At 31.9% G+C, this 125,781-nt stretch overlaps 3 protein-coding genes across 8 annotated transcripts; 1 reads left to right on the plus strand and 2 right to left on the minus strand.

Moving 5' to 3' along the window:
* The first annotated feature begins 3,276 nt into the window (after nucleotides 1–3,276).
* On the plus strand, nucleotides 3,277–34,193 carry LOC130896277 (chaoptin). Of its 5 annotated transcripts, none has more exons than XR_009059552.1 (17): nucleotides 3,306–3,465; nucleotides 5,839–6,130; nucleotides 7,838–8,008; nucleotides 10,066–10,547; nucleotides 10,621–10,931; nucleotides 11,908–12,127; nucleotides 12,852–13,076; nucleotides 13,532–13,919; nucleotides 14,542–14,807; nucleotides 18,225–18,509; nucleotides 18,587–18,781; nucleotides 20,388–20,672; nucleotides 23,806–23,931; nucleotides 24,022–24,141; nucleotides 26,271–26,509; nucleotides 31,321–32,379; nucleotides 32,467–34,193. XR_009059552.1 is itself a non-coding variant. In XM_057804263.1 (16 exons), exons 1-16 carry the CDS (start codon nucleotides 3,463–3,465, stop codon nucleotides 31,589–31,591), a joined length of 3,879 nt encoding a protein of 1,292 aa, XP_057660246.1. In that variant the 5' UTR covers nucleotides 3,306–3,462; the 3' UTR covers nucleotides 31,592–34,193. The 5 variants fall into 5 exon arrangements, 3 of the variants coding, with proteins under 3 accessions (XP_057660248.1, XP_057660246.1, XP_057660247.1); XR_009059553.1 differs by having other exon boundaries at nucleotides 14,560–14,807; XM_057804263.1 differs by having other exon boundaries at nucleotides 31,321–34,193.
* Nucleotides 34,194–36,668: 2,475 nt separating this feature from the next.
* LOC130896436 (homeobox protein Hox-A1) lies at nucleotides 36,669–98,845 on the minus strand. Of its 2 annotated transcripts, XR_009059569.1 has the most exons (3): nucleotides 98,059–98,839; nucleotides 40,689–41,200; nucleotides 36,669–38,976 (listed from the first exon to the last, which is right to left on the minus strand). XR_009059569.1 is itself a non-coding variant. In XM_057804566.1 (2 exons), the coding sequence occupies exons 1-2, from the start codon at nucleotides 98,729–98,731 to the stop codon at nucleotides 40,755–40,757; spliced, it is 1,119 nt and encodes a 372-aa protein (XP_057660549.1). In that variant the 5' UTR covers nucleotides 98,732–98,845; the 3' UTR covers nucleotides 36,669–40,754. The 2 variants fall into 2 exon arrangements, 1 of the variants encoding a protein (XP_057660549.1); XM_057804566.1 differs by having other exon boundaries at nucleotides 36,669–41,200; nucleotides 98,059–98,845.
* On the minus strand, nucleotides 72,851–73,661 carry LOC130896437 (sperm flagellar protein 1-like). The gene has a single exon (XM_057804567.1). The coding sequence runs from the start codon at nucleotides 73,588–73,590 to the stop codon at nucleotides 72,913–72,915; it is 678 nt and encodes a 225-aa protein (XP_057660550.1). The 5' UTR covers nucleotides 73,591–73,661; the 3' UTR covers nucleotides 72,851–72,912.
* Nucleotides 98,846–125,781: the final 26,936 nt, after the last annotated feature.

Here is a 125,781-nt window from a genome sequence, read left to right on the forward strand (position 1 = left end):
AAATAGTCGAAGGATATAAAAGGTCGTGAATGAAGATGTACTTATATGTATAAGTGCGTCGGTCGGAGAGTGCACACGGTGAATTTTTAGAATTAGTGTCATTCATAACACGGACCTACTCGGCAAACCAGCTTCTATATCTAAGCTGATAATGGCAAAATAAAAAATTATATGCCTTTAAATTGGGAAAAAGATGTGTTGAGAATGGCCCGTTTGATCATACATTCAACTTTTCCATTGGGAAAAAATAATTATTGTCCAATGAATAATGAAGATGAAGAAACTAAAAAACATGCTGTATTAGCAATCTGAACTGAAAACAAAAAAAATTTTTTTCTCAAAATTTCAAATTAAGGTATGGTGATTAATAATTTCAATGTAGAAAAACTTGATTTATGGTTATTGATGTAAATATTTTATGTTAATAGACACCGATAAAGTCATTACAAAAATTATCTTAGAAAACAAGCAACGACTTTCTATATTAGAATGATAACTTTTATCAATCACTAAAACCTTATTTCAAGTGTTGAAAAAATTATTTGCAACTTTTTAATTAAATTTTGTTAAAGTTATAATCTATATGGGATTATTATTCAGTCGGTAATTTCTCCAACAAGTGGGTAAATTGCGCTCCTGCTGGTTTTCTTTGATAAGATAAATAATCTCAAGCTCCTTTTTTGACAATATAACGTTAATCTTCGATTATGATATTAAATAATGCTGATTGGCATGAAGCATTACCAGAAATTGAATATAAAGAAGTCGCTTATCCGCTAAACATGATCATGGTACGAATTTATGAAATTATTATATTGCTATCGGTTTTTAACGGTGATCATAAATAGACTTCAATGATTCCGTTTCTTACATTTAAACATACCAAGTTGATATAAGCGTATTAAAAATGTATATTTCTCTCACGTTTGGTAGCGAGTGGTAATTTTTTCACATGTTTCAGCTTGTGAAATCGTAACGGTAGCGAATTATCATCCTCACCTAATAAGCCCATACACAGAAAAGTAGCTTTGAACAATTTTGCAATATTTTGCATATAATATAAAAGGTCATTTCTTGTTCTTTTAATTGTAGAGTGAGTTCATTTGCATTTTAGAATCCTGAAATAAATATTTGCGAGGTTATGTAAGCCAATTTTTTGTTTCTTGCATTTAAATCATGATTTCGACAAATAGTTTGCCCAAATTAAAAATAATCATACTACATCTAAAACTAAACGGTTTTTTAGCCTCTCACTTATATTTGCTTTCCAATTAGGGTTGTTCTTTTCTTATCTCTTATGTCCCTTATTTGGTTTATCCACTTTTTATTCTATTGTTCTATATTCTCACTATTTACTTTTTCTTCACTGTTTGTAATATTTTCTTTTTCTGAGTTATCTAATGGCTCATCACCATTAGTTAGATTGAATTTTAATGAAACGAAATAACAGAGACCCGATGTTTTTTCAAAAACTTCTTGTATGATGGAACTAAGCGTTCATGTTAGTCGGCAAACTTATCGGTACTGGACTACGGAAAATTCACACTGGATGCAAGAGTACCATAATCAATACCCAGAAAAATTTAATAATTGGGCAGGAATAATAGATAATAGGATTATTGGAACATACTTTTCCGAAAGAACCTTCACGGGTCCTCGATATTTAGAATTTCTTCAAAACTTCTCGTTACCGATGTGAACCGATTGTTTCCAAACAGAAATGATTTATGGATGCAACAAGATGATACGCCTCCACACTATGCTGTAGACTCCTCTTGATTTGTTTTCATGAGGATACTTGAGAACTGAAGCGTACCAAAATATCATTGAACTGCAAGAAAGGATACGTATTGAAGTTGCACAAATAAATCTGGAAGTTATAGAGAAGGTTCAAGAAGAGTTCGCGGCACGTCTTTTTCATTGTATTTTAACTGACGGTAAACAATTTAATCACTTTTTTTTTTGTTGTATTTAAGGAATAATAAAATTTATCGTGATAATAAAAAAATATTAATTTTTGAAACATCTACTAACATCAATTACTCAGACATATGTGTGTGTGTGTGTGTTTGTGAAAAAAAGTGGCTTGGAAACAAGCTCATCAGCAACAGAATTTTTCAATGATTCTACCTAAATATTAATTTTAATTTAATATCCTTGAAAAAATTTATTTTTATATCTAAAATTCAACCGTTATATTTGCTAAAAAGATGTTTTGTTCAAGGTAGGGAGTAGTTTCGTTCAACAAGTGACTGTAACAAATTGTTTTTTTCATGAATGTGATGCTACATCCGAAGATGTAAATTGAGATCAGCATGAAAATTACCATCGAAGGTACAGGCTGATTATTGTATAATACTGACCAATTTTGATTCTACTCTACATGCACACAGATATATTGATATAGTTGGATAGGTATTTGAAAGTCCTTCCAATTAATGTATTAAAAAACCCACAGTCTCGTTTAAAAATTTTAGCGATGACGTCATGTTTAAAAATTAAAATCAAAGAGTACCAATATTTTTTTCTGACAGTCCCCAGTTTACAAAATAACGAGTTTATACCTTTCATTTGCATCATACTGTATATTAATTATTCTATGTTGTTTCCAGTATAACTATATCCACGATTTCTGGTATACCTACATCTAGTAGTATTATTATCTACTTATTTTATTCCAATTTATGTCGGCCTCATCTACCATTGTGAATTTTACCTTTTCTTGCCTTTATAAGAACTGAATTATCTATGTACCATTCCAGGAGCACTTCATCTATCTTTATACTACTATGTTTGTTAAGTTTTTCGCTCATTTTTTCCAATATGATTTAATTTATTCTTATCTTCGACATAATTCATCTCCACCAGATTGAGATTTTGATTGCTTCTTAATAATTTGTTCGTCATTTGTGTCCAAATCTATGCCGTGGCTTTTTTATTCATACTTTTTAATTTATTCATATATGGAAAATTAAATATTAAATAGCCAATTATTGCCCCGTATTATATTTTCTTGTACTTATAGTTTATAAATTGAAAGCGGAAACTACGACCAACTAACATTTTATCATTCCTAATTAACATTATGCCAACGATGTTGATCTGAGACTAAAATTAGTCATTTATTACGTGGATTCATAGACGAGCCAATATATTTAGGTCATAAGTAAATGATGTTAATTACCTAGTTTCGTAAAAAACAATCCAATACTGATAATATTTTCTTTGGAGCTTAGTCGAATCTGGTTAAATAAAAAAATGTATCATGTACTTATTGTTACCGACAAAATAGAAAAGTAATTTAATCCTATTAAATGAAACCTAAGGCTTATAAGGTCTAGTACGGATTCATCGTAGTGGCTTTGTGTCAGTTCTAAAACTTATGTTTGAGTTGGTTGCTGATTATCTACGTTAATATAGTGGAAAGGTGTATTTCTCGTGTATGGATTTCATGTGAAAATTATGGTAAGTTACAACAATTTGTGATGAGTCTTAAAACTACTATTGACATTATAAACAGAGGATCGCACCTATTTAGAGGTTTGCCACTTTCTCTAAGTCAAAAATTATTTTGTTCAGAGAGAATTTGGAAATGGATGAAAGAAATCTTCCGGTAAGCGCATAAATCTATGATGCGAAATAATTCGCACGGGTCTGTGAAGCTTTTCGAAACAATTTCTAATAAAAAGTGTTTGGTTAAAATTTCATATATTTTCGGCATAATCCTATTTTATTTTACTTAATTTAATAAGATGATTACAATATTGTAGCCAGCCATTTCTCTACAAAATTCTTGCCTTCGTACGTCTTGAACACAAAATTGGCTATCTATAAATCTATAGCCATTGCCTAAATGCATAAACAGTTGTCTATCGTAATATTTCGGACCGAACTATTCGATGGTTAATATAATTTACCAATAGTTGCATTTGGGTAATTACAATAATCGAATGATTTATATGGCTGTTGCCCTACATACACTTCCAGATTGTAAAATATACACGCATCAGCTAAAGCAAATATTTTACTTCCATACTTGCTGGGCTTGGATTGAATGTATTACTTGAATGATACACATTCTGAAACGCTATAACTAAAAATATATCAAAATATTCTCTGATAAGTGCAAGTTTATTCCTTTTCTTACCAAACCTCAGTGCCCAAAGTGAAAATAAAAACCTTATTTACAAATAATAATATCATGAACCCAATAGTGCTTGAATTTAAGTTTTATTTGTCGGCCGAAGAAAACAATTATATACAAATCGGTAGTCAAAACAATTAAATCTAGCCTTCCCCTATATATAAATAATATACATATTTTAAATGGCTCCTTAAAGACACGTCTGGACATTGGTTAGATGAAGAAATTTATTTTGGGTTCTAGTTTTTAAATTTTTTCCCTTGTACGTTTTCTCCATTGACTTCATTTTACATTTTTCTATGAAGTACGCGTCACCGATCTCAGTTATATTCTGTTGGGTTTCTTCATTATCTGAAATATTTTGCCTCAGTTCTGAATCTTTTTCTCTCATTTCTAGATGATCTTTTTGAACATTTTCAGATACGTCATCAAACTCCGCTTCGCTTCGTATTCTATTATTTACTGCATGAGCTTCTCGAGAACCATATCCATATTCAAAGTCACGTCTAGACGAAGAAATTTGTTTTCGATGCTAGTTCCTAGGTTTCGTTTCCCTGTATATTTTCTCCATTTGATGTATATTTTTATGAATCTTATTCATATCTTGTTGGGTTTCTTTTTGCTGTGGTTTCTAGACCATCATCTTGATTATTTTAAGATACGTCATCAAAATTTGCTTCTTCTTAATATTCATTATCATCTAATGCTTGCTGTTTAAGTTCTCAAGATGTTCAGAGTTTACCATCTTATGTATGTAATGTTTAAAAAAATGAAATACCTTACTTAAAGATTGATAAGTTGAGCTTATTCAAACTAGAGTTTTTAACATTGATAACTGTAGTTGTTTACTTTTTAATAAGCAAATTCAAAACAAATAGCTTTGTTTTCAAACTTTAATATCGTCTTCCATATTTGATATGCGACTTTCAGACTCTTCGGTTTTTTGTTCAATCTGAATCACAGACTCGTTTAAATTGTTCAATCTGGAACCTTATTTTGACTGTACCAATAGATTCATATCTCTGAAGGATGATTGCTAAAACGATATTTCGACCGTAAACTATTTATTTTAATAAATAAGTCGTGGGGATTTTCATTATAATCAGTTGGTGCTTGAAGAGAATATAGGATATCAAAAGAATAATGTAGTAGATTTCATAATAAATTTTATATAAAAAATAGACTATTGTGAAATCATTTATTGTTAAACCTTTGCTTTTTTATGCACCTTTTCGTTAATTATTGATTTGAGTTTGTTTTTTATTTGCTGCATTAAAATCGGAATGTTATTTTGGACCAGAATAAAATTATTGGATTTGTTTTTCTTTAATTTTTAGAAATGAGAGAATATCTTACTTTGGAGAGTGGATATGAGTATCAACTGGATACACGTATCACTTCTCTTATCTTTGTTGTTTCTGAAAAAGTATCTTTGGGTAGGAAATATCATTTTTTAAACCTTGAATATTTTATCTGAATAGAAACCATGACATTTTTAAAGAACTATTGTATTCGGAAAGAAGGTGTCTTGAAGGGGTTGGACGTGATTTGGGGATATTCAAAATGAATTAAGATATTCTTCAAATGAAAACTATTTGTGATCACTGTGATGAACTGTTTATAAGCTGGTTATACTTTGCTTGAAAATTGAATGATAACAAAAATATTGAATTAGGAAACGTTAATATTTCTAGAACTTGCTGCACATTATGAAAATCGGATATGCTATCTTAATAGTGAGTATATTGATTATGATATGGATTTCGATGGTAGAATCAAAAGAGATAGAATCGGCCCATGATTCTCCATGTTTTTTCAACCCACTGTGTACTTGCTCAAAATCAGTACCAGATTTAGGAATTGTGAGGTGTGAAGATGTTCATTTACCAAGTATACCAGAAACTGTCAATATTTCTAAGGTTTTCATGTTACATTTAGAAAATAATCAAATGAGAACTATAGAACCATATTTTCTCCAAAGTACAGGTAAGTAAAACAACGATTTACCTGTATTATTCAATCGATTTGTACAATTCAAATGTTATTATTTCTTAATTATATTTATATGTAACCATAGTATAATGTTACTTTTAAATAAATAAAACAAACTCAGTGACATAGAAACTTAAACACCAAGTGAATATTATGTTATTTTACAATTATACTACGAATATGTTTAACATGGTAGTTGAACATTCTTGTTTTCTATGAATTTGTTTTGTTGTTAACTACAAATCGAACTAACTCATTTCGATATCAAAATGCAAAATCATTCAAAATTTAAATATTGACGCATCGAAAGAGTTTTAGGGGAATCTAATAGTTTGTTCGGAAAGTTATGGTTTTGGACTATGATGATATATAAGACGAACTTGAAAAGCCAGAAGCACAGAAGCAGTAAGCAAGATAACAGAGGACCAGATTGTCGTTTAAGGATATAAGCTTATTGATAAGAGATATAACAACTTATAAAATCATGGAGAAGGTTTGGACATCTGCTGGTGTTTATCTTTGATACATCGACGAAATCGAGTTGAATGGTGCAAAGAACGACTAGGATGAGATCAGGAATGGATGAGGGAATGTGAGAAAAAAAGGTGACTAACGCCGTAACTCTTAATTTTTTGAAGAATGTACATGGCTCTATTGGATTGGATGTCATTGTCTATTGCTTACAATTACCTTAATATTTTATAAAGGTCCATATGAATACACATCGATACTGTTGAAAGTTGCAAGTGCGATTGAGGTATCTTATTATATCAAACTATTCAATAACAATTATTGAACATATAGAATTTATTATATAACTATAGCCTAAATCTCGATCTGGGTTGAACTCAGCAAGAAGAGTAAGCGCCGCTCCGGCGGTGCCAAATTTAGCTGGTTTGCTTCCATTCATGCAAGAATAGGTGGAAAAACAAAAAGAGCAGTTGTAGTACAAAAGTCGTAGAGCAAGAAAACCAGCTGGAACCGAACATAAATGATATGGTACTGGTGACTGTTCTTTAAGAACAGAGCCATAGAAAAGAAGTACCTTGATTAAAAATTATTTCGACGTGTTCATTAAGTGTGGCAAAGATAACGGGCCTACAAATTTGGTAAGACAAGAAATTGACATTGAAAACTGCAGTCCGGTCGAGCAGTGATCTCGAAGAGTGTCTTTAGCTAACGATAATGAGGTCAAGTGACCAAGAAAGAGAGTAACCCTGTGTTCAGAATCGATTATACTTTGTACGCATTGAGTAACAAGAAATGGTTACTGACAGGTGGAAATAAATCCCGCGTCTTGATACGTCAAGGATTGTGGAATTTCCACGTGCTTCCCTATAATGCCCCAGTCATGTACTAAAGGCTCAATATACCTTGACGACATAATCATAATGGATAAAGATTCTGTCGAAAATCTCGATCGACTTGAGGCAGTATTGAGCTCTAAGAAGTGTGCAGTGTTTCGGAAGAAAGCCAATTACTTGGGACATATCATATCGCGAGATGGAGTGGAAACTGACCCAGAGAACCTGAAGATTGTGCTGACAAACCTAATGGAAGTTTGAGCTTTTCTCATAGCCAGACCAACTTTCCACTAGGCTCAAAGTTTCTCTTCTAATTTGATCTAATGCCTAATACTATTTATATGGTGTTTGGGTTTCTATACTTCTGATTCTATATAAATTCCTGCGTTATGTCTAGGACTTTATCAAATAATCATCAGCAAAAATCCACTATCCATGGTATCGGATGAAGCTTTTATTGGTTTGGAGAGATCTTTATGGGAGCTGGAAATAAGTCATTGCGACTTAACAGTAGTCCCTAATAGAGCTATCAGATATTTAAGAAAATTGAGGCGTCTAGATCTAACAGGTATGTGACGTAATAAAAGTTGCCTTAACAAATAACAGAAGAACAGTAGTGTGAAAATAATATAAAACTAATCAAGTGTGAGTTCAAAAATGGAAGCTAAAGCTCTATTTAAATGTTCATTTATTGCGATTGCTTTCTTCTTAAAAAATATGGAGTAGCTCTTGAGAAGTTCTATCAGCCATTATACTACTATTGACTCTTCTTTGATAAAAGTGTTTAGTAGAGTTTTTCAGAGACTTGCCTAAATATAAATTTATTTCCTGTTCAATGCTTATTATCATCAGAAAGATAATGAGGTATAAACCTACTATTCAGATATTTGATAACCTCAGTCTTATAATTTGTGAATTTTCCAATCATTTCACTTAATAGATCGTTTTTTGGAAAACCATTTACCATACATTTGAATATACTCGGAAATAGCTTTCATAATTTTTATAAATTGTGGGGACTAGAGGTTTTGTAATACGGTCTATTTCAACATAGAAAGAAATTATTGCAAACAAGCGTTCATCAAATTATCTGATCGCTAAGCAGTCAGTAGAGCTTTAAGCTCCAATATCACAATATTCAAACTGGTTTGGGAATGTTTATAAAAGTTAAATAAACTAGACAAAAAGAACACAGTTACCCCAAAATCAAATCATTACTGGAGTGGAGGGAAAGGAAAAATCGAACAGAGAAAACACTATGAAAGAAGGTAGATCAATAAGAAATCAATGATTGAAAAAATCTACACATCTATGTATTAATCTAGGTAAGAACAGTTAACAAATATCAAGCAACGGAGCGTTACCGCATCAATGGGGATATCTAAAGGTTTAGAAGAAGGTGTAACGTTCACATTCTGCTATGTAGAGGAAGAAACCTCTATCCACATTCACTCTACACTGCAGAGCTCTAGAGCATTATACCTGGGAGCGTATGATGAAGATATTTGGTATCTAGAGTCATCCCACATCCTGAATTCTAAGATTAGAGGGATTAATATATTATCTGTGAACACTGACTATCCCCAGTACAGTACCACAGTAAGAGAAGGGGACACAATGGATTCCTTGGGCCGCAATTTATATGACATATGGAAATAGAATGCATTTGTGCTAAAATCAAGAGTTACTTAATTTGAGTGCTAGTGCTAGTGCTAGTGAATATAAGATTTTCAAGTAATTTTTTTATACCAATTTGGACTTAGTTTTACCAGATACCAGATTTAACGAATATAAATGGAGTGCTCAAGCTGATTGTGATTACTCACATTTTGTCCCTGTTATTGGTAAACGACAAAAATTTCCAATTCATAGAATAGGCAGTCTGAAATTTTCTCTGTCAAGACTGAAAAATTGTATATCCACAAGATATGACAACGATGAAAAGGTTATATTGAGCTTTGTTTATTCCAAATGGATGCATTTTTAGCTTTTTTTTTTCTGTTATTAAGTTTCGGCAGGTTTCGTTTTATAAATAAATCCACAGGAAATATTCTGATGAATTCATGTCAGGTGACTGCAGGGGCCATTTGATACAACCTAACTTTAGGTATTGCTTCACTTCCGGCACTTATTCAGCATATGGCAGCCGATTATTGTTGTTTGGGATATAGTTATTGTCTGAAAGTTTATAATAATTGAAGGTCTGAATTGGAAATTAATTGAAAATAATAATTAGTATCTAGAAACACTCGACTCTATTCAAGTATAATATTAGTCATTATTAATCTTAAGTAGGCAAGACCATTTAAGTTTCACAATTTACATTAGTACAAAAACTGCAATTATTTAAAACATAAACTTAATATATTCTCTCATCATTACGGCACTAGTTTGGTTACCAACTTACTCAGAGGAGATCATTTAGTATTTGGGTAAGTATATCAAGTAATTCCTGGTTCCTTAGTGCGCACATAACAATATCCTAATATCATTAAAACTGCAATTTATTCATTCTATAGATTTGACAACAACGTCACCATTATATTGGCCATACAAAACTTATAAAAATCGTGCATACTGTTTCTCAGAGCACAGCGTATATTCCATCATTTCTTAATCTTTCAGGTAACGATATCAACAAAATATCACCAGAAAACTGGAGAGGAATCGAGCACTCACTGGAAGTTCTCATATTAGCTGAGAACTTCATAAGTCACCTACCTATAGATGCCTTTTCGGGTCTCCCCAATTTAGAGACAATAGATTTACGTGGCAATAACTTGAGAGAAATCGAACCATCTGTTTTTAGAGATGGTATGGGTAAACTGGCTCACCTTATTTTGGCTGACAATCAATTAGGTTCTATACCATACCAAGCCTTACAACCTATGAGATTTTTGAAAACACTAGACTTAAGTTATAATAGAATTAATAAAATGGAACCATCAACAGATCCTGGAGTTAATATAAATCTAAACTATCAATTGAATTTGGATCTATTTAAGCTAGATTACAATCAAATAAATATCCTAAAGCCCATGTCATTTCAATATTTCAATGTTGTAAATAAAACTTATTTGGATGGAAACCCTATAATTTCATTAGAGGTGATTATCCACAAAGAATGTATATTTTTATGAATAATGAAGAGTCTGTCGTTAATCATTGTACAAATTTTAGGAGAATTCATTCAGACAAGCCAAAATTCGAGAATTATATTTGAGAAGTTGCGGCCTCACCACAGTTAATCCAATGGCATTTTCCGGCTTGGAGAATTCTCTTGAAATATTGGATCTTACTGGAAATAATATTTCTCTACTTCCCGAAACTGTATTTCATTTACTCCAACTACTAAGGACCTTATCTCTAAGAGATAATGATATTCAGAAACTAAATCCTATAGAAACATTTAATGGTTTTCAGTTTACTTTGTATAATTTAGATCTAAGCGGTACCGAAAACGCAGTAGTGTCTCTTCAAGATTTAAGAAGGTATGCTCATTCAAGATATTCAAATCATCAGAACAGTTTTGCAAGCAATTTGAAAAATTTATACTGTATAATGTTAATTGCTTTTGAAAATTGGCATTGTTCCTCTATGTCCAATACACATGAAGCAACTGAAAAGAAACTAAACTCCAAAGTGACTTAAGTCACCAACTGGTTCCCAACTGAGTAGTGACATGTCTAACAGACTCAATTGTGACCGAAACCTTAATTAATCAAGAGTGAACAATAGTTCATATTTATAATCAAAAGACGCGTTAGGAGAACTCCATCTCTACGATCTTTCGCTAGCACTGACATGGCTTCCCGAAATCTTTGTAACTACTCTCCTCCCTCGTTTTCAGTTTCAGCTCATCTTGTTCACTATATTTACCATTCTTAATTTAATTTTGATTATCATTCGGTTCCTATTTCATTGAATTAAGCAACGTATTGGTTCAGTAGGTACTTTGGGGCTTTTTCAAAGTTCTCAAAAGTTTTTTCGACACTTATAATCTACAATTAAGGCATCATAACTAGATCATTACAAATTCATAATGTTTTTTTTTCTCGCTTCTCTCTAATCACTTGACATCATCTCTTCCTTTAATTTGTTTATTTCAATACATTTTTTATAAACTTCAACTTATATCATTACATTCAAAAATTAGTTTTTTACGTTTACACAAAGACTTTAGGTAGTACTTTAGTGGTAGAAATTATTGTGTGTTTTCTATAAGAAGTCCACGAGTATCGTCGCGAAAAGGTGAAAGATGTTTATTGGAGCTCTAGATGTCCTACATGAGAGTTACGAAAAATATTTTGATTATGCTACACGTGAAATAACAAAAAATAGTGCCTAAATCAAAATCAGTGAATGATGTGGTACTAGTTATTGAGTGCAATTATTAGGTATATGGCCAGGATATTGCAAATAAAAAGTAGAGAATATCTAATATAATTGGTGGAAATATATTTTCAGATTGAGGAGTTTAAGAACTCTTTCTCTATCAAAACTCAAACACACAACGTTGTTTGCAGACAATTTTATAGAATATGGAATTGATTTAGAGGAACTAGAGATAAATTTTGCAAATCTACAAACTATTAAAAACAACGCATTCCAACATGTCCATGGTTTGAAATTTTTAGACCTATCTGAAAATTCAATAAATACTATTGAAACTAATGCATTCATAGACGTAAGTAAATATTTCATAATTTGTTTTATTCATATTTATCTAATATTTAAAGTTTTCTTTGTCGCCTTGTTGCCTATTTAAAAATTATATTTTCTGAACCCTATAACCAGCCAATGTTTCTACTTCTGTCCCAATTCCCGATGTTCCAAATATCTCTTATATATTTGAAAGTTAGACATACAATGGATTCTGTTTGTACTGATTCCAGTTTGGTCTTGGAAAATCCTCAAAACACTGTGTAGTGGGATTTTTATATTTAACTCAGAGCTTATTAATTAACATCAGTGGGTCAGAACTGCCGCAATATAGAGATATATAACTTATCTTACTAATAAGGGTAATATAATCCACTCTGAATTAATTCACATTTATCGTAAGAGCCGGTGTTGTTTGCTCACAAGGAAGAGCTCCGTCAACCTTGGTTAACAATCTGCTCACTGAATAACCCTCTGCAGATTCTTACTTTCTATAGTAAGGCCCACAAATACAGTAACAATAATTTTATATCCTCCCTTAGCTGGTTTCACATATTCAACTATTCTTTTTTTCCAATTTGAATATTCATACACTATTAAGACAGCTTATTTCTACTAACATACAGAGCAAATAAATGTGGATAATATGAACACAAGTTTCGACGTCATAAATTGTTCCTCAGTACACAACTCTTCTTTTCATTTGACAGTTTTTTCGTACTTTATCACCTTGTTTCAATATGTTGTAGATAGCTCATTCATTGAAACATCTGAAATTATCTCATGGCCTTTCGTCGTCATTAACAGTAATACCAGTAGATTCAATAAAAGTTTTATCAAACTTGAAAGAACTTGACCTAAGTAATAACAAACTCAAGACGATGCCAGAGACATCATTTCATTTTCTTAAGCAGCTGGAAAAACTAGAACTTCAAGACAACAATATAGAAATAATACATAAAGGAACTTTTCAAGTAAGTATAGATTTCATAATTGTTTTTTATTTTGTGATAATTGTTTAGCTTTTCACTATCTTTCAGATTCCAAAAAAAATTTTGTTAATCAGTTTTCATTTTTGACACACTGTTCAGATAAAAGGTAACGAACGTGTGGGAGGTTAGTTGCTTGGATAAGGAATGGATGTATTTTTTGTTCCTAATAATTTGTTATCATTAAAAATCTTACTTTAGCCACAATAAATGAAAGGGTTTATAATATTTCATAATTTCAGTTTGAAGCGAAATTAATTTATTACATCTACAGACGTATTGGAAGACAAGAAAGTTTGAAAATTCTTCATATTTTATTTCATTGTTGAATAGTCACTATAGATGACTGTCTCCATTGCAGTAGATATTTAAAAAAGAAAAGAATGTTTAGAATAATAAAACTGAAATAGAATAGAGCGACATTTTGTTTTCACTTTTAGGGTGACATTCATGAGGATTTAGAAGAAATTTATTTATCGTTCAATTCAATCAAATTAATTGGACAGCACACATTCGTTCACTTAGCTAATCTAAGACAACTTCATTTAGATGACAACAGAATTGAATCGCTGGATAGAAGAGCTTTCATGAATTTGAAACACATACAAAGACTGAATTTGAAAGGAAATAAAATAGCGTCCATATCTTTCGAAGCTTTCCAAAACTTACCAGAACTAGAGGATTTGGATATGTCTTATAACAAGATAGACTCGTTTGATTTTACAATATTTGATCAAGTGGGAACTCTGTCTATTTTTAGTGTTAATATCAGTCATAATAATTTGAGAAATTTGGTTGTAAATATACCGAGTAGTTTTGAAGGTGCAGGTGAGAAAAATATCATATTTTATTATTGAGTATTTATTTTGAGATGTTTGAAAATAACTACTAATAATATTTTGACTAGTTTCTATATTTTAGATATTGAAATAAATTCCAATCTGTCTACCATCTAGCCTCTAAATTTTATTCATCTTTCTTTTAGTATATGATCCCTCTGTCGGCTGGAAAGGAGTTTGTTCGTAGTAATTACAGGGCTTAATTTGTTACTCCCAATAACACTTTTTATAAAAATAACTTCTCTTGTCGTTCTCCATCAACTAGTTTGTTGAGGGTGGATAATTAAGATCAATTTGTAAATTTGTATGAATCCTTGTGTGGAGGTTAAGTCTGCTCAAACGCACAAAATTTTAGGATACCTTGAACAATTTATAATACTGACTAAATTGGATTCTTTGAGTGTATTGGAGTCTACGTATATTTTTGTAAATTCTATTGGAAATATTTTCAAATTAAGTGGTGCTATGGAGTCTAGGAGAAACAAAATTTCAGTCCATCTATGTTCCCGTTATTAAACCGTTCCCTTTATTAATTAATAAATATTGTTCAAGATATCCTGTTTCATTAATAATAATAATTTGATAATATCATGCTTAAACATCTGAAATAGTATGTTCTTTTTGTCAAGGTATTGGAAGTGTGCATTCTAACATCAAAATATTAGATTTATCCCACAACAATATCTCTTCGATTTCAAAACAATTCTTTAGACCCGTTGAACTATCATTGACGCATCTTTATCTATCACACAATAATATGTTAAATGCAAGTCGAGACGTTTTTGGTAGCTTGAGACATTTACAGTGGTTGGATATTTCTCACAATGGAATGTACGAAATGGACTTCGACATGTTTAGAAACACGAAAAAGTTACAGGTAAGAAGTCATCATCACAGTCTAAGATGAGGTATGAGTTAAATATGCCCTAATCTATTAATTATTGACGAGTAAGTACATACGAAATTTGTCTTAAAAGTATCGATCCTACGCTTGTACCCCTGTATTGAGTCATTCTCAATCATCTGGTGAATGACATGCTCCAAACTAGTCCTTATTTGACTTAATACAAAGTTCCCAGCGGTAATCCTACTTCATTAAACAATCATATAAGTCAGTTTCCGAAATTTCTTCCAGTGAATTAGTTTCTCTTCGTCAATGATGAATGATTTTCAATCTGGAAAAACGACAACTCTTTGTCTGGACTGTTCTATTTAATAACAAGCAATAATAGTTGTATAGTTAAGCTTCGTACTAAAACGAACGAAGTAAAAAAGTTTTGTAAACAAAATCAAGATCTGGAGCAATTATTTATCGTTAATCACTTTGTAAGAATGGGAATAGCCAGACAAACAATTTACGATATCTGTCGGCTTGTTAAGACGAGTATTTTCATTGAAAGAAACTCAGAATTGGGCAAAAAAGCAAAAAAAAAATACCAAAAAAAAGAAAGAACCTTTGGTAAAAGTGGTTCACGAAAAACGGAGTCAGTTTGTGAAAATTGGTAAAAAACTTCAAAATCAAAAAGTGACGAGTTTTCGCACGGGGAAAGGTTTGGAAATTATTATCAACGACGAGTCATATTTTATTTTTAAAGTGAGTGAAACGGCGTTTAATAAGACTTATTATGGTCAGAAAGGCAAGGAAGTAAATTTAGAAACGCATTTCAAAAGACACAAAAAGATGGTATAGTTGGCGATATCTTCTTGTGGTCGCTAATCAACATACATTTGTCCTTATGGAAATTCTGTAAACGCACAAAATATATTAAAAAGAGTTGGTTAAACCTAGATTAATGCAGTTCACAAAGAAATAGCATACTGGAAAAAATTTTGTGCTTTGACTTGACATGAAAATTGCTCATCACGCAAAGGACGTTTTGGGAGCTTTCACAACGTTGAATATTCTGTTCATTGAAGAGTCTAGGATTATTCCTAATATAACTCAAACTAAACATGAAGAATTAAAAAAGAGATTTGGAGCAAACTCTTACAAAAGCCAGATTCACTTTTTGATAATTTAATGCAAAATTTGAGAACAAAAATTAGGAAAGCGAGTCGATTGGATGCTGACTCAGTTATAAAAAATGTGTGTAATCGTAGTCTGGTAAATATTTTTTCGAAGTGTAAAGTGCGAAGAATTGAATTAAAACATTATATTTGGATTTTTTGTCCCCACACCCTTAGTTTAGTTACAATGTGTCCAAAGATACCTACTTTGTAAAAGTTTATTTCTCCTTGTCAAATTTCACTTGATTTCATCGGCTTCTGTGCTAAAATGAGAAATTGTTGCTTTGCATGAAAAATATGTACAACAATTTGTAGACAACTTGAACAGATTTAACACTTACAGTAACCTAACAATGTTTACTAAACTATGTTTAGTAAACAGACTCAGGACATAATTATCGCCGTTTCTTATGAGGGTTCACCCATACTTCAGGCTGAGGTCGAAAAAATTCCAGAAAACCCTTGTATGAATTAAGTCATTACCAAGTTTTTTTTGGTTCTAAAATTTTGTAATCACACATAAAATGATTCTATGTATTTCTCAGTAAACAATTCTCCATAACAAGAAAAGTAATACCTAACACATTTGAGAATTTCCGAATATTTATCTGAATAATTGATTATTTTTATCTAAATATTTATGGTAGGTTATTACCATGAGGGATAAAGTTATATCTAAATTGAAATGCTGCGTTATGCAAATTTTCGTCAGCCTTATTAGTATGCAAGTCTTGACGGGACTCGTTAACACATTTTACAATGATTCCGTGTGTATCACAAATAACAAATAGCTCGAAATAAATAGTGATTTATCGACAGTTACTTGTCTTTCTATTTTGTTAGAATGGAAGTCACCGCTTGTCTAAAGCTGAGACCGTTTTCTCCTATTTCACCCAATATTGAATGTAGTATTCTCTAGTGGCAGTGTAACCTCTCGAACCAAGTTTATAATAAGCAACATGTAATTTAATGTAAATCTGTTGCTGTTATTTTGTCAATTTTTAAAATAACGAAATGCGACGAACTAAAAAAGGTACAATATACAATACGCACGTTCGTGAAGAATTAACACCTCCAGCCGGAAATTTTACGCACCCACAATTTCTAAAAACATACTAGAGATACTCATAACACACAGAGAGGTATAGTTCTTCCAATATCAATTGCAGAAGACAGTTATGCGAGGAACAATCAATATTTTATAAATACGCACGGCACTCATACCAAATTAAGAAATGAAAAATAATGTTTGGTAATCATCTTACAAACCGTCAGTCCACGTGGACCATGGGCCATGTTCTATAGGGAAATGTAGTACACGCTGGAACAAAGACAGTTTCGTGCCTAATGCTTTATTAATATCTGCTAAAAAAATTAAAAACTGTGATTATCATGAAGATATAACAGAAGAATTATTTGAAAAGTGGTTGAATGAACAGCTTTTACCCAACATTCTACCACAGTCAGTAATCGTTATGAACAACGCATCCTACTACTCGCGGCAACTCCTTAAGATACCAAATAGTAGTTGTAACAAGGCTCAAAGCATTTATGTCTGAGAAAAATAGTCCCATTCCCGTCAGCTATCTTAAAAAATGCAAGAAACAAACAAACAAAGAATTCTTACTGTTATTGAAGGTCTAAAGAAGGAGAAAATTTATTATATTGACCAGCTATGCGAAGAACGTGGTCATACTCTTCTCAGACTAACTCCCTACTATACATATTTAATCCTATAGAGTTAATATGGGTGAACGAAAAATCATAATAACGAAAGTTCTAGCAGCAAACCGCCAAGAGCTTTAGAAAAACTGTCAACATCAAAGAAGATAAATAAGTGGTATCACCAACCCTTCGCAAAGAATTTATTTGTCTTCAAGGTTCTTTTCGTTTTGAAGAAAAACGAATTGGGTACAAAAAAGGGTCAGTTCACGTCTGGTACCCCGTTTAAACCAAACGCCCTTACAGGTGGGTACATTTTACTCGTCTATTTACGGTTTATAATTTAATATTCAGTTGTTGCAACGTAACGAGGTATAATAATGATTTTTTTCTAAACTCCAAGTAGGACTAGAATTAAGTGCATCTGTCTCTACAACAAGTAAGTTATATCAATTCATTTTTGCACTTAATTTTTAAGGTGTAACGAAGCTTCAAATATAGCATAAATCCTCCTATAGTCTTTATCTCTCAATCACTTGCACTTCTGTTTAGGAAGTAATATTTTCATTTATATGATTTTTTTCGAGCTCAATACCAAAACGAACATTTTTATCTTATGTTTTAGGTTCTTATAGCTTCGCACAATAAAATAGCAGATGTGGCCAATGACTTATTCAGGTTTTTAAATAATTTGAGAATAGTTGACCTATCACATAACAGATTAAGGGCTCTTCCTGACAACTTATTTAGGGAGGAAGGTTTGGAACGACTAGATCTATCGCATAATATGATAGGTAAGCTACCGCTTACCAGTATGTCGGTTGCCACTGCTATGACAGTACGTGAATTGGATCTGTCTTGGAACAGTATATCTTCTTTATCTCATGGTGGGATACTGAATAGATTCAAGGTGAGGTACAACACAATTGAGGTGGATAATAAACTTGATTTTGAGGCTTCGATAACATTTATATGTTTCATTTTTAGAAGCTGAGTTTTTTAGATTTATCATATAACAGATTAGCACAAATTGATGCAGGAACATTCAAAGGTCTTTCTCGGCTATCATATATCGATTTAAGTCACAATACTCAACTTGCACTTGAACCAAATGGTCTAAGCTTTCAAGGATTGGAATATACTTTACTCCATCTGAGATTGGATAATGTTTCACTCTCATCGGTTTGTAGATACACATTTAACTCATTTTATAATTATTTATCTTTGATAATTGGGATCTGTGTATATTTTCCGTTCATTAGTATTTGTTTTAAAACTTATCACCTAGCTGATAATAAAAACTACCTTTTTTCTGAAACTTAAAGAATTCTTTAAATCCGTTTAATGTTAAGGTTAGGATTCAAATATTCCGGAAGGTTGTGAGAAAAGGTCACAAATTAATGATTATTCTTTATAAAATTAATGACTATAATATATTATTTTGAATCTACAAATATTCTTGTGACAAAGTTTATTACACGAATGTACTAATGGCTTTGGAAATCATCACCACTCAATCAAAGCTCATTCTTTAATGCTACGAGTCACTCAATAAGCTGACTGGTGGAAGGGCGGCAGAGCTACTCTAGATTTTTGGACATAGGTAATGCAAAAGCAGTCTAATTGACGACAAACTGGTCAAGCATTGAGCCACTCAATCGCCAACAAGGTCCAAACATTCAATGGCAGATTGGTGAAAACTTGGGAAGAAAAAAAGCAAAAAGCACTCTAAATAAAACAAAAACTGTATAGGTAAGGCAAAATCCAAAGATTTGGAGGCAAATACTGCAGCTAAGTAGACGGGAGGTAAGGACCTAATCGCAGGGCCCGTTAAGAGAAGAGAAAACTACGGTACATATCCTCTGCAATTGTCAAGCTTTTATGAACATCAATATTATCAAACAGCCATTTGAAGCCAGTTATTTTCACTACCACATCCGTTAAACCGGAATACTGACCGCGCGATTCGTTTACATTTTGTATTGAAAAGTTGTACCATTTTTAGAAAAATTAGTCTCTTGCCTATGTTAACTTTTTTCCACTGTGTTGTTTATGGTGAAATGAGATAAGGGGGTAGAGAAATAGAACGATAAAAGGAGTACTATACAAGGAATTGAAGAGAGCATTTGATAGAAATAACTATATTGTAACTTTTTTTGTATCTCTTTCTAATATTGGTACATGAATTTCATCAAATGGTCAGTCTAGTATTACTATGTCTATAGCACTAAAAGTGCTTAGTACTTTGAATAATGTATTTAGGAAGAGATGGGCTTAGATAAACATTCAAACAATGGAATGTTTTGTACAGAATATTAATTAAATCTTTCATTATTTGGCTTCTATATTGTCAACTTTGGGAAAAAAATCGGACAGATTAAGCTCAGAAGATTTCAGTTGATTCGTACATGAAATATTTAGAATGGAAAAATTTAGAAGTACGCCAATACGGGCTACTGGTACTCAAATATTCACAAAACAACGCATTCATCCACTGGAAGCCGCGTCTTATTGAGCACAATTTTATCCCTATAGAAGTATTGAACTGGAATTTCTGGAACTGTTAGTGATATTCTTACTGAACACACAGTTTACATTACCACTACACCAACAATCGCAGTTACACTGACTGACGCGCGTTTCGATAACCAAATTATTGTCTTCAGAGAATGAAGGTGTACCTCAGTGTAATTGAATGGTATAGTGCTTTTGTAAACAGTTTGTACGGTACCTATATAAGTATTCTATATAAATTCAATTAGTATAATCATTGATTTAAAATATTTAGGTACCAAATTTACCAACACCAAATCTCATCTCTTTAACACTATCTTCAAATTCGTTACCGAACGTGCCACCTGAAATGACAACGAACTTAACAAAATTGCAACGATTGTATCTAGACGACAATGACCTTACCGCCATACCAATAGTAACGCATCAACTTGTTGAACTAAGATATTTTTCTATAGCTGGAAATCCTATAACGTTTTTGAGTAATACAAGTTTACTCGGAGTTGCTGAACATCTAGTAGAACTTGATATACAAAACTTTGATTTGAATACTATAGAGGTTAGTATGATTCCCCGTTCTACTATCCAACATTTGGATTCAGTGAATATTAGTCTAAATATAATATGCAGGAATAAGTATTGATATGATTATTATACTTATACGAAAACTTTCAATTATCAGTAGATCGAGCTTACTTATAATAATATGAGTTTTAAAACATAAAAAAATTAAACTGAAAATAATGTCATTGTTCATCTCAAACCCGTTCGATTAAATTTTTGGGTTTTATAGAAACTTTGATAGAAGTATAAAACGAAGTGTTATCAAAAATATGGTTGGTCACTTTATTAAAAGCAAAGAGAGAAAATAAAATAAAATTTGAATTATTATCTTTTGCTTTTGGCCAGCAACTTTTCCTTATTATTCAATCCATGCAGTTAGTATTTTCTATATATCTTGGTTGGCCCTTTCAATTGAGCCTTTGACGAGGCTTTTCATGAACCATCTTATCTAAATTTTCTACCATTATCTGATTGTAATATTGTTGAAGCACCAAATGTTAAAAATATTGGAAGAACGTGATACTTCTTCCGCCTTGTTAGTTTTCAAAATCTGTAGCTGGACAAACTTAGTTAAATGATGTTCCCATACAATTGTGAACTAATATTCGCCATCTCTGTTTAACTGCACATCTATAAGATAAATTGACATCTTGAGTTTAACCCAGAACTGATCATTACTGAACATAACAACTTCATATATTTTTGTATTTACTTTGTAACTTTTTAAATATACGTGCTCTTCCTTGGTAACATAATACTGTACATTCTTTTCTACTGGTTTTAATAATTCTTAATTTGTAAAACGTTAAAATCTATTAATCATCTGTAATCCACAGGTGCAATGTAGTTAGTTTAAGTAGAATCACTTCAAAGAGTACTTTAGAGAGTGTTCTCCTTTACTCGCAATTGATTCAAGAAAAAGATCATGATTCACTGCATTTTCCATTCTGTATAAATTAAGGTGTCGGAATAAAATAGGAAAACGTTGATCTCACAATGAAACCTTGCATAAGACTGACAAAGTTGACTGGAAAACAAAGGATTGGGCAGGAATCTGCCAGTCGCCTCATTGTCGACTCCTTTCATTTCGACCACTACCAGAGCATATCTGTGATTGTTATCATACACAGGTGAGGGTCCGAATGTACAAGAATGTAAAGAAATATTCGATCTTCCCCAGAGGTATTTGGTGTTTGTTGACATTTACCGGTGAAAGTCGGCATTCAACAATTATGGTCTTTCACGGTAACATATATTCTAACACTAAATAAACTAGTCTCTACTCGCTAAACTATACACTGCGACTAATCACCAAACACTTATTTATTCAAATTCCTTTTTTGGTTCACTTTGTACTATTCCGATTTGTTCACTATGATAACCATTTATTTACTGATTAGTACAGCTCTTAGAGACTTTTCCGAAATTGACTGTATGAAACCGTGTCAAACCATTCTGCAAACAGATTATAAAAATAAAACAAGGAAATTGCGGCCGTATGCTTAAAAAAACATAATGTGAATGGTTCTTTCAGAAATTCTGGCCGGCGGATCCACCAAACTATAAATTCTGTTCATATACTCGAACAGGACCTGCTTTACGGTCATCAGTGAACAAGTTCGTAACATTGCAAATCGGACATACGTATTTTCACTACCATACATATTGAAATTATAAATTGTTGTGTTTCAAATCAAATATCATCAACTGAGATGTAACAAATGGTATTACGTTTTGAAACACAATGAAGATGAACATATTGCGTTTACTGAGAACGAAAGCTTATCCAAACAATGATATAATTAGTTGAGAATTTACTCAAACTAGGAAATTCCCGAAAATATTTGAGCAATAAGCTTGCTCCAAATTAAAATAGTCTTAAACGGTATCTTAAGCAATAGATTTTTAAGTAGTTCGTTTCTGAAGAGCTAAAAAAGCAAAGCGATAAAATAATACATAAGTATAATACAATAAATATATTGTGAACGGCAGTTTCTACCCTCCGCAACATTGCTTATAACTAACAATAATAAAATAATAATAATAAGGTACACACAGTACTCATGATATATTTTGATAGATCAAAATAAAGATAAAAAAATTATCATATTAAAATTAAGTATTCAAAAACATGAATTAAGAAGATAAATCACGGAATTTATCGTTATCTGTATTTGATCTGATTCGCGAAATATAATGATCAGATAAATCTGTTTGAAGAGACTGTTATCACTAAAAATATTTATTTATAGTTTTATTTAGCGGTACTAATTGCTTCTGTTACTAACTGTTTTATTCATTATGATATGAAGTTTAATCAATTTAACACATTGGTGCTGTAAACACTCTTATTAGCTCTTTCTGTATAATTTTCTTGAAAATGGAGCTTATAAGAAAATTTTTATAGTTTATACATAAAATTTTTGAATCGAAATTAGCACTTCTGCCAAAAATTTGTGTGTGGTTTTGGTCATAACAAAATCCATCCTGAATTTGACTTTATATAAGTCTGACTCAAGCTATTTGGATATACAAAACAAAGATTGATCAACAAAACAGACAAAATATAGACTAAAACATAACAAACTGATCAGAATATTACAAACATTGATATTCTAATTTGATTGGCAGGACTTTTTAGAGCGAGATAAGTCGTGGTTTTCCAATACTACCAGCAATTATCTCTAATAACAATCAATACACGCATATTGACCTACGATTTTTTTCTTCTACAATTGAAAGTCTCGAAACACCATACGTGGATCCATACGAGATACTAAATATATTGATAATTTGAACCAGCACGTTTTTCCAGTTCTTGTTCATTTGTATCCGTTTTTTAGGTAGAAATTACTTGCTCCTCTTCCAAATAATTTATAATATCACCATTTTATCACTAGAAACAAAAATGAATGTTGATGTACACTTCAAAATGCGATAAAAGCAGATTGATAAGGGAGACATGTTCAAATGTTTCATTGCAGGTGTCAACAAATGAGAAATTGAGACATTAATCGTATTATTTGATTACACCTCGTATATACTTAATAAAAGATCCTATCGTGACTTCAATCTATAGTATCTTCTTATTGGACAAATGTTATTTCAAAACATCATGTTTGTTTTAGACCGGAGTGTTTTGTAAAATGTATTCCCTTCAAACATTGAAAATGGATAACTTACCAAATGTTAAAAATTTGAACATTCCAACTTTATTACAATACAACACTGGTTTAAGGAATCTAGAAATACACGTAAGAATTCCGTAATATTGCAACATAACTTTGATGACCTGAATTTTTCAGTAATAAGCTTGTAGTAGTTCTAAAATCTGAATCCTACAGGTTGATTCTCCCACAGATGACAATTTAGAGAAACAAATGTCCGGTGACTGGCCTTTGAAACTAAAAAATATCACTTTTACTGGCAAAGGGCTCAAGAAATTAGGATTAAACGTCTTGAACGTAAGTGAATATCGATCAACTATTATTTAGTTGTAAATTGTTGAGAGTTGAATTAAGATCGCGACATTACCCACGCGTTTTGGATTGCAGCAGTACTAGAAAGAAGTAACGGATGAATTTGATATTATGCACAATTATTTATAAGCGATGACAATACAATTGTCTTAGAAACTCGTATCGTATTTTTGTCAGTTTATCTAAGGAACCTACATGAATAAAAACTGTTACTGTCCCAAAAGCGTTAGATGAATTATATGACATTTTTAATGCCTGCATTTTAGGATAAAACTAGGAAAAAATTATAACGATTGAGCAGCCCAAGCGACAAACATAGTTCAATGGACCTCCTTTTTAACATGTCTTTCGAGGTCTACCGGTATACTAATATCGTTTCTTTATATGGAGAATTTGGAAATGGAAACGCTAACAATGATAAAGAGCAAAGAAACCGAGAAAAATGCGTTCGCTATTGTGAAGTTAGACTAGAAGAACTATATTGTGAAGGCCATGATTTGACATCGCTAACACTTACTAACATTTATTTATCTATTGTGTACCAGCAGTCAGGTACGAGCGACTTTATGTGTGGGAACTACGCGGCTTACATCTTCAGACTTTCAGAAAGAAGAATCTAAGTATAGTATCCTTTGTCGAGGGTCAGCCTCGCTCTTCGGATCCTTGCAGAAACAACACGAGCTGTTGGTACTTTCTTCGAGGTGCTTTTCAGATTTTTTTTCACCGAACAATAGCTTGTAAGGATACCAGAAACTCTCCTCAACTTCTATTTGCTTAATGAAAGGACTTTTTGGGTCTTGTTAGTAGAATGAGAGAGAAAACTTTTTGATTTTTCCAGACCTGGGGTCTTACTCCTTGTTTCTTTGTTCTTGTTGCTCTATAAAAGTAATTGTTTCGCCTTTCTTCGCCAGGTTATTATCTTGTGCATTGTCATTCACTACGCGTGGTGTGAGAGCCACAGTTTAGAAACTGAGTGCTTTCCTACAATGGATTTTACTCAATGTTATAAGAATCAAGGTCTTCAGACATTGGGATCGCTAGGGTTATTTCACCAATGTTGTTTTTTATTTTGTAGTGAGAAACTTTCTAGAGGATCACTCTTTCAACTGATGTTAACTACATTTATATATTTGTAGTAGTTTTTGAAATATTCCATAGGGAACAAGTCAGATTTTTCTAAATTCCCCCAAATGGTTTAGTTTTGGATATAATCAACTTTCCCCACAATATGTTTGATAGTTTCACACTATATTTACTCGAGTTTTGTTTTTACTATTTTTACTATATAGTCTCTGTGATACTATATCTTCAAAATGTGTCATTTTCAGAAATGTAGACAAAAAAAAGCTGTATGAACACCACCTCAAATAATTTAAATCGCGTGCTATTAATAAAATTCAAATTTGCCAGTATTTTATCAACGACGTCATATTAGTAGTTCAAGTTCAGACCCCCAGTGGAAGTCAATTTGGCTAGAACAAATAACATTGTCATGATCCATCTAAATATCTATGTCTAGAATGACTCTTCCACATGTACTTATTCTTCTTAGTATTTTTTTATGCATAGTTCATTGATTTTGATCTACTTTAAAATATTTTTAAGAAACAACTATTTTTCATCATTGATCGCATCCGAGATTTTAATTTGTTGGTTTTTATATGAAAACTCATCCTTTATATCTTTTGAAATTCATTCTATATCATATGGAGGACAGTTCCTTTGACATTACACTAGTCTTATCGCTTGACACTATTTAAACCTACTTAAACACGTCGTTTACCGTATATAAAATCAGTTTCCATTAAACTTTTCAGAAAATTTTAACAATATAATCGAAAAAGTGCTTGAAAAATTGACTCTTCAATGTATCTTCAATAAAATCAAAGATAGAACACCAATTAATGAATTGCCTAACACAATTTATGAAACTCCTTGTTTAAATTGTATCAAAGAGTACATTGGTCAATCTAAAAGGTCATTCACCTGGCGGTGATTTAATACAAATAATTTTTGTTGGTCATGAAGAAACATTGAAGTCACTTTTCGATTTCTCTACAATTAAGGACAAAAGTACTTCATGTTGCTTACTGAGTAATTTTACTGATTTCTAGGGTGTAAGAAGCCCTGTGTTACATTTTGGCGTTCACAACACCAGTATAAAAAATTTGCCGTCCACTATGTTTGATAATATTAAAAGAGTGACAAATTTAACAATTGATGTTAGTAATAATCAAGACCTTCAACATTTACTGAATCCTTCAAAAGGTAATATACCTAATTTATATCAAAAACCCTTCTTGACGGATTTGGACATTACTGGTAATAAATGGACGTGTGATTGCGATTTAGGGTAAGTTCTTAAGACATATTCATACTAGAATACAATCGATTAAATTATTCCGCCTCGAGTATGTCGAAGCTTTGAAATATTTCATTATAGTACTCTTGATAACTTTTTCAAATAACTGTTTTCAATAGGTTTGTTACCCAATTTTACCTATTACTGATAAGGCTTTGGAAAAATTGGGATTCTGATTCTTATGTTTAAAATGTTTGCCTTCCTTTTCTTCGCTAATAGATTATGCATCAATAATTTATGTTTCAAAACTCGATTTCAATTAATAGACTCTGTGATGCTGTATCAAGGAAATTCCGTATATATGTACTGCGTATAATGAAGTTAAGGCCATGAAGATTGATTTATAAACTACCGTCCGCCGTCGGGATTACCAACCGTTGCTCACTGTCTACTATCTGTCCATTCCATATTCAAGAGAGTATTTGAATGCTGATTGTTTTCAACTTTTTCTAAACTGAACCCACTCTTTTATTAATGACAGATGATAAAACTCTTAACTTCATATATCCAACAAGACATTCCAGAAATTCCTCTTACTGAAAATCTTTAGTTCGTCGTAAGTAAATAACTCGATGTTAAAATAATTGTATTCTTGATGTCGTTCCATCCATCTAGCTGTTTGACCCTCGCAATTCTTTAGCTGCATCAACCATCTGAGTGCTGCATAATCAGTTCGCATCAAAAACGTTCTTCCATAGAGACACTGGTAAAAGTGTTCCCTGGACTTCACTACCGGCAAACTTTCTCTTCTCATTCTAGTTTCGAAAGTACTTCACTGAAGTATCCCCCTCTTTCTTGTCTTACGTGGATCTGTGACAGCAGTCTTTCAATACGTACTTTAGTCGCCTCAGTGTCCAAAATACAGTCCCCTTCTGGTAATGGTTATCTTAATATCGGCACCGTGATTAAAGGTCCCTTCAAGGTTAGGAACTCCTTTTGACAGTATTCATACCAATCGAAAGCTCTTGTCCAGTAAGTGGCTTGTCAATATTTCCAAATTTCCCTATAATTTTTTGAGAGTATTTGTGAAGTGCAAGGAAACTTCTAACTTGATGTTTGTCAGTTAATTGTAACTCATCGCTGAATGTTCACTCTATATGACTTGGATAGTTGACTTGGTTATGGGATAGCAAATACTTTTTCGAGTTAAATAGGAGCTGGGCAGCTTGGAGTCGTTTGAGTACCTCTTCTAAATTCTTTTCCAATACTACAATGTCGTCCAAATAGACCAGGCATGTTGTCTAAGACAACCTTCTCAAATCTTTCAAATATTGCGGGCGCATTACAGAGCCCAAATGGTATGACGTTGAAGGCCATCTCTGCTTACCAGTATCCACGTCCAAGGTGGAAAACAGCTAGTAGCTGCAAGCTAAAGTATCCATCATTTCGAGATATACCACAGCCCTCTTTCTTTATAACTAACGATAAACCTCACAGAATCTCGTATTCCTTTCCCTTGACGTGCTCTACTGAAGACATGGACCAATAAAAGTTTCTTCCTTCGGTTCTTAAGCTGAGGTTGGTATAAGTCTTTATATGTCTAACTTCTTCTTATTCAGCTGTTAGAAGTAATCAGTTTCTCGCTTTTCCTCGCAGTGCGATAGTTAAGTTTAATGCTTTTTCTTTATCCGACCAGTTATTCAGCTAACAGCTACCTCAAACTGTTTAACGTAATTGATCCAAAACATTTTACCATAAAACGTTGGGGCAATACTGTCAATGTCTTCTGTTTTGTTTTGGGTTTTATATGTTCGATCCTCTTTTCTCCTGTTCTCAAATTTGTCATTTTCTTCTGTACTCTCTCAATTTCCTTGGCCACCAGTGTCATTTTATTATCGATAATAGATTAGTAGAAATCGTCAATATTGAGGTGAAAGCCTCGTATATGAAACGTTTCGAATTGGGCATTTTCCAGTGACACTTTGGTCCTTCTCCAATTCACTTCTCTTAGTTCGATCACTTTCAAGTCACTTGGACTCTTAGCTATTTTTACGTAACTATTTATTCATATCACCTCTCACCTGACACTAATGTAATATTGTGGATATTACGTTAAGCCAATGATCACATTAAAAAGAAAAGGATCATTCCTGAACTGGGTATGGTTGATTGGTAGGAGGTAGGAGTTTTCGTATACTGGGTATATTATCTGCTTTGAATAACGTTAAGCTGACATTCAACGATAAAGTGGGGATAGCTCTAGAGAGCCATACGAGTCAATTCAAAAGCCTGAAATTCTTACAGTTAGCTAAAAATGAGGAGTGTTTATACTACATGGTCCTGAGCATACTACTTGCGTCCCCTTGACGTCAACTGAAGCGATATTATAATTAAGGTGTCAAAAATCGAATGAAATTCTGCGGGCTAGTTGTTACCAAATTTCAAATAAAGCAAATTCTTAAGTAAAGTCAATGACAATTCGAGATTCACACAATGAATTTAGAAAATGCTATTGAGAGAAATGTTTTTTCAGATCTAGATTTTGCATAATCGTCAGTATTATAAACCATTACAAGTTCAAATGAGAAATATAGCACCAATGCAGATTTCTGAAATATCCGACTGTGTTGGCATGAAGCTTGCAAGAAAATGCAATTGCCTCATTTGAGTACTTATGTACTTATGTACTTGAGTACTATCGCAAAAGATGTTAAGAAGAAATAAAACAGTAAAGGAGCTCAAAAGCTCACAAGAAGTCCGAAAATCTGTCTTAAATCAATCTAAACTATTATTAGTAAAGAGGAGCCCTCATGTATACCAAACAGAAAACAATCATCGTTCATTGATGACACCAACCTTACCATTGGAATACACAATTTTATACAAGAATATACATTCTATTGGGAATTGTAGAGAATTGAGCTCTTTTCACCCTATATTTTTGTAGGTGGACATTTTACCAAATTTAATTAAAGTTTATCACATATTTTTGCAGCTTCGACTATTGTTCTCCATTTTTCTCTGTCCTGAATCTGTTTGTTCAAGTCAGGTACTCCCAGATTTTCCATATCTTGCACAATTTGATATTCCCATATATTTTTTGGTCTACCAGGTAGTTTTTTCTCGCTCGGTCTCCATTCTGTGATTCTCCTTGTATCCTGCCGTTTTTCCATTCTTTTAATGTGCCCGTACCGTTGTATTATTTTTGCCATAATTGTATTAACTATATTCTCATTTTCTAATATATTATTAATTTCATAGTTTATTAATCTTCTATAGTAATTATTTTTTACTTTACTACTATTATTCTCCTCTCATATATCCTTAGTAGTTTTTTGTCTTCATTTGTTAGCCTCATTGTTTCAGCGGCGTATGTAACCACTGGTCTTATCGCATCTTGTAGACTCTCAATTTAGTTCCTAAGTACTTAAAGGTGTCGACTACTTCAAGATTAGGTCATTTATGTTCACTGTTTCCTGTCTGCGAATTTCCTTCATTCTTTCAATTTCCATATATTTTGTCTTTTTCTGATTTATTTTCAATTCTCTTTTCCCTGCCTCTCTTACAATTTTGTCTAATGTGTTCTCTAGATACTTTCGGTCTCTTGCTATTAGTGTCAAATAATCAGCATATGCTATTACTTGTATTACATTACATTCTCTTATTATGTCTACACCTGCAATGTTAAACAATACCGCTGAGAGTCCGTCACCCTGTCGGAATTTAGCATAGTCATTATCACCAATCGTATCAACTTTTGGGGTACTTGTAGTCTTTCCATGTACTTTATAATCGTCCTCCTTTTCAGACTAACGAATGCTTGTTTAAAGTCGATGAATAGCATTTGCATATTAATGTTGTGCTCATAGCTTTTTTCGACCATTTACTTTATAGTATGTATGGCATCTACTGTAGATTTTCCTTGCCTAAAACATTTTTGATATTCCCCTATTTCTGGTTCCACTACTTTTTCCAATCCACTCTCTTGGCATTGCTTCTGTTTCCCATACTCTTCCTATGATCTTGAATATCTTCCGTCGGCTTTTCTTCATTCTGTAATATGGTACCATTGTCACTTATATCATCTTCTTCGTATTCACTGTCTTCTTCCGTTAATAATTCTTTGAAATACTGATTCCATTCTCTTTCATGAATATTTGTTGTTTTTCGTTTCCCATTTTGTTTCTTTATGCGTTGATAAAATTTTACATTATTTTTATTGTTATATTTTATATTTTCTAAGTTTTCCATTCCATAATTTAGCCATTCTATTCTCCTTGTCTCTATTAACTTGGTACTCTGTTTTATTATATTTCTATATATATATATATATTATGATCCTCTTGTTTCGTGGTTCTTAGCTATTTCAGCCTAGCTTCTTTTTTCTCTTTAATTTTTATTGTACATTCCGTGTCAAACCAATCGTTATTTTTTCTAATATCTTTTGTACCAATGACTTGCATTTATAACACTTTTCTTAATCTCTTCCCATTATTCATCAATAGTATCTTTTTCTTTACACTTTTGTATTTGCTTTTCTATTTACACACGATATGAGAACTGAATTGAAGGAACCATTTTACGTTCTTGTTTTTAACAAAGTATTTTACTGGATGCTAATTATCTTATTGGGCGCTTATGAAACCAGGTGGTCCAATTTAGGAAAGTCATTGTCTAATTAGTATCATTGGCAAATATTCTAAACAATTGCGATATTAGAAGTCTTAATTTCAACAGTTTAATTTTTAAAAGGAATATATTGAAAAATTATACAAAATAGACGACTTTAAGTTCATCTGCAATGTTGCATACTCTTGTTGCCTTCGTCCATTCTAATAATTAATATTTTTTTAATCTTTCAGATGGGTCGAGGTTTGGTTGAGGAAGCGTCGACAGTACTTATGCGGAGATAGTCCGTCTCTTACTTCGTCTTTCAGTGATCCAAAATATACTTGTAGACACGCCGACGATGATCTCCGCACAGCTCTTTGTAATAACAAAAATAACCAATCCGTTATCGATGTTTTAAAGACAGAGATTGAGTGTGGTTGGAGCGATGCAACACATTTAAGCGGTGTTTCAGTTTTCGGATATACCCTTCTCATAATTATTTCAATGTTCAATTTCTTCTAAAATTGTTCTCCGATTATTAATTCGTACTTACTATCATAAAAATTTCCTGAATTGGAAGACATTAGCTCTATTTCATTGATTGGTAACTGTGAGAAAGCGTATTAATGGTAAAGTTATAATTAAATATATGAAATGCAAAAATACGGAGCTTTAATTGTTTCAGTGGATTTGAACGAGTCAAATGAATATTTCTAACATCTCTTTGTTGTTTTCTATAAAGCAATTTGCACCAATATTATAGGTTTAGATCATTCATTTCTCTCTTGAATGTCATTTAGTATTGTTGATATTTGAAATATATTGCAGCCCTAGAAACAATTTTTGTTGTATTTTTGCCCCTGAAGATGTTAGTTACAAATTCAAAAGTTATTGTATAAATTGATTCATTTGGTAACTGGTCCTTTTTGTTCTCAATTTCTGAAAGAGAAATATAAGACAAATCAAATTTGGATAGCTGCGATTATTCAGCTTTTGTAGGTAAATTTAAAGATGTAGATATCAAAATAACCCTAGATTTCGTCTATCAATATTACATTTGAAACTTATATATATTCACCATGTATATATTCACGATATTACTATCACTAGTCAGATAGGAAACACATGATTTAAGAATTTATTCACATAAATGGATATTCTATTTGCATTATGTCTATTAGTTTCAATGTAAACCTCTACTTTATTATCCCCAAGAAAACTGTACTGCTACTATGGTGTCGTATATAGTGGAACTTTGACAACTTCTCCTGTTGGTGCACTATCAAATACATCTGGCAATTCCTTTTACTGTGCAAATCCAAGCAAATTCATTCATTTCGACTTTAAACTCTCACAACTTGCTTCTTCATTCCCAACTTAATATATACATGAAAAAGTGATATTTTTTCCTTTCGTTACAAAAACTTCGTTGATTACATTTTGTTTTCTCTTGAGCCAGTTTGCCATTTTAATTAAATCAATGCAAATACATTTTTGTTCTTCATAATTGATTTTTTTCAAAACTGGTGCAAATTTTTCCCATTCCTTTTTCATTTTATTGAAAAAATCAATAGAATTTGAACCATATACATTTTGGACTTCCAATAAACAGACTCGACGGGAGTGTATTTTGTCAAAATCCATTTTTGCTATGACTCGTTTTATATAATTAGGGAATACTATATATATCAACAGACATCTTTGAGATATTTTTCGAACCCTTTTTAAGACCAAAGAGTTATTCACCCCACAACAGTTTCTAATTCTCTACAAGGCCCGGATACGTCCATCTTTGGAGTGTTACTCGCACATTTGGAGTTCTCAATCATACTCTGAGAATCTCGAGTTGACCAGAAACCTGGAGAGCTTAAAGCATGAGAGAAAGGTCGACTCTATTTTACCGATACTACCATGACAGATGTTATTTCGAGTTGTCCACCACCATAATCCAGTATTTACAAGACTTACTCGACAGGCAAACGTGACTCCGGGTTCGCCTGCAGACGCCTATAACGTCAATTTACCGAGACTCTTTTCTTTGAAGGAGTACAAGCCTGTGGATTCAGCTATCAAGGCACGTCTTTCCCGAACACTACAGCCTACAGAAGTTTAAGATCAATATCCACAGGCATCTCCACGCGGTAGGCACTACTCGAAGTACTCTAGTGTAAAATAGGGTCTACTTTGTTAAGCTTGCTTTTTACATAAAAAACAGGTATTTTTGTGTTTACTTATCCTATTCAAAGCTTTGATATTAGAAATACTAAAATAGATAACATGAGGATGGTTTTGAAGCTGTTTTTCAAATCCTCTTTCGAATTTGTGAACTGTCAACAAAGTTTAACGCACGTTTTACATATGGAAGATTTGGACACTTTATTCTTTTAGAAGATTGATGACAAGAGTCAGTATGATAATATGGAGTACAATTTCAAACTTTGCAAACATAGGTTAGGGGTGGATGGTAGGAAGCTCTAAGATTAAAATAAATTATTTTGTAGCATACATCTGAGGATTGTTTAACTTATTTAATTAGTTATTATTTTTGATATGTATTTTGCTAATGAGCTTTTTATATTTAGTTCAAAACTAGAGCTGGAATTTAGTAGACTTTTTTTAATAAGCACGTTAGTAATATTTAGAATCAGCGGTAGAAGCATCAATTCGTTGACACACATATTTGACTCATATTTATTTCTATCTCACCTGTAAAAATTATAGTCACACATTAACTTTATATATTACATATGAAATCCCATCGTAATTATTGAATGTCCAATTTATATGTTAAAGAAACTTCGTTGACTTTTGAATTACTAGGGGCGAATATATCTTTGGTTTTTTTGGAAATTGGAAAAGCTGGTTTGTCATTTTATCATTCGAAATAAACTCTCGAAAGCTCATGTTTATTTCGAATTGAGAAGTTCTTGGCTTTGTCATTTAATTCAAATTTTTCTTTTAAAATGAGTTGAAATAAAATATTTAGGATTAAGGTAGAAGTTTTTTAAATATACGAACGTACGAATTTTATCATTTTTTAAGGCATTTCACTATTAATCAATTACATAATGTATTCACAATAACTGATAAATATTTTTGGATTAAAGAAAATAATTCACAAAAAGATTTGTATCATTCTCCCAACCCTCTTAACATTGATTCATATATTCTCAGTAAATCTCAATGCAACCACTTACTCTCTTTCAATTCACTTCACAATTTTCTGAATATAGAAAGCGGAAATGAGCTACAATATATATTGATCAGAATTGAGATTTTCAGATTCGTAAAGAAAATTTAAATACATTTTCATAACAACATATTCTTGAAAAAATAATTGAACTCATATGTTACTTCTGGTCAATGAAGAACGGAGCTGAATTCTCTTCAACTCGTGTGAGTTTTCTTCTCAGAAGAGTGTTTCATAGCCATTCGAAGGGAAAAAATGGCCGGCAGCATGGAAATGAGTCCGTATCGTCGTAGATGAAATATGGTTTTATAGAACATCATTTCTATACTTTCTTTCCGCAATAAAAACGACAAAGTTGTTATCAAGAAGAGCTATCTATTAACGTTCCATTTACTTGCGGTGTTGGGTGATTCCCTAGTTTTCGTAACATTTATAAAATCCAGTTTGTCCTTTACATTCATTCCTTGTACGATGAATGGGTTCTGGTTCTCACCGTTATCTTTAAATTTCACCCAATCGTTGCTTATAAAAACTGAGTAGGATATGATTAGGTTTTGTTTTTGGAATTCAATTATATTCATATTTTGGTTTTGGCCACTGCAGTACTGAATGTACATGCCCCATCAGGGGAGAAAGATAATGAAGTAAAAAATGAACTTCACGAAGATATACAATTAATTCACATTAAAATATGACGTTAAATTAGTATTAAGAGACTTCAATGCCAAAATTGGGAATGAGGACACATACAGAAAAACGACAATTGTGAAAACTAAACATAGTGATAGTAATAAAAATAGGAAGATGGCGATAGGATTTGCAGCTTGTTACAATATGAGGATAATGAGTCTCCAGATGGCCGCACAAGGAACCAAAATGTATTACTGGAAAGAAAGCACGCAAGATCAATGTCAGAAGTTACAGAGGGGCAGATGCTAACTCCGATCATATATTGATGATGACAAGACTAAAGAAAAAAACCCCCAAAAAACGAACAAAGGATACAAGATCTCAGAAGCCATGAGCTCGTAGTCGAACAATTTCAAAATGTTATGATCACAACTTTAGAGAATAAGCAAACGTGGGAAGAGGTCGAAATGGAATGGGGAGAAATAGAAGAAGCAATGGAAGAAGTGGCTCAAAAACAGTTAAGAGAGGATAAAGAGACAACAAAAGATGAATTATTTGGTGAAGATTACAGACAAGCATTGAGGAAAAGAAACAGGGCAAGAGAATTCATGTTAGATAATCCGACTGATGGAAGAAAAAAGGAGTATACAGATCAAAGGAAAATGGCATCTGCAGATGACGTAGTGCTCATAACTAGAATACAACAGGAACTAAAAAAAAAGGTTGTTACTATTCGAAAAGACAGCAAAAGAAATAGCCTACGCCAACGATTTTAGAATCAAGTATATGAAATTACTTTGGTTTTAATGATATCATTGATGGCCTTTTTTATCATGTCTTTTTCATAAATTAGGAACTAGCACTTTTATTTGGTGAGGATAACTAGAATATGGTTGATTTGAAATATAAGTTTGGTAAATAAACTTCTGGACAAAATTAACGCACCATTCTAATTAATCTAGATATTTACAATATAGAATAAAACTAAGTTACATTGAAATAATAATAAACACCGACAACCGATATGACATTATGTAAGTAGCCAATAACCTGTCTACTCAGTTGGAATGAGCCATATCATGCATGAATAGAAAATTAGGATCCAAAATTAGGGTCCTATTCTGATGTAGTCTTGCAAAATTTAATCTCTGAATTTTGGGTTCTCTGGTATGTAAGGTTTTGTAAACGTCCTCTTACCATTCGAGACGATATTTGATAATTCATTTTCTAGCAGAATGCTGCTGGTCATTCTCCTGTTTCTGGTAGCGCGTTGACCCAAAAAACCATGATAAAACCATGATCAATTTGATTAGTGCAACGTTTTCGCCCTTGTCCTGGTCTTCGATGGTACTAACCCGGTTCGTTATGTTGCTTCACTATGCGACTGATGCTGGAAAGATGTCTTCTTAATTAACCTTCATGATGCATTCAGGACAGTCAATGCTCACACTAGCTCCTCCATTAACACATTTCTTCGACGGTTCATATTTTTACTTGATATACTCGTTTTAATCAGTACTTTTTAAGACAATGTTAACACAGTATAAATCTAAAACGAAGTTTAATACGAATTACTGTCAAAACAAGCGTATGTAATATAATAGTTAGTTTAAATAACAACTCTGTCACTCTGTCAAACAAGGTCCTTGGATTACTTGTTGTACAGTTATCAATAAATAGAGAATATCGAGAAAAATATGAGTGGTTTGTTAATTTTGTTCAAAATCTCAAATAGCTCAAGTAGCCTGTACAATAAAATGGAAATAAATAAACAGCTGCATGTATTAAATTTTTTTATTTCACTATTTATTTTCTCACACAATTAAAAATCCAGTATGTAACATTCTTGTTATACTAAGAGGTAGTATTGGTTGAAATACCAATTTGTGTTATTTTTTTCAAAAGGTTCATACTATCATTAAATTAAATATTTTATTTACAATATATTAACATGTACATTTGAAAACTACGACAAATAATACATAAAAAGCATTCATCAATAACCTACAACCATCTAAACAATAATTTAGTCCTTAAGTTTCTATTTTTACAAAATCTCTTTGGCGATAAATATGAATTAATTCAGTAAAGTGGAATTGCAGTTTGCCATTTCTTCATAAAATTAACCCACAGGAGAAAATACTATTACGACAAATTAAAAAGGTACAATAATGGTGTAATTATGCTCCTCTTCCGAAATAGAAATGTATAGCAATATCTTAGTCAACAGTAATGATGTCCTTAACTGACCCCATACTGCACAGGTGAGAAAAACTTGACGTAGAGAGTCAAATTGCGTTACAAAAATGAAATGATTCATTGTTGTGATAGTTAATATCGTTTATTAACATAAATCGTTGTTTGGCTAATACATTATAATTTATTACAGAGCTAATGAACTCTATATGTTCTTCAGGAGACAGTTATTCTAATTTCTGGTAAATAAACGTTGCTGAAAATCACAAGTACCTAATCACATGATACCTAAGAAAAATCAAAGTCAGCAGTTTTTTTACTAATACCTATATTATTTATTCAGTTATAACCGTATTTTTGTACAGTTTTATGACTGTATATCGTTTTTTTTTTAGATTTTTCATTATCCTGTTATCCAAAAATATAAAAAAATGATCTAATTTTTATTTTTGGACTATATATTAGATTAGATTCGACCTGAATGATAAAGTAATTACTGTAGTGTTAACTGATCTATTATTATACAGCATGTCTAGTTAAGCACTAAATAGAATTATTGGATCCATAGAAAAATTATATTAGAGTACTGAAATTGAAATGCAATCATCAAATTCAAATTTTTCTAGAGAGTATACGAGGTTGTGAATTATATATATATGAATATGCATCTAAATGTTTTTGATTTTAGATGCATTAATATATCAAAAGGTCTAAGAAATAAGAAATTGAAGAAATTGAGTTTAGGCCATCCAAAATATGTCATTGTGCCTGAAATTATCAATACAATGCTTTAATAAATTCAACAAGATCTTCATGAAGGATATTGTGTATTCATATAAGTAGAATTAACATACTACATCATTGTATGGCCATATAATTTGATCCCACTGGATCGAGCATCATCGAAAGAAATGGGAGCTGTGTATAACATCTATACATATGTTGAATCAAGGGTATATTCATAAAAAGGTAGAAGCACATCCAAACAAATTTGCCTGATTCTGTAATAAGAGAAGATTTTCAAAATGACATCACTAAGAAAATAATAGTTTTTGGGCACATTGGTGGATCTGCTGATATCAATCTGGCGTGCAAATTAACCTCGTCGTTGCTCTTGTTGCTGAAATGACTGAGCTTACTAGTTCTTGTAGACTTTTTTCCATTTCAACACAAGCCTACAGCATACCGTTTTTATCATTATGGCTTTTATGGCTTAGAAAATTGAAATTATTGTCTTTTTATGGTGTCGATTGCGTATCGCACATCCACCGGCTTGGAAGACGGTAGCATAATTCCCAAGTGATGAAAATGAACTTATTCTAGAAAGTTCTCCACATAAGCCTGCTCCGGTTCAACCCTCCATCCTAGAATCATTTGTTTATCAAGTAGCTACTTTTATTTCGCAGAGAGGAAAACTGAAAATTTTATTAGGTAGTTTGTTTTTATATAAACTAATATTTCATAATATCTTGCAATAATTTCATCACATCCTTTGCTTTTTTGTATAGCAACTAGAGAGCGCTGTAGAATTCTCTTCCAGTAAACTAATTTTTATAGAGCTCCAAATTAGTAAGACTGTATAACTTGAAATAAACCATGGAGCAAAACCACACATCTTAAGTAAAGATTTCATTAATGTGAATGAGAATGAAAATCCTATTATCGTCTTTTTTCAACAAAGTTATGAAAAATAATTCACTATAACCAAAGTGGATATTAATAATAGATTGTAAGATACTTCATAATAATCTGACGTGAAAATTACTGATAAAATGTCAGATTAGCTGTAAGAAATTTGACCTAAGCAACAGAATTATAATTGGCGCAGTCACTAGGATCACGACTAGGTCCTTGTTATGGGAATCGAAATTTTGTTTGCTCGCCATTTTAACTGAAAAAAAAAAATGATTTGTTATAATAAAGCCAATTTGTAGAAACGAAAATATAATCGGAGCAGTTAGTAGGATTCAGTGAAAACTTATCGTTTTGATTTGAACTAAAAAAGTGGAAAATAAAAAAACTATAAGTAGAGTAAAATACAAAAGAAAATAATTGCTCTTGAAAATTTGAGACCTACGTAACAAATGATTGATTAACAACAATTAATACGTATTTTTATACATAGTATATTCTAATGAAATTACTACAAAATTTTCATTATACAAAGAAAGTCGTAATAATGTGATATAATTTGAAATATACAGAGTGGTTCTAAATTCATGATTTATATTTTTCTATATTCTATTTTTCGTGCACTCGCAAGAACCTAGCCACAGCTATACAGGGGTGAAATTAGCATCCCTTACTTTATTCTATACGAAAAGAGAGAAAAAATAATACCATAATTTATAATTTTTTGATAAATAGACTGGAAAACAGTTATATATAATACGTGATAAATGCTGAAAATAACTACCTCTACCCAAAATACATAAAAATAGCCTACATGTCAAGGATTGTCATACACGTTCAGAGACTTGAGGTGTATTTCCAGTATTTAGGTACTGTCATTCATATAATAAAACATATTCATGAATAAAACAAAGATTTTAAATTATAATTTCATTTCATAAAGCTTCTTCTAAAAAATTTAGATATGAAATAAAATGAGGGCTGCTAATTTCACCCTCTTATAATATAACCGAAAGGTTGAAAAAACACCTGTGGTTAGTCCTTCGCACGAGTATAAAAATTACAGACTTTTGAGTTTCTAGCATTACTAAAATTTAAAAAAATACGAAAAACCATTTTTAAGCCCACCTTTGGAGGGATGGTATCCCGAAAGGAATGAGTTGAAGCACTTTTGTTAGAGGAAAGAGTCATCTTAATTTCATATGAGTAAATACCTTCACAATTTGGTCGCATTAATTTAGAAACACCCTATATATACCGTAGAAACTAGTTAATTCAAACTATTTTACTTTACTCAATCCGGGCAAATAGAATTCTATACATTAGCAGAACAGAAACGGTAATAGTGACATGACCAAGAACATACATTTTTCTTTCTGTTGCTTATTACAACTTTATCAACAACCTCTTTAATCCACCCTAGATCAAGGCGTTTTCACACAGTTAAATTCTGAAAATCGAGGAACCATCTGAGGGCGAATTAGATGAGAAGATGTTATATATTCTTGAACAAAACAACGTACGACAAATAATTTATGAATTGGCTATAAAAGAATTAATAAACTCATCGATTTTAGTTAATACATTAATAATAATGATGATTAAAACTCTACTCGGCAAGAAACTTCAGTTACCACAACAATCTACTAAATAGTGATGAAAATGCGTTATACTAGATTATATTGACTTGTGGTTAGAATCAGAGAACCAAAAACGACGACTATGATGAAGCAGACGATACTATCAACTCTAAATCTGAGTTCAGTGAAGTCAAAGACTAAGATTTTATCATCAGTATTTTACTGATATTACAATGAATACATAATTTTTCAAGAAATCATTGCCAAAGAAAGACAACAGAAGATGATATCATTTAATCAAGATTTTCATTTATACGGACGAATTAGTACCCGAATGGTTCCGGATATCTGAGTTACTACCATATCGTGATTTACATTTAGATTTTAATACCTTTTGAGCTATTAGATTTTATGACTAAGAAATCGAAAGCTGCAATTCCTTTTCTACACTACTAATTCAGTTTGATTCTCGACTGTTTTCATTGCTTCCAGCAACAGACTCATTTTGTAAAGCATTAACTGCAGACGTAGGAGAATTACTACTACTTCCGGTATTCACTACAGGTTCCGGAGGTATTAGTCCCTCTTTCATCCTCTTCTTTTGCTTCATTCTTCTATTTTGGAACCAAATTTTCACTTGGGTCTCGTTCAGTTGTAGAGCTGAAGCTATTTCTATCCTTCTTGCTCTCGTTAAATATTTGTTGAAATGAAATTCTTTTTCTAACTCAGTAAGCTGTTTATTTGTAAAATTCGTTCTGCCGGTATTCAAACAGTTGAGGTTGAGTAAACTGGAAGCATTTGAACCTAAACATGAACTTCTTGAAGCTGGATTTTGGACGTCTAATGTAATATTGTTCGCAGAGGCATTTTGGTACTCGCTGAGAGAGGAAGTTGGAAGCTTAGCTAAAATAAAAAAAATCGAATTAATAAATGTAATGGGACTTATATTCATGTTATAAAGTTCTTTTAACATGAGGTATGCCATAATCATTGTTTATATTCGAAAATAAATTAAACCAATGAAAAATATTTTTTTCGATGATTCAGAAGCGCGGAGCACTCAATATTACTACAAATTCTTGATAGTTTTTTATTCCAATAATCAGAGTCATTGAAGGTTAAGTCATCTCTGACGAGAATACTATTCGACTTACCAACTTTGAGGATCATTTCTCAATCCCTTACTACATCTAAGTGTTGTGCAGTATGCAGTACGGAAAACCTCATAAGATCTAGAGTAGCATGTATTGTATGAAACGCAATTCATAATAGACATTTACAAATATTTCATGAACATCATTTCTTTTCTATTATGATGAATTTTCTATTTGGAATAGTAGTTTACTCTTATTTCTTCTTTTTAAATACTGACAAGCAAAGTGATGTTTTATTTTAGTACTCGAATAGCCAGTACCCGGACAATTTTAAATTATCTCGAAAAACCAAAATTATCAAAGCGTGAAAAATTTCCTCATAATATATGATCTTTGTATAAATTAATGAAACCTCTGGAGTTAAATATCTTTCAGTGGTAATCGCCTTATAAATTTGAAAGTAATACACTACTTAGCCACTTAAGATACCAACAGAGTTGTTTGTACGCTCATTTCTTTATCAATGTTAAATTTATTAGTGAATTAACGTGAATGGAAGGATTAACTATCCGAAATTGGGAATTCAGTTAATAATGCAGCTGCTAGATCTATGTCTAAGAAGTCTATAAGCATATACGAAAAATTCTATGTTAATTGTAATTAGTGTTACAAGAAAAATATTGAGCCACGTCAAAGTAATTTTAGCCGTAATATAAAAAATGACATCCATAACTAATGTTAAAGTTAGAATTAGTTGATGTTATGAAACACAATGTTAATGAAATTTGTACAAACACAGCCATTCTCTTTTTTGAACTAAATATCTCACAAAAAACTCACAAGTTCCAGTACATTGACTAAAGATATTAAAAAATATTCAAAAAGCACAAAGCATAAAACACAAAACCCCAGAATTTACAAATAATCAACAATAATATAAGAAAATTTCGATATCTGTGTTTAACATTAATCTAACAAATAGCAAATAGCATACCACCAATCAATAATTATCTCAAATTATTTATAATTTATATTTTTCTCTTGGAATACTTTCTTTCAAACTACATCTATCAAATTTTGAGCTTGTTTCTTCCAATAGTGTATTTGTTGGAAACTTTAGAAGTTAAAAATTTGTGTTCTTTTGAACAATAGAAACAATGTCGCATGAAAGTAGTTTACATACGCAATTGAGGATGGAAAAATTCTTTCCAAATAGTTGCTGCATTACCTTACAATGACACAAACACAACAAGAAATGGCTGCTCAGTCATTTGGTTAAAAAATCCCAGTCACTTGAAGTTGTATAACAGCCTTACCTAAAATTACATAGTACAATAAAATAACAATTTAATAAATTGTGGGATTCATATTTAGTGTTTTTACTATTTGTAAATAGTTCTAATTCATCCTGCATTTGATTCAATAATGCCGTAAATGTGGGCTTAGTTATTCGAAATCGTTCGAAAAAATCCAAGTAGTCGTATGTTTCTAAATAATTTTTTCAATGTCCATATATACTAGCAGTTATAGCTGTTTAATTAAATTAAAAAAAATATTTTTATCTATATGTACCTATATATACTAGATCCGACGAATAATAGACATTGATCGATGATACGGTATCAATTGTGTTCATTGAATTTTGTCGTTTTCAATAAAATTCACATATTTTTCTATGGTTTACATGAATTTGTTTGATTTAAAATCCCTATAATATTAATAAAATAATAAAGTGTCAATTGATATGAAAAATAGAAATACGTCGGAAATAGTATAAAAGTTCAAGTGAACATTGAGGGTAAGACACTAGCAGTTTTCCGAATAAGGTCAGTTATCCACGAATACTTTAAGTTTTTATAAATACTACTAATGAATTTCCAAAAAAAAATGAATATAAGAAGTATTCACACTTGACATTCATGTTTGTCTGTGTGTAAATGTGTAAAAATATTTTCTTATGACCGATATATTCAAATCGTTTTAAATAGATTAATGTGACTAGGACCATTACCAAAGCGAAATTAAAATAGACGTTTTTGTCTTAAAATTACAATTATGTGTGAAAAAACTTGAAACGGGACAAGAGGCATGTCGAAAGATCTTTTGATATTGCAACTTCAAAAGCAACAACGTTACACTAAAACTCTTCTGCACCTTTACAAATATTGAAAGCAATTCTGAAGTTATTAATTTCAGTAACTTTTATTCTTTGTTCCATAAGTCTTAAGACAAGTCTTCTGGCACAGTAACGATTGACTCTAAGAATGAAGTTGCTCAAAAATTAAGATCAAATAATTGTCAGAACACAAGTGTGTCTACCTAAGTTATTCTTGATGCATGATCCAAAAGTTGAAATGCAACCATCAGATATAAATTTTTTAGAGCAATATACGATTAAAGTATCTTTATTTCTTTTTTTATTTTTCTTTATATTTCTTTTTCATTTATTCCGAAAAATGTTATGAATTAAAATTGTTTTGAATTAAAAGTTATATTCAAATATGCAATTATAGCCATTTATTATGAAAATTCAGGTTCCGTCATTATTTACCAATTATTCCGTATTAATTTTTTTGGCTGGATACAATTTATTTCTCTTACCTGTTAAAAATATGATAATCTTTCTATTTATTACTGTTTTTGAATAACTTTGAAATTTACATACGTGATGAATGCACAATCATTTTAGAAATTGAAAAATCAATACAAAGATTATTTATTAAACAGAAACAAACATAATTTAATTTTAATTCAATGTCCTACAATGTCAAACTCTTGTAATACTTAACGTATCATATTTGTAATAATTTTTTGGCATTCATCAGAAATAATCCTCTCCAAATGGTCTACATCATCAAATGGCCCTCGCAGATAAACTTGCTGCTTTAAGTAACCCCATAAAAAAAGTTAAGAGGAGTCAAATCAGCAGACCTAGGAGGCGAAAAACTATCTGAATACCTGTGAATCACCTTCCCATGAAACATATTTACAAGGAGTACTCTAACGTTTAACGTACTATGGATGGAAGCACCCTCTTGTTGGAACCAATCCATTTTTTTATGATATGATAATGAAAAGTGTACTAATCAAAATGTTGGTATTAATATATTTGGATTATGTCGCTTGCAAATTGCGCATTATCTTGAAAGAGATCCTAAAAATACACAGGACATGCATGTCGGCGTACATTATGACGAAAATAACATAACAATAGATCCTGTGGCTATCACCACTTGATGCGTTGAAAAAAGTATTAACAATATATTTCACACGTTATTGGAAGTGCCATTAGTTGAAGTGAAGCCTCAATTATTTTCGGAAATGTTAACAGTATTATTGTGTTGCTTATTTGGATAAAACCGAAAAATGTATATGCAATCAATAACAAAATTTATTATGTACTAATTTAAATGAAATTTTGTTGAATTGCTTGACAAATACTGTAATCTTATTCTTAGTTTCATTATATTTATATAAAAATTAAGAGCCGACCCTCATCTAACTGAAACAACGAAGACAGATTAACCACGTAAAGGGCATTTTACGTCCGACCTAATTCAATTGCTACCTAATTCATCTTATTAACTTCAATTCTGTATAGTTGGGAGAAGTAGCAAAGTTTTAACGAATTTTCTAAATCCATTTGAGTAATTCCAGGATAAGTTGTCCATTAAATAAATTGGAAAAGTGAAATTTAAAACCAGACGAGTTGAAACTAATGTTTTTTAAAAGTTTACTTTACGTATGTAGGGTTGGAAGGAAAACAAATTTTATAGATGGCATTTAATTGAAAAAATATAGGTAGTGATCGGCCATTTTGTGTTAATGTTTATATTTGTGATCTTCAGTTCAATCGGTACTTTCCTGTTTAGACGGAATGATCAAAATAGGTATCGACGATTCTAAACACATTATATGTTTGCCTAGCCCTATGTCCCTTTCAAATCGGTAGTTAACCAACCTACTTTAACAACTAATAGTAAAGGACTGGAGATCTATATCTTAATTTCTCAAACTTTCAATACCCTAGGGTTCGCTTGTTCTCGAAGTAACTGCTTTAACAAAACCCACTTAATGCAACGGAATTGTGCGTAAATAGAATTATAAATACTTTTCACACTGATTACAACACTACACACACTTTTATAACCAACACTTCACTTTAGATAACACTTCATTAAGGCCCGGATTGTCTGGATCCTAGGTCGCATATCTTCAATTTTTTAACGTGAGCCTTTATATATGCTCTTGCAATGAATTTAGAAATACTGTCCAGACACTTTTCTTTAGAACCTTCTCCTTATAAACTTCTTTTAAAAACATCAAGAACAATAGTTAAACAAAGATTACCCCATAATAGCCGTCATCTTTTATAGTTGTTACTATAGTAAATTATGTCAAGCACCATAAGATGGCGTGCGGCTGTTTACTGGTCACATTAAAGTTCAAAATTAGATCTTATAGTTGGTGGAAGTAGCAACTGAATTCAATTTTCATACCTCTGGTAGGTAGTTATATAAAGATTCTATATCTATTTTTATATGGATCAATTGAAGTTTCATGAAAAGTTCTCAACACTAAACAGATGATTTCTACAACAACCTACATTCTATATTTTAAAGTTGAGTAAACACTGCAACGCATCAAAGTTCTGAATATTTTGCTTATAGGTCGGGCACACTTTTGATGAGTACTCGCCACATATGGGTTTATAACACTCAGGTACAATACATTTGAAATATCTTTCTTTTAATTCTAGCCGGCCATGGCACTTTTCCCTTTTTTCTAGTTTCTCAGAGCCAACTTCTTGATCAGCCTCTTCGGGGATTTTAATAATTCTTCTTATATTGAATCGTCTCATGAGAAAATTTTGTATTTGTCACTCACCTTTGAGGTTCTTCGACGAGTATAACTAACTTATTTTTATTAGGAACTTAAGAAACTAGAGTCATATATTTTTTGAAACCAAATGAGGTTCCAGATTAACCAACTTTTCCATTCTTTTTTAGTTGAGGAATATCCTACAAACGCACCATCGAATAGAGGATATGAAATGTGTTTATCAGCAAAGAACTTTTGAGTCCAAATTTGCAATAATATAGACGCACCATGGCTCCTCATTTTAAAAATTGGTTTCAAGATATACCAAAAAACATTGTAATGGCAATGAACAACGTACCTTATTACGACTGACAGAAATATAAAATGCCAAATAAAACAAATAATTGTTTTGTTTGAGGAAAACACCAGCAAAGCGGATCTTTTAGAGGCATTATCAGAGAAAAAAATTAATTGAATCAACTATTACTTTTCCGCTTTCTTTCTTTGTGTTTTAATAAATTGCAATCTAAAAAGAAATTTGAACAAAGAACAAATTGGCGGTGCCAACTGACCACTTCTTTCCATATCAAAAGCTCCTTCAGCAGTTTTTCGATATTATTTTTTTTACAAATAGTTATTTAGTAATAAACGCCATCCGTATTTAAGATGAAATTATACACATTTTTTCATGATTTTGCCTCAACTACAGGCAACATTTTATAGAAATTTAATACGAATATGTTTTGGAAGCTGATAAATCCAATGAATTTGTTTTCAAGTCTGACTCTCATAGAGGGCGCTAGTTACACAGTTCGTACCAAGTAGTACATAACTTTTTAACACAAGATGGAAATTTGAAAAAGGCTGATAATATTAAATAGAATTCAATTAGAGTAGGTGTTCAAAATATTAGCCGTTTTCACTAATACAGAAGTCTATCCTTAACCTTAAGAATCCATAAGTCTTCTAAATAGTCCAAGAGTGCAGCCAGAACACAGAAAAATTATATGTCGGATACCACAATATGCAAAGAATAGAAGTAAGATAATGCGCATTTGTCATAATGGCAAATACAAGAAAAAACCTACAAATGAATATTAACATATGGAATGATTCGTTGAGGAAGCATGGAATGAGGCTCAATGTGAAAAAATCAGTTGTGATGGCAATTACAGAATATCATCAGGAACCAGACATATGTCATAAATAAGTCGGAGATAAAACAAGTAAATGATTACCAATATTTACGGGCTATAATTGAAAATACTGGCAGGAATTAGAAATTGATACACGAATTAACAAATCCGTTAAATGTTATTATGAAATAAATAACAAATTCTATTCTATTCTATTCTTATACTAGCATCGGTTAATAATTCATAATTTGCTAATCAAAATATTCCGAAAACGACACACAGTATCGAGTTCGATCAAGAGTAAATTTTTGGTGTAAAATTAAATGATGTTTAGGTTCACTCACACTCACACGACTAATAAATCTAATATTGAAAAAGTTATGTTCAATATTACTTGGTACGAACCGTGTAATTAGTGCCTGTATGATAGTCAGACATAAAAAAAAATCATTGGATGTATCAGCTTCGTATAAAATTCCATTACAATGCGTAGTTGCGTGAAAAATGTGTATAATTTTGTTTTCTTCAACGCCCTTTATCTTGTATACGGATTACGAAATTTTTTTACTGCGCAAACCCTCAAATATTTTTCAGTTTTCTATCCTAGAAACGGAATCACCTTTTTTGAAAACAATCTGTGGAAATATTGTCAGTGTTTGAAAACGACAACAAATTAGCAGATTCTAAGAAATTATGAGAAAAAAACATATTTTTGCATTACGTAATTGCCAGAAAACGAAGATATATACACATGCAATTTACATACTGATGAAAAGATTTGTCAATAAGTGAAAACAAAACAAAAACCAAACCTATATTCGGGGGAGTTGTTTAGTATCTATGTACACTAATCCCTAGGGTCCGGTGCTTGACCAGCTGTGTTTTGACTAAAGTATGAAAGAATGAGCTCACAAAATAAAAGCGCAATATTAACGTCACATGGTAAAGGATTATGTTTCTGCAAATACTGCTTACCCTATAACTGACCAGGGTATGGATTTATTTTCATGGAAAAGTTTGAATAACTGCATGTGTTTTTCATTTACTAAACTAGCGTTTTCCGTCGCGACTTCTCAGATAAAGAACAGGTATCTTTGTACGGGAACGACGTGAAAAATGTTTTTGAATTGATTAGATGTCAATTAGCGATCCGTATCTCACAATTTATCCAAACCAATTGAATCTGAGACAGTGGTTCCATCTATCTAAAATTGTCGTACCCATAACTTATGCACAACTTTGCTAAAGATCATCAAATGATTAATTACATATTTTACATTAACTTGGTTGAAATTGGTTCAGAAATCAGAAAAATCAGCTTATGCTGATAGCAATGTCGTTGTGGATATAATTTCAAAGAAGTAAGATGGGTATCCCAATTTCGGACAGATTCGCCTCTGTCATTTCTATTAATTTCATATATTACCGTGCTGATTTGAAATGAAACGAATACAGCGAACGAATTTACATTGGAAATTGGCGTACTCATCATTTTTCTTCGAAGGAATGAGAAAGTGTTCTGCTGATTTTCCGAATTCAATCGTGGTCGCGGTTTCAGAAGGAATTTCTTGAAGGTTGCCCAAAATAGGCGGTTGTGCCAGAAAACATCGATACTAGGCTGTCAAAAAGATTTGTTCGCGTTGGATACCGCATAATGTTCGTGTCGATTGCTGAAAAAATCCAATCGCGGAGCTTCAAATGACGTCTGTAAGATCTCGACAGCTGACGAATCAATATTCTATGCATACGAACCCAAAATAAACAACAAACGACTATAGGGGTCTTCCTGTTTTTTCAAAATAACTGATCAATTAGGAAATAACAATCGCAGAAGACGAATCATTCTCCATCATGACAATGCGAGCTCTCACACATCAGTTCAAACAAAAACGTAAGTAAAAATAAGAACTCTGTTTCACGGCATATTCCAAATAATCTGTTTTGGTCAAAAGATTCAACAGTTAATACCTGCGAAAACAGATAATAGAAGTATATGGATGTAGTTGACTAATTTCTGCCCAGAAAAATCATATGATTTTGATACAGCGTCTTTAATATAAGCAAAAAGAGTAAGTAAAATACAGTTGTTTATGCTATGAAAAGTTAATGAAATGAATTTAAACTTGGATTAGGCCACTAGTTACATGACGAAAATTTTGTTGTTTATATAACAAAAATTTTCTTCGTTATAAAGCCAAAACAATTTTCTCTATGTTATTAGTGAAATCACTCCAACAATGCAAATAATACTAGCAAGGAGCTACATTCGAGACAGTACGAGGAAATACATGGGTCAGCCTCAGTACAACTTCTCCCAAAAATCTTAGCCAAAACACATTCAAACGCAATTGGACTATTCCTAAAGTTAAACGGAAAATATAGCAAAAACGAGCAAGAAGTTTAGAGTTACGTTTAAATACTGATTTGTCCGACCAGAAGTCACTAAAAATGCTGACAAGAGACGAGAAAAATTCTGAGAGAAAAATTTTTTGCAATAAACAGTATCAAGTGAGTGATTCAAAGACTTAAACCAAATCACCTGGCAAAGACGGAATGCTACAGAAATAATAAAGAAATATCTTCAAAAGCTTTTTTTGAAGCCAACCTGATACATAAAATATGGCGAGAGGTGAAAGTACTGTTCATACAAAAAACGGGCAGAAGATCAACCAAAATCTTATCGCCCGATCAATCTTTCCTGCATTTTCTTAAAAATTATGGAGAAAGCCGTAGAACAATACCTCTGAAGCACGGCTCTCGTAAGACAGCATAAGCAACTTGCTTATTAAAAAGGCAAGTTTTGAAATGAAGTATGAATGGCTGCAATATTATCTTTATATTGCATTGAGAAATCATAAAAATAAATGTTATACAATTTCTTTAGATGGTTTCAAATACAAAATTTTCCTGAGAAAAAAGTTGCATCCCCATGAATGACATATTTAATCTATAAATAGGGTACGGATGAATGAAACAAACCACTTTTGTAGTTACGGGCATAGCAGATAAAAGCCGAAAAAAGATGTGAATATTAATATATAAAACTGTCACTTTGAAGAATTGATGACTCCGGACCCTCTCATAACTTGCCCTTAAACAGAAAGTTGAGTTGATAAAAGTACATTTTGAAATAATGTAATCAGAATTAGTATGGATAGGTTAGGATACGTAGTACCTGTTTATATACAGTGTAAACGGGTTCTTAAAAAATTATTAAGTATGTCAAGTAATTATTTAGATTGCATTTAATTAAAAAGTATGATACAGTTTTTTACGAAGCAATTTGGACCCATATTAGATTGAAATTTCTAGCTCATGATTATTATTGATGTGGGTCCAATAGAAATTTGAATAGTTGTCTTAAGATTGAAATTGGATAGGTGGAATTTCGGCGAAACGCTACAGTAGAATTAAATATCAACACATAATACTATGAAAAAGCTATCACAAAGAACGTATTGGAAATATGTGTTCTCAAATTTAAGTCAGTTGTCAATTAAGTTGCTCAAAAGTATCAGAGAGAATATCAAAAATTACAGTGAAATCTTAGAATTATGGATATATTCTTTCTTTTTCACATAATCTTATAATCTCAAGTTTCTCGGACGATAAATTAGTAACTGTCACTGTAACCTTTTATAAAGATATTATTTTGGAAGCTTCCACAATAAGTAGCTTTTCGAGGGTGCAAAAACTTACCTACATTTGACATGTAAGGGAAGAACAAGTACTACGCTGTACTGAAGAGATGCTCTGATGGTTCAAATTTATATTGCCCTCTGCAACGATAATCTTGGGTGAGTCAGGGATAAAGCATCCAAAATTTCAATAGCTTTGAGCAATTCCTTACTATGATGCATTTATTCTTAACCGCTAGTTCAGTATCCCTGGTATATCCAAAATCGATCGTATTATGTCTCAGAATGACGAAAATATAAATGAAAATTGGAGGTTCCCGTTTGCTAATTACGTCCGCAGGAATCCATTCCACCTTCGGAGACCGCTACTCTACATAACATGAAGCGAGCACCTCAAGAGGCATAGAAATGATTTTGAGTTTTTAACTTTTGCAGAGGCAGGCAATGTGGCAGGCAAAACTAAGTAAAGTGATAGGCTGTAACTTCTATCTATTAGTATCTTCTAGTGGAAAATACTCAACTTTTGATTAGTTATGTAATAAATTATGGTTCCAAAACATGTGAATAGTAACCAGTTAATTTTGTTGCAACTGTATACACGTAACCTGTTTTCCAGATTCCATTATTATCCATCATTACTTGACCTCATTATTTTGAAACTGACTAGAATTTCTCTAACAAGAAGCGTATTTCCATTAGTCGTGCATGATATTTAGGCGCTTATACGTTTTCCAATTGGTAAAATATTTTCTAAACTAGGCTTCCAGAACCATTATAATATGAATTTGCGGTTACTAGGACCAATAATTGCAAACTCTGCTTTCAAATAAAATTATTTCACCCATAAAAGGTGGAGAATCTCCATGATCTGTGCCATAGGTGCGGTGTAGGAAATCTACTGTATGAAACATCTATAGGGGTTGCTACCGTGACTATGTCTGTTAAAATTAATTTAAGAGATGTTACAGTATTCTAACCAAGTGGTATTGCGTACGAGTACGATTTGCAAGAAAAATGAAATTTCATAAGTTAAAACATTTGTCATAAGCAAGAAAGGAATATATAATTCATCTATCAACAGGGTACCTGTTGTAAACTGATACATTTTTGTACCCCGCACAATTTTTGTTAGAAATCCACATCTTATAGTGGAATATATAAACGAAAAAAAAATATTTGTACAAATTGAAACATTGAAACAACAAAATCTGTCAGATAACAACAGTATTCTATTTATTTTATTATTATAAACCCAAACCAGTTTAACGAATACATTTGGGTAGATATTGAATATTAACTTATTGTTGTATAAAAACACAAAAATGAATATGAATGATACAGTCATTTCATGTTCGTTAACATATCCAATAAAAACTTTATTCTCATTTTTATAAATGAACATTCTTCGGAAACGTGGGTAGAGAAAATAAAATATATTATTTAAATGAAGTTATTTGCAAATTCAAGATCATATCACGTTTCAAAGGATATATCAGATAACGCAAGCATGGCGTTTTTGTTATATTTTTCGCCAGTCAGTTTTGAATATGTCAACATGAACTGTCATCTCATATTAATTACATTACATGCACTTTACATTCCAATTCTTATCAGTGACATTTGATATTTCAAGTCATTTTTCAAAATTAATTTCAAAGATAGAAACCTCTTTCTATTGTCACCATAACACGCCATGAAATTAGGAAAAACTGAATAAACCCACTAATTTAATCTAAATAAACTTGCCGAAAATAATCTAAGTACAATTTTTTCGGATTTTTCAAAATACATAGTATGTTCCACCGACGTGGTCACGAATCTAGATTTGTTTGAGTCCGTACTTTACGATTTCTATATAACATGTTTCTTTGTATTATACTGGAAAGCATTCAAAAATGAAGAATGTCTGAAAGTACTATTAAAAATACTAGATCTTATTCTACCCGAATGTAGGAGAATGGTTGTATAAGTACCTGGCCTGACCTAGAGAGCATATATTTCAAGTTTGAAGATGCCACGCTGTTGCACAACCAATGTGAAAAGTGAACTAGATTCTACTGTATTTCTTCGTGATCAATAGTAAAATATTGGGTAGCAGAGTTTAAACGAGGACGAGCATTGCAGTGGTCGACCAAATGAAGTGACGACTCCACAAAGCAGTACTGGATTATCGTCTACTGAAATTGCGCGAGCTACAAGACGTACTAGACATATCAAAAAGTGCCATACGTCGCATATTTAGGATGCGCGTGGAATAATTTTCATTGACTATTGAAAAAGGAAAAACTAACAACTGCGATTCTTATGCGAACTCATTCTAACATTTGAACGAAGAAATTAAGCAGAAATGGCCACATTTGACTAAGAAGAAAGTTTGTTTCATCAATCAGAAAGCACCAGGTCACTCATCAGTTATTGCAATGGCCAAAATTAGTGAATTGAAGTTTGAGTTGCTACCTCATGCACCCTATTCGCCAGATTTAGCCCTCCTCGGATTATTTTCTGTCGCCAGACGTGAGAAATGGCAAGGTGGTCAGAGATTTTCCAACAATGAAGAAGTGATGTCGGCATTTATTGGAAGTTGACGCTTATTATAAAAAGGATATCGAACTTATTGAACATCGCTGGGAAAAGTGTATGGAGCTAATAGGAAATTACGTTAAAAAATGAATATATTTTTTCCCAAATTTTTTTTGTTTTCTTTGTTGGACCAGATACTTCTGGATCCATTCTCATATACCTTATTCAAGTTGCTTTTTTATGCAGTTTTTTAGGTATATCACAATATATTCGCTTCCCAGAGATTTCTAACTTTATATATTATGTAAGCATACGATGAACAACTTTTTACTAATAACACTATTGGCATTACAAGCATTCAATATGGGAGAAGCAACGAGTGAATTATGTTGAATATTTTGTGTATAATAGTAAAGTTTTAAAATAAAAAACTATTGTTTTTTTACACTCTTATATTAGCTTCACCTCTATGTGAGCTTGTTTGTTTGTTTGTAACTCCCCTTTGTGGCTTATCAATATTGGTATATTCCACATTCCACCACTTTAATTGCGTTCGTTAACCGAGCTGGCTAAGACGTCAACCACCGAATTCGTCGGTCGTGGGTGCAAATCTGTTGACTTTGTGTTATATTTTTTCGGCAAATTAATTTTGAAATAATCACTGCAAATTTTCTTTTTACATCGAAACATTTTACAACTGCCTGTCCTAGGAGATTTACTACACTACTTGCATCATTTATACTTTAGAATCTTAAATTTTAGTATGTTGCTCGTGCAGATTGGAGATTTATAATAATAATAATCAGAAAATTTTTTTAGACTATAAATTGAATTAAGAAGTGTTAATAAGTGAAAATAATTTTTAAAAGAAGCTTGAAACAATAATGTAATTATTCCATATTTCTCGTACATCCAGCACTCGACGCTTTTTTTAAAATAAAATTAGTATTTTTCATTCATTATTTCTGTAAGCTTAATTAACAAATTATTTTTAACTATTTCGTTTGATGTGTTTTGAAAGCGTGTTTCCCGGTTTTTTCAAAAAATATTTTCAATTTTTATTTATGCATCTTAACTAGAAAATGTTGGTATATTTTAAAAATTGTTGCTCGTCATTGTTCTTAGTTTCTCTTTTTTGTTGTTTGGTGTTTATTGTTATTGTAATTCGATACTCTTTATCATTATTGTTAAAATACTCAAAAATAAATAAAAACTCGAAATAAAATTTGTCTGTATTAATATCTGATACGTTTTATGGTTGTTTTATCTTAGAAAAGATTTGAACGTTCACTTTTGTCGCGTTTATAGTTTCAATTGGTTATTAATGTAGTTTGAAAATCACTTATTCCGTTAAAAAAAATATTATACAAGGTGCAATATTCAATACGATTCCCCAAATTATTTTATTCAAACCCAGTCTGCTAATTTCTTAGCTAATACCAACTTGATAGTAGTGTACTACATAATGAAAACTTTTAAAAACTCTTTTGATCTGTGTCAATACTATAGCCAATTAAAATTTTTGGTCAATTTTACAATTCACAAATTTATAAGGAAGAGGACTTGACACTTTTTAGTAGCCTCATGGTATCCTTCCTGAGTGGCTATACATAGGTAATAGTATAATAGTTCCTTATGACTCACTTTGAATTTGTATATTTCCTATTATGCTGACTGATCCAAAACACAGGAATTATTATTTTTTGTTGACGTTCAGTTATTTTAGAAAGTAAAAGCACTTTTTCGAAAAATTGATAAACACACAACACTTCGTACGCAGAATTAATTTCAATAGTAATTTAGCCAATAGTAAATAGTGTAGGTAATAATATTTACGACTATAGAAACTTCTAGTTTGGGCAAAACATATTTTTTTAATAGTAATTTGTAACTGAAAATATGCTCATATTTTTGTTAGATATAATATAACTGCTAATTGAAAGATCAATTTGATATTGTCAAAATGGTTGTTGAACGATTCAAGATTTTATAGATCGTGACTATCGTCGCTTTGAAAAACAAACAAACTTTCCTCCTCAAAAATAAGGATTCCGATTATGTTTAAATCTTATCTAGGAACTGGAATGTAGAGGGTGATACATACTATTACAGAATAGCATATAATTGAAACTTCTAGTGAAAATATCCGGCTCTCATTTTAGGTATGTTCGAAATTTGTGTCAAAACCAATTAATTCTTCACGTTATTCATAAAAGTCAAATGGGATTGATTACAATAATGTTTTTCTAGAGCTCACCGTATTTAACAAAAATCAAAGTAAAAAAATTTGGCTCTCCTGGGTAGAAGTTCATCGTTATGAGAGGTGCAAGTCTGGGGAGACATTCATTAATCTACTGTGACAGCGCAGTGTTAACTACACGCTACATCGGTAATTACTGATGACGGACCTTTACATGACAACATTGGCTGTTGATCTCAACATATTTCCCGGTTCTCCTTCCCTATTTACCTTTATTATTAATTTAATAATGCAACCAACTAATTGTGTGATATTTTTGGAGGCGATTTCAATTTATAAGTTCTTGCCAATATACAATTTGTGAAAATTCAATAAAAAAATGTTTCGAACATCCTATTTTCTTATAATCAATTATTCGCATGTCCGATGTTAATCGTAGTCTCTACTTGACAAAATGACATGATTTGTTGGATAGGGGCATATTCCCTTTCAGTATCAATACTTTGAATACTGTTTTTCTGATAGAACAATATCAATTCCGATGTATTCCATAGTAAAATAGTTCATTTTGAATGAGATACTAATATGAAGGTAGATTTGTGGACAAAATGTATACGGTTTTATGATTCTCCGATTTAACAAGCATAACTAAGTAGGGTATATAATATCTCTGATTATGAAAATATAACATGAATAGAAGTTACTTACATGTGGAAAGGAAATTGTATCGATCATCTTGTCGCTTACGAAGATATGTTAATCGATAGGTAGGATTCCTACCTCATGTGATATTAACTCTACATGAGATAATATAAAATCAAATTTCATAAATTAGTTTTGCCGTTAAAAATATGCAAAGACACGTCACACATACCTTTTCTAAGTTTGGGAAAAATTTAAGCTTTCATTTTAGAAATTACGTAGAAATTAAATAAAACCGTTTAGAAATTTTATGTATCATGTTCTTCCGTATAAAACATAGAGCATCACAAAACTTATTATATAAAATTTTGGAAATATTATCTATTATTTCCTAAATAGTGATATCTTCTCTCAAACTCTTCTCGACAATTACAAAAACTATCGACAGGAATTATTTTGCTCTAAAAATTTCCCAAATCTCCAGGTTATGTTTTATAATCAATCGGTTTAGATATCCATATTGTCAGAATTGAACTTTTTGTGTCCTTCACATGTATCATCTTTGAAATAAGATCTATAACAATGACAATGCAGTATTCCATCTTTTTCCTTTTAGAATATAAACTGGAGAGTTCTTATTGTCCTTTCAACAGTCGTTGATGTATTTGTTTAGTTGCTATACTTCAAAGACTCGATTGTTGAATTTGAATTTTAACACGTGGACATGAAGACGTAGACCACTTTGAGAAAACTAAAACAACGCGGTGGTGGCGCCATCTCTTTTTGAATGACAGATCACTTGATTATATATCAATGGATACAAAGTTAATCTCAATTTTCTGTAGTTGTAAGAATCTTTAAATTTAAAGAGTGCGGAGATTTTACGCAAATAGGTATATAAACTAAGTTTTCACCTCGAAATATTATATCTTTTAAATATGAGCACTTCTAAGCATGAGAAATGTTAGTTTGAAAAATTACGTTAATAAACCTACAGCCTGATTATACTAAGAAGTGGTAAACTAGTCCAGCCATACTGGCACTCTAATAGTTTTTGATAAATGTAAAGTTCGTGGTAAGCAATCCGTAGTTTGCAAATATCCTGATTTCTAAAGCTTCATCGCTATTTACATTCAGTATAAATATTGTACGGAATAAAATTTGCTTCAACTAATAATCTTGAAATTTGAAATGAATATGAGCTTTCATTTATAAATCTTCATCTTCGTACATCTAGTTACCACATTACTATGGATGTCTGCACTGACCGTGTTATGTCATGAATGTTTCTGGAAAGCGAGTTCTGGAATACTACAGGGTACTTAATGCTTAAAATCGAAATCTGAATCCTTGGACGCAGGGAATTCATTGGTTATTAAATTGCCAATAATCTAGTCAAGTTTGGAACTACTCAGCTGAGGGAATGGAAAAAATAATGAGACGTGAAACAAGTCCTATAATAACAGACAAGCACACGTTGAACAATCCTGAAGATCCCTGGTTTCTCCAATTCTGATCTACCAAGGGGATTGTTAAGGGATTAAATAGGTAATTAGGTCCGACAAGACTTCCCTATTCTTGGTAGTAATACTTCCTTTTATTACGTACTATTTTTTCTGTGTGAAGGCTCTTATGAAAATAATTAATTAAAACAATGTCTTCTAATTTTCTGTTTTCAGTAGACTTAACATCAGCCTTATCTAATCATTCGTATTCTATGTTAATTATATCTGCATGACACTACTTTTTAAAAAGAATATTATCAAGTTTGATCACGCTATAGGCTAAAATACACGCACTGTATTTGTACGCATATATACGTGGATAAATTATTTTACGTTATTAGTACAGAAGAATGTTGGGACAAAAAAGATAGAGACTAAAGAAATTAATCAATACCTATTAAGATTTTTTAATTCAGAAGTAGTATTTATTTACACACCATTTAGAGATGCCAGAGATACAATTTTCCGTGGTTTTCAGCATATTTGCAAGCTGTTATAAAATTAATTCGAGGATCATATGATTTTTCATAAAACAGATATTAACAATTATTGTTTCTGATAAAGAATGATTCTAAAAGAAGAAAAAATTGGAATATAAATAGCATATATACACACTTCCACGTTATGTGTGCGGTAGACTGTATTTCTAGGTTTTCAAAAGCACGCACAATCAATTGTGGTCTTGTTTAATTCAAAACTATGAAATAACGGAAATTAATAGCTTTGGGAATGATGAAAGCAGTATGAATTCTGATTCCTCATTCCCTTGTTTTTTATGATAGAAAAGTACTACAAATTGTCTCAATAGCGGTGCATCACATGAATCCTCGTTGGTATAATAGGAATCCCCTTTTGGTTATTAAACCCTGGAACACGACTAAAAAATAGTTCCTGTATTCAACTTTCTTGGAGAAAATCTCTTTTTCGGTTTAATTTATATGAATAAGTTATACCAGTAAGTGAACACCAACGACAATAGTTGTATTTTTCAATTTGAATTATTCTACTGCCGTTTCGATAATCATCACATCACCTTCTGTGATCAATATATTTTCAATGGTTAGCCTTTCTTGCAAACATTGTGGGCGTTTGGGAAAAAATCTTTCGATTGATAGGAACTATCTTACAACATTTATATGCTCTGCAATTTTTGTATCTCTAATATAAAGGTAAAACTTATCGTTTTGCTGAAATACACGAAAATCCATTTTTGAGAACAAAAATGCGCTTTAGACAAATATTATAAGCAGCTTAGATGCTTTAAATTTTCATCTTGGTTTCACAATTTCGTAACTTGTTAATGTTTGCTTTTAGAACTTTCTAAACATATCGTATTTACAATACAAGCTGAAATTATTTTCATACATAGAAGCTCAATATGCTTTATATACTTTCGCATTAATATTTGACAGATCCTTTTCTATTAAACTAACTGGATAATAAATTTTTAAACCTCTTTTAAATTTGTTATTATTATTTTGCAAATTTGTGAGCTTTGCATCAACATCATAGGTATACAAGTTTGGATAATCATTGAGATTATCGTTTGTTCAAAAAATATGTTTTCGGCTTTCACTATCTATTGAATTATTTATAGGGTTAAATTTGTCGTGTGTGTGTGTGTGTGTGTGTGTATTTGAAGCAGAAGCGTAGTGATTCTGACTTCTAAAAATTGAATATCAAATATGAATATAAGATATAATTTAATAAAAAAAATAACATCTATATGTCGTACATCTATTATATTTCTCTTAACTTTTATATTGATTCTTGTAATTTTATAAATTTGTAAGCTTTGCATCAACATCGACGGTGTATAGTTTGGATAATCATTGAGATAAGGATCTTAAAGAAAATTTTTTCCGCTACGTATCTGCGCTTAACACTAACTTTTAAAGAGATATCTGTTTATTGTCTCTCCAACTTATGCAGCTCCTCTAATATTCATAATCATCTATCTAATCAACTATTGAAGAATCATTAATAACTGATTTGAGTGGTTCCATTGTTTCTTAAGTGATTTCTATAAAAATATTTAATGTATAAATACGAATATGAGATTAATTGAATCACTTCAAACTTTGAGTAAGTGCAGAGGGATATAAATTGAATAATTTTGTTCAAAACTGAAACAAGGGGCCCGACTATAAATTCTTGATACGAAATGGGTATAATACAGATTATATCTTGAAAATATTAATTCGAGCATATAAAAGCTGCGTTCAGGTTTCATGTCCAAAATTACTGTCAATTAAATAGGTGATGGCTTGTTAAAGAGGAAAGTACCATTTTTATATGTAAGTGGTTTAACTGACGCAAATATTGAATAGAACTCAGCGAGTAATTTGTATTTATGAACGTTTTGTAATCAGCGTTCAAGGTAATTGATTTTGTTATACATTGTGACTATGTGGGTAGGATTTTTTTTTTAATTGGGAACGCCGCTTACGCAAAAAATTTAGAGTCAAAGTGTTATTCAGGTTTGCTTGTATTACGAACAATCTTAGCTATTGTGACAGGGATACTGCTTCACACCATCTGACGATGCCGGCCTTGAGTTAATACAGTGGAAACTATAGAAAATGGTGCGTGTCAGTATCTATTGGATAACCATTAAACTGAGTTCAAGAAATTTCTGGAAGAAGTTGACTGTAACTAGACTCTATCACTTAATTAATTCCAACAATTGTTACGAACTACCTTTATTTCTTATGAAAAATTTAGTTCGCTTATAGATTCCAAAAACAAAAATATGTATAATATAATTGTTTGGGATTCACTCATACATTTAAAGAAAATGCGAATATCAGGTAAAAGGTAAAAAAAAGTGATCGATTAGGTTGTTAAGGTAAAATCTGTCTTTGTTGATATTGTAGTAACTTTGAAGACTGTTAATTAAGGAAGGCTCGTCAAAGAAAGTCATTTTTATCTTCCATCGAGTGCCTAAAAAAATCGACGCAAGATAACAAATGCAAATTTCGCAAGGAACTTGTGCGCAACGAGACACCAGAAACACACAGACATTACTTTCGATTTACAAGTTTATAGCCGTTAAAAGTCTTTTTGTGTGTCCACATTTGCCTTATTCACCAGATTTAGCACTATGTAAATCTTCCCGTAAATAGAATAATGTGCTAAAATTGTTAACATTCCTAAAATTCTGTATACTGAAGATAGAGCGGATGATGAATGCCTTTTGGTTAATAATTCAGCATTGGAATAATGTGCTGTACATTTTTATCCGACTCACCACTTTTTTTTATTCATTGCTTTCACCTCCTATCTAGATTCCTTGAATCTATGGTCTATTTCAGAAATGTATAGAGCAATAAAATGGAGAATTTACACCATGGCGACATTTACACCAACGAAAAGATGTTCCAATAATTCTCCACTATCAGTGAATGAAAAATTCATTATTTTAAATGTACAAGATTGCATAGAATACGATTACCCGAAATTTACTGTGCAAGAAACTGTCGTCCGATGTTCCCGAATGACTGGAGTTGGAAAGTCCACCGTTTTTAAATTATTCCGTTTATAACTAAAAAACTTTTATGGACCACTTTGAGAGATATGGATTTTGCCTGGGAAAACCATAACCGTTAAGCACTTTTACTGGAAAGCGATGAAATTGTATGCTGGCGACAAAAATACTTAAGAAGTATAAAGCAGTACAGAACAGAACAGAAGAAAATCTTTTATCTTGATGAGACGTGGATTAATGAAGGTTATACAGTACCAAAAATGTGGCAAGACAAAAATATAACCAGTGCTTGCCAAGCCTTCATGGAAGAACTGTTAACGGGTATTAAGGTGCCTTCAAGTAAATGGAAAAGACTAATAATCGTCCATATTGGAAGCGAAGAAGGTTTGCTAACCTTTCAGTCGTGCAACACCTATGGGAGATTACCACAAGGATGTGGATTAGGATGTTTTTTAAGACTATTTTGGTGAAATGATACAATATCTTCCGGCTGATTCAGTAGTGGTTATGGATAACGCAAATTATCATTCTCGTCGCATAGAGAAGACTCCAACTTCATTTTGGAGAAAACAAGAAATTATTGACTGGTTAACCACCGAAAGTATTGATTTTGAAAATAATTTGATAAAAAAGAACTATAAGCTATATCAAATATACACAAACATCGTTTTATGAATTACGACGTGGAAAATATAGCAGAAAAACATAGTGAAACTGTGCTGCGCACACCGCCATATCTTTGCCAAATAACATATATGAGCGGAATTAAAAGAATTTGTAGCAAGACACAACACGACATTCAAAATGAAAGACGTTGAGCTACTGTTTGATCAAGCCATTGAGGAGGTGACACCAGAAAACTGGCGAAAAGCAGTCCAGCATGTCATTAGAGAAGAGGAGAAAATGTGGGATATTGACTACTTGATCGATCGGACCGTCGACCCGTTAATTATAACGTCAAGAGGAGATGACAGTTTAATTTTTGTATAATGTTCAATAAAAAATAAGTGTACCTAATACTATGTACATAATGCCTAGTTTTTATTCTGTTAACATAAAATTCTTTTTACGAGTAGCCTACCGGCACGCCTTTGGCACAATATTTTCAGTGTTTGTGAATGGATAACAATAGGATAAACCCATATATTGACCCCAACTTAATAAAAAAAATTTTTTTTACAATGAAATCGATGCCAAACTATGAAAGTGACTTAAATATTCATTGGGTCACTCTGTGGTCCCTTTGGATACCTAAAGAGATTTTATTACTCTACACCTTTCTGAAATAAACTATAAATTTATTTCTGTCACAACATGAGTATAAATAAACTACAGATTTCTTGCAACAAATGATCGTAAGAAAAGGTACACTTCTGTTTACTGAAAAAGCATATACTTACATTTTGCGGCGTGCATCAGAGTTCCTATCTAATATCAGTAACAGATATTTTAGTAATTGATTTGAGTTCTGTTGAAGTAAAAGTGTAGTTAATGCCTTCTCAGTAAACTGAAATTCAGCAAGCTGCCAAATTGGAAGATGGCTGGACTAAAATGGTTAATAATCATGGTATAACGAAAATTTTTTTGTTAATACTTACTCGATAACTTAGTAAACATGAAAACAAATGTCAAGTAAATTTACAAAGCTGAAAAATCTTCTCAAATGAAACAACTTGCACCAAAAAATTTATTTAGAGAACAATTTAACGAATCTGTAATAACAATAAATTGTATTATTTCCAAATAAAGGATTTGTATGATTATTATTATATTTATATCTTTTTTTATTGTTGTTTTCATATGATCCCTACTATGAAGATTATGATCTGACAGGTCTATTACATTAAGTAAATTTGGCAAGTGGCTATGTTTTGTAAATTATAGGTATAAGATCAAATTCGTGTACCAGAAATCTGATACCTGAGAATCGAAAGGAATATCAGTGTCTGTGGTGTCTATTAACTGACAGCTCAGTCAGACGTATTAAATTGAATCAATGATCATCTGATGTGTCTCTACAGTCAAGAGATAACCGGTACCTAAAAGACTAGTTTTTTTTGTTATTGTGTGGAGCCTACAGATACAACTTTAATTAATAATATTTTCGTGAAGTTGACAATTTGGAACTAGATCGTCACGTTAAACAAAGAACAATGCTTATGTTACCTAATAGCTGACTCAATTATTGTTTTTGTTGTTATCGTATACAGATTGTTTATAAAGTAACGGGCCAAATTTATCGAATAATTCAGTACTCTTGAATAACTTGATTAGAAGCTTATAGTCTATTCTTATTTAAAAGTTATGAATTAGCATCTTTTTTGGAATAGTATAACATGTTTATATTTTCATTCGAAAATAATTGATTGTTTGATGAGTAATAAAATGTAATCACCGCAGCATATCTTGAATGGTACTCTTTATGATTATATGAGGAGTAGATCGATAGTACTGAATCTTTTCGTAACGAAACTAGCGCTGCTAAAGAAAAAGTACGCATGCGATTGCAGCTGTTTAGCCCGAAGCGATGTCTATCCTATAGATAAACCAGTATAGCAATGACCATCGTTTGTATAGCTGATTGTCAATCTATAAAATAATAGTTAATATTCATAATATATTTATTCTCACAGCGTCAAATGGAAGAGTCTAATTAACAAAATTATTGTCTCATTTTAACATAAGATTTAGTTCAAGATCTAGGAGTGAAACAAATAACGATTCCTGAAGAAATAATCTGATTCCACGAGTGGAAAAATTTTTCAGGAGTAAGTTAAATGATTCTACATATTTTCAAGAACTCTTCACAAATTTTGGAAGATAAACGCAAAACCGCTAGTTACTACTATGAGGGTTGCTATTTGAGTTTTAAGTTAGACAATTAAAAACGAATATTTATAATTGAATATAGCTTCATTGTTCTCCAAAATATTCTTTATTGGCACTTTTGCAGGATGTTTGAGAGCTCGCGTTGTTGTTGTGGAGAATTATTTGTCTACTGCAATTGGTTCCTCTGATTTTTTCGAACACTTATTTCAAACAAATACCAGTATACCATTCAGAAGTGAAAAAAAACCATTTGCTTCGACATTCTTCGCGCGAGAATAACTTTTATTAGATTTAGCTCGTCTTGAAAAACCCCAAACAGTCAATAGTTGTTGAGTATCGGGTGCATGGATCCATGATTCTATGCCTGTCATGATCTTTTAGACTTTTGCAGCACCGCGATTGAATTTTTTCAGCATTTCCTTGTACCAATAGAGAAGAGCTTTTTTTGAGTCATTATCAAATTATGCAGTATCCAACGCAAACAATTCTTTGTGGCAGCCAAATATTAATGCAATATTGAATATATGCGTGAGGAACTCAATTTTACGGTATGAAAAATGACTATTTTGCGATATCAGTTCTCGCCCAACATCGATGTATTGTAGCATGACAGCAGAATTTGGTCGACCTTCGCGAAATTCATCCTGTAGCGAAATGTGGCCACAACTAAATTCAAAAAACAAGAGCGAAACACGATTGTTCAAGATGGTGCTTCATCATCAAATGTCGAATCGAGTTGATAGGCACACTGCTGTTGGTTTAATACACGTCGAAAGTTATTAAATATCATCGCACGAAAATGTTTGAGATTTAACTCCAATTTTTACCGAAAATTAATGTTTCAAGTATCTGTAAACAACTTAAACTTAATATTTCTATCAATCTTTGAATCTATAGGTTTGATAGTTTAAAACATATAAGGGAAATTATAGGATCATGACAAATCAATTAGTTCAAAATAACACCAAACTTTATCAGCCTGTATCTCGAAAACAAACAATAAAAACTACGTAAAAATTTCATAGTTTATTGAAAATATACTTATAAATTTACTGAGGATATGTAAGAATCTATAGGTTTGATGGTTTGAAGGATATAAGGGAAGTTATAGGATCATGTCAAACCGATTAGTTCAAAATAACATCTAATTTTATCAGCCTGTATCTCGGAAATTAACAAAGAAAACCACGTGAAAATTTGACATTCTATGGAAAAGTACTCCTCAATTAATTGAGAACATTTAAAAATTCATAGGTTTGATGGTTTAAAAGATATAAGGAAAATTATAGAATCATGACAAATCAAAATAACACCAAACTTTATCAGCCTGTATCTCGGAAGCTAACAATGAAAATAACGTAAAAATTTGATAGTTTATTGAGAAAATCCTCGAAAACTTACTGAGAATATGTAAGTTTCTAGTTTTGATGATGGGATTGAAAGATATAAGAAAAGTTATAGGATATCATGTCAAATTGATTAGTTCAAAATAACACCAAACTTTATCATGCACGTTGAGACCATTCAAAACTTGAATCGACCTTTAAATCATAGAGGATCATAGCTGACACAATAATATATTCTCTTGAGAACATTTCAATGGAAAAATCGTATATACAACTTTTTTCTGTGCTAGGAACGGCTCAACGGTCGTCACAGTTTACTACTTAAGTATAATGTTATCAGCGTTCTTCTATTTTCGTGGCATTTCAAAATTTACAGACGGCAGCTTTATTCTACTGAAGTAGTCGGTACCAAGGATCAAAAATTTCCCATAAAAGATCGTTAAATTCCTCACTAGATTTTGAAAACATGTACTGATACTGAAATCTGAAACAATTTGTAAGTTTGGTTGAATTTATTTTCGATGTATCTCAAATTTGTCATTATTCCATTGCCACAAGTATGATTTTCTAAAAATAACTCAATCTATCTTCACAATATATTCCTCAGGAACAATTAATTATATGCTTACCAATTAGCAAACAATTATAACAAATACCTGGCCGCTTTAATTAATCTATACTTTCACGGTTAGGGTACCTAACCAATTTATTATGAATTCTCCAATGTTAAACTGATTGTACCGTATGACAAACTAACTACCTAATTTTAAAAGTGAGATATTTATCTACCCACAAAAACCCTATTGGGGTGGTTAGTAAAAGACGCAAGTCATTCGATTTAAATATGTACTGATAAAAAAGACGCTGAGAGGTCGACGTACGCCAATGATCAAGGGTTGAATATCACTACGTCTAAAATAAACAGTAGAGATACGAAATCCATTAAATCTTTATTTATTCAAGGTTATTCTATCCAAGATTGTTCAATATTAGAGGTTAACTGAGGTCTGCAATTCGTGTGAAAGTGCCTGATTATTGTATAGGATTTCTTCTAATGGACCCGTTAAATTACATTGAAGATTGAATAAATAATCACATGAACATTATTTTCTATACAACATATAGTACAATATACAATGACATGAAAAATAACATATTTATATATAAAAATACCAAAATATATATGAGTCATACACTAAAGCACGAAATAATAGGGAGTATTTTCGGATAAAGACTCCCGAAACTAAACATTATAGCTGAAATATAAAAAGAACAGAATTATATAACGTTGACAAAGTATATTTAGTATAAAAATAATGGAAGAATACAATTATATTGTCTGAATCTTATTTGTAGTATGTATTTTTCACCATCAAAAGGTTTTCAACGCTTACACATGGAATTTTCATTTATGTCACCATCAATTATATTGCAATCAGAAGAAATAATTCTTTGTCTTGATTTTCTACTTTCTAAGTCCAGAAGGTGTTCTTGATTATAAAAAATGTAAGATGACATCTTTTGACGTTATTGATTAAACAACGATAAACTAAATATAATTTTCACATAAAATTATAGTTTGCACACTTTATTAATTTCTGCTTCGATTTTGGCAACATTCACTAGATCATCCGCATAACGCCATACACTCTAAGTTTAGTATTTGACACGAGCAAGCTTTCGTTGCACACTTTTTTTTTACAATTGCACGGTTTTGCTAAGTCTTGACGTAATGGTGGTTTTGTTACAATTAATGGTTTTATTTGGTTATCACATGGAACCTAACCGAAACAAGCGTAATCTAAGGGTTCATATTAAAATTGATCAGAATTTCTCCAAATATAAGCCTGAAACGAGGCCCGTAAAGTTTGCAATTTTAAAGCATCGGCTGTGTATAGAATTTTCGACAAATTGATCTCTTTTCCTAATGTTCGTTGGAATATTACTTCAGGTGCTTCATCAACAGTCTTCCCTTCTTTTCACAATACATTTAAATCAAATTTTTCAATATATATCATTTGTTCAGGTGACATTTTTGAGCCACTACCTCAACAGATCAAAGCATTAACATAATCCTTATATTTTAAAATTGGATCTATCACTTTTTTGTACCTACTTTACTTGTGCTGTCACAACTTGTGAGAGTAATTTAGGTTAAGGGTTAAGAGGTAAGCAGATTTACGAAGATACGCTTAATGACCTTGAACTTCAAGCTTCAAAAGAGGTAAATTTTGTATTGAAGATGACGACCGATCGGGAAGGCAAGTTTATGTGTCAGTCCCCGAAAATATCGATGCAGTTCATGTCATAATTTTATCAGTCCGTCGAATTGGGCTAAAACGGATATCTGAAGCTCTAAATATTTCATACGAACGCGTTCATTATATAGTTCACGTCAATTTGGACATGAGAAAAATTGCTGCAAAATGGATCCTCAAATGTTAAACCGGATTGTTACTATGGATGAGACTTGGGTACATTTCTACGATCCAGAAAAAAGGCAACAATCGATGGAATGGCGACACTCTGGTTCTCCAAGTCCTAAGAAGTTTTGTGTCCAGAAATCTGCTGGAAAATTTCTTACTTCAGATTTTTAGCATTGCCAGGAGTAATCATTATTGATTTTTTGGATAAGGGTGAAAAAATAACTGGAGATTACTATTCGACAATACTGACCACTCTACGGGAAACAATTGAAGAGAAAAGACGCGGAAAGCTATCCAAATGTGTTGCCATGCAAAAAATTCGTGATTTAGGGTTTGAATCACTAAATTTATTCACCAGATTCGGCTCCGTCCGACTATCATCTTTCCTCAACTGAAAAAAAGTTTAAAAGGTCGTAAATTTTCTTCCAACGAGAAGGTACTAAAAGCTGTGGAGGTCTGGTTTTTTTAAAAGGTCTAGAGACGTTGCAGGTTCGCTGTAATAAATGTATCCAATTAAGAGAAGAATTCGTTGAGCAATTAAAATATTTTGACATTGAAATTTTGTTTTTGTTCTATAGTATGTTAAGAATTTTCCAATATATCCCCGTATTATTTAATGCAAGAAAATTAATATTTTTTTTTAAATTCAAAACAATTAATAGGTTGGAGATACGATAGTAATTGTGAGGACTTATTTTATTTGAAATAATGTAAGGAATATAAAAAAAATTAATTGATTGCAAAAAACGCATTTGGTTTATTTAGTTTTTCGTTGTTTAAACAATATCGCCAAAAGATATCAAGTGTCATCGTAAACTCTTATAATCAGGAACACTTTCCGGACTTTTTTTTTTAAAATTACGAATTGAAACAATTTTGGAAACGAATGCGCCACTATGCCCGGCACTATATGATATTCAGTGCAGGTATAGTAGCTGCAATAACGGTCATGCACGTCGAATTGATAACAAATGGTTTGGAGAACTGTTACATTACATCACCGTCGACGATTAATACTTCCTTTCATATCGAACTACCATCATCAGCATTTGATCTGGTCCACAAAATGACAGTGATTAAACGTGAATCTGTTTCAGTTCCCGTAAGAGCCATAAATGAGACGTCGACAGAGAGAGCTAGGTTGAAGTAATGTTGTATTGAAGTTGTCCTATGAGTCCTATTTCGTGAAAACAACAAGTTCAAATCTCAGGTGTGCATCGACGAAGCTAGAGGTAACAGTCTGCCGTGGCCACCATGGCCATCAGTTTTGAATCCCACCTAAAATGTATGGGAAACGATAGACTGTCGAATTTGCAAGTATGGTACAGTTAATTCATGAAGTTGAACTTGTTTGGGACGCGGTGTCATAACCAGATATACATTTCTTACAAATGCTAACATTTATACTTGATGGATATCACATTACAGAAAATTAAAGTCGATAATATGCTTTTAATGAAATAAATGTTCCTGCTGCCAAATACTAGACTGTCGAAATAGATGAAACTATGATATATGTCAAGAAAGTCAATTCAAGAAAGTATTAAGAAGAAACCAAAGAGGAGCGATCAGAAATTCTAACAAATTATAATTATTTTAGTATATTTAGCAATTTCAAAATCTGTGTTACTGGTGTTGTGAAAATTACGTTGAATTATTCTTGGATTTTTGATAAGGATTGCGACAAGAGTGTGTCTATTACTAATTCAATCGTCAACATTGTAAATTCATCTTGTTCCTTATATGGGTGATTCCGTTCTAACTGTGATATTCAATGTCCTGTATTGTTTTTTTGTACTAGTCATTAATTAATAATCAATTAATAAAAATTTTGTGTTAATTGAATAATTCTTAAGATATTTAAACATTATTTTTATACAATATAACTTGCCACTTAAAGAAAACTTATACTACATCACTTGAATGTCAGTACCGTGTCATGTCCATTCCTAGAATTTACCGATAAATTATTAATTTTTTTTGTCGTAACAAATGATTTAAACTAATTACCTTATAAATTCTAATGTTTATGATCAAACTGAGGAAAATTGATGCACTTGTTGTTTAATATCTTAAGTTACCATGTCAGTACCGTGTCATGTCCATTCCTAGAATTTACCGATAAATTATTAATTTTTTTTGTCGTAACAAATGATTTAAACTAATTACCTTATAAATTCTAATGTTTATGATCAAACTGAGGAAAATTGATGCACTTGTTGTTTAATATCTTAAGTTACCATGTCAGTACCGTGGATAAATGAGTCAGTACCGACATTTGTGTCTTGCTCGTGATACTTTGAAGTTGTAGTAAATTCCTCTTAGAGTTTTATTTTTACAGTAAAATAGATGAATAATATGCATAAAAAAGTTAGAAAAGTTAAATTTTAAAATCTTGAAATTTTGAATACAAAAAATCACAGTTCAAATCACCCATATACTATTGAGTATGGATCCAAAGACTATAGAACAATTTATGAAAAATGATATCCCGATAAACTATTTTTTAAATACATTCTTTGTAAAGTAACTACTAATAGATAAAGCATCCAGTATAAAGCTATGAAACAGAATCTCAAAGTTGTATTGGAAAAGAAATATTTATCCAGCGGGGAAATTTATTTATCATACATCAGATAATTGTTCTGTTTTAATTGATTTGCGATTTCTATTTGTCATAATAGCATTTATATTCAGTTCATATCCTCGAAAAGTGAATAAGATAGAAAATTTAGGATACAAAGAGTACAAAAGTTCAAATAAAAATCATCTTAACTTTGAAACTCAGCGTTCAAATTTTTCAATATTCGTTTTCCACATGTAAAATATTTCTTATTTGTCTCTGGTGATACAGTTTCCCAAGGATATTAGCGTGTTCTAAGTAAAAATTGATTCTTTTTGTCTATGTGTTTAATCTAAATAAATTCAATCAAATTTTATATTATTACTAATCACATAAATAAATTTTTGGTGAATACATTCGAGAGATAAATTGCTCATTTTCATTTTAATTCGTATTTCAACAAACCCATTCCGAAAACTGGAAGTACAGCACTGTATTTCCGATTAAATGCATCGGCCCATATTACGAGGTAGCTCGAGGAATCAAACACAGCTGAAGATAAAGTCAACAAGACTGGAATGTGTTGACAGAACAGCTTTATTATCATCAACGTATTAACTTACAATACATTTTATTACATTCATATACTCGGTTATGCAATATAATACCGAGAGAGTAAGAAATTTGGAATAAATTCAATAGTTCCTATACTATATTATATTGGAACTCGAAACGATTTGTTACATACAAATAATAATGTATACGGATTCTTCCAATTTGATAAATTTCCAAAATATTTAGAAGTGGACCTCCGTCCCAAACTTACTAAAATCATTTTTTGCTGCACTTCAGATCCTTTTAGGGGGTAAAATGAGTTATATATAAGGTGGGGGGAACATTTTTTAAGGGGTGATCGGAAAAAAAATTTATTTTTAACATAATTTTAATTTACTGTTTCATGATTTCTTCGTACTTCAATAAAAAAATATTCTATTTCTTATTTTAAGAATTATCAACAATTACAAAATAATTAACACCTACATTTAATATGAAAATCGCGATTATTTAGTAAAGTTGGAATTCTTTGTTTATAACAAAGATTTACTTTTTTGCCTCCAATCCAATATCAAATCGACGATTTTGGGAAGACGGAACACCATTCACATTCGATTTTTAATCACATTGAAGTTTGTTTATTGTGTTAAAATTTTGACATGATAATAAAAATTATCTACTTTTTTAACAATTTCCCAGCTGCAATTGCCAAAGTGCATCATTTTTAGTATCCTTCAATTTGTGTCATAGGGTACCACTCACACCCCACTCATTGATTTTTATGAAAAATTTCGAAGGGTATGTAAGACACCCCCTCAGTCTGTTTTTAATCGTATCGTTATAAAATCGATCCAATGATGACAAAAGTTGCCACTTGGTTCAATTTATGTATTTTCCGAATATAACAAAAATAATACGAATTGAATCGAGTTAATTTTATATTCGTTTCGAAATATCAAGAACTACGATTTGCCAAAGAAGACGTTAATTGGGCTGACGAATAATGGGGCTCCGTAATCTTTTCAAATGGAAGCAGAGTGCGTCTGTATGGTACAAATAGAAGAGGACTTGTTTACAGAAGACCTGGAGAATGATTCGCGCATTTTTGCAAAAAAAAGAGGCTTTTGGAGGGAGGTTCCTGGATGGTTTTGGCGTGCATTTGAATGGAATCAAAAGGCAAGTTGGTTTTTATTTGATCTTGTGGTAGGGAGATTAACGGCGAACCAATACATCGAAGAAATGTCACGTCGTTCCTTAGACAGTTTCATCGACGAAAGCTTTATCCTAATGTAGAACAATGCTCCTCCCAGTATTTACAGGATGTCAAAAATGCCGCCATGGATTGGCGTAACTTGGACTTAAGTCGAGAATTTAAGGGAAGAACTTGTGAGAAGAGCTCGGGCTAGAAATCCTAGACCAAGCTAGAAATCGGAACTTAAATTGTCATTCATAAAAAATAGGATAATTTCGAACAAGATCGATCCATGAAAAAGCGATTGGAAATTGTTATTAGGGAACACTAAATATTGATGGGTTAATTTCGAATAAATTATTAATCTGACGAATTTAAACTTGTATTTTCTTTACTGTAAATCATTACACCTTTCATTAGTTTAAGATTTAAGAACTAATTCTACTTGATCTACAGTCAAAATCAACTACTAAATGTGAAGATTCGTATGGATAAAGTAACGAAAACAACCCAATAGAAATTGTTTCAAAAATGTTTTATGTAATCAGTTTTCAGATTCTATCATTTTGTGGTACAATTTATAGGTAATAAAGAGAAGCTTTTAAATAATAATATCATACTATAATCGGCAAAAACTGAAATTTAATGTAAACAAAATATTCTAGAATATATTATTAAAAAATCGTGATTTTGGTGACATTAAATTTGAGGTGGATTCTCCAGTAGTATTAATAATAGACTGTATTTGTTGCGTTAAATCCTTAATTCTCTCATCCTTAATAGCTAATAACTTTTCCAAATGGTCTACCTTATTGGTTAAGAGAGTAATGGTTTCCTGTTTTTCCGCAATTTCTTTTTCCATTTTCTCAAATGTTTCTACTGGTACTAATTTTCTGTCTATCATTTCAGTACCGTTATTAATTTTAATAGGAACTACATCTTCCTTCGAAAAATTCGTCGTATCTTCTATATAATATACTTTATCGTCCGCTTCTTTATCACCACATGCTTCTTTACTTTCTACTTTTGATTTTATCATCGCCAATAACTGTCCTATGGCGCCCGGTTTTCCATTCACTAGATCTTCTTTGTTTTTCTTGGTGAGGTTTATGCGTAATTTATTCAGAACTCTTCGGTTTAGAGTATCCCAGTTTATCATTTTGTTAGAGAAGGCATTTCCGGGACTGTAATTATGAAGATCAACTAACTTTGGGTAGTGCTGTTTCAGTATCTCTGCTAATGGTACAGCATCCGAAAAATCTCTATTTAGATTTCTTTTGGGACGACTAATAACGTGACTGTCAATCCATTTATATAGGTCTTCATAATCGATGTCCATTTTAACAAAAAAAAAATGATTTAGTCGTAACCAAAATACAAAATTCGGGAAAAATTTGTGTAAAATGTCAATTATTGACACTTATATTTATCAATATGACAGAAATGTGAGATAAGAAGTTCTGACTAGATTCCACACTTATTTCAATAATAATTACAGTACAAAAGTGAGAGGTTACGTCTAAACCTGAGCGTTGATTATGTAATGACACAAATGATTACAATCAGAAAACAGCAAACTGCTGTCATCACAGGAAAGTATTCAGTTATAGACCATACATGGACTGTTTCATGGTTTTCCGATTCTTCTGCAAGAATTTAAAACAATTCTAATACCGACTGTTTGACGTTGATCCTGATAGATGTTTTCATACTTTTTCAGAAAATTTTATTCGCTACTTAGAAGATAATATCCTTTAAACAGTCACGGAATCATTCATGATCCAATGAGACCTGATTTATTGTGTGTATTATGAAATAGCATATCAATATCCTGAGTTTTGATTTAGAGCTTTCCAGCCAAAGGAAACTGAGGCAATTAAAGCGGTGTGGCACCATGTGCGCTAAATAATTATGTCGTAATCTTTCAGCTGATAGTGGTGTTTCCTAAAGTAGTAGTATTTCAAAGACGGCAATTTCAGTATAAATGGGAATTTTTATTATAATAAAAGGTGACACCGTCTCTAGAATCAGCAGAATACTGAAATATATTTGCGGTTTATTCAGTAAAAAATTTTCGTAACGTCATCCGTATTCAAGATAAAGGGCGTTGAACAAAAAAAATTATATCCATTTTTCACGATTTTGCCGCAACTATTGGCAAAATTCTATTGAAATTTTATACGAATATGTCCTAGAAACTGATACATCCAATGAATTTGTTTTTATGTCATAGAGAGCGCTAGTTACACGGTTCATACCAAGTAATATTGAAAATAACTTATTCGATATTAGATTTATGAAGCAAAATTTCAAGTTAACATAAACATCACTTAATTTTACACCAAAAAGCTACTCTCGATAAAACTTGTAAACAACTTGAAAATTATGAAGTAATAACCGATGCTGGTTTGAAATAATAATAAATGTATTAATTAAACAAAAAATCACAGTGTGAAAATAGCATAAAATTGAATTCAATTTGAGTAGGTGTTCAAAATGTCAGTAGTTTTCACTAATACAGAAGCCTATCCTTTTTTCTAAAGAATCCACTAAATAGTTGAGATTTTGCTATGAGGTCATTAAAGTTATGTCGAATTCTGGTTCAATTCTTGAGGTGAATTTACCTCTGTAGCATAAACTTTTTCTTTAAGATACGACTAAACTGTGTAATCCAAGGGATTTAAATCGCATAACCGAGGAGGCTAATGAATCGGAGCTTCTGCACCTCTACCGATCCATCGATTTGGAAAACAGTTCTCAACCAACTACGACACCTTCTATCAAAGTGCGGTGGAGCTCCATCGTGCATAAAAAATAGAGATCTTCGCTCGGTTAACGCTAAATCTTCTAATATCTCAAATAAGTGATTGATTAAAAAATCCAGGTACGTATCACTATTTCAATTTCCATATAGAATGTGATACCTTTTTATCATGTGGATTCTCATCACACCAGGAGTGTGTGGCTCTTGGACTTGTCTGTAATGATAAAGATGTAGCTGTTGCCCTTTAAGTATCCTCCAAGTACTTGAAGAAGACGTATTTGTTTGTCTTGCCACATTCCTTACGTTAATTGTTGGATTTTTATCAACTAAATTTAGTGCCAAATTTTCTTTATTAATATTTCTTGTTGTTAATGGGCTACCAGAATTTATTTTTTCAGGTTTCACATTCCCAGTTTCTCGACAACGTCCTTCAATGATTCTAAATGTATTTTTATTGTAAGTTTCTTCGAGGAACCTTTTCTGCATAACACGTAACAGCTGCACTAGAATTTCCTGCACTCCTCTAAGATTAATAACATTTCAGAAATGTAATTATTATTGACTCAACGTGATAACTATCAATGAATGACAGTTTTCCTTAGCAAACTCAGAGAAAATGTTATTACCGTGTAAAATTAAAGTCAAATAATTATGGGTACTCAGCTTTTGGGGACCTTAGTATTAAACAAATAATAGTTTCAGTACCCGAACCGCATTTCATGATCATGAAATCATTGTTTTTTTCATAATAAGTCCTCCAATTGCAAGATTCTATACTAATTAGACTGGATTTTGGTGAAATGTTACAAGGAACGAAAGCCTTCAGTCCCAATTTTTTTTAAATATATCCGTTTTATCAATGGGGTCTCATTTACACAACCAACAATTTTCAATCCACCTAATGCTTATCGATTAATAATAACGTTTTTCAAATCAAAATATTCCGAAAATGGTACACAGTATCGTGTTTAATCAAGAGTACCTTTTTGGTATAAAATTAAATGTTGTTTAGGTTCACTTGAAATTTTGCTTAATAAATCTAATATTGAGAAGTTATGTTCAATACTACTTGATACGTACCGTGTAACTAGCGCACTCTATGAGAGTCGGACGTAAAAACAAATTCATTGGATGTATCAGCTTCCAAAACATATTCGTACAAAATCATGAAAAATGCGTATGATTTTTTTTGTTCAACGCCCTTTATCTTAAATAGGGATGGAAAATTTTTTACTGAGCATACCCTAAATATTCTGGAATATTTTTGAAAATTGAAATTCTTTTTCTTCAGACATTTTTACAATACACTTTTGAAAACTGACAAACATCAAATTAAATAAAAATTAAATGACAGTTCCCGCCCATGATAAAACGTTGCCATCGATTCTCATTATATTGTTTGTGTTTATATTGTGTGAAAGCGTGTGAACTTTAGTCTAAATAAATCTATTATCTGTTGATCTGTTTTAAACAGAAAATCCATTTGATTAAGATGATCAATTTTTATTCTGCTCTATTTTCACTCTGCTATTCACTTGTAGTTACAGTGATTACACAGTATATATACATACATAAACATACTATAAAATCACGTCGAAACTACCAGTAATTGCCTCTATCTCGCTCTTCAGCATTTACATTCCACCTCTTTGCCTGTGTTTAATTCACATGTTAACTAGTAACCCCACCAAACATTAATTTCGGTCAATTATTGGGTTTTCATACGCTATAAACAGTTTCTTAGGTTCATGGTCAAATTGTAGTGAGTGAGTGAGTGAGTGAGAAAGAAGTTCACCGAAACAAGAGCTTCTATACTGAAAAAATTCACCAGGAATTTCCAGAACTTTAACAAGCTTTACTACAAAAAATTTCTACTATATGGTTGTCAAATATGTGGACAGCAGAAAAAAGTGAACGACACATTTTTGTCCTTGACCAGAAGGCATTATTAAGTTGGACTCAAGAGGAATGACAATAAAGGCAGACGGCGTTGTCGCATCGCGAAAATGCTGGGCCTTAGTTTGCTGCAAAAACTAAAGCACAACTAGAAAATGTTCATTGACAATTTGTACCACCAGACTTTCATATGTTTTCAAATTTGAGCAGATAGAATGAGAAAGAAAATCTGTTGCAACCACTAGAGAAATGTTTGACTATTAATGATGAATATATTGACAAATTAAAAAGGCTCATTTTTTTTTTGAAGTTTTGAAATGTATCAGTAGTAGTAGTAGTACATAAAAATAATGGATACACTGATTTACTGAATTCAGGAAATTCTCTTTTTTGTGAAAACAAATATAGATACTGTTCTAGGAGAAGGTGGAAATTTCGGCCTCCCATTTGTTTGTTTCAATAGTTGGAAATTCATTTCGGTGCAACAACTTAAATTACCTTCTAATCGAATTTTGGTAAGATGTTTTCATTGAAAAACATCTATGATATGAAATTTCAGAGGTGAATAGAATATTTCCCTTGCTATTAGAATAACCACACTATATTAATAGTTCACAATCATCGTTTCAGAAATTATTTATGATTACTTTCGAGAGCGCGGCTCTTTATGCATTACATTTTAACCCCTGAAAGCTTTTAGTAACAGAAACATTATCAGTGTGCGTGGATCTCAACTAACTGCCATTCAAATTTAACATTGGTCACATGTATATAGCTTATTTTTATATTTATTTGAATTTATGAATATAATAAAAAATTACAGCTATGGCTTACGTTTCTTTGTTGCCATTTCCACAATATTTCTGCATAGATAGAGAAATATTCATAAAATATGTCTCGAAATTGACCATAAAAAATCCTAATCAATTTAAGGGTAAGGTGATGTAAATCATTCTGTTAAATATATGGTGTCAGGGTCTAGCAAGACATATATTTTTATATCTGATCTTTACTAGGTTGTCCTAACAGTGATGTCTATTATTTTTTTCACGATTTCAATAATATCTATATAACAGAATATTTGATAGAATAGTTGGTGAGGAAATTTTTGAATTCGATATCTTTTATTCATGATCAGTGAAATTCAAAGTTTTCTCACACTTGTCTAGTACATTTAACAACACACTAGTCACGTGAGTCCACCAAATGAAATTAGAACCTTTACGCAAATACCTAGAACAGTCTGTTGACACAATTCACACCGGCTGAACTTCTTCATATCGAAATCCTTATTAAGTCTTTCTTCAAGTGAATTTTGTCCGAGAAACGGTATTTTCACTATATACTTATTTACCAAAATCTTCCTTGTGTATAGTTTGGTTGAAATAATTTTTGTAGTACTGCAGTATGACAAAATTTCATCACCTGCTTGTCTAAGATATTAACATTGCAATTAACGTTGCTTTAAAATGAAACTTTGAAACTCACATTCCCTCCAATCGCTTATTCTTATTTTGTCTCGTTGGAAATGGGCATATTCAGACCTAATTCTGTTTTACCCACACATAATAACGACCAGAACAGAATTAATAAATCAACTTCGCCACTTTCGTTAGAATTATGATACGCTGAACAAATTTCGTGAATATTGACTGTTCAAAAGACATCAGTGATAGTTTTTCAATTATTGCAGTAAAAATTAGTCAAGATTATAAAATTCACTGTTTGTGCTTGTACACTTAATTTTAGAAACCGCCAATAAGGTTCTAATAAGACCCTGCAATTAGCATACTAATTATTAATATTTTTACAACTGTCATTATAATCCGGGAGAGGTCAATGCTACTGTGCAATCATAGAGTTAAAGATAAATCAATGGTATTATTATGCCTTTTTAGGCCACTGAATTCAAATATGGACGTCGTTTTTGCGAAAAACTGATACGGTATGTTTAAATCACTATTGTTTAAGCAAATTATGAACAAATGGCTTTTTCGTTGCGCTGCAGCTTTGAGAAAGCGCTTAACTGTCAATCGCGACAAGTGACAAACGCCGGACCTACACTAATATCGAAGTAGAACAATTTATAGAGTAAGGTTCAAAAAACAAGTACGATATTTCAATTTTAAAAAATATTCAGTTGGTCAAAAGTTATTAACAAGAGACAAGAGACCTTATCTTCTTGAAATTGGCAATATTTGCATTGAAAAAATTGTCAGAACCGATAAAACTAAACTACAAAACGCCGGGCATATTTGGATTCTTTTTGCTTGAGGTACAAAAATAAACGAACATAATAATCATTTGAAATCAGCACCTCGTCCTATGTAGCGTTACTATCAAATAGCCCAACAGCTACTTAATAATATTCATGATGACCAGATACTATCATAATTAATGAAGTTGATATAATTATTAATTATATGGCCCGATTTGACTTGTAAATTATGCATAGGGTCTTGATTAATCAGTTGGTTCATAACATATACATTATTGAATTAGTAAAATCATTATTCCTAACACATCGCACTGTTCACTCATGAAACGGCAACGTATAATTTTGTTATTTAAGGGACGAAAAGTCAGAGTATTCTTAAAAACATCAGACAAAACTGAAAAGTTGTTTGCCGTCGAACTTTTTGTATTTCGGGTGACGTTATTCTGAATTTAATATTTTATACTTAATAGTTGTAAATCGATAAATGGTAATAGAGCTCAATACCAACCTTACTTTCCCTGCTGCTAGCCTTGTTCAAAAGTTACATGGTAGCCATATTGGCCGACGGAAAAATAGACTAACAAACCATATTCGGAAAGAGTTTGGGCCTACAGAGCTAACTGACTCGAGTGGAATATCGATCTCATGATAATATTCACTTTGCCAAAGTAATTGAAGAAGCTGCTTTTGCTACTTCTAGTGACAAGGCTTCAAATGTATACACAGCACTTTATTCAAATTGAAATTTGTCTTCAGTAACTGACAACTGACGAAAATTCAATATAATAACTTACGTAGTTCAGCAATAGAGATTAACTGCCCAATTTTACCCAAATTGTGGAACCATATGAATCATATCATAAAGAAATTGTTATTATCAATTATCAAAAGATAAGTTACAAAATCTTTACTTTGTATCAAAATGAAGTTGCAATGGATCAGGATCACATTTACAGTATGAACAGAAGTTTGACAATATGGTGCGATCGAAAGAAAATATAATAATCATCTATGTTTTGTCGATACAACTAATATTTATACATAATGAGACCATTTACTAAAATCCTAGCCCTTTCTCACCGAGATATTGTCAACCATCATTAAAACAAGAGACATCTCATGAAACTACAAAACTATCGACATTTGTAGTTCAAGATGATACACCAACAACAGCAGTTCTAATGGAAGGACAATCTAAACTCAACTATGGTTGATGGAAAGATGATCAATAATTTAGATAAGACGGCATCTACTATATGTTGTCATGTTTGCGGAACAACATCCACAGAATTTAACAAAATAAAATTCTGCATATTAAAATCGATTGCTTAAAAAACTCACGTAGAGGATTTCCTGTTTGCACGCTTGAATAATTTGACTTGCATCTAAGCTACAAATTGGGAACTGTGAAATAGAGGCAAGACAGCAGAAAGATAAATTAAATATAAATATGAACGGTGAGATATAAAACAATAGTATACAAAAGGAGTTTTGGGAAAACTAGGTGTACATGTATAAAAACTAAGATTTGAAGCATATCTACTGATTGATCAAACTTTCAGGAATAACTGGAGTCAACCTTCTTCTCATAAAATGGCTTTGTATCATCTTGCAAGTGATATCCAGTGGATAAAAGGTCAAATTTGGCCAATTTCAATAAAGATGCCACTAAGTACAGGGAGCAATTCTTAAGAAAATTCTTGAGAATATTAACAATAGAATACACTAGAATCTAGGACTTGTTTTATCTTCCGATAAGTCGTCTCAGAAAACTATTTTCAAAAATCGGTGCTCATGAGCCAAAATTTGTTCTATTAGATGAAACAAATGTTGACTACTAAGAATACAATTGACTTGTTGTAAGCTTTAATTTATTCGTATTTCATTTGGTACCTTCTTTACAATGTTTAGGTTTTGTCAGTTTTTTATAGATTTCACGGTATAACAATTCGAATTCCTATTCCTCAGATTAGTGAAAATACGAGTTAGATCGTTTCACACCTGCAAATTGCTAGGTGGACACTCACAGTCTATAGATATCTTCCCATTATTAATATCTATTTCCTTGAACATCTTTCTATCTCAATTTACGTCTGCCTTCATTAATTTCAGGATTTTTTTATCATTATTTGTTTATAACAATAAGAGACAATCCCTCTGGGTATGTATGCAGTTGTTCCAATCAAGTCTTATATTTTCCACTGGACCATGTCAAAGAACATTCAAAATGCTTATTCGTTACGGTTTCAGATTTTCGTTATATTTCTTTCTATTATTTGCTTAATATTACCATTACTGAGCATTTTCTTGGATTTAAAAGGAAATTCGTCAATTCATGACATTCATATTATTTGTTTCCGCATCAATATTTGATATAACTCAAATAAAAACTTGTTGGTTGTAGCATTTGTCTGGGTATAGTATTATCGTATTATTGCAGTACTTCATGTGTTGAAAGAAAATGTACAGAACAATTTTGTTGCCTCAATAGATGTATAGTTTGTTTCGTAAAAGTTATTAGTTCGAAAATTATCAAATTGATGAATTCGAAAACTAAAAAACATATCAACAACTCTTGATAATATTGTTCCTTGATATCAATTTAAATATATTTCAATAGCACTTTCAGAGAGATGAATCTAATTTCTCTTATCCATTATCATTATTAAAAAATAAGTTGAGTGGATTTCATTAGAAAATAAACTATCAATGTACTGGTACAATGTAAAATTTAATCCTTGGGCTCTGGGCCGCTTAATTCCAAATATCAATGATTCTACTTCTGTAAAGCGAAAAGTCATGCAGAGACCAATAGGAGAATTATAAAAAATAGTCATCTGCATCGCCTTTCGCACAGTATCAACGGAAGTATTACTTTTGGCTGACTTGATGCCTATAGACTGGCGAGGGAAAGAAGATAGTGAAGATAATGTAACTAAGGTAATGTAATGTGAATGTAATTAAGGAGACAGAGGTGGAAGGCTTCCAAAGACGGTGGGACCGTATGACAGACAAAGGTAGCTGTACAAAAAGCAAAAAGATTGCAAGAGCATTATAATTTAGACTGAATATTCCATATGCTGAATTCGTTTACTACTTTTCTAGTGTAACTAAATGGGGTCATGTTTTATCAATTTGACTTTGAATCTGAAGTACACATTCTGTCATCTTTGATCCTTAAAAAGGTATCCTAGCTCGCTACATTCCAATATTCAATTTAGAAGAACAAAGCAAATATTTCTCACTAGAAAAATTTCATAATATCATTCAAAACAAATTGATAGGGTTTAATGGATTATTAGATTAGATAACCGGGATTACCGGTGGCAAAATTATATGAACTAAGGCTTAAATATAACTGTGATAACAGTCAAATTTTCTTTTCAACGCTGGAGCTAGCGATTATTAGATTTCAGATAATGATTTGTTTATTTCAATATCTAACATTCTATTAATAAGTATCAGTTTGTTTGTTTATATATGAAACTAAAATTGGTGGTACTTATCAATTGGTTGTGAGCACAATACATCATGGATAAAATTAGATATTGAATATTAAAGATAAATATCAGATGGAAAAAAATATCTGATGATTGTTTTCTATTGTACTTCGGAAATATATTGCTGTCTACTTAGTTCCGAGATCATATGCGTATATCTATAATTTGTCATCTGTGCAGATATTGTACATTGCCTTTGATGCACGTTTTCAACAATTTTATACACCGAGAGAATTTTTCGTTTTAGTATTGTACAGGTAATGCAGGATGAAACAATGTAGAACATTCTTGAAGATAGTCATACTACTGGCCAAACATTTTTCAAGCTCACGGTATAAGACATGACGATTGTGTTCAATCAGTTCTAGCATAGTATTGATGATCGATATTTTCATGTAAAACAACAGGTTTTGGATAAATTATAGAAATTTCGTCCTGGCATGAATAGCGGCCACGTTTGAATTCATTAATTAAGTTCACACTTAATTATTATTATTTTTGCAATGCCACAAATATAAACACCTGTCATCATATTTTTGCCCATATAATGGAAGTAGTTGTATCTCTTAGTTACTTATTGATGTTATTAAATAATGCGCTGGGACAAAATGCTACAATTATAGTAATAGTAATGTTAATTTATATATCACACATCGAAAGATTTTTAATCTGGAATAATATCACAAAAATCTAGTTCTTCGTCTTGAATCAAATAATATTACCCATGATAAGTGGTGAAAAATTTCATGATTATTATCATATTAAAGAGTGGATTTACTGAAGGTTGATTCTTTTGGGATGCTAGAAACAAGGTTTTTGAACAGAGATATTTTGAAAACGTTGTGAATAGTTATATAAATATATATATATAAAATATATATAAATTTCTTCAATTTCTTATTTCTTAGACCTTTTTGATATATTAATTCATCTAAATGTTCTGATTCATAGGCCGGTTTTGTCTTCGATTCCACCATCTAGAAAAAATTTATAGATGTTCAATGTAAGGACTTTCTTCCAGTCTCAGTCTCCATAATGTGCTCGCTCTAAGGTAACTTTTTTCTTTTCGTTCACTGTGTTCTACTTGTTTAACACGACTGAGTCTATATTAGGAATGCTTTTTCCTTTTTTTCTTAACGGATTTTGTTTGCACCCTAGGTCTACTCAGTAGTGACTATTCTCGGGCTATTTTCATCTCTTCTAAATACTTTGAAATTATCATTTTTTTATTTTGGAAAAAGTAAAATGCCGCTGATTCGGCAGCTTGATAAATTTAATAGTTTCCCCTTTCCAGCCCTTAAGCTAAACATCTTGTCCAATTTCTTCAATAAGACCAAACATGTAGGTATAAAAGAGTGCCCCCGCATATTCCAATTGTTCTTTTTTTCCTATCAATTGTACACAACTACAACAAATAGGGTTTCAAAAGAGCAAATAAAATTTGTCTAAAGTAACTTTTCCTCAATGGTTACTCAGTATTTTCTTTTTAATACATGGTTCTTTGGAGTAAACAGTTTTTTGTCACAACTGATACTGTTCTAATATTATATAATGGAGTCTCGATAAATTATATGCTTAGGTCGATATATTTAGGTATTTACTTCAGTAATAGTAAGCTAAATACTTTGGAATGTTAATGGTTTGTGGCTAGAGGTGCAGCAAACGGCAAAATGTTGTCTATACTTCATTTTATATTATACAAAACTGAGCCTATCAATACCAAAAATTATCCAATTCGTCTTTCCTTTCGTGCTTTTCCCTCACTTACCATTTTAAAGCAATTAATATTAAGACAAAAACAGCACGGAGAAAGTGCCAACGACTCCACTTTACGGACGCCTTATGACTATAAAAGTATTTCTAGTGATAACTTGTAAAAGCACAATAACATGGTAATTTTACTTCGAAAAAAAAAGTTCGCTGTTACAATCTTGTGAATCACTATATGGAATTTGAATAGAAATTGTACATTTTTTACTCAGATCAAATAAGAGTTTCTAAGGTTTGAAATTATTATTGTGGATTGTGCACTAAGGAACTAACTCCACTTACTATACATAAAATGCATTAGAGATTGAAAGCTCCGGAGTTTTATAATACTATTATTAATTAACGTTAGAAAATATACCATTAGACACATATATCTCGTTTTTTGTAAAACTTAGAGATTGTATACTTTGGAATTAGCCCCCTTAAAGATATTAGCTCTAGAGGAGAACAAACTTTTTTATAGTTGAGGTTTATTGAAACTTATATTGAGAAAATACTTATTAACGATGATTGTGCGCTTTGTGATTGTGGTGTATTTATTGGCACTGCACAGGGTTTCTAGAATGATCCACTGCAACCCAGCAAATTTCAATTAACCTCATCAGAACATCAGAAGATTTTTCTATCACTTAATGAGTTACATTATATTTATTATTTAGTTTAAGCAAACAGTTACTTTTGTTAGATGCTTTTTTATTGAAATTTGACATATTTTCAAAAAATCAGCAATTGTTGATAAAATATTTCTGTTACGTGTTTGTCAGTTATTCCTTGAGTACCAGAAATAAAAAGTCAACTACCAGACTCAAAATAGGAACTAATTAATGTTATTCACAACTGAAAGGAAATTTCTTACGCGAAGAAACCTATCTTGTAACTGATTTTGTTTCAAGGTTCGCAAGTAAACATCATGAACATCTTTATATCATTAAATTAGTTAAACTTTACTTAGAAGAAAACTGTTCACGCAATTGAGTGTCCTTCGGCGAGGAGTGAGCAAGATTTTGCACTAAGTTGTCTGGATTTATCCTTTAACAGGTTCAATTTGAGTCATAATATGTGGAAACTACACAAGATAATAATAAATAATAAATAAGTGTTTGAATATCAAAAACACGCAATACGCAAAAACTACGATGTGTTCAAAAGAGACACAATTGCGGAAAACAAAAGTTAATGCTATCAAAGACTATATAATAATTGATCAGTATGAATTTTTCTCTCTGATACTTATACACAGCTTTGTTCGTCTACCCTGTAAATAAAGAACTCGGCCAATCTCCGACAATCCGAAAATAACGCCAACACATTATTCTTTACAAACTTTCTACCGTCGGTTATTCAGTTTGCATGTTAGTTTTAAAAGACTGAACCCAGTCTCAACTCATTCGAACTTACACGCAACTTTGCTGGTCAAGTTAGCTGACCGAAAGCCCACGCGTCCAAGAACTACTGTCACACGATTTTTTATTCAACGATACGGTCAATTTCGTTATAATAAGCTCGAGTCAAAGACTTGGTGACTTCGTGTATTTCCAACTATATAATGAATATCTGATTGAAATTAGATCCAGTGGCGTACTTGCACAACTATAATAGTAAAATTTACCTGTAGATAATTGATTCCAACGCTGATTTTGTTTAGAAGAAAAAAAATATGTGATTTTTTATTTTTCTCTGTTATAGAAGTATTTGATAACGTGTTGACCAGGAGTGGTTCAGGAGTTAAATGAAGATGATCCTGATAGAAGACAAGAACTCTGTGAATTGATGATGGACAGAATGAACGTAGATTTGCAGTACATAAGCAAAATAGTTTTTTCTGATGAAGCAACGTTTCATTTAAACGGAACGCTTAATAAACTGATTTGTAGATATTGGAGTAGAGAAAACCCTCACTGGATGTGTGGGGCTCACACTCAATATCATAAAAAAGTGAATGTTTGAGCTGGTACCATTAACAATAAAATAATTGGCCCTTATTTTTTGAGGACACAGTTAATGGTGAGGTTATCTGTTTTTTTTATTAACTTCTTAGTGCCTATATTACAAAGACTTTATCCTGATGTTAATAATCGAAAAGAGATAGATACATACAGCTACAAATGATTTGATTTTTCCCAATAAGTGGATTGCAAGACATGGAACGATCAAATGGCCACCTAGATCCCCCGATTTGACTCCTCTCAATTACTTCTTATGGCATTATTTAAAATCTAAAGTAGATTTCAATAGACCAGATAATATTGTCTGATTTAAAAGTTAGAATAACGGAAGAAATTAACAAAATAACACCTGAGGTCATACAAAATGTTGTACGAAACTTCAAAAATCGCCTCGGTTGTCAAGAAGTGAATGGTGGTCATTTTAAACAGTTAATTTAATTGTGAAGTTGTGTGATTGAGACATTTTCAAAATTTTACATCTTAAAAATTAATTTTCTCAGTTATGATTACACCAAATTCAAAAAACTTCATATTACTGAACAGGAAGTGGAACAAGGAACAAGGTGCCACACGATCCCCTTATTTATTCAAAATTTTCGAGGGGGCGCTGGAGGGGGTAATATTTTCATAATGTAAATTGTCATTTTCAGAATAAAAATCGATCTGTTTCTTCTACATAGTACATAATTGAATTCATTCCATACAGATGGACTGCATTTCATATAAACCATATAGATTGGATCAACATTCTGGGTTTGGAGAAGAATGATCATGAATAAACCATGTTTTTACACTGAATCGGTTGACTGAGAAAAAATTAGTTAAAAGATAGCTGTTAGTTGACTTAATAAAAGCTTACGACAACGTTTCTCTTTTTATATTCTGAAAAGTACTTGGAAATATTTCTGTAAACGTAACTCTGATTCGAGCAGTATAGAAACTCTTTGATAACTCCTACTCAAAAATTAAAATAAACAATCAGTTTTTCTGTAGCTTGAACTGATGAAGCCGCAAAAGTATTTCTGGTCCTGATGCCAACTATTCACACTACATGTTCAATGAATAACTACATGTAGCCACTCGCTCTGATCGTTCTTACGGTATTTTCATCCAGGTTACTGCCAACTTACTAGTAAAATTTCATTGAATTCTAGTCAAAACTTAATACTCAAAAATCAACTAGCAATGAGAAATATCTCTTTCAATCAAACTCACATACTTTTTCGTGATACCTGCACATATTTTATGGTGAAAATATCAAATATACTTGGAGGAACATAGATTTGAAAATAATAATATAAGAGACTTCTCTAAGTTCAACAACAAGGAAACCACAAGTTAATTCTCACTGATTAGGGTAGTAGAGGATATTGCCTTATCAATGACCGAAATCTTACATGCTATGGCTATCGATTACATACAACGAAAAATCTTATAACGTGTGCACCTTAACTGGACAGGTCTTTTTAATCAACACACAATTAAATACTTATGCTAATTAATTTATCGTCTTCTTATACTGTGTGTCTTATACGAGGACGTCGATATCTAGTTAGTCTAGACCAGTTCCTTGCATAAACAAAATATTGCGTTACCATAGTAACGAACAATAACTTATTAGAAGTGTCAGTGTAAAATTTTACGTAAAAAAAGTAAACCAGAGTCACGCGATAAATTAAACGAAAAAAGATGTCCACCTAAATTGGGAAAATCGAAAAATTGGAGTATCGAGCCATTATCAAGTACACGTATTTAGAAGGATTAAGAGGTAAGCAGATTTACGAAGATATAATTAATACCCTTGGTGATCAATGTCCTTCCCATGCGACCGAGAAACATTGGACTGCAAGCTTCGAAACAGGTAAATTTTCCAGGTAGAAGCATCGCGTTCGATCTGTGCTCGATTTAAAAAGACTTCTTAAACCGAATTGTTACTATGGATGAGACTTTAGTACATTTAGTAGAATGGCGACAGTCTGGTTTTCCAAGACCCAAGAAGTTTCGTGTCCAAAAATTTGCTGGAAAAGTTCTTGCTTCAGTTTTTTGGGATTGCCATGGAGTAATCAATAACTGGAAATTACTATTCGACATTACCGACCACTCTACGGGAAAAAATTGAAGAGAAAAGACGCGGAAAGCTATCCAAAGGTGTTTTGTTTTTGCAGGACAACGTCACTGCACACAAATCTCATGTTGCAATGCAAAAAATTCGTTTAGGGTTTGAATTACTACAGCACCCTCCTAATTCACCACATTTGGCTCCGTTCGACTATCATCCCCTTCCTCAACTGAAAAAAAGTTTAAAAGGCCGTAAATTTTCTTAGAACGAGGAGGTCTGGTTTGCAGAGCAAGAAAAAACATTTTTTTTGAAAGGTCTAGAGACGTTGCAGGTTCGATATAATAAATGTATCCAATTAAGAGGAGAATATGTTGAGTAATAAAACATTTTGACATTGAAATTTTGTTTGGTTCTATAGTAGACTAAGAATTATTCAATGTACCCTCGTACAATGTAGGGTGAACGTAAAAAATTAACAGGTCGCTGTGAAAGGCACTTGTATTGGGTAATTTTTTTTTGTCAGTTACCTGTTTGATTTCATCATGAAATTTATGAATCCTTCTTTTGACTATGGTCAAAAAATAAAATTTTGATGCAACTAAACCACTTTCTTCCAGAATAAACTGAAAACTTCTTTGTATTTTACTATATCTTAATTATGTACAATCCGAATTCAAGTTTACAACAAAAAAATATCAAAAAAAATGAAAAAGAATTGTAGTAAATAATAAAGAACTACCTTTACAAGGTACATCCATTTTCTTGAGGAGTGTGAGGTAAATGATTTCCAATGGAAAATTAAATGTGGATTGATGAAAGACAATAATGTCCAAAAAAAAGGGGTGGTCTTATTTTTTCTGAGCCATAAATGCTTTTATGGTCCAGGTTCTAACATAGGCCATTTACGATTCCAGAGGGAATAAATTTTATACATTCTGCAGAATTATGGTCATCAACCCCACCTAGTTTATGCAAGAAGATATGAACTTGGTTTGGATGGGTTAGATAATTTAATTTCAGAAGGGAAATTAAACATAAAGTGTGTGTATCATGTGTCAAATATTTTTTGTGTACCATCTACTATAAAATATAATATAAAATACAGACTTTTATAAACATATTAGTAAATAACGTTTTTAATCAAGACTTACAACTAATGCTGCAATAACTTAACTCAAATTACTCCTGAAGTGATCAGAAACAATTTTAGTTGCGTATGTGTAACTTTATTGATGATGATTTATTTATTCAAGACCATTTTGAAATAATACCAATTGAAAAACATTTTGGAAAAAAGTTTTGGGTATTAATAGTTCAATACATGTGTGAAGAGGCTTTCTTGTTTGCAATTGAACATTACCTAATGGTGGTTACCTATTGGTTAGGATCGATCTTCGTGAATTTCGTAATTATGTGCATCGGGAATTAATTTATAGTGGAAAATAATAAGGAGACAGACGTATTTTGAGAAGAACAAATAAAGATAAGGGCCAAGGAAACTTGACGCCGAAAATCTATTTGTTCTACAGTCTCCATATTCACCTTTGCTATTTGTTTCTATAAATGAGGAGGCTCGTCATAGTGTGTCAACGACCAGTATCTGCGCCTATACAGCCAATGAGAGACTCAGTAACCTATCTGTAGGTTGCCTCCTTTATTCCCTTGCCTGAGAATACAGCATCGAGATACAAACGTGTAAGCATTGCGAATGGGAAGGCCCAACATATCGTTGAAATATGTATAAATTGCAGACTGATTCTTTTCACAAAAATCCCAAACATCATGCTTCATTTTTCGTTGAAGAATATTCCTCACAATTACTACTTGAAAATATACTTCTTCTGAGTATTTCATATACCTAGACTTTAATCAGCATGGATTCTCATACGACCAGAATTGACAGTTATGTCGATTTAAATACGTCAAAATTTAGCAAAAACTTTCTTTTTCTACAAGAATGTTGTTTAACAAAACTGGTAGTAGTAGGTAATCCATTTTAAAATCTTCACTAAGAACAATATATCAAAGAGTAGTTGTTTCTTCCGTTTTTTCTCACAAATTTTTCAATTCACTTACAGTATTTAAGTTAAGAGTGGCAGATAGACTAACGTTTCTTAAATAGGCTCAACTTTTGTTTGTGTTCTTGCTCTATTGACATATCCGATCATTTGTAAATGATTAAATTCTTCTGTATTTTTATTGAATAATATATAAAACGAAGAATTGCCTTTGTTTAAGAAACAATTCCATCTTTTCCTACACTTTCTACACATTGGAATTTTAAATTTCGGCGAATGCTCATATTTTTGATACATCACGGAATTCGTTTGATCTTAACTTTTTTCAAAGCAATCAAATATTTGAAACAACATTGTTTCTTTTAAATAATTTCTGGAAAAGTCCATTTATCTATTTATTTTATTTCTTAATGTGGTAGAAGTTTGAAGAATTCTTCTGGGATATTCTTTATTCATATATAAGGAGTTTTTGTAGTGCAGTTAAGTTCAGTTTATAATAAATAGTCGTAGTGAACAGAACAAATTAGCAAAATACTCGAAAAATTTAAATAAATTAAGTGATGGTGAAAAGTGAATTATTATAAGTTTGTGAAGTGGAGAGTATTTTATTAACCTCATAAAAATGACATAAATAAATGAGAAAAACTTTACTGTATAAAACGTTTCAAGATATAACATTTTTTGATTTGATTTTTGTTGTAATTCTTATCGAATAATAATTTTTCTATTCAGTCATCAAAAGAATGGAGTTATCACTTAACTAATTAAATTGTGACACCTCAAATGAAAATTATTAATATGTATTGACGGGTCTGAGCATAATTCGAAGAAAAAGTTTATTTATAGTATCTAAAATATTGCGTTGTATGATAATTTATTATTAGCACTTATAATGTTATTCATGAAATAATCGGAAAAACCTTTGAAACTGAAAATGCACGATGAGATAAATCTGAAAACAGTATAAACCACGTTGAACCTGAATTACTTATTTCAAAAAGCAGTACGTAATAAAATTCAAATGTACAAGAGAACCGAAAAATTATTAGATTTCCATGAAACATTGTACAAAATTACAAAACATACATATTGAAATACAACCCGGTCCAGGATTTATCCAAGTTCATAGTTGAGCCGGCTTTAATTCCCAACCAGATCAAATTGAATTTAGTGTTTATCTTGTAGTTATGTACAAGTATAATGTTTTATGTATATGTGATAATTTTGAGGCTTGTACTCAAGAGAAAATATTATGTACAGAATAACACTTTCTTTTCTTAGATTTTGTAACCTCTTGCCGCGCTTTTTACTTTGAAGCTACTATGATGCATCTTCAAATACAAATTCACATCAAATTCTGTAGAGGCCATGTTAGTATAATATTATTATAGCCTATAGTCCTTCTTGATGAATAGGCTTTTCACTACCAATATACCAGATCTAGTAGTTCCTGAGATTAGCGCGTTAAGCTCTATAAGATTAGTATGTAGATATTCAGATGCTTTGAAAAAACTGTCTAAATTGATAAAAAGTTAATTACACACATCTAGAATTACGCTTTAAAAATGGACAATAAAATTCAACAATTGATCAGAATAAAACTGTTCCATTCAGGGAACAGTGTGTGGATACGTAACATATAGTCTCCATTTTTAAAGTGGGATAATTTGATATGAAACATTCACAGAGAAAAACTTCAAATTCACAATGTTTCGAATGACGTTAATTACTGGAGATTACTATTCGACATTACTGACCACTCTACGGGAAAAAATTGAAGAGAAAAGACGCGGAAAGCTATCCAAAGATGTTTTGTTTTTGCAGGACAACGCCACTGAATATCACTTAGCGAGTTCACAGATAATAACCCAATCAGAAAAAGAAATCAACACATTTCACATTTTATCAATAATTTGGGAAGACAATATATATCAACCCTCCAATGGCAACAAGTAAACAACCTTTTAATTTTCCATCTCCGATGATTTTTTAAATTGGAGGTCAAAATATTAAGACTTTTCTTTACAGCCTGCCTACTTCATAGTAAAAGATAGACATATTATTTGAATCCGATTAAAACCTATGCATAATTTCAAATAATTAAGGATAATTGTCCAATTATATTATCAAAGATGAAACTAATCCGTACTTCACATATAGTAAATAGAAAAGGACCGATCCTCTAGGATAGAAAAACAATATTCTCAACACACTTGTTTTATTATAAATTTTAAAAACACAATAATGCACTTTTGTGTATGGTTATTTCAACTAACGGTATACGAAGTCTGAGTAAAACAATTATATATCATCACGTCATATCGTACCTCATTATGTATAGACACTAGAAATTGAACTTGTGGAAATATGCCTTTAGTAAAATCCCAAGAAATTCACGCCTCAGCGAGAAAAGTCAATGATGTCGTGTTGCAAGATCGACGTGCGACTATTAGATTAGATTCATACCATGTGATGCATAATATACACTGTTAAAAATTCCTTTGGTAATCTTACCAAAAATGTGTAGGAAGTTTCACACGCACAACAATGCAGTAAATTTACTAAACAAAATAATTCAACAAAACATAGTAAATCAAAATGTAGAAATTTTTCTTAATCTTCTAACATTGTTATTGAAAAATAATAAACAGTTAAGTATAATTACTTTCCATGTAAGACTTATATAAAAAAATCGTAAAATTACACCTAGTCCCAGTAAATTTTTCCAATTGTCTAAGAAAATCACTCAAACTGTATTATAATTAGAATTCACACACACTGAATAGTAATTTTTCGCAAAATAATGGTAATTTTACAAAAAATGTTTACAGTGCACTTACTGCAGAAATGAAAAATTTGTCAAGATGGGTACTGGATTCAAACAAGCAAAAAGACATATGCAAACTTCATTTAACACTATATAATCAGCAGAAAAAAATATTTTTCCAAGATTCAATATTGGATGAATACTTCACTATGATGTGAAGACCGAAGTGCAGAGTAAGGGACAGGAAAAACAGATGTTCACCGCTGCAGAAAAATAAAGATGCAACATTCAGCAAGTAATTTTAGTAAATTTTGTACAAACCGGATCCACAATCACTTATTTCATTCCAAAAGTAGGTGATAAAAGAAAATGGCCATTGAGAGTTACTCAAAAAATTACTAAATGAAAACTGATTTATTGAAGATCCGGAGATAACCATTCGTAAAGTGTTTGTGTCACTTTTTATACTGTAAAGTTATGTACAAGATGTTTATGTACAGATACTTTCCAATGAAAATTTCTGTTGTAATGAGGAAAACAATTAAATACTAAGCAATATACATTTACGTTATACTTCAATTCATATTTTCCCATAATATTTATGGCTTTTTATAACTAAATCACTTCCTAAGAAGTTATCAAATGTGTTAACAGATATAGTCGTTTTCTTATCTGCATAGTTTTTATTTGCTTACATATGTCAGTATTATCTTATTTACAACAGTAAACAATATGCAGGAACAAATAATCACAACAACACTTTATTTAAATTCAGATCTATAAATATTAACTGATATCTCATATTCAAAATTGTTTTTATACGTAGGGCATTTGAATTGTTTCAAAGTTACATCTAATCTATATTTATAATCGATAATAATAATTAGGTAGCTACTAACGCTCTATAAAACTAAACAAAGTAATAATTAAAAACACAATTCAATATATTTCGCTCAATTTTAATGTAAATGGAAAGGTCGTAGAGAATAGGCGAACGAAAGTGGAATTCTCTAGAAAAAGATAATAAGGATTCAGACATAATCATAAACTGGTGAAAGTAATACAAACATATGGTGTGGAGGGGCTTAGAGTGAAATGAAGAAAGACTGAACAAAACCAACAGAAATACTATGATACAAACAGAAAAATTGTAAATTTCTAAAATGTTATTATGACGTTATCATCAACCAAAACTTATTAAGCTTATCAAAAAATTACATGACAATATTAGAATTTTCTAAAATATCTATATTCCATGAAAAGACCAAATTCAAAATATCATGGGTACCACTCACTATGTACGTTAAAATTGGGAAGTAACGTTTTAGCCCTTCTGAAAATGATGTTACGTGTAATTATGAGGTGTACTTACGACCACTACAGAGCATGTAACGACTTGTAAGATGATGTCTGAAGAAACGTGTCATGGTTACTATGAGAGAGAAGAAAACATTAATAAGAAAACAAGTTTTCAGGGTTACAATGTCAAAAACAGGACGCTATGGATTGTGGTCTGAAAATGGTGATTACATGCAAAAACACTAATCGAAATACAAATGAAACAGGTATTAAATACTTTGTTTTCCAATAAATAAAGATTTGGCGAAGCAGTTGATAGAAGCCTATCATCAAAAGGATAAAATTCGTTTGAAATATGGTAAGAAAATGTAAATTACAAAATAATAGAAGGATTTTTATAGTTATATCATACAATTCCTATTTTTTCCCAGCAATATATTCTTGGTAAACAGCAGGCAACTTTAAGAACGTGGATTTTATCGGGTAACCATACATATAATTCGTATCTAGAAATGTCTTTGTATCAAATATTACTTTCGGAATCAAAACTATAGTATGTTATAATACGACACCCCATACGTATCATGGTGATACTCCAGTTATACTGTATGGTTAGAAACCTAACATATAACTATGAGCATTGAATTGTGTTATAATTGTGAAATGTTTAGAACAAACTTTGATCCGTTTTACCTAGAACCGTTTAAGATGAAAATAAAATAAATAAGGGTGAAATTTTACTCCAAAATAAATTTTACTCCAAAAAGAACAATAAACATAGGGAATCAGCAACATAGTCTAAAAAATAAACATACAATTAAGGGACTGAAAACAAGTCAGTGTAATGTTGGTAACAAAAAATTATCAGGGATCATTCTCCTTCTCCAAGAAGAGATGATATTACGGTTGTTGAACTAGAAAATCGGTGGAAAATTATTAAGGTTACTCGAAAACCACTAAAACTGAAAATATACCAGTGATCAAGTTTCCATGGATTGACCAATCACTTCAATCCTTACAAAGACATGTTAAAAAGCCAACTATTCAACTATGAATAGATTTTTAATATCAAATGGGAACATATTGACAGTACAATATTCACAATTAAGAATATATTTCTATACATTTCTAGTTATTTCCACATTCCAGAAGTTCCAATTTCAATATTTCGCAAGGAAACTTCTGTCGTTGTGTTTGTGATTTATGTAGAAAATCTGTGATCCAGAGAAATCAGAATTGCATCAAATATTCTATAAACCAATTTGCCTATCACTGTATCTCTTTTGCAAATATAGAAAGAAGGATGTAGCGAATGAGATATCACCATTCAGATTTTTGTAACAAACTGTTGCAATACATTAGTAGATACGAGTAGATACTGGCTATTAAATAACGAGACTGTTTACGAAAAAGGGTTTTATTATAAAATTACTCTACATTCAAATGCTCCCCTTCAATACACTCCCCTCTTCTCGCCACACACACCTTTCCATACGTTTTTTCTATTGATCGAAGCAGTGCTGGAAGTCTTCTTTGGTGAGTGCCTTTAGAAGCTCTGCCATTTTTTGCTTTACCGCTTCCATCGATTTGATCCCTTTCAAAGCAGTTGTTTCTCTAGCCTTTCAAAGAAATCTGAGTAGACCCGTTGACGCAAGAGCTTTTGTTCTGACACCAACTTCGCACAGACTTTTGTCATGTGTAATTCTTCGAGTAAAATTTTTCTAACCGTTTCTTTATCGGCAATCATCCGGATGCTCATTCGACGCTCAATTTGGTCACTGTTTCCGGAGTTGAAACAGTCACAGGGCGACCTGGGCGCTGGTCATCTTCATTGCTCTCTCGGCACTCGCTAAAGCACTCAAAAACAAGTGCACGAGATAGATAAGTGTGCCCGTAGGCATCTTGCAACAATTCATAGCACTCGTGCGGAGTTTTTTCAATTTAACGAGAAATTTGAGATTGATATGTTGCTTCTGTTTTTAGTAAAACATGGTTTTCGGCACGAGACAAAATATGTTCATTTCAAATCTCTACTGAACAAATAGGTATTATAATAGTAACAGACACGCGCGAAAGTCTCGTTATTTATAAGCCAGACCTCTTAGATAATAGATGGAGGTCAGGATACTAAGCTTTGATATTAAATGTATATAGCTAGAAGAGCTCTCTATAGGTAGGTTAACGCCATTCTCTTGGAATAATGAGAAAAAACAGTTTCGAAGCTTGATAATGATTACTATAATTGTTAAACAACAAAGAAACATCCAAAAGTTTCATATGTAATATCAATTCCATCACTTTCTGAACAAAAAGAATAATAAACCACGTAAGTATATCGATAAGACATGCAGTAAATTGTGGAGAGAGCTATGAATCGTAGTGTACCTACTTTGATGATATTAAAAAAAATATGGTCAGTGCTTCTTTACGGGATGGAGGTTTGGACCCTTAAGGTAAAAAACATCAACGAATTAGAGGCATTCAAAATGTGGGTATATCGTAGAATCCTGAAGATACCATGGACTGCCAAAGTGAGGAATGAGGATATTCTCAGGCATATCAATAAAGACCGTGAACTCTTCTTCAGCTGATAGTCGAGGGCAAGACTGAAGGTAAGAGAGGATTGGGACGGAAGAGGATGTCATGGTTGCGGAACGTGAGGCAGTGGACGGGTATACAAGATATTCAGACATTGATCCATAGCGCTAGAGATAGAGAAGCCATGAAAAATGTGGTCGCGAACATCCATTAATTGATAAGTAGTTAAAAGAAGAAGAAAGAAAAAAGTATGATGAAAATCCATAGAAAGTGTGAAGGGACCTTATCCGTTTGTTACTGGTGGATTCATCAGACACTCTTGTTTCCTTTGTCTGTGAGACAGCTGGGCCAGAGAATAACAAAAAAAATGGCTCATTCGAAACAACAGCACTTCATGTTAAATGAACATCTAAGCCATCAAAACCGTTGATACAAAAAACATTATTCTGCCCTCTTCACATATTAAAGGACTTAAGCTAAAATAGATGATAGAGAATGATGCATCCGGTACTTGCAAACAATATTATCAAATGGCTTAAGCTAAACTAAACAATGGGAGTATTTATAGATCATTCTAAAAGGTTGTGCAAGAGTTTTTTTGAGATGGAAAGGTGAAAATTACGAGTATATTGTAGCTCATTCATAGGAAATTTCTGGAACAGATAGTGGTAAATAAGTTATTTAATTTTGAGTAGAAGATATTATTTAAAGTGTGGACCCATAAATGCCAAAATTTGTTATTTTTATTTATTCTGTTATTGTTTACACCAAGTTAACTAAATTTTATAAGTAATAAAGACGTAACGGAATATTTTCATTATTCTTTCTATCTATTACCTAAAAAAACAATAATTCATTCAATTAGGGTCCAAAAACCGTGGTAACTAGGGTAAGTATGCATTCAGCCGTCTGCGCGTCTTAGATAAATTTTACAGATTGGTTTCTAAAAGTTTTCTCTCTCAATAACCTGTTAACGAATATCTTTTTCAATTTTATTATATCAAATAGTTATAAAAATTTTATTGAACTTACCAGGAGGTTTGGGTACGTTCCTCTTAACTTGCATCCATTTATAAGTTGGTAGAGCTGGTTGAGCTATGGATACTGGATTAAGCGTATGTAGCGGATGATGCTGCCTTAATCTAGAATGATCTTCTGTGGGAATTAATTCTTGTTTATACCTGTGAATATGTTGAAATTCCATGCAAGTACTTTGAGCACCAGGATTTATTAAATAGCTACTAGTATCGCTAATGTCAATTTGAAACTTGTTTTCGTGGATGTAGTTTTGCTGGAGTGTGGAATCTTCTGAATTTTCATTATGATGAATTACGTCAGAATGACTCCGCGAATAGTTGTCGTTGTAGTTGTTTTGGGCATAGCCCGATGCACTATTTCCGTAATCCAAATTAGTATAAGTCAGTCCTGTATCGGTGTTTACGATGGGGTTTTCTTGGACGTGTTGAGAATAGTAGTTAAGATTGTGAGGAGAAGAAGGGCATTCTGCCGATTCCCCGGCAGAAGTTGTCGCATACAAATAGGGCTCTTCATAATGATAATTAGAAGAATAATAATTTTGAAATTGATGAGGGGAAGACGTATGATTTAAATCGTTCGAATAATTATAATAGTTGGATTCCGAAGAATTATAAGGAGTACTATGTTGATTATGATGACCGTACATAGTTATGTCCATCGTCATCATTTTTATTTCACTATTCCAGTGACTGATAATCACGACACATGTGTATTTGTGATCACGAAACACACTTTAACAACTAAACGACTTAATATCCGTTACGAAACTGATTACGTTGACTTGATTGGGTCTCGACTAGCTAACAATCTAGAAAGTTGTGTTGGATAACACAGCTGCGTCACGGTCGAGGCGGAGCTTCGGCTTACACGTGTCTTGCGCCGTGGATCTAAGGACCAATAGTAGCTTTCGGTTATCAAAAGATGTGATGCTGCTACAATGATTGGCCAGCATCCAGCCATGATTGTGTCTATAGGAACGTTTCTATTCTTGGAAATGTTAGGTATATGGAAGTTGGTGACATGACAGCTCTACTTGTATTGTTTGGCGTATATAGGATATTTTATACATAAATTTGCATAAGATAATTATCTAACCATTCGAACGTTTCTCTTATGTGTGCATATATCATTTTTATAGGCTTATTTTCGGCAAATATTTTGTTTGAAGAAAGTTGCTGTACCTACTATGAGAGTTGTTTTCCATTGTAATTTTTCAGATGAAATAATTTACAAAGATTTGCAAAAATCAATCGAACGTTGATGGTAAAATGAATCTTAGTTATCTGCACTCTCTTCTACCATATGTATTAAAAATAATGTTTCATTTTAATGGTGCAACTTTAGGTTTTAAATTTAAAGAAACGATAACAAGGAAATTGATCCCGGTGATTTGTTAACTTGGGTAATAGAATAGAAATGCATGCTTTTTTTGAAATCACTGATGTAGCAAAAGTGGTGACGCATTTAAAGTTCTCGTGTATCTTATTCCTGATATTTACTTAGGTAAAGTTTGACTACAACGTATCTGAGAATGTTAAGCATCTTTCCAAATCAAACAAGCACACACATAGACTCATTATCGAACAAAAAATTTTCTATAAGTCTATTGTGAAATTGAGAGCGGGCATTTGAAGAAACACGGAGTACTATTAAAATCACTTGCATCATTAGTACATTTCCGAGTAGGTACCTAGTGGTTTTTAGAGTTAAGTAGTTTGTATATATTGTATTTCCCACACTTTAACATGGAAAAAAGTTCAGAGTTGAAGTGGCAAATTGTAAAAAAACCCTTCCAGTTAGCAGTATATAAAAAATATTGAAAGGAATGGAAGACATTGAATAACTCGATTCGCCAAGAAGAATTCTGGTCATAAACCATCAGATTTTTTTAAAGAAGCTACAACTTTTGTGTAGATGAGGATCTAACACAGTTTTTTTGCAAATAGCGCTAGGGATTTGGCAAATAGCAAAAGAATTTCTTGTAGGTACATGTGCTTGTGTTGTAATTTGTTCAGATTTGAAGACAGAAAGCGGAATAGAAATCATATCATAGATTGACAATCTAAATAGGTACCTGGGTGAAATAGCAGACAGAAGATAGATAGAGGGATACACATAGGTCAAAATGAAAACAGTTATCATCACGACATAAATGTCTAGGTTTTTGAATATTTGCTCATAAAAGTATGAAGTAGTTTGGATGAAACGGCTTACATTGGTATGAACTAACCATATTAAGTTGAATAGATGCACAACAAGGCAAATTAAAATACTCTCTTTCGAAAATGACTTAAGTACTTCATAAAATACAGAATTTTATGTCTAAAGCAGATCTATTGATTTTAGATAAGTATATTGAATAATAAGTGGAAATGATATTTATAAGAACAACAGAGAATAAATCAAGATACAACAAAATACGGAATAACATTAGTATACCAGGAAATTTGGACATAAAATTGATTCAAAACAAAAATGAAGGAGACCAAGCAAAATGGTTTGGCCATGTTATGAGAATGGAAGAAAAATAATGAATAAAAGACCTAGGAGGAGCTCGACATAACAAATTAAGATTTCAGGCCGAAATCAAGGAATTACAGGGCGGGATATAAATCAAAAGACACAGGAGAGGCAAGAATGGAAACTACTGTGGAGAAATGAGCCTACGTAAAGACTTGTATGCTAGACATGCTTTACAGCCGAGAAGGTAGAAAGGCTATCTACAATTTTAAATAATTTTTCATTAAATACAAGCGAGTCTGAGTAGTATTTAAGAATTTACCAAAATCCCTGACGACGGAACTGTCTATTTTAGGTGCTAAGAACTACTTTGCCCCAGAATAAGTTTTTGTCCTTGAACAATATGCCCTGATGAAATCGTCTCTCTCCGCCGTCATTGCAAACATTGTCATGGTACACACGTTGATGTCATTCGCCCCATGGAAGAATTACCTTGAATTCCTTTCTACTCTTATACTACGTATATATCGTCAAAAATTATTAATTGTATATTTCCTATAATCGTAGAATATTTTCTAGACACTTTGGATATATTTTTGGGCTAAATTGATGGCAACTTTTAGTGAGTTTCGGAGAAAATCTTAGTATAGTGAACATTCTCTGAGCATAGTTGAAATACTGGAAGTGTTAAACCTGTTTAAATTGTTTATTTTGATGATTATTTTGAGCATTGTAATTTTTTTGGAAATTGAAAAATATAACGGAAGTATTTAAGTACCTAAACTAAACTAAACACGTCGGTAAAGACGTGTAGTGAAGTATTTCTTGATGAATAACAATTCCAACAATAAATATTGCTGCAGGGAAGCCAATAAAATAAATGGAAAGGTGTCAAAGACAATAAAAAACCTTCTACAAGGTAATTTTTTGGAAACATTGAAAAGCATCTGAAATCTATCATCACAATCCACCTCTGCCTTGGTATATAACCGTGGTGTTGTTTTCCTTTCACAACCTTTCTCGTCGGTCATTTGTCACTTTTTTACGTTTTTACGGCGGATTTATGAAAAAAAATAGGAATAAAACAAATGGAAACTTATATTGGATAGGTTACGTTAAGTTAGGTTAGGGGGGGTGTGCTAAAAATTCAAATTTATACGTAAATAAGTGCATTTTCATGAACATTTAAAGCCCTGAAATCAATATAAGTTTTAATTTTTTTTATTCTCATAATTTTTTTCGTAAATTCGACGTAAAAACGATTCTAAAAGAAAATTCATCGAAATCGGATTATTTTTCGAATTTATAGAGCCAAACAACGAGGGGACAGGGAGAATATAAAATTACCCAATTCTGTTTGTTAAGAAATATCTCAATGACATTGATAATTGTCCAAAAAACAGATTTCAAAAGCTTGTTGCTCGAAAATAGACCGTTGCGGTAGGCTGTCTATTGTCTATAAGCAATAAGCTTGAGAAAGTTTGAGCATTTATCAATGTTCTAGGATTATTCGGATAGAAAATTTTCGCTAATTATAGAAAAAAGGCCTAAAACAATTTATTTAAAGGTATAATTAACAAAAGAACAATTAGAAAAGTTAGATGAATATCCAGACGTGATGAAGATGTATTTCCAATACGCTTGCGGTTAATAATTTGATTATGATGTTCTTCGTCAATATTCGAGTAGGTTTTTATTACGTTGGCATTGTTGTGACCCATTATTTTTGTAAGTTCTCGCTCTTTTGTGACATTTTGAATAATCGAATTAATCGGATGATTTCAAATTATTGATTTCAGTGGATTTCTATTAGAGCAAAAAATTTTCATTATTATTATAGGTACATCAGTCTTATTCTTATTACCCACTGTTACTGCTTCCTTGTCTTCACTATCATAATTAATTCTTTATCAAAGTGATACCTATTTCTGAAGATAATTAATATTAAAGATGCACGCAGCATATACCATGACGTTTAATTTTACTATTTTACATTGAACTTCTATTTTGTACCTGATTGAAGAATATCTACCGATTATATTGATGACAAATTATTTATCAGATTCTTTATGGAATGTTTCTATCGGCAACGTTAGTAATAACTATTAATAGATCATGACACGAAATATGAGCACTCATATCTCTCGCGAACCAGAGACGATTTCATAATCTTTGGATTGGAATGATGTAATGGCGAGGGAAGATTTTCTCGTGTCAACATTGGACAGTTGAGAATTTTTGATACTTGTTCAATTTATTTTACCTAAAATGTATATTGTCATATCTAAAAATAATTAATTTATCTCATAACTTTTTCTATATTAGCAATAAATAATTTCTACCAGCCACGTTTCCCCTGACGCCTTCTGATTACTTTTTCTCCTGAATATATAATTTGATTTCATTTACCTAAATTATAGTCATGATTCTGATCAGTACGACTGCCACAATTTAATGAGTAGCAAATCCTGATTTTTACGCGAAAAATTAATTTAATTCGGATCAAGGTTAGACCCTACTTGATATTATTGAATAGGTTTCAAGAAACACATCGATTTTCTTTGCCATACAAATACCAGTCGTTAGTCTCCACCACCCTCTAGGTAATTTGAAACAGTCCAATAGTCCAATAGTCAATAGTATATTCCATATATATATCAATATTGCAAATTTTCCCATTTGGAAACTAATAAATAACTATGAAGTTATGATAGAACTGCAGAAATAATAATCACGCGTTCTTCACTAGAACATTCAACCAAAATTCTGGTTTTGTGTACACTACTGTTACTGGGGTTGTCGTATATTACCCAACTACAAGAAACGAAAAATAAGATGTAGAAGTACCAAACGAGCGATTACAGTTTGGTGGGTCAAAGTTCAATATTCATTTTCCGAATGTAAATCGACTGGCCGACAAAAGTCGTAGATTACCTATACCCAGAAGCACTCTTAATTTGAACGGACTTTATGCGAAGCATTTTGAGCAAAATTTGAACGAATTACTTATTAGAGGATGATTGATTTTAGTGATGTGATGTGTATGAGATTCTAGCATAGTGTCAGACTAGACAAGACAGTAATTGTTAAGGTGTGGGCTTAAAAACTTGGCAATGGAGAAATGAGAAGGTAAACTTCGTATTTTGTAATTCAATTTGATGTTTCCTCGTTTTCTCAATCAAAATGGATTTAGAAATTACAAAAATATTCTATTCCTCGGGGAATAAGATATATTGAAACAGTCAGAAATTTTTTTTTGTAATTTTGACTAAAATGACATCTCTTGAGCAGTACACATGAAAATATGATACTCACATATTACGTTTACTGAAAGAAAACATTTAAATCACCTAAATAATTAATCCATACGATGTTTATCACGTACCAATAAATGACTGGATGAATTATTAACCAAAAAGGTGGAGTGCGATATGTTGATATTCAATTTACATGTATGGGTGATTCCGTTCTAACTGTGATATTCAATGTCCTGTATTGTTTTTTTGTACTAGTCATTAATTAATAATCAATTAATAAAAATTTTGTGTTAATTGAATAATTCTTAAGATATTTAAACATTATTTTTATACAATATAACTTGCCACTTAAAGAAAACTTATACTACATCACTTGAATGTCAGTACCGTGTCATGTCCATTCCTAGAATTTACCGATAAATTATTAATTTTTTTTGTCGTAACAAATGATTTAAACTAATTACCTTATAAATTCTAATGTTTATGATCAAACTGAGGAAAATTGATGCACTTGTTGTTTAATATCTTAAGTTACCATGTCAGTACCGTGGATAAATGAGTCAGTACCGTGGAACTCAAAATCCGACATTTGTGTCTTGCTCGTGATACTTTGAAGTTGTAGTAAATTCCTCTTAGAGTTTTATTTTTACAGTAAAATAGATGAATAATATGCATAAAAAAGTTAGAAAAGTTAAATTTTAAAATCTTGAAATTTTGAATACAAAAAATCACAGTTAGAACGGAATCCCCCGTATCTCGAATACTTGATTTTTCCATTCATCAATTTCCTTCTGTAACTCTTCCATTATAGCAAATATGATTTCCAAGAGACTCTTCTAATAGAAGGGAAACGAGACGAGACTGTTGGCTGTGGGACGAGACATGAGACTTGTTAATACACTTTACTAAGCGATTTCGCTTCCACAGATATCATAGAAAAGTTTTTTACACACAATATCGCCCTCATATTATAGTAGAGCTGTTTGAGTATATTTAGGAAGGATTGGAAGAGTCGGTAGTCAACGTAACCGCGAAGCTTTATCTTTATATTTGAAAATCTATTACGGCTTCTGCATAAATTATATTCTTCTTGAGAAATTTCACGAATTTTTTGTTTGAAAATATATAGTAGAACAAAACTTTTTAACATTTGTTAAAAATTTCCAGAATTAGTGCAAATAAAACACTTCACAATATTTTCTTCTCTTTTTTATCTAACAGTTAATTTAGCTTCATATGAGAATAGTATCCTGCAGAATATTCCCTAGTTTTCATTATAAAATAATTTTTTATTTATATATACATATTATTCAACCTAAGCAATCTTCCCATTGTGTACTCACATCTCCAGCTGGTTCTTATATTTCGCTTAATGAAAAAAATGCCAAATTTCTATCGCTTTTTAATACAGCACGCTCCTCATATATGTAATCTGTATAAACTCTATCTGCCGTAAACAATAAGTGAAATTTTTATCGCTTTTAACACTTTAAATGGGACCGTGCCGTTTATTTTTCTAAGCTAGCATCAAAAGAGATTCCATTGTCGGATATTAAATGATAAGTCTTCTTTATTCCACGGATTGTATGTCTAATCACACGCAAATTAATTTACTTACATAAAAAAATTTTAGTTTGATAATCAATTTTTTCAGTACCCGGTATAATTCACAAAGTGTATAAATGAATAAAAAATTAATTTGTAAAATTCCAGATCTTGTCTTGACATGGCTTCTCAAAAATCTCAAAACGAACATACTTATTCAATGTGTCAGGTGACGTACAGCTGTGTTATCCAGTCAGTGATGAGGTGAAACAGTGGCAGGCACAGCGGGTTACTCTCTAAGCTCAGCATGTACCTCTCTAGCCTCGCACTCCTTTTTCAGTACATTGGTCAGAAGGTAAAAAATTCCATTTTACTGGTATAGCCCGTACATAATAATTCGATTATCCTCTTTGAATTCACTATACAAACGAAAAATGTATCAATAACGTCATTTAAATAAATATACGTTAATGAATATTATCGTGTTTAAAAATTTTTAGTGGTTAAAACGTTTTAAAGATGGCCGAGAAAAAGTTCTTGATGATTCTTTCCAATTTGACATTTTTACATCAAAAACGGACGACAATATTAAATACATCTGATTCAATCTGACTATAAATTAAGTAATTCTGAGATTGATAGAACTGCAGCAATCGAAAATTATCTAGATGGGAAATTTAAGCATGCAAAAAGTCTATACGAATGAATATTGAATATTCACCACTATCAAATTATCTTCAATTACTAATCACAAGTTTGCTGTACCCGTCAGGTAGATGTGGCAAAGAGAACTTAAATCTAATCCCAACCTAACCTTTTTTTGCCCTATGAAGTGGTGTAGAAGCTTGTAAAATTACGGCAGGTGTAAAACTGTACACCCGTGAGGGATTCTCACCTAGCTACTTTCCGAAACGTTCAGGTGCTCTGCCAATATAATTCACCTTCAATTAGTCATTTGCTTTCGCCTTTTTCTGCCATGCCGCCTATCACATTCCGCTGTCTAAAGGGTCAGGTCTGGTCTAACTCTCGTCAAACATCAACCTGGTGTGATGTACGCTGAATTCCAGCTGTAATCTTCTCTGTACGCAATCTTCGCGATGCCTTTCTTAAAATAATGAATAGATATTTGTTTACTGCTGGATGTCAAAAGAATATACTATTCCGTGTGATCTCTCTTTAAACGTATCACAGCTGGATGATTATAAGAAAGCTGTAGAAACTTGTAGAAGATTTCTGCGTTACTGTATGGGTTTTGGTCTCATATTGGAGTCCTCATTGGCTTGTTCTAACTTTATGGGATTCTTTTCAGGTGACCTGGGTGAAGGCAGTACCTGAAGAGAACCTTGATTTTCTATTTATTTACTTTAGATCGATGCTTTATCATCAATAAAAATGTACTGGATATCTATAGTTGCAATACGTTTGCCACCATTTGATTCCTATATACTTACATGTTATGTTTCCGACCAGCACAATCCACTAGGGCAATTAAAACAAATTCCATTGAAATTAACCAATCTCACAGATATGATAAATCAAACAGCAAAATTCCTAAATAAGTTTTTCTCTGATGATAGCAAATTTCAACATATAGATCCATTTCGATAGGGCTCCGAATATAGAACGACTTACAAATATCCTCAAATCTTAAATAGGTCTATATATCAGCTCAATAATTGCAGCAATAAAAATAATTGTTTATTCATTCTGATAACAATATTAAAAAGATTGGAATCTAAACCGTAGAGGAAGTTTGTAAACAAAGCAAAAATTCCTGTAACTGTTACTGGTTATCTGTTCGAACAATTTCAGTGATAGTTTCAATTCAACTAAAAAAATATGTCAATAAACAATTTAATTACTAAATTTAATCACTTAATAACAAATACATCCGGTTGTACTATCAACAAACATTCAAACAAACGAAAACCGATGAGTGATTTCAACATAAATAACTACATAAGCGAATAAAATAAAAAATAAAAAGATAGAGCGGATGTGGCATCCCGGCAATGCATCGCTCTATTCCTTGTTGAATTTGCAAGGATTCCAATACAACATCATTGGAATGCTCAAGTCCTTTGCACAATCAATGAGGAACAGACCGATGCATTGCAGGGATGCCACATCCGCTCTATCTATTACACTTTACTCGTAGTCCCGATATTGTCTTTTTTTTTAATTTCCCCTAGATGAAATCACACCCCAAAGGAACTCATAACTATGGCGTGGATCGAAGAAGCTGTAACTGTTGTTATAACAGGTTATCTTCACATGAGTACTAAGGATGATTCGCATCGGTGGAAGCTAAGTTGAAATCGTTGAAAGAAACTGAATAACTACTTTGAAGGTCAATGATAAAATCATTATCATGAAATTCGACATAGATTTAGTAAATACTCCATGATTCGTAAGTTATATTGTGCCGATGAGAACATCTATGCTGGGGTTGATGCTCCCCCTCCTCGATGTGGGAATTAATAAATGCAAACTAACCTTAGAAATTGATAAATCAGTATATTTCAAGCAAATAATATTCTATGCATTATTTATAAAGTCGATTTTCACCTACCCTCATGCTTTTGAATATTTTCTACCAATAACTGGAAAGCTATGTATTTTACGAAAAAAATTTGGATGTTAATTTTCGAAGAGTTTGGTTTTATTTTATTTCATAGCTGCAATAATCAAATTAAATCAAGAGAAAACGGTCAATGTTTTCAAGGAAATTTGTGGAAGCTTTTCCGTAAAGCCTGAAAAATCTTTAGAATGAGCTGCAAAATTTTTCTCGTTGCGTTGCGTTGAGTTACAGACAGTTTAATCAAAATAAAGTGACGAAGAAAAAGTCAAAGCTTGAATCAACAGTTTTTTCGTCATATTTAATAATGAAGCTGCCAATCAACAAATAAGTTTATTACGGTATCAGCATTGTATTTCTCCAAATTTGAAATAAACTCAAAAATACATTTTGTATTCTCATTTTTTTCTAATTCCATGCAAAAATATAGGAATAGTTATAGTCGTTAGAAATTTCAATTCAATTGGTCGAATTACCTATTTTCATCCCTTTTGACTAAACTTAAAATGTAAGGGCGTAAGAAATCTTGAAACTGTTTTCAAAATATTTTTTTAAACCCCGAATAGTTTCATGATTAAGTTCAGTTTCAGTCATAAAACTAATCGTATTTTAGTATTCTAGTAGTGTGTACATTTATATTTTCTCCCACTTTATACTCCTCAGACCTTTTCCGATGTTTTCCTTGATAAATAGATCGAACCCAAAATGTTTTTTGAAGCTAGTTTTCTATAAAAAAACTTTTCCGGAGGAATGTTGAGCTGAGACAGATGTATGGCGAACCAGATTTGGTGACGTTCATCCAGGGGGCGCGTCTGAAGTGGTTGGGACACGTGGTGAAGATGCTTTCTGATCGATACACGCGCAGAGCCATGTATGTAGTTCCTGGAAGACAGGAAGACAGGACAGAAAGGATTGGCAGACGATTGTTGAGAAGGTCCTGGTTCTCAAAGAACCGTAGCGCTGGTTAATGAAGGAGGAAACTATTTTTGACATCCGAGCATTCAGGGAGACTACATTACTATACTATATACGAAAAAGTAATTTAAAATAGCTTTTATTGATTATAAGTGAGTAATGTATGTATATTTTGTTATGAAAAATATAATACATTGGTTCTTTTAACTGGAATGGAACTTGACTCAAATTATTCATGAGAATTCTATGAATATACCGTTTAACTTCACATTTGTCATTATCAAACATTTTGTGAAAAAATTATTTTACAATACTGATTACGAATAAGTCACAAGTGATTCAAAAATTCTAATTCCGTCGAATGAAACTATCTGATTTATTTCAAAAGATTCTTCACGTTACAGACTAGACGGTGTCTGTCGTAATAATTTTTCTGGAGACATGACACCCTTGTCAGTTCGACCATTATTCTGATAGGACTGATAGCAGACTGACTTCTTACTTCCTTTTGCCTTCTTTAGAATTTTACAACAAATTAAATTGAGCGTGAACCCTCGCTTCTCTTTGTGATATTATTTGAATACGTGATTAATTTAGGGTGGACCTATATTTTGAAAAATGCGGTTTAAATATGAACTCTATAAATTGAGATTCGAATGCAAACTAGAGTGAAGGACGGGAATAATATAACTGTACATAAAAAGAATTCATTAATAAAAGATAGGTAGTTTGAAAATGAAACATAAGTAGCTTAAATAGGACATCAGCTACTAGTATTTAAAAAAAAATTTTTGGTTTTATTAAGCATGCAATTTCTGTAATCGTACTATGTAGGAAGGTAGTTTAGTAAGTGAATTGAATACTTATAGAATTAATAATAATCACATTTAGCTCTCGTTGTTATAAAAGCGGAATCAAACTGCACACTCTCTACAAGATTCTGACATTATTAGTGCACTTTTTAGGATTGTAACCTAGCAATGAACAATTTGGTTTGTTACTATTCACATTATCATATTTTTTACGATAAAGTTTTCTTTATACCACTACCGATTACTTTAAACTATTTCAACCTGTCTTGCAGTTATTAAATGATGCACTCTCTTTTTCTTATTATTATTATTATTAATATTATTTTTCGCAATTTATTCAAATTCCATATCAAGTCTTAGGATCTTGAGGAAATATTTCATAGCATCGCACTTTCATTTTATTTTTTCATACCACAAGGGTGATAAGAGCCAAGGGAAGATATATTTTCAAATTGTTCATAAAAAATACAATTCAAGGGTATAGGCATAAATCAAAACGCATAAGTAACCAATTCGGTCAACTTGTCAATCGAGCTTGATCTCCAAACCAAGGTAACAGTAACTGAATATTGGATGACACATATCAGGGCTCTATATCCACCCGAATTATCGTAATCATTCCTACGTCAATAATTATTCATTTAATACCATATGTATCCTTGATTTCATAGTATTTAGTTAATCTGGGCGCTTAAGAATTATCCATAGATAATTTACCATAATGTTCCACAAGTAACCAATGAAAAATTGGCATTGCAGAGTAGTCAGTCTAACTACCTGAGTGGTATGTGTGATAGTTTCTAATGTCCTTCCAAAAAAATATTTTCTTCTACGGGGATTGAGAATAATTTCCGAGGCCAATTTTCATATATATAGACAATATAAAACAGAAATAAATGTACTTCCAGGGTGATGACCAAATCGAATTTTATCGAGATGCTTGTCTGAAAAGTTGTCGAACACAGTTTGAAAATATATTCAGGCATGCATTGAGGGTCCTTTTCTAACCAAAATTTCAGAGGTTTTAGACACTCAGTTTCTGTTTGACATTCATATAAGTGAGTCTTATGAAGATTTTTCTGAAAATGGAAAAATTTATGATCGTATTGTCATTGAATATTTGTTTTTGAAAGAAAACATGCCTACCCGTATGAAATTATAGTTAATAATAGTTGGCATTGTGTACGGAGTCTATGCATCATCATTCACAACCGTAAAATTTTCGGCAGCTGAATTCAAACTTGGTCGTATCAGCTTGATTGACGACGATCGTTCAGAATAGTAAAAAATTGCTACAACCAGCGAAAGGATCGAAAAACTTTAACATACGGCACTTTTCGACCGTCGGATTATAGGTAGAGAGATAGAAGGGCTATTAGAATATCAAAAGAGCGTGTAGATATTTCATATACTGACAGAGGAATTATGCATGCATTTCTCAGTTCTTTATTTTATTATTTGCGACCAATAGTGACTGCATATGAAACCTTGATCAACAATTACTCACCAGAAATGAACAAATAATCAAACAGTGGTTAACTAATGGGTAACCTTCTCCGAACGAGGTTTCATTGTCTGAAAAATGATGGCGATCGTTTTTTAGAACAATTATGAAATTATGTTCATCAATTATCTTCAAAACAATAGAACAAACACGGGAAATTATTGCGTATTTGCGAGAAATTTGCAAAGAACCGACCTAATTTGAAGAAGAAGTGTTTTATCTTCTCACAATTCGAAATTCCCGAACTTCACTACGAATTGGTTGACCACCCACCGTATTCGGTAGATATGGATCCCAACGACATTTTTCTGTTTCCTAATCTTGCAGCTTCATTTACAGAAAACAGATTTTCCTAAGACTATAAAGTTAAGGTTGAAGACGAAGGGTTAAAAAGGTTATAGCATCGTTGGAAAAAGTGGATAGACTCAAAAGGAGAATATGTTGAATGGAGAAATTTGATTATTATTGAAAATGTTCCTTTGTTAGATTGGAACCTTCACAGACCACGCTGGTATAAAATAAATAACCTTTATTGCAGAGACAAAGAGATATTCTGCTAATTATAACTTTGACGCATTTATCTATAAGTGTATCACATATTTTAATGTTATATCAACGATAAAACTCTTCTCAAAGTATTAATTTTATTATTGCTGTCTTCCTCTCTTGGTCCTCGTTCGTTTATTGTTCGTTTTATTCCTTCTATCCATGTTTCCACGGTCTTCCTCTGTTTTGATTTTATGGTTTTATCCATCCCATTACTTTCTTTGGTGATCTTGCTTCTGTCATAGTGTGAACATGCCATTATTTTCTTCATATATTATAAAACTCTTTTACACCCAATCGTTCCTTGATTTGTCAGTTTTAACATTCGTGATGTCCTAGGTGCCCTCCTCATTGCGTCCATTTCCCGTAGCTTCCATTTGTTCTTTTAGTCCATATATTAACGTGCTTTTCCTCATGGTATCCTCATTTTCCTTCTTTTGTCTAACTCTCTACTCCATAGAATTCTATTATCTGTTTTGCCTTGCTTATTCTCTGATTTTATTTCGATATCATCCGTCCCTTGGAATTGACGCCTAAATATCTACAGCTATCTCTTTAGTCGCAAACAAATTTCATGTTTATGTACTTATAGATATTCAAATTATGAAGAGATCGTTTAATAATCAACTATTTCAACGATGATTGCTTTCAACTGTCCCTTTTATTCGGACCTAACACCAAGATGGTGAAGTGTGATAAATTAAAAAAGAATGTCAAGTGACAGTGGCACTGCGCCTAATTAACCTCAATATATCAGATCTGAAAGTGTCGAGTTGTCTAACCATAACAATACCTATCTCTTCTTATTAATGAATTTCTCAAACAGACGCTGTCAATAACTTAATAAAGCTATTAAGCATACAATCCAGATCAAATATGTCTGATTACCATTCTAGTACGCTCGGTGATCCACCTACGTGTTTTTATGTAAATATAGTACGAGGAGTGGCTAGAAACGAAACTTTTCACACAATCTTTCTCACATATTATTCAATATCGTAACGGCGCAGTCTAGAATTGTGAAAGTAAATTAATAACGATACTGCACAATATTCAGATTATGATTAAGTTTGCAAACGGACGTCAAAATAGAGTAAAGCCAGTCACAAAACTTTTTGATCACGATACAGTCACCATTCTTAGTTCTGTTATGGTAAACCTAACTTGGATCGAACAATATTCTTTTCTAGTTATTTTCGAAGTTGAAATTATCAATTGTGTAGTAATCCTAAGGATAAAATACAAACTTTGGAAAAGAGTGGTAAATATGAAATTAACTGTGATCCGTTAATGTCCGATTTGAAGACCATAGTTCATTAAAAAAATCGAGGAACACATATAAACAAGGTGAAAATGTTTAGAAATGTATCCAATTATATCCCACTCTATAGTACTTAAGGAATAAATGTGAAGATTCCCGCCAACGGGAAATATTGCGCTATTCAAATAATAAAAATGCATCTGTTTTTGAATAAACCTAAATATGTATTTTCATAGCACTTAAAATGGCGTCAAAACTAATCAAACAAGGCCACAAAGCATTCAAAAGATAACTGGATGTGTGTGATACGAGGGTTGTTACTTTTGTTTTAAGATAAACAAATGAAACAGTTATTTATAATCGGATATGACTTTATTTTCAAAATATTCTCTATTAAAATCATCACACTTTTGCATGCGTCGAAGCATTGTTTCCATTACGATTGAGGTACCTCCAAAACATGTGATTCGAACGCATTAACCTCTTCCCCAGGTGTGGAAAAACGTTGACTTCGCAATTCATTTTCAATCAGCGAGAATAAGAACTAATAATTTGGTTTCAAATAAGAACTTAACGGTGGATGACCCACCAAATCTGGTGGTTCTGCGATTGATTTCTCTCATTTCTCATACTCTGATAGAACGTTTTTTGAAGTACCGCAATCAAATAATTTCAGCATAATCCCAAGTATGCCTCAATTTCACGGTATTTCATATGAAGATCTAGCAATATCAATTTACGCATAGCCGCGATGTTTTCTATCACACAAATCAATTTTCGACGACTTTCACGAAATTCATCCTGTAGCAAAGTGCGACCACGATTGAATTCGGAAAACCAGCGAAAAATGTTGGCTAAAGGTGCGAGTTTATCGGCACATATCTGTACAGCTCAATTAGCAATCGTATGACAATACGTTCTGAGTAGTTCTGAGTATCAAACTATGACAATGTTAGATTTGACATATTTACAACAGTGTTGCCATATCTCAAAACTTGAGCAACAACCCATGTTTATATGTAATTCACTATAGTATTAAGAACTGAAAATATATAGGGCCAAGTCTATCTTGTGAATATGTCGAAATTATTTGAAAAAATTTCATTCTAAATATGAACTCATACCTACTTATACAAACTTCACTCTGTACAAAACGTTGTATCATTTTAGAGATCTCCCAACTGTGAACGACACAGATAATCCAATAATAAGCATGTCAGTTTCACTTTCTCAAAAATATTCATGAAGGCAATACCCCATCTACCTGTATTTAAGTACATTTAAGAATTTAAAAACTGACACCTCTCATTATTTTCAAAGTCAAAGGCTACAAAAGGAATCTGTCTGGCAAAAGTGTTTGTTTACACGTCCTGTAAAAATGTTTTGTATACGTCATGTGGAGTTATTGTCCGAAATCAACTAAGAATTTATTTTTTATTACAACAGTGTTCTTCCTTAACAGTGGTTGGTTTAACGGAAGTGGAATTCATTATTTAGATTTTGAATTGCATTATGTTGGTAGCTTTTTTCCGCTTCTGCTTTTCCACAATTCAAATTAAGACCTCTAACAAAAGTGATGTTATGTCATTTTTATATGTAAATATGTTTCGAAAAACTCTTCAAACTTCTAACAAATTTCATATCAAGCCTAGTATGTGGTACATCAAAAATAGTGGACGAAGGATTTAGATCCACACATTACTGGAACGAAATCGTGAAAGGAGCAATAAAGGAGAAAAAACAGAAATGGAAGTTTTAATTATCTACGAAAACAAGAAAACCGGAAGTCAACAAAATTATTAAAGAATTAAAACAGAAATCATGTGCGGATTTTGACGGAAATATGAAAAATATGTATGACGAAAATTATGATACATTCTAGGAACAATAAAGTGACTAATTCACATTGTAAAGAAAAAATAAACATCCGTTAGAAAAATGAGAGCAGGAAAATCACTGGGAAAATAATGCAAGAAAGTTCAAAGCAGGAAATGACTTGATAATAAACTGCCTAATAACTATGATGAATGAAATGCTAAGACCAATTTTAGCACCAGAATACTGGCTTAGTTGTTCCAATATACGAGTGACACAAAAAGAACACAAAAGTTGAGTTCGATAAGTTAGAGAGAAACGACAAATAGAGAATACTAAATAATAGAGGAGTAGACGGAACAAAGATAAACTATATGGAAAAGAGACGACGAGGAAGAGGCCAGAGTATTTGAAATAGCCTATTCAAATGATTTGGTGATGATTGCTAAGACGACAAAACTACGAACAAAAAATTACGAATATATGTTTTGAAAACATCGACATGAAAATACAAGAAGAGAAAGAAATACAATGGTCAAAGATAACGACGAAAAACTCCATGAAGTATACTTGAATAGAACAAAACTGGGACAGGTAAATAGCTTCAAGGTTCAAAAATAACGGAAGATGCAAGAGTTAAGAAGAAAGATAAAGGAGAGAAGAGGGGCAGTATGATGACTCTTTGCAAGTACCAAAAATATTATCCTAACAAAGAAAGAGATACTGAGAGGAATGAGAATACAAATTTTTAAAATAGTAGTCATTCCATATTCAACAGAAAGGTAACTGAGGAAAACAAATATTGATTCGAATGGGATAAGACGGAAAGTAATGAATGAAAAATATTGGAGTATACTTTGGAGAAGCGATATCTATAGTGAATAAAAGTATTTGAGGACGGTAACAATTCAATAAATGTTTGTTTTGCGAGTGTTTCTTTTGGGTTAGGAAGACATCATTCCATCATTAGTAATATAGTTCGACAAAAGAAAAAAAAAGTCTAGAACAGGGTAATCCAATAATCTTTGTCATGTTCTGGAGAAAATCCTTCATAAAAAACGATAAAGCAATCATAGACTTAAGGAAATAGCTTGTTTTTACTAAAAATATTGCTGTAGCCACAATATCATTTACTTCTTCATTAACACGTAAAATACTATTAGTTTCAAGGGCGATTGATGAATTGATTTTGCTTGAAGATTATGTTTGGCAAGCGCATAGATTAGATAAAATGGGTAGTTCAAATTAAAGTTCAGAAAAATGTTTTATGATATTAAAGTAGAGATATGTATGGAAATTGAATATAATTTACGCACATACATAATAAGTTTTAGGATTAAGATCACTGAAATACACAGCAATTTGGCATTTTCCAGAAGTATTCACATACGTTTCAAACGATTTTTTTCACTTATTGTGGAGTAAGTAGTCATTAGTTTGTGCGCAGTCATTGTTTTGTGATAGCGTAGTTATAAGTGCGTTCTAAAAATAATCTTCAACTCAAGCAACGTCCGGTTTTGTCAAAAATACAATTGTTTTCATAGTTTAAGGCATTATATAGACGAGAGTCACTGGAAGATCAATCAAGTAAGGAAATGCTTCCAGCTGCAAGAGTCGTAAAGCCTTAAACGGGACCAAAAGGACATCAGGAGGCACCAAGGTATCTTGCTCTTTGGAATCGATTCAAAATAATTCAAATTCTCAGAAAGAGTTAAACAAAAGCATGCCGATTTTGATATTATGATAATCAGGGAAGTCATTTTATTCATCATTCATTCATTTTATTCATCAACGAAGTTTTTCTAGGTTAAATGGACCTTTAGGAATTTAAGTTGTGTAAAAGTATATAAACATTGAAGACCCAAGCACTGAAATGTCTTGTATAAGTATTTGGTTGAAATTCTGAAATTTAGAGATTAAGTTCCTGAAGACATTGTATAATACCACAAGTCATTGACAAAGTTGAGGAAATGATTATATCAACAACATATTTCCAAACAAGAGTGCATCAAAAATATTCTGAAAAATTATCGGAACTGATGCTAAAAAATAACTAATAGATAAAGACATTTAGAACTAACTTCACACAAGTTTTGTGTCAAATTCGTTTACAAACTATTGATAATTTATTTTAAATAATTTGACCGCAGAATGATCCTTTCACGTTCAAAAAGAGTAGATAATTTTTTAATACATATGCAACACATTTTTGTTTATTTTTGCTTAAATTTAAATTCCTGTCAGACACATCCGTGCTCTCAATTTCAACCTCGTTATAGAATGCGCCTTCTTTATTAAATTAACTCGAAGGGTGGTTGTGAGGTCACAAACATGTACTCAGGAATGGGGTTATAAGAAACTTCGCCTTTTCCGAAGCTTCCGCCTGTTAATCTGCATGTAGTGGATGGAACTTTAGTAAGTATATGTTAATTCCACACTTGAAACGTTGCCACAGTGCGGAAGTTTCAATAACTTTTGTTAAAACTTATGGAAGGATAACCGATAACATATAGTTTTGTACCTCTATCTTTGTGGAATGTGTGTTCTCAATTTATAATGGTGTAGGGGAATGAGCTTTAGCTAGGTACGGTACTGCAAAAAATTTATTCCGTTTTGGTTTTTATTAGTAATTAAGAATAATGAATTTGCGGACTGGTCTTATAAGATAATGCAAAGGAAGGATTGACGAAAACCCTTTGAAAAATGAGGATATCAATTTAGTAACACACCACCGGTCCAAAGTTTAGTCACCCCCTAACCCATTTATTGAATTTCGAAACAATACACTTGAAGAAATTTTTCTTTATATTATCAAACGAAGATCGAAACAGTGTCCGATAAACCAAAAACTAAAGTGTCCATTTTTTGTTTACTTTATACAAGCGCATATTTATATTCTAACACTCTTAAAACCTGCTATTACTGGTTAATTTTTTCATTATTCTTCAACTGTAAATTATTACTTCGGTGTTTATGATTGTAGTTTAATCCCAGTTATCCCTGTGATACGCAATAACACGCTGAGATTCATACTTTTTGGACCAAGACATCTTTTTGTGAATTTCGAACACGAATTGTTTTCGTTCTCGCAAATTCAGACCTGTAAGTCTTCATAGCCTAGGCAAATGTGACTGTACCGTTGCCCCCGAATTAAGAATACCTCCACGTAGCGTGAACTATAACCTCGTAAAACCACAATCGTTGAAGATAAACGTATTGTATTGATCAGAAAAGGTTATAGTCGACTCACGACTCCAGATCAATGAATATAGGAATCTGCCTTTGATTACTTCTACAGTGAAAAGAAGATTGAGAGAAGCTGGTCTTTTTGGAAGCGTGGCAGTGAAGAAAGAAGAAGTTGCTTGATATTTTATACCCAGGATTGCCTCGTAAGAAATTATTTAGAAAAAATAAATGTGAACTATATCTATGAGCCGTCTATTACAAAATAATAGAGTTAGAGAATGATATCTATTCAGAAACTGTTTTGACATTCTATTTTAATATCTGGTTATGTGGCTATTTTGTTCAATAACGTAAAATAGTATGTATAGTACTCATATATTTTTCTCATTAATTAAAAAAATGATTGTAATTGATCATAACATTTTATCATTTAGTAGGAAATAAGTTGTAAGTTTGAGTTTAACACCATAACGATTGGTGTCCCATTGGTACTTGAGATTCAAGCAGTTTACTAAATTTCGCGTATATTCTAATGTAATGTAATGTTTTTAAATCTGAGTATTTTTGAAACTCTCACAAAAGAATAACATTGTGAATTGCCGTGGACTTTCAGAGAGTACTGATAGATCATTAACTTGTTTATTCGGATATTAAGTTAGTGCACATAATCTAAATCGAAATTTTTTTCAAAAAAAAAATATGAATGTTAAATTTCAAAAGGTATTAACCAGAATGGTAGCATTCATTTTTCTTACGGTCGCAGTATAGTCGATTTATCGATTCGTACAACGTCTAGTGAACCAATGTCACGATACTGACCTCATTTTACATTGTTATAATGATATTTATAGAATTAAATTCCATTCTAATTAATTTATTTATTTAATCAACGAATTTGTATCTACACTTTTTTAGGAAATTTTTGATTCGTCTATATTTTTCCAATTTCTTCAATATAGAATGCTTGCACAAAGTAAAAATAACTTTCCCGGTGAAATATTTCGTAAATTAATCAATCGTAAAGAGATAATATCCGAATAGAAATTGGAAAAAGTACATCAATAACTTAACTCATCAGTAAAGAAAAGGTGGGTCAGATTTGGACTCATAATTTTGTTTGAACTTTTTAATTCATTATGAGATTTGATTTATTTGTTACACATTTACACAAAACACACCATAATAAGGAACTAACACAATTTTTGCCTAATTTCGGCGAAAAGTTCTGCACCTATCAATCATAAAAGAAATTAAATTTTGGAGAGTACGACATGAATAGCAATTTGAAGCTGATTCAAGTCACTAGAAGGATAACGATGATTAGCATGCCTTTCTAAGTTATCCAAAAAAAGTTCCATAAGATCCATATCGGGAGTACCAACAGGTTAGTCCAGAACTGCGATTTCCACTTGTTCCAAGTATTCAGTAGCAATTGTGGCGATATGCGAGCAAGCATTATCCTGCATAAAAATGAATTAATGACTAATAATAGTACCTTATTAATAGATCTCCGCAATCAAAATCTTATTATAAATGAAAATCAGTCAAGTATGGGCGTGGAAATTGATTACATGCCAATCAATAACTGACTTTCTTTGGAAAGATCTTGACTCAAAAAGAGTATAATTGAGCAAATCTGGACCTGGACGTAACCATACTCTGTCTCGGTCTGAGTGGTATACGACAATGCGCGACTCATCGGTAAATAAACCTGTTTCACATTGGTTCCAAACCGAGAAAAATTCTATTCGGCAAATATCCGACTAGAATTTTTCCTCGTTTCCATGAAACACCATATTGACCTTATCAGGTTAAAACAAGGTTGATCTTATTCGAACAAATCTGCCGAATTCCAAACTAGGATCACATTAGGCTGACCCGTTTGAATCAAATCAAATTTCCTTCAGGCTTTCTTGATCATATCCATACAAGCAATATTTCAGGTTTACCTCACTGGAAAATGATATTTTTTCACAAGAAATTTGGATGAGTTAATATTTCCCGATTATTTGTATTATCAATTATTTCAAAACATCTATCGAAACCTATGAATTCCATTTCAATAGTACTCTCATTTTACTTTTATAAATTGCTTATTCATTCGGCTATTGAATTGGCTATCAAATTAAAGTGTGAACTTGTCCAAGAGAGGCAATTCGTCAATAATATAAAGATAAGTTGATATCAATCGAAACCAGATCTAAATCTTTGCATGAATAAAAATTTTGGAATATAGTTAACATCATAACATATCGCTTCTATTATTCCATCAGTGTTTATATTGGAATCCTTCAGATCCATCAAACGTTTTCTCACATTGGTTTACATCCAGCTGCATGACATTACTACTGTCAAATTTTGTGGCTGCTAATAATTTTCATTTGATATAACAAAAACACAAGTTCATTTTATTAATTTACAAAAAATAATGGCTCGTGCCTACATAGAGAGAAAATCTACAGCTGTTTTAGTTCTTCTCAAAGTGATAGTTTATACAAATGAAGAATCTGATTTTATAACAAAGTATTTTTATAAATAATTTTTGCTTTTGTAAACCTCTTACTCCCATACAAACCAGAAGGAGACTCTTATCAGGAATATGTTAGGTAATCGTGATTGGAGCAGTCCAAGGCAATCCTGATGAGGATCATGTAAAGTATCATAAGATCAGAACCATATAAGTTAATCCTGATGAGGATGTTAAGAGGTAATCTTAATAACGATATTATGCGGCAATCCTGACTAGAACCATATAAGCTAAACCTTTTCAGTACCTCGTTACTGATCTACGTTACATCTTTATCAGGTCCTTGTCAGGTTACGGAATCACCGGATAAGGTCCTTATCGGGTCCTCAGGATAAATTTTAGTCGGGTAATCACCTTTCCAGAAATTTCAGCCCTGCCGCGGGGCACCTGTCGACAGTCTGCTTCCACAGTCTCCGCAATATATGTCTGAGCTAATACATGTATCGCACGTCTTTCGAATAAACGTTTATGAAACTTTCATCAATCACTGAAATGTACAATAAGTTAATACGGACTCCAAATTACCATTGTAAGCTGAGTCTTACTTGGGTTATGTTATGAACCACGAGGGTAGTTGTGATACCTCCGCTTCTGTTGCTTGAATTCAGATTTTCCTATGTACCCTATGCTTATATTTTATTTTTCAGCTTTTTAGATTATAGATAGTTCAAATGAGTACTATAAATCATATAACCTGCTAATATTATTATGCGACTGAAAAAAACGAAATGCATTTGTAAATGAAATATGTTACCAATTCAGATCTCAGATCAAGTGATATTTTATAGTCAAATTACTGTTACGAACTCATCTCCGCCCTAGAGCCGGATATAGTACAATTCTAAAATTCGGCATGGGCGCCGTATTTGATGAAATACCCAGAATTCGTTTGTTCTTATATAACTTCTTATATCAAGCAGTTGACTTACATTGTTTCTTTTGAATAATTCTATTTATTTATTTGTTTTATCTCTTCATTTTTCTAGATCTTTGGAGAGTTTTTTTGGATATATAAGGAGTTTATGTAGCGCAGTTTAGTTCAGTTTAAAATAAAAGTCGTAGTGAAAAGAATGAATTAGCAAAGTAATCGAATAATTTAAATGAATTGTTTGAGTTAGTTAAGTGATAAAGGCAAGCGAATTATCATAAGTTGGTTATGTGTAATGTATGGTATTTAAATAAATTACGAACGTAAGTGACTGTGTTAATTAATTAACCCCACGAATAGAAAAAGTGTAAATAAAATCGAAAAACATTACATTACAACAAATACAGTGGATTGATGTTTGGTTATGTTTAAAAGACACTTAGTTTATTTGCCTAATTTGATTCTGAAAAAATATATTTTTCGAATATATTGAATAATTGATGGTTAAAAACGATCATTAGGTGAAATTATTTTTAGAAAAGTATTCTTTGTATTGTTTCTTATATAAAATAATTTTCCGTGACCACAGCTGTCTTCAAATCACTACTATATTCTGCTGTACAGGGAGTTTCCGCCCATAATCCGTTTCATTAAAAACACGTCACACATTTCAGAAGTTTCAACAACGAAAATGAAATCAGAAAAACAAAATCTGACCGTTCGAGATGTTCGTTATTGTTATTGTACCAGAGAATCTGGCAACTGCGCTCTCGATGGCGTCTATTTAGGTTGTGTGTGATGGGGTTCTCACCGATCCATCACTCGGCCCGTCACTACCCATTAGCACGCTCACATTCTTTCCGAGATCCCATTCTATCCCACCACCACGCGTTACATTTTTATTTCACATTTGCTTTTCCGAGTATCAAGCCATTCACGATATGTCGAGAAAAAAAATTGGCTCTGAGGAAGTGCCAATGGGGATCAGGTATTATTATATTAAATAGAAAGGAATACTCAAATTACACTTAAGGAGGTACTATATGCAAGAAAGAAGAAAGTAATACTTTTGATTTATATACGACCACCATCAAAATTAAGCATTACGTTTAAAAGCGCGCGAAAAAGATTCAATGCTTTTTAAATGGGATAATCATTACAACACACTTTTATTTGTATATTTATCAATTCACCTTAGAAAATTTTGTGTTGTTGTTTGTTCTGTCAAAGACTCTATAAGTGTAATAATTTTGTACCGTCATTAAGAAGTGTGGAAAGTCATCGTCGTTTCGCAAAATAACTCGAAACGTGCTTCCGGAAAGGTCAAGAAGTCATATGGCGTTATATGTTATATTATATGTTATGTTATATTTCTAAAATTCGGACACAAATTCTGTTTTCAACAAGGGTATTTTTAATGTGGTCGTAGATAAAATATTGTATGACGCTCGTGCGCAAAGGACTTTTGCGCAGCCGCTACACTACGCTCGTGCCTCTTATTTTCGCAACTCAAAAGCATCACTTCATCCACTTATATCATAAATAACTATTATTCAAGACTGCTTTATCGACCTTAATAATACCTATTATTCACCGCAGTGTTCAATGATTTCATTTTGTTTGTTTTGTTACAAAAAATCGGTTTTTATAATTTCATCATTTCAAAACACTACCAAACATTTTCAATTCAGTTCTATACTATCAAAAAAATTGAAAAAGCAAATTTTATCAGACCAGATTCGAACGCGGGATCTTCAGTTTGAGGCATGTAACATTAACATTGAGCTCTCACCGATATTGAATGTGTTTGACGAATATCTGTTTCTTAAAGTTGATTTTTTGGACAATTTATAAATTGAGGTACATTATTGTGCGTTTAGATTTCTCAGTGTTTGCATATTTTATTTTATATTAAGCTAAAATACCAAATCAATATGGTTATTTCCTCATTTTCCTTTTAACAGCTCGATCAAAGGATTGACTAGCTACTGATATCATCTGTTCGAATCTACTCTAGATGTTACTGCTACGCAGGATTCAACCATGGTTTCTTTTTTGATAAACAAACGCCTATCCATACAAAACGCACTTCCCGACAATTCGTTTCTAGAATGTAAGCAAAGAAAGAAGAAGAAGAAATTGATTCTATAAAAACAGTCATAACATATTGTAGTTAAGTTATAAGACCGTTCTTGGAAGTTTGTACCTCGCGCGTCCACCATTAGCATAAGCGAATAGGGTCGGCGTCACGGTTCAAGTCCTAGAGGAATTCGCAAGCCTACACACATTCTATTTGGTCGGAAAATCACTTGTTATGTTAATTTTTGATTTCAGATATAAACTTTTTTTCCAATGCCAAGAACTGTTTCAAGAAAAGATTTTATTCCATTAAGTGCTGAGAAACACCTTATAGTATTTACCAGTGTATGTTCTAGATGTATTATTTATGTAAAATTTGGACACTGCGGTATTCAAAGCCCTGCAATATTTTCTCAAATAAGCAGCAGACCGTTCGGTGCATCATTGTTGTTTATCGAGTGTGGTATAATAGGAACATGCAAAAAAATGTTTATACTCGAAAAAATTCCTGCAAAATTCTCCAAAGTTTCCCGAATAGGAAAGATGCAACTACCAGATGCTCTTTAAAATAGAATTCATCCTTTCTAATGCTAAGGGTAAAGTTTCAAGTAATTTGCCAGTTGGCAGTTGTGTACCTCAGGGTAATTTTAAATTACAGACTTACAAATTGATGGTAAATTTACTTTATTTGGGGATGGCACCAGTGGAGTGGTCCAGATATATAAACTTAACATTCTACTACGGGTAAAGGTCTCAATATTATTAAGTCCTGGACTTTAAAAGATTATAAATTCTGACTCTTCTTTCATCATTCATCTTTAAACCCGTTTGCCTAATACGTAAACAAGTTTGCATGGCTATCCACTCAGGAACGCGGAGCACAACCTTCACCTACGTGCTCCACGTCCAGTTAGTTAAGGGCTGAATATTTTACAATGTAAAAAAATGCATAATCACTTGCCAATTGAAATGATCTTTCATCATTTAAGACCATTTTTACTGGAAAGTGCCTTCTACTCTGTAAACGACTTCTATTCTTTTTTTAGTTTTTACAATTACAATTCATCATTCGATCTCCTTTGCAATTACAATTTTTTTCAATTAGGTTATTCATAGACGATTGACAATACGAAATACAGAAGTATCATGTTAAAATCTGTTTTCTCCTACAGTTATTTGTGCTGTGGACTTTTCGATTGGACGCCGTGTATATTATATGGAATCCTTCTGAACTACATGATAGAGAAAAAAGAATTCACCTTGTGAAACAGTGAATTCAAAGTGATTTCTACTCCCTACGTGATATCACCGGTCCCGAGAGAATCGCCCAGTTGACATAAACATCTTTCTAACCGAATTCTACTAGAAAACCACTAACAGAAACTTGCTGTCACTTGTCACTCTTTTCATTGTGGCTTTTATCGAAATATAAAAATGGCATCTGAAAAGAATAAGGAAGATATAGGTAACAGTTTATATTTCTTTATTCATATCATATATCCATACAGTTCGAACTGACAGTAACATAAATTTTGGAATTTAAAGTCAAGAAATAATTTTATTGGAATGTCTGAGGTATTTTTAATGCAATAATATGCTTCACCTCTTTTACCTAGAGACTGAAGTAATTTTATAAATTTATATGAGTTAATTCCAATGTATTAATACAAGAAAGACTAAACAACAAGATTTTTAATACGAAATCCGGAGCTATTCAATCGAATGCCAGAAGCCACAAGCTTTGTGAGAACTATATTGTTTAATGCTTAGAATGTCAAAGTTATTTTTGACAAAATAGTTGGAGAAATGAACCAATATGGATTAAATGTGTTAAACATTTAAAATGTAGATGAGACAGCAGTGTCCACAGTGCGAAACTAGATAAGATTGTAACTACTGCAAGGATAAATCTGCCTCGATTTCTGAGGAACGGGGAAATAACGTTACAGTAGTAGCTGCTGTATCTGCTTATTGAAATCAGTATCCTTTATGCTTTGTTTTCTAGAAAACAATTCGAATACTACTTTCTTTCTGATTGTATAAGAGCAGGCAATGTCAGTGGATTAGTTACAGATTAACAATTCTCCAAGTTTATCCAGCAAGTGAAACCCCTCTCATGAGATTGAAGACACTGATTTGTTTTCCATCGCATCAAAGCTATAAAGGACAACCTTGAAAAATGCATGGCTACGAAACAACTCAGAAAAGGCCTTAATTATTTATTTGCTGAGACGTGTACTCATATTTTCAACGGTTACTTTAGTGAAGATGAGTTTTAACCATAACTTGTGACCAGCCATTTAGATCTAGAAACTGACAAACCGGGGAATGATAATCCACAGCAAACTATTATTTCCAGCATGT

Source organism: Diorhabda carinulata, chromosome 7 (genome assembly GCF_026250575.1).
Source record: "Diorhabda carinulata isolate Delta chromosome 7, icDioCari1.1, whole genome shotgun sequence".
Classification (NCBI taxonomy): Eukaryota; Metazoa; Arthropoda; class Insecta; order Coleoptera; family Chrysomelidae; genus Diorhabda; species Diorhabda carinulata.

Bases quoted from the DNA above. Each gene is read 5' to 3' on its own strand.
- LOC130896277 (XM_057804263.1), top strand. The intron at 10,932-11,907 runs GTATGCTCATTC...ATATATTTTCAG, and splicing joins TCTCTTCAAGATTTAAGAAG to ATTGAGGAGTTTAAGAACTC. The intron at 14,808-18,224 runs GTAAGAAGTCAT...CTTATGTTTTAG, and splicing joins GAAACACGAAAAAGTTACAG to GTTCTTATAGCTTCGCACAA.
- LOC130896437 (XM_057804567.1), bottom strand. From the start codon at position 73,590: ATGGACATCGATTATGAAGACCTATATAAATGGATTGACAGTCACGTT.
- LOC130896436 (XM_057804566.1), bottom strand. From the start codon at position 98,731: ATGATGACGATGGACATAACTATGTACGGTCATCATAATCAACATAGT. The intron at 41,201-98,058 runs GTAAGTTCAATA...TTTTTATTTTAG, and splicing joins GAACGTACCCAAACCTCCTG to CTAAGCTTCCAACTTCCTCT.